Source organism: Ylistrum balloti, unplaced genomic scaffold, assembly GCF_031769215.1.
Source record: "Ylistrum balloti isolate Yb309-2 unplaced genomic scaffold, AGI_CSIRO_Ybal_v1 Utg371000, whole genome shotgun sequence".
Classification (NCBI taxonomy): Eukaryota; Metazoa; Mollusca; class Bivalvia; order Pectinida; family Pectinidae; genus Ylistrum; species Ylistrum balloti.
Window position 1 is genome coordinate 1,386,055 of NW_026782558.1, and position 121,520 is coordinate 1,507,574.

At 33.8% G+C, this 121,520-nt stretch overlaps 3 protein-coding genes across 3 annotated transcripts; 2 read left to right on the top strand and 1 right to left on the bottom strand.

Annotated features, from left to right (window-relative positions):
• The first annotated feature begins 4,890 nt into the window (after positions 1 to 4,890).
• On the top strand, positions 4,891 to 46,514 carry LOC132559945 (dentin sialophosphoprotein-like). The gene is made up of 15 exons (XM_060224581.1): positions 4,891 to 5,026; positions 36,183 to 36,218; positions 36,457 to 36,492; positions 36,720 to 36,749; positions 37,326 to 37,361; positions 37,578 to 37,607; positions 38,535 to 38,570; positions 38,787 to 38,816; positions 39,643 to 39,672; positions 40,253 to 40,288; positions 41,198 to 41,233; positions 41,438 to 41,467; positions 43,119 to 43,182; positions 43,952 to 44,042; positions 46,452 to 46,514. Exons 1-15 carry the CDS (start codon positions 4,891 to 4,893, stop codon positions 46,512 to 46,514), a joined length of 720 nt encoding a protein of 239 aa, XP_060080564.1.
• Positions 46,515 to 54,499: 7,985 nt separating this feature from the next.
• On the bottom strand, positions 54,500 to 85,748 carry LOC132559946 (uncharacterized). Its single transcript, XM_060224582.1, has 19 exons — positions 85,655 to 85,748; positions 73,278 to 73,687; positions 72,833 to 72,912; positions 69,337 to 69,460; positions 68,001 to 68,075; positions 67,460 to 67,548; positions 67,067 to 67,140; positions 66,698 to 66,774; positions 65,773 to 65,856; positions 65,595 to 65,656; positions 65,328 to 65,405; positions 64,784 to 64,844; positions 63,872 to 64,019; positions 63,442 to 63,662; positions 63,107 to 63,164; positions 62,815 to 62,915; positions 59,582 to 59,656; positions 59,088 to 59,234; positions 54,500 to 54,655 (listed from the first exon to the last, which is right to left on the bottom strand). Exons 1-19 carry the CDS (start codon positions 85,746 to 85,748, stop codon positions 54,500 to 54,502), a joined length of 2,214 nt encoding a protein of 737 aa, XP_060080565.1.
• Positions 85,749 to 104,530: 18,782 nt separating this feature from the next.
• Positions 104,531 to 117,259, top strand: LOC132559993 (neurotrypsin-like). Its single transcript, XM_060224642.1, has 8 exons — positions 104,531 to 104,579; positions 112,021 to 112,164; positions 114,139 to 114,489; positions 114,635 to 114,815; positions 114,984 to 115,086; positions 115,626 to 116,025; positions 116,303 to 116,436; positions 117,095 to 117,259. The coding sequence occupies exons 1-8, from the start codon at positions 104,531 to 104,533 to the stop codon at positions 117,257 to 117,259; spliced, it is 1,527 nt and encodes a 508-aa protein (XP_060080625.1).
• The last annotated feature ends 4,261 nt before the right edge of the window (positions 117,260 to 121,520 follow it).

Here is a 121,520-nt window from a genome sequence, read left to right on the forward strand (position 1 = left end):
ATATGTGGTACAGTAAGATACACCATATATGTGATACAGTAAGATACACCAGATATGTGATACAGTAAGATATGTGATACAGTAAGATATGTGATACAGTAAGATACACCAGATATGTGATACAGTAAGATACACCAGATATGTGATACAGTAAGATATGTGTAAGATATGTGATACAGTAAGATATGTGATACAGTAAGACACACCAGATATGTGATACAGTATGACACACCAGATATGTGATACAGTAAGACACACCAGATATGTGATACAGTAAGATACACCAGATATGTGATACAGTAAGATATGTGATACAGTAAGATATGTGATACAGTAAGATACACCAGATATGTGATACAGTAAGATATGTGATACAATAAGATATGTGATACAGTAAGATATGTGATACAGTAAGATACACCAGATATGTGATACAGTAAGATACACCAGATATGTGATACAGTAAGATACACCAGATATGTGATACAGTAAGATATGTGATACAGTAAGATATGTGATACAGTAAGATACACCAGATATGTGATACAGTAAGATATGTGATACAGTAAGATATATGGTACAGTAAGATATGTGATACAGTAAGATACACCAGATATGTGATACAGTAAGATATGTGATACAGTATGATATGTGATACAGTAAGATACACCAGATATGTGATACAGTAAGATACACCAGATATGTGATACAGTAAGATACACCAGATATGTGATACAGTTAGATACACCAGATATGTGATACAGTATGACACACCAGATATGTGATACAGTAAGATACACCAGATATGTGATACAGTAAGATACACCAGATATGTGATACAGTAAGATATGTGATACAGTAAGATACACCAGATATGTGATACAGTAAGATACACCAGATATGTGATACAGTAAGATACACCAGAGATGTGTTACAGTAAGATACACCAGATATGTGACACAATAAGATACACCAGATATGTGATACAGTAAGATACACCAGATATGTGATACAGTAAGATACACCAGATATGTGATACAGTATGACACACCAGATATGTGATACAGTATGACACACCAGATATGTGATACAGTAAGATACACCAGATATGTGATACAGTATGACACACCAGATATGTGATACAGTAAGATACACCAGATATGTGATACAGTAAGATACACCAGATATGTGATACAGTAAGATATGTGATACAGTAAGATACACCAGATATGTGATACAGTAAGATACACCAGATATGTGATATAGTAAGATAAACCAGATATGTGATACAGTAAGATATGTGATACAGTAAGATATGTGATACAGTAAGATACACCAGATATGTGATACAATAAGATACACCAGATATGTGATATAGTAAGATAAACCAGATATGTGATACAGTAAGATACACCAGATATGTGACACAATAAGATACACCAGATATGTGATACAGTAAGATACACCAGATATGTGACACAGTAAGATACACCAGATATGTGACACAATAAGATACACCAGATATGTGATACAGTAAGATACACCAGATATGTGATACAGTAAGATACACCAGATATGTGATACAGTATGATACACCAGATATGTGATACAGTAAGACACACCAGATATGTGATACAGTAAGATACACCAGATATGTGATACAGTAAGATACACCAGATATGTGATACAGTATGACACACCAGATATGTGATACAGTAAGATACACCAGATATGTGGTACAGTAAGATACACCAGATATTTGAGATAATATTTTACACCAAATATTAGTGGTAGTAAGATACGAGTGTTGATGTAAAGTGAACAGTTGAATATCATATCTTATGAAGACCTTTTAAGTGAAAATATAATTGATGTTCAAAAGGTTCTATTTATTTTTCAAAAAGTTAAAGTGTGATTTTTAATACCTATCAAACTTTAATTAGTTTTTCATAGATTTGAACAAATCCCAAGGAAAGTTTCAGCAGAAAAAGGTTTGAAATTAGACCTTTCTAAAGCGCCGTAATGAATATGGCATGAAAGTAAAAGAGATTTAGAGTCAGGAGTAGGATGGCTGTAGGGTGATGTAGCTGATTAAACAAAAGACTGAAAAGTGCAAGTTAGGCGAAATTATAGGGATAAGATAGGGAACCTGTTAGGTTTGAAGAGAAGCTACAGATTTCTTAATAAATAGCTTTACACTATGTGCCATTTCATTTGTACTATAGGAAAACAAAAATCTCATATCGAATTGACGTTTGAACTGCGTTTTCGTGACACAAATTTTCGATAAATCAAGTTACTACTGTTACCTGACACCGAAATCGCTTGATTTAAAATATTTTGCCATCTAAATACATCATCTTTCTTTTCATTCACTCATTTCCGCACTGCACTGTTTCAATACGCTACTGGAGTTTACCAGAACCCAGAGTACACAAATCAGAGCACCAAATTTTCTCTTCAGAATATCAATATCAGAACTCCAATTTGTTTAAACTGTAAACAATATTATGTTTAGGAGCAGTTCTGTTTTTTCTACTGTGACGTTAATTAGACTTCTTGGCAAAAGTGTGGTATTTATATGAAACCAAGGTATGTATTGCAGAGAAAATGGCTACTCGCTGTTTGCTTGGACATAAAATTCCACTTATCTTTGATGGTTATTTGAGCACATGAACCAAGGTAAGTGTTTATAAATGTCAGAAATCCTTTTTTCTGTTTTATCGTTTCAATCAAAGTAAACTTAGCCATTTCTATATATATATCAGTATGTTAGGCCATGTCTTTGTCAAGATGGGGCCAGTTTCGTTCATCAAGCATTCATCGAAAGGATAAAATATGTTTTTAAAAGGTAATGTATGTGTCACTCAGATTTACGACCCGTAAAATTACTTAAAAATAATAGGATAAAAATGCAATCAGTTTTCCCTTCTCGAGAATTACAACCCTTGTCACTATAATACTTATGTATAAATGATGAGTTGAAATTCGTGCCAAGTTCCTGTGGAAGTGGCCTAAGGCAAGAGGTCTGACATCCATTCATTAAAATACAAGTGAAAGATGTTTTTGAAATTGTGGGGGTTTTATCGCTGTACTGTTAATTTGAGGTGCCCTCCAGGGCCCGTCCCCTACCACATACAGCAATATCTAGCGCCTCACATTTATAACGATGAAAACAGGAAGAGAAACGAGGAGCAGGTGGAATGACAATGATAGCGAACAGCGTGGAATCCTTTCCTATTTCACTCTCATCACCCAGTACATTTAATAAAATAGGATTTCCATCTGTTGGCCTTTAGGCCTGAAGCATTCCTCATTTCTAATCTTCGCTATAGAAGCCAGTCGTGATGCTGTTAATTTCATCATATGATTTGATGGTATTCTGTTTTGCTTTCGAGAAAACATCTAAAAAGATTGATGTTTGAATCATACGCTGTCCCTCATTTTCAATAGTTAACTCTGTGTAACAGATACAAGTGAATCTGTCAATCCTTTCATATAAACGATATTAATGAGAATATTTTTATTATGAACCGACTGCTGGAAACATTACAAAATCTAAACTAAAATATTGAAAATGTTATGAATCTATAACCGTAAACCTCAAAATAAAGCTGGTTTTTAATAGAGATAGAAACATTGGTTCAATTTGACCGAATGTATCTCTTTATCATTTATATCAGTATATAAATGCGATTTTTATTTACACCTTTACTGTAAAATTATCCATTTTTGTGGAGGATTTATTTTCGTTGAATTCAAGGATACTCTAAATCCAGAAATTAATTTGCCCACGAAAAAATAATAGATTATAGTACTTGTCGATTTCATGGACAAGATTTATCAACAAAATCAAGTTCTAACGAAAAGGAATATTTTTGGAAAACCACGAAATTTGAGCCTCACGAAACAAATGGATTTTAACTTATCGTACGATCATCATATCATGAGATAGGTGTTTTTTTAATCTTATTGTTATTGTTATTTAAGTAATAGTGGTGTGTGTGTGTTGGTTAGTCAGGAGAATAACTAATGAAAATTATACAAAAGAGATAGATAAAATCTGAAAAAAAACACTGAGAATTTTAATATCTATCATATTAGTTTTACTTAATGAAAATATTACTAAGCGAACCGAAAAATTCAAAACAGAAACACCAATTAAAAATCAGAATGAAATTCTTAATGATGGTGTTATAGGGGAAAACAATATGAATTTACGTGTGTGTTTAACTGACACTGCACACAAGGAACATAGCTAATCCTGCAGTGTGTAAAACATCAGACACGATTTCTCTCGCCATGAACGGCGTTAAAGTTAGGATTTCAGACCGAAATATTGTAGTTTGCATCCATACATACCTTTATCCAGCCTCATAAAACTGTCGCTGCTGTCCAGAATCACTTTGACGTACTATTTATGACGTCACAGAGTAGATTAAGCAGACTTACACATGCCTCTGCCGTTCTTTATTTGTCAGACTCTTTCGGTATGTTAGGAACAGGTATTTCATGTCATTGCCCGCACCTGAAACTTAAAAAAAAAACGACGGAAACACGTAATCGCTGGAAATATATTAACCCAGGCCCCACCCCCTGAGTGCAGGGAGTACTCGCTATAGGACTCGACTAGAAAACTAGTTGATGGAGACATCAAAATAATATGACTGGGGAAAAAACACCCACAGGAAACTACACATCTTCTGTTGGGGACTTAAGATTTGTTATCAAAAATTTCTTCTGAGTAATTGACATATCATTCCGGATAAATCGGTTTTCTTTTCCGTTTTGACTATTGGATACAACAGCTTCCGTAACCTTTCTGATCTGCCAGAGTTACCGCCCTTCGTTTTACTCTCTCAGATTGTACAACGATTAGCTTGACACTCGATGGGAGCCGAGATTGCCGTAACTGGCAAGGGACCAAGACAATACGAGATCGTTGGAACGCAGACCACTGACACTTTTCTAAACTACGTGCCAGTAGATGGTCAGATGGAATATGAACGTCCTGTTAAATTTAAATGTTAGTGTAGTTTTCACAATATACTATACTAAAATATAAATTTTGACTTTGGCTGCTACACGATAGCTTAAAACAAAACCTCAAACAATCAGAACATTGAACTTGGAATTTACACGGGACATAAATAGTATCATATCGAGACATGCACATGGGAGTTTCGGGGCCAATGTATGTAGGCACGGGCTTAGACTGTCACTCATCCTAATAATAGGCTTTTCGGGTAAAAGGCTTTTAATCTTCATAATTTTACGATAAAGACAAGGGCATTACCAGTGAATGTCTCGTTACACACTAACTGGTTTATTCGCAGACTCTCTGCGGTCTAACAAACAGACGTTTTTATCGCGTACGGTCACGAACATTCAATCCCGATGAATGGACAGTTTGTTGGCCTTCGTATCAAGTGTCTTACTCCATTAATATAAATGTATCGTATTCATTATGACATACTTCCAGTCATGTTTAGTGTGTATGTGTCTGTTCTTTATTTATGTTTCATAAAACAGGAGAACAATGCCGTGTAAAAAATATAATTCTGACTCAGAACAGAAGAAATTAAAGGAAAGTCTGTTAATGTTTTCCGGTAAGGCAAGCGTCGTCAACCAGACATCATGGACATTTAAACAACATTAAAATGTTACGTTCTCTAAGCGAATGACGGGGTAGGTATAACGAAAATTCACAACGAGTCTTTTTGAGGGTCGAATTGGGGCACTTGTTGTTTTTATTAGTCCTCTGCCGTTGAAACCGTCCGTCTGTTTATCCGTCCGTATATCCGGAAGTTGGTTTCAAGATAATAATTTCAAGAAGGATTCGTACATTTGGTTGACACTTCATACAATGTTAGCCTAAGGGGTCAAAAGGTCAACTACGCAGGTCACTGCTGATAAAAATACCTATTTTTTCGTCAAATTTTGGTTTCAAGATGATAACTTCATTAAGGATTAATGGATTTGGTCGAAATTTTACACAATGTTAGCTTATGAGGTAATACAGGGTGAAATTATGTTTGGAGTCAAAAGGTCAGCTACGAAGGTCACTGCTGCTAAAATTAGATATATTTCATCAAATTTTGGTTTCCAGCTGATAACTTCAGAAAGGATTGATAGATTTGGTTGAAACTGCACAAAATATCTTAGGAAGTAATATAGAATAGGATTGAATATGGGGTCAAAAGGTCTACTACAAAGGTCAGTGGTACTAAAAATATACTTTCATCGTCATATTTTGGCTTCCAGATGATAACTTGTGATAGGGTGGACCGATCGTATTGAAACTTGAAGCAATCTAACATTATTAGAAAAGATATATGATGAGATTGAGTTAGGGTGAAAAGGTCAACTGTGAAGTCTATGAAGGTCACTTACTACAATAGACATTTTTCACCATTTTTAGGGCCCAGCATCAAAGTTACGGACAGCAGAGTTTGTCAGATAAACACCAGAAATCAATTGACCAATTTTCAATGTCACTGTATCAAAAGTTCAAGGTCAAATTTTACATCTTTTCATGTGTAACTAGAATGGTTAAATTCAGCGATAAAGGTCAGACACACACCGGGTCCTTTCTGACATGTCAGTATTTCAGTCTTTTTTCCAGATAATCAGTTAATTGGATTAGGAATGACGAACTTGATACTTCTTCCTACCGTATTAAGCACTGGGGAGTGCACGCAATGATTTATTTTCTGTGTTATTTTCTGGTTTTTACGCTACTCCCCCTCAAGACACTGGTTGTTAGAGAGAAGACTTTCAATTGTTAAAGAGACATCTGTGCATTGCTAGTAAGGTCTATGTTGTCTAGAAAATTTAATAAACGACGGGGGACGAGTGTTGAATGCAACACTAACGGTAAGCTTGGTTTTGTTAACATTTATATTAGTTTTTAGTTTTTTTTCTAACGCTTATGAAATACACATGTAGCTGCTCGCCTTTCAAAGGGTCAGATGTGGAAATAGGTATGATGCACGTAAGTGGTAATATTGCATGATTTACACAAACGACTAGGAAGGTTGATAGAGGAGAAAACTCCAAACTCGTATAAATTGGAACCAGATAAGATGTCGGAGAACTGATCCATTTGAAAACAAGATTACTTTTGGAATTTGTATCAGGTGTGGAAATCCTCCCTGGTTTTACATGAATTGCGTTGCATTATTTCTGAAATGAACTGATCAGTTAAACAAATCAACATAACTCGAGCGTTCGATTCTGTTTAGATTGCCTTAGCCTTGGCTGATGATCAGTAGCAATCGTTCCCGAAAAAAAGCGTTTTTGTCTAATCCTCCTTCCATTCATCCGTTGGAACAGATTGCGCATAGGGCTTTACAACAATTCCTGGTCAGGTTTTTACCAGTGTGTACGACTTACCGCTAGAGTTTGTCCATCAGTTGACACAGGAACTTAATCGCTATGATAATGGACAAATCTACGGCTACATAAAATGACCTTCAGTTACTTGACGACAGTTTGTATGCCAATCACTGGTCAGCCATGAGCAAGAGATTCCAGGTAATGGTCAAGATAAGCCTGTTTGCATTCTAGCGGAAGTACATCCAACATTTTATTGAGTTGCTTAATGGCTGGAAATGAGACAACGGTTATTTTACTGACTTCTTGAAAGATAAAAGTAATTTATCGAGACAAAACTATTAAGAAAGAGAATTGTCTTTCACATATTCCTTCAAGTGACCTACCGAAACTTTGAAGAATTCACAGGGAATGGTATTTTAGTAACACATTATTTATTGAAAGTAGGAGTTGATTGAAAATGTTTTGATTTCCTAGTTCCAAAGACTTTGATACATAGACAATGAAGAGACTTTTATGCTGAGACGTGTTATTGTCACTGATCGTTAACAGAGAGAACAATACGCTGTTTACATTGTCTACATCGGGTTATGGTATAAGAGTAAGAATTCCAGCCTTAATGATGTAAAATTGTTCAATCCTCTACAACACATTAGCGAAAGACAGATATTATCATCCTCCAGATCGACGGCAAAGAGCTGTCACACTTCTGAAAAAAAATATATTAAAAAATGAAATTATAGGGAACATTTTATAACAACTTAGTTTAAGATGACAAGGTGCGATGCATTGTAACAAGCTAAAAATAGATCTGTGCTTCCTTTGTTGTAAAAAATTGCAAATATTTTTATTTTCTGGGCAAATGAAACCTAATCTCTAAACAAGGGAACAACATAATTATAACCCGTTGTAAAGATTCGTTAAAGGGGATCTAAAGAGGTTGTGTAAGGGCTGCTTAAAGTTATGTGGTCATTAACTGTCACTTCATTAGTTTGGGTTCGTCATTTATCTTGTACAAAATACAACTGAAATTAAATGACGTCACAAAAAGTCAAGAAATAAAAACAAGAGTGATGAATAATGTTTTCAGATGAATTCATGAGTTATATTCATTAGCGAAATATCCAAGCTCCTAGCTCGGAAGCAGAGTGCAAAAATCCTGTCAATATCGACAGTGAGGTTTGTAAGACCAAGACAAGAAGGACATATATTAAAATTAAGCCGAACAAAAGCCTTATGATAAATTAGTTTTTACTCGCAATCATTAGATACAAGAACAAATGTGTACAAATTGCAAGATACACGTCCATAGGTTAACATCATAAGATACACGTCCATAGGTTAACATCACAAGATACACGTCCATGTGTTTACATCACAAGATACACGTCCATAGGTTAACATCATAAGATACACGTCCATGTGTTTACATCACAAGATACACGTCCATGTGTTTACATCATAAGATACACGTCCATGTGTTTACATCATAAGATACACGTCCATGTGTTTACATCATAAGATACACGTCCATGTGTTTACATCACAAGATACACGTCCATGTGTTTACATCATAAGATACACGTCCATGTGTTTACATCACAAGATACACGTCCATGTGTTTACATCACAAGATATACGTCCATGTGTTTACATCACAAGATACACGTCCATGTGTTTACATCACAAGATACACGTCCATGTGTTTACATCATAAGATACACGTCCATGTGTAAACATCACAAGATACACGTCCATGTGTCAACATCACAAGATACACGTCCATGTGTAAACATCACATGATGCACGTCCATGTGTCAACATTACATGATACACGTCCATGTGTCAATATCACAAGATACGCGTCCATGTGTAAACATCACAAGATACACGTCCATGTGTAAACATCACAAGATACACGTCCATGTGTCAACATCACGAGATACACGTCCATGTGTAAACATCACAAGATACACGTCCATGTGTCAACACATTCAAACCTTTCAATTTCACAGTAAGATTTACTAATTATAACTATGTTTTACTTACGGAAATGTTTTTAAGTCATTCAATCAGTGTTTATAAAGGTAATATTTTGATTGAACATGCATTATAAAAGACAAATGTATGGTAACCCATATAATATTTTTCCGTGTCCTATATAATTATATAAAACCATATTAGTTAGGAGTGTTAAACGAGGCCTCTAAAACGACCAACGACAACAGAATACCGCAGCCTTAACTTCATTACATGGCGAATGTGTAAGGGAGAGGTGTGGTGGGACAATCATCACACCTGGGGGCTGATAACGAGCTTGGTTGATAACCCATCCCTATATTTATCAAATCGGAATTCTCATTTGCTCTCGATGTGCTCCCTCTACACGTGTTCTAAATATAGCCTTCATTTTGTTGTGACCAGTAATTGACTTACATATACATATATCACAATGGTGTCCTGACGGTCAGTTACAGTTACTTACAGGATAAACCTGGAGACGCATTATAACTACAGAATCCAGGATTTATTTAAAACGCGAATTGACTTCCAGATTAAAACATGTGACTATTTTTGTATCGAATACATAGTTAAATATTGATCCCAAACATGAATGCCTCTATATCTTATTATGATTCTTTAGGTGAAAAAAACGATTTTTACATTTTTTGATGGTTTACTATTCTATATTCTTTGCATGTTCGGGAGGCGTAGTGGTAACACACTCGTTTTTATCCAGGCGTCTAGGGTTCGATTCCCGGCACGTGCGTGAAAAGGTAAAGGTCACCTGCCCGACTAAGTGGGTTTTCTGTTGGTTAGACGGTGTCCTTCTATAGTAAACTCCGTCGCTCGCTTCCATCCGGGTGTTATTTGAGTGGATATTGTTCTAGAAATTTAGATTGTATGTTGTTCCCTATAATCATACGAACGAAACATATTTTTCAAAAAAGAAAAATGTAGTTGTCATTGGATTTGACAATGTAAACATACATGTAAACAACTCTTGGGAGAAGAAAACAATAAAACGGCAGTGATAAAAATTTAGATTCAGGAAAACAAAACCATACAACAACAACAACAACAACAACAACAACAACAACAACAACAACAACAACAACAACAACAACAACAACAACAAAAACAACAACAGCAACAACAACAACAACAAAACAACAAAAGCAGCAACAACAACATCAACAACAACAACATCAGCAGCAACAACAACAGCAGCAGCAACAACAACAACATTAACAACAACATCAACAACAACAGCAGCAGCAGCAACAACAACAACAACAGTAACAACAACAGCATTAACAACAACAACAGCAACAACAACAGCATTAACAACAACAACAACGGCAACAAAAACAGCATTAACAACAACAACATCAACAACAACAGCAACAACAACAACAGCATTAACAACAACATCAACAACAGCAGCAGCAACAACAACAACAGCATTAACAACAACATCAACAACAACAGCAGCAGCAACAACAACAACATTAACAACAACAACAACAGCAACAACAAAAACAATACGTGCATCACATGCTGCTGCTATACATAAGAGACAGAAATATGAGATTTATGGACAAAGAGTAAACGATATCATTTGACTGAAGACAGGGACGGCACATACGATTGACTTAATAAAATCAATTCGTATTAGTCTGAACGCGAGTTTAAGTGAATTAGTAGCTTATTTTGATCCCTGGCTTAAGTTAGATAAATTCAGTGACCTATGAAAAAGAAAACATACCAAAATCTACAAATAGTGCTCTTTAGAATGCCAGTTGTTGACTGGAAAGTATTTTTATATCACGTGATCTTATAAAGAATGTATGTGGTGAATTTATGTGTTGAGTTAAAACAATTCAGTCTGACGTATAATATTTTGTGTGTTGTTGCGTTTGTCATAATTCTCAGAAACGAAAATACTCCCATCAAAAGAGCACGAAAATAATTATGGGGAGGTCGTCTTCAATCACGTGGTTGGCATAGCAACAAGATGGACGTCAGCAACCTTCTCGTTTGTTCGCTTTAGTAACACCCTTCCCCTAGGGGATCATTTGCAGTATTACTTAACAATTGGAATCCAATGATCTAATTAAGCTTTTTACGGTTGAATACGTCATTGAGGTAATTCAATTTGACCAATCGACCAATCAGATGATTTCGAGCAGACACGTATACAGTGAAATGAGAAGACAGGATTATGAATTTTTATTTCTGCCCTAACTGATAGTTTGTGACGTAATTAAATAATCTTCATCGTCTTTCTCTGTTACATGCAAAATTATTGGTTAACTAATACTGCTGAGCTACTTGTGACAGTTGTGAGCAGCAATGGAAACCCGATCTCTGGATTGCAGCTGCCGTTGATGAAATATTTCCATCGAAAATCCCTTATCGAATAATTGATATATTCATGTGTCTTATTGGTGTAACTGAAACGATTCAATTTTATTCGTTATAGCTTGTCGTGTAAGTAATTGTAATGTAGATATTAATCGATAACTTACAGCTGGGTAATATTGATGATGATTACCTAATTGTACATTAAATAGCTAGCTATCAGTTGGCTCCCATTACAAAATCATGGAAGAAATTGATGTCATTTGTAACATAATATGATTTGAGTCTCCTTTAACGTAAAGTCACTTAGTGTCACTTGAGTCACTTATAACTTAATGTCACTTAAGTCACTTGTAAATTAATGTCACTTGAGTCATGTTTAACTTAGTGTCACTTACGTCATTTATAACCTGGTATCACTTGAGTCACTTGTAACTTAATGTCACTTGTGTCACTTGTAACTTAATGTCACTTGAGTCACTTGTAACTTAATGTCACTCGAGTCACTTATAACTTACTGTCACTTGAGTCACTTGTAACTTAATGTCACTTGAGTCACTTATAACTAAATGTAACTTGAGTCACTTGTAAATTAATGTCACTTGAGTCATTTTTAACTTAGTGTCACTTAAGTCATTTGTAACCTGGTATCACTTGAGTCACTTATAACTTAATGTAACTTGAGTCATTTTAACTTAATGTCACTTGAGTCACTTGTAACTTAATGTCACTTGAGTCATTTTTAACATAGTGTCACTTAAGTCATTGGTAACCTTGTATCACTTGAGTCACTTATAACTTAATGTCACTTAAGTCATTTTTAACTTAATGTCACTTGAGTCACTTATAACTTAATGTTACTTAAGTCATTTGTAATCTGGTATCACTTGAGTCACTTATAACTTAATGTCACTTGAGTCACTTGTAACTTAATGTCACTTGAGTCATTTGCAACTTAATGTCACTTGTGTCATCTTTAACTTAATGTCTCTTGAGTCATTTTTAACTTAATGTTACTTAAGTCATTTGTAATCTGGTATCACTTGAGTCACTTATAACTTAATGTCACTTGAGTCACTTGTAACTTAATGTCACTTCAGTCATTTGTAACTTAATGTAACTTGAGTCACTTATAACTTAATGTCACTTAAGTCATTTTTAACATAGTGTCACTTAAGTCATTTGTAACCTTGTATCACTTGAGTCACTTATAACTTAATGTCACTTGTGTCATCTTTAACTTAATGTCACTTGAGTCATTTGTAACCTGGTATCACTTGAGTCTCCCTTAACAAAGTATCACTTGAGTCAGTTGTAACTTAATGTCACTCGAGTCACTTATAACTTACTGTCACTTAAGTCATTTTTAACTTAATGTCACTTGAGTCACTTATTACTTAATGTCACTTGTGTCATCTTTAACTTAATGTCACTTGTGTCATCTTTAACTTAATGTCACTTGTGTCATTTTTAACTTAATGTTACTTAAGTCATTTGTAATCTGGTTATCACTTGAGTCACTTATAACTTAATGCCATTTGAGTCACTTGTAATTTAAGTCACTTGTAACTTAATGTCACTTGAGTCACTTATAACTTAATGTCACTTGAGTCATTTGTAACTTAATGTCACTTGAGTCACTTGTAACTTAATGTCACTTGAGTCACTTATAACTTAATGTCACTTGAGTCACTTATAACTTAATGTCACTTGAGTCACTTGTAACTTAATGTCACTTGAGTCACTTATAACTTAATGTCACTTGAGTCACTTGTAACTTAATGTCACTTGAGTCACTTATAACTTAATGTCACTTGAGTCACTTGTAACTTAATGTCACTTGAGTCACTTATAACTTAATGTCACTTGAGTCACTTGTAACTTAATGTCACTTGAGTCACTTATAACTTAATGTCACTTGAGTCACTTGTAACTTAATGTCACTTGAGTCACTTATAACTTAATGTCACTTGAGTCACTTGTAACTTAATGTCACTTGAGTCATTTGTAACTTAATGTCACTTGAGTCACTTATAACTTAATGTCACTTGAGTCACTTATAACTTAATGTCACTTGAGTCACTTGTAACTTAATGTCACTTGAGTCACTTATAACTTAATGTCACTTGAGTCACTTGTAACTTAATGTCACTTGAGTCACTTGTAACTTAATGTCACTTGAGTCACTTATAACTTAATGTCACTTCACTTGTAACTTAATGTCACTTACTTGTAACTTAATGTCACTTGTCACTTGAGTCACTTGTAACTTAATGTCACTTGAGTCACTTGTAACTTAATGTCACTTGAGTCACTTATAACTTAATGTCACTTGAGTCACTTGTAACTTATGTCACTTGAGTCACTTGTAACTTAATGTCACTTGAGTCACTTGTAACTTAATGTCACTTGAGTCACTTATAACTTAATGTCACTTGAGTCACTTGTAACTTAATGTCACTTGAGTCACTTATAACTTAATGTCACTTGAGTCACTTGTAACTTATGTCACTTGAGTCACTTGTAACTTATGTCACTTGAGTCACTTGTAACTTAATGTCACTTGAGTCAGTTGTGACAGAAGATATACCAATAAGATCAATCCAACCTTGCTATATACCCTAAAGCTATCAGTGACCTGTGGACGTAAGAGTGACACCTGCTGCTCCAATATCGTGGCTCGTGACAAAATCGTGGCTCTAATCTTTAACTATTCCTCTTAAACCATATTTTTTCTTTAATGTCGCCCCTTGATACTGTCTTTATTTTGGCCCTGAGTTGAACCTTCGCCCTGGTAAGTAAAGTTGTGAATTCTGTTCACAGGATTAGACTTCTCCGAATTTACAAAATGGTAATGACGTCTTTATGCTTTAATACTCACCATTGCGGTTGTGTAACGACTGGTTTGCCCGTGGTCAGTGAAATTAAAATTGTTATTGTGGTTCAAAGTTGTACTAAAGTGGCGACTTCAGTAATCCCCCTACCCACCTCTATACTTAGTTTGTCCTCAAATTGGCCATATTCACTGATAGGACGCTCAACAATACAAAACTAATCCAACCCTATTCTATCTGCATTACTTAGTCTCACTTTGAGCACCTTAATCTACAATTTAGATGCTTTGGTCAGAATGTAGGGAAGAGTTGGTATTGAGAAATGAAAGGTTCACAACGGCAGGCTATATCCCGAAGACTACACATATCAGTGGTATTTTGATAAGATGTCCTCATTGTCATGTTGCAAAACCATCGAGGTAACAGTATGATACAGAATAGTCAGTCTTATAACTGGCTGCAAATTCGTTGAGTACAATTTTTCGAAGTTATCACCAAATTTCCTTGATGGATAAAGACATCACAATTTACCAATATATCTGAGAGTGAAAAAGGGAATTTGGGTCCACCTTAGCGACATGTTTTTTTTTTTCCAGGAAAATTTATCATCGATAGAATGGCAAATGATATTGGTGGAGAAAGAGGCATATTCTGATAAATAATTCTCTTTATCTTTTATTTCCTAATTCTTTATCTGTAACAATAATCTGTTCAATGCACTTAACTACATGCATATCATATCACGTGATTTTGCCGTCGGAAGTGACCCATAGCGCTAAGCGCTGTAACTACTACGAACATATTTAAAACGAACTGATTGGTTTTACTACCACGACTCCCCCCCCCCCTAAAAAAATTGGGGAGGGAGGGTGTTGTTAGGTTTTCCTGAAATAATTATGCCTCTCTCTGAAGATGTTAATTGCCAATAATTGCACGTGTTGTAACGGATATCATTCCCTAAACGAAAATCACAACATTGAATTTTTACAAGGATGGAGCCGTTATGTTTGTCTTTTAAACAACGAAGCGTGACAAATGAATGCTAATGTATTCTATGCCGTAATTATTAATTTGAGAAAGTGTCTTTTTCACCGAGAAAATCCATTATATCTGACACAAATACACATGACATGTGTCTTCCCATCCGGCCTCCCTTTCATCGGTGATAATTCACGAGTTGCTGTTCCAGTAATCAGCGTGCCCCCCGTTTATCACCCTTACCGTGGCGTGCCGTTCCACTAATCATTGTGACCCAATACAAGCTGTATACAAGCTGTATCTTTCAAAAGTATTTTCCACCATGACACCTACGATGGCCGACAGCAGCCAGACAAAATCAAATGAATTTTCATATCATTATGTACCATGGTGCATTTTTGCATGGCACAAAAAGACGTGAAAATTAATTTCTTTGTGTATCACCGTTGGTACAAAATTACTTGAAAGCAGGACAATTTTCTCATTGCTTTTTTATACGTTTCTGTACCAGAATAACGGTCGAAAACAGCCACGGTACAGAAACCTGTTTGTTTTATTGTTGTTATCAGGCATAGCGTCTTATTACTACTTTCCGATGCTCTTCCACACCATTACTCTTTTTTTCTGTATCTTTGTACCCTCCTTTTTGTACCGTATTTTTCGGTACAGAAAGAAATGGAAAAAAGCAACGCTGTACACTTTTCTGATTGTCTTCTTGTACCATGAATGATTCAAATAGAAAGTGTAACTATGTAAAAGAGAAATAAGTGTATCCCGTTACAAAAAACAAAACACCTTTGTGTACCGTCGAAAAGTGTATCAAAGTACAGAAATATAGGAAAATTCAAATTATCATGCATGCTGATATTGGCTGTGGTACAGGTGAAAGTAAAAACTGTTTTTGCATCCGATCTATAATCTTTATGTACCACGTATGGTACGAAATTATTTGAATTTTCATATCTTTTTGTACCCTGACACACTTTTATTTGGTACAAAAGATACGAAAATTCAAAAAAATTGTGTACCTTTGTAGAATATACACGGTACAAAAAAGTATTAAAATTCATATCTTTTTGTCAGGCTCCTGTCGACCTTCATCTCCATTGGGTCATCGTTTTAACATATGCTGCAATCCATCGGCAATGTCGAGCTCTATCCGCATTTCGAAGCACGCTCGGTCACTGGAGGTGATCGGCAACTCCCGTTATAACGACACTCTATCCTATATAATACCTATCACGCGATAGAATTACACATACTATAAATAGAACGCTGTTTCCATATTTGGCATTGGTCCTCCAAGAATAAAAGATGTGTTTCCCATTTATTTCACATAATAAGTAGTGTTCGTAATCGCCTTTCTCAATCACGATTCATACCTCCCTATTTATCTATTCATTTTTGAAATATTTGAAAAAATTTTATAGATTGAAATTTCATGTTTACATGTTTTGCAAAGACCTAAATCAACACTCGTACAACATATTGGACGGAGTCCCGGAAGTATACGCTGATACGGATACAATATCTATCAACATGGACAGCATCATCAGTCACCAAAGCCTGGAAAAATCCGAGGTCACACGGATAGTTAAACAGGAGTGATCTATCTAGTAACGTAACCCCAAATCCCTTATAAAATGTCCCTCTATTATAAATCTTCTGAAATATCTTCTTAATATATTGTAAAAGAACTGAACACTTGAAAAGTCATACCTTAAATCTCTCAATTTTTAAATGATACTTGAAGTCGATTGAGATATTTTGAAAAAAAAATCGATAAAACTTTTGTAACACTAAAACGAGAAAGTGTTCATCTCCTAGGTATTTTGCAAAGATTTTACGTTTTGGAAATGAATTTAAGAAAATCGACAAGGACACATGTTTTATATAATCATATCTTTTCAAAATTCTCGTTTTTCAACTACGCACTTTCATGTGAATATGTATAGATTCTTCACAAACCAATCTATTCTTTGTAGAGCAATCAGAATAAATCTTAATAATCTCCGACTGATTTATAAATCTCGTGTGACGTCGAGAGTTTAATTTCCGTCGAATTCCTGGGTAGAGGATATCCTTGTTTAGATGCCTTGCTGGCATATTTGTTATATTTAGCATTGCTTTTGTGACTTTCTGTGTCTAAAATTGAACCAATTTGACAACTAGAGAGTCAATTACTAGCTGACTAAATTAATCACATGTCTCTAACCGCTGGTCCAATGATAAGGCCACCTGAGTCCAGTCTCACCAATGGAATAGAGGTTAGTGATTAATTAGTCCGAAAAGGAGAATGCGGAAAATAAGCTACCAATCATAATCCAGGCCGACTGAGCTGGATCCGTATTATTTGCAAGCAACTGGTTGCAAAATTAATTAAGTTCCACACGAGTAGTAATAATGATGTTTCCAAACTTGTTCAGGTTTTTTAAAAATAATACAGCATAGAAGAAAATACAAAGTTGATCAGTCTGCTTTATAGCTTAAGTGGTTACTATGACAAAATCCCCTGTGGATTTTGCTAATTAGTTTTTATTAATTAAAGCAACGCATTACGTTAACGGGTTCGGTCTTCTCATAAAATTATTTTCTTGGCAGCATTTTAATTCTCTCTTGTCTTTGATTAATTTGTAATTAAATCAATTGTTTCTAATTAAGTATTTTGATTCCATTTGTTTTATTGATAAGACACAGTTACAGTGTAAACATTATTTTTCGGGATATAAATGAAAATAAGACAACACTAACATGTCAACACAATAAATAAAAAGTAGGGCAAAATATGAACAAAAGCAATTTTTACACGGAGACTCCTGAAAAAAGTACATGATAAATAAAACCAAGTATTCCGGAATAGTAACTGCAACCGCCATGTAAACTTTAATCAGTCTATATAAAAATGCCAGGTTCTTCAAATGAGAACAAGGTAAACAACAACAGAGTAAACGGGTGTACACTTGCATGGCACACGTCCAACTTCATATGGTAGGTTTAAGTCCTCTCTGGTCATGATCTATCCTTTTTTACTTCATCGGAAAGACATACTGTTGTCGCACAACATCACATGATCAGACAAATATTGGATTTATCTATTTTCTAAATATATAGGAATACAACTAAGCATATTTCCTTAGTAAGCCATTACTATATCTGTTGGACACTTCTAGATATATCAGATACACACTGAATAGTTGGATACACTCGTAATTTCATAGTAACAGTAGAAAGTGTTTTGTTTACAAAGAGTCACACGTGACCAGCCTTAGTGTACGGACATACATTATATATACATTATATATGTAAACATTAAATGGACGTCTCTTTATGTCACAGCAATAAAATCATTTAAAATGTCATACCGTCAGAAAAGATTTTTTTTTCATTATTTCTATATTACTCTCATTTTCATTCATTTTGTAAACAAAAAATACATGTTCAGGTGAATCTCAAGTATTGTCTTTAACACGGGCGACCCAGCCGGTACGGATCCGGACCTGTCATATATATACCCGTATACAGGTAAACTTTTGTTGCCCGAGACACCAATACTCGCCACTCTCTGAGGTGTGAGACTATATACGATAAGACTAATTAATGCAGATCTAGTGTTATTTCAAAAACTGTCGAATTAAAACGACTTTTATAAACACCGATCAATATTAATGTTTATGTGATCGCTATTTAGTAATAACTTCTCGAATTTTCCGTTTAATTTTCAGTCCGTAATATTATCCACCGTAAACCTGCAGTGTAATAAACACTGGCCAATAGCTTTATACACAATGTTAATGAATTAAATTAGCAAAATCTGTAATTTGTATGAAAACTGTCAGCGTTTTCCAGCAACAACGGTTAGAACTGTACTTTTAAATCACGAAGCTGATTGTGATATATCGTATCATATTTGCAAAAAAATAGAATTGGCTTGTAAATCAATCTCTTCAAGAATTAGAATGGAAATGCCTTTATATACAACCTTGGTGTACCATTATGTGTGTGATATGTCTATGAAGGAACTGTACAATAGACAGACGAGCAATGAAATCAATTCATCATACAGCTGTTTCCTTCCTCTAAGGCTACTCAGTGTTTGCTCAGGGGCAACAGCGTTGAAACGTAGGAATCCTGAGATTTCACAAATTGGCACTAAATTATCGTGGTTTTTTTTTTACCTCTATTTGATTTAGAAATCTGAGACAACTCTGATGTGTTTTGATATTTGAGTCGGTACATTGTAATTGATTATAATGCCGCCAGTTTCTTCGCTTCAAGTCCTCAGTTAAACCGCCATGGACATTACGCAATACCACCAAAAATTTCAAAACACAGAAGGGTTATCTCAAGACTAAATTACTACCTATTTTAACATATTTTTTTCTCTATAGCCAAATGTTTTGCGTTGATAATAACTTCAATTTTCTCGCCCTGTGTGGTCATGTTACGATAACGAAATCATATGGGCAAACATTCGAAAATGAATTTGTTTCCACTGTTGAATTCGCCCACTTTTAAATTCGTCCTAGACGATGTTAACGCACAATGCATTAAACAATGTGTATGATTAGTGATAAGCCCACCTTTTTATTTTTCATTCATCTTAACCACGGAAACTGTATCCATCCAGGCCACGTATCAAGAAACAGTTGGTGTTTCTAACGGTCGTCTTTATAATATCACCGAGGAACATTTTATGTTCATTGGTATACTTGATAGTTCGATTCCTGTCGACCTTGTTTTCAATCGGGAATATGACAATACCTCGACTGAACAAGATTTACCTCGCGATTGTCCTAGACGAAGCAGAAGATGCGTCTGGAACATCTGATTTTATTCTCGTTGTACGTCATATGGCGACCGATTTGCAAGGACAGACAGCTCAGGTTGTTTTTATGATAATTTTACGTTTCTATCATGTGAAAATACTTTTAAATGATGAAAATCGCTTTACAAACGCCAATGAGTACATTTTAAGTGAGAACTGGGAAAATATCTGGTATGTGTAAACAAGACGTTAGACATCTACCAAGAGTTGAGAGGTACAGGAAAGAGATATAAGGACAACATAAATAGGTTCCTGAACAAGTTCCTGGATACTACAGGTATTTTGACAGTGGTTTACTCCTTGAAGGAGAAACTAAACTCGATGACGATGATAATTTTCGAGGCTTACAGATCATTTCGTAAAGACAGAGATGTTCATAGTGGTATAGGATATGTACTAACTAATTTATCATTCCGACGCAGGTCTGATGCTGTTCTGTGATGAACAGAAACTAGACAATTAGATTCTAATACAAACCCCATTCATGAAAGATGGATATCATTAAACTAGACTAAATCTCAACCAAACCCACTGCTGATTTTAGAAAATTTAAATTGTGATGTATTTTCTACTTCTAGAGGTAGACTTTTTCATGGTCTTTGTGATATCTTTGACCTTAATAATCTTGTAAAATCTGGAAAACTTTGCTTGTTGATGTCTTTTTTACCAATAGTTCAAATTTATGTTTTAATACTGTGACTTGGTACTAAGCTGTGGTACAAGTGATTGGTATAACAATATTGGCACTGTAATAAAGGGCGTAGTACTTAAGGTTAAAAGAAGCAGCAAGTAGAATTAAGAAATAAAAGAAATGTTGATGTTCTTTTCACTTTATCTTTTTAACTTTACATGTTCCACATGTTTCTGATGATTTAGATATTTATTGGCCACACGAGTAGTTATTGCGAGAAAAAAGCTAATGAAAGCCAACTTATAACAACGAACTCCACAAAGTCACTTAAAAAGAAGATTTAATGGAGTATAAGACATGAAGGAATATCTTAAATTTTTATATGAGACCGCGGACGCGATACTCTGTATTTTGATTAAATAATATTTTGAAGGCAATATGACGCTGCAAACCATGGTCGCAGTATGTTTCAAAGAGTTACACAATGTTAGATAAAAAAAATCTATCTTGAAGGTATTTAAGTAATTTAGTTGGTGGCAAAACTGCCATTATCGTGTCAGTGAAATGTTCAGAAATTGGAATTGGGGGTGATCAAGCGCTGTAGATTTGGTAACAGCATCATATCTTTCCTTTCAGAAATGAATACTTGCATGGTTCAGAATATATGTATGTACATTCATTTGCAATCTTGTGATAGTCTTAACGTTCTTTAATGATAATTCCCTCTTCCGTATTTGGTAAATTTTAAAGGTGCCAAGATGATTTTACATGAAAATATATTTCTGTGAGCGATCTGAAATTACAAGTTGTTGATGTTCGTAAGAACAAATGTAAGATTTGCGCTTTCGATATGCGATCCGAAGTAACTTAAGCTTCGTGCATTTTTTGATAAGTTTGCAAATCAGGTTTTCCATTTATACCAGCATAAAGCTAAAACCTATTACTATCAAAACTTAAAGTTCATATCTAAGATACATTTCAAAAACAAAAATAACAAATAAATGTTAAGATTTGATGATTTAACAAAGGTTTCATTGCGCCTTGTGTGACATGACATGACACTATTGACTGCTAACTAGCGCCAATCAAGTCATTCTTAGCTTAGGACCCGTCACATTCCAAACGGAAATATATAGTGTCAGACAGTGGACGGAAGGGCTCCGACAACGTCTATGTGACAGGTGATTTGTTTACATCGTTAGTCGGAAAGAGTGCTGTTGAATTATAAGCAGGAGCGGTTTGTGACAGCGTTGAATGGGAGAAGAACGACTTGGCGGACACTCCAGATAAAACAGATAAGATGCTGGATTCTCGTCTAACTTACAATTCAGACATTCATTTTTGGCACCAAAGCCGAGAACTTGTTCAAAATGTGTTAACTTAAAGTAAAAGTTTTTTTCCTCCAGATGATGCTTTTATTTTTTCGTTTTTTAACATTGTAAGATATAAAGTAGATTTTAGGATGTTGCAGTCCGTTTTCTGTTTACATCGTTGAATGATAGTAATCCACACACCAGAGGTATGTGTAAAGTGATAGTTTATTCATATAAAAACAGAGCTCCGACAAACCCGCCGCGGTGGTGTGTTGCCATTGACTCCTCCAATCATTACCAAGTGGTCTGAGGTAGATCATTTTCATAGAGAAATTTCTAGAAAAAAATTGACGAATTTAAAAAGTTGCATTTTCCGTACGTTGAGAAATTAACAATATATTGATAATTGTTTGTATACATTGAAGCCCATTTGTTATCAAAACTTCATTTTTTCAGAATATTGACATAGAATGACTCATATTAACTACAAGTTTAGATTTTCTTCTTGTTTAGAAATCTACATGCTCTTATTGCTTGCGATATTGGTGTTCCACGAAGCCTCGCCTTTGGAACGGATCGCAACGGCATAACTGATGTGTACAACAAGGCTGCACTTCAATTTCAAAAGCAAAACGCTATTCATTCATATATATTAGAGTTTTGTCATTAAAGTAATATTGTGGACAAAACAGCATTTAGTTAAATGTCGTTTTATAAAACCTGCACGTGCTAAGTGTTAATCCATGTCCATATTGATATTGTGGAATTCTATGTAAATCTTGATCGATTTGTCAATAGTCCTGACAGCGTCACACCACGTTTGCAACTGCGCAATACGCTGCAACTAAGTACGTCTACTTCTTTCATGTTGCTGCAAGCGAGATTTTCTGCATTTCTCTGTAAAATAAATAAATAAGTAAATAAATACCATCATGTTAACATAGTTTATTAACTTTGTGTATACAATACATGTGTTCTAGAACAACAAAGAAAACAGACATGTTAAAAGAATTTTCATCCAAACTCAAATTTTATAAACACTGGGGCAAACATAAACAAAATGATCTTCTTGGAGACCCCTAAAAAAGTATAAGGAGAATAAGACCAGGTGTTCATAAAGAGTAAGCGTCATTTACTTCATCGACGACACCTGACATGTAAACCTTGGTCTATTCAAGCAAGTAATGTCACGTTCCGAAATGAGCACAAGATATACAACAACGAAAAAAGTGACGGACATCAATTACGTCCAGTTTCATATAGCACACAAAAATGAAAGATTTCTCAGTGAGATCACCATTACTACCGTAATGCTCCCAAACAATTTTCATAAACCTGAAGCGATCGAAACATAGTGTTGGCAAATTTTTTAGAAATTTGCATTTTTTTGCAATCAGTTTGTGTCGCTGCTACTAGGATAGGCCATCATGCTTTAAGCTTTGCTTTTAGAATCATCACATTATAAAAGCCCTATGCTTAGGCGGTCTATTTTGAATTGACCTAAGTTATTTTTACATCAAGCTTGATTTTCCAAACTAACCACAAGAAAGATATCTGTAATTTTACATTACCTAAAATATGCATAATCTCCGGAAACGTGTTCAGATTTACCTCTTAGAACACTAAAGATATCTAAATTTTTGCTGCTTTTTAGGTTATATCTATGGTTTCAAACTTTAGACTCTTCACATCACTGACGAGACTTAGGAAGACAAAACAGTTGTAAGGCGCAATTAATTTCATCATCTTGCTCTCCTGATGAAGCCGCTACATGTGGCCACTTAGTCGTCGAGGTTTGCCTAAACTACATCTACATGCAACGTTTTAATCCAGTCGAATGGTAGAACAGTGCTGAATATACAGATGTACTTGACGTTCTTCAAATATGCGAAAAAAATATTTTTAGAATTATGGGGTAGGTGCACTTCCTTTTTCATATTTCTTTCGAATACTTTGATTTTGCTCAGCTTCTTCAAAGGTTTCAAAAACTAGGCCCGTAGCATCACTGACGAGTCCTAGAAAGGCAAAGAACAAATGGATCACGTCAAAGGTTTCAAAAACTAGGCCCGTAGCATCACTGACGAGTCCTAGAAAGGCAAAGAACAAATGGATCACGTCAAAGGTTTCAAAATCTAGGCCCTTAGCATCACTGACGAGTTATGGAAAGGCAAAGAACAAATGGATCACGAAGTGAGATTTATGTCGTTTGAACGACGTTTATTAACCTGCCATGTTAATATCATTTACTGAGTATGATGATCGTAATGTACTTATTACAGAGGCGAAAATACTAAAGTAAAAAAACCTTCCTATGATAGTAATAATAACAGTTATCAAAGGGGCAACATGAATGTTTTCTTAACTGGCTGTCTGAACAGTCACATACAATTCCCAGTTATTGTAGCCCTGAATAACTGCTAGTACTATAATACCAGACTTTATCTATAACCTTAGATCCGCCGCCTTGTAGTAGACTAATCCATATGCATGATTTCTGTTTATCATGAAACATTCTGTGTCAATAGTTTTGACATGATGAAGGTTTCTGTTGTTTGAAAGGATGATGTAATTCGCCATATCTGCTTTGCTTGGAACATATGTATATACACTGGCTGTAAACATTTGTAATGTTTCGCTCACCAAGAAGTCTGAGTACCAGGACAATAGGTTCCCCAGACATATATGAATTCATTTTAAGATTTTAAGACACACGTATGATTACATGCGTACAATGCCCCTTACTTAGTCAGTTTTACTGTGGTAAATTAACGCTGTGTTAATAAGTACAAAACAAAACCTTTTGTTCAGTTTAAGATATGAAGGCATTTTAATTAAGGACTACATTGGGAGAGCTGTAATCATCATGCTAGTGACTTTTGAGTAATTAGTATATGAGATGAGCAGACAGAAGCTATAGGGTTTACAGCGTTATAACACGGTAAGGAGATAAGGATAGTAAGGTCTGCTGCATCGTAAACTATTCGTTCAATAACTTACATTTTCATTCGTATTCAGCAAGTGTTTATCTGTATTTTAGCAGCAGCAGGAAGGTTAGCATGTGCCACCTCTGTTGCTTTACTGCTGTCTTCATTGATCTTCTCCTCTTCCGTCTGATGTCCATTTTCTCCACTAGAGAAGATGTACGCTCACAGAAGTATTTAAATTTTAAAAAAGCAAAATAGGACAATTACGGTGACTACTAAAAATATTTAAAGAGCAAACGTAAATCCTCAATAGTGTAATAATACGGTCAGTAGAAATATTCCAACATTTTTAGTGAGTCACTTCTACAGTACAATCGACCGCGAGCGATGCTGATGTTAAAAAACACTAATCTTATTTAGTTTTCGAAATGATAAAAGTTAAGATAAAATAATTTTTGATAAATGCAAAAGTGGTTTTGATATTTGTTTATTATTATTTTTTAGAAATTTTGATATTTTGATGCCTTAAGTCATAAGCCAGTGGTATGAATTCTTCAAACGCATGAATTCATAGTTATAACGTTCACTTAACATTTATTGATTAAACCTTACACGTTAACACAACATTTATCTATTAAACCTTAATCATTTACACAGGTAAACGTTATGATCATTTGTATATTCTGAAACGCTTACTCCAGTTACCGTTAAGGGCCATACCACAACAGTGATCCATGCACAATAAAACAACAGCTAATAATAAAAAATCACGTTTTGCTACAGAAAGAGAAATTTTCAAGAAGATTAATAACACGCTTCACGATGTGATGAACGCGTTTTAATGAGATAGATAATACCGTTTAACGATAATTAACTCCCTTTTTAGGATTTATTTATAACGTTTCAACGTATTAACGATATAATTATTTTTATTCCTTTTTCCTAAGGGGCTACCGTATTTCTTAGAAAACGGAAATACACAAATACAAAGTTACACATCAGGAAAGCATGACATGAAACACCAAAAATACTGTTACGTTCTTAGTATAATATCATTGTGTCAATTTAGATATATATATACATCTCAAATGATTTTCCATTTTATTTCTGTTTTTGAACTTTTGACCTTTTAACCTTGGCAAGCCGTTGGCTAGGATGTATAGACCATAGTTACCTATACATAAAGGAAAGCCCACAAAATCATGCCTTATGTTTCTTTTCGGCAGCCTTATCAACAACGTAATTTGTAGACTCTGTGTATACGTCATTAATTGCAAAACTGGAATTCCATGAAATGCCAAGCGACAAATTGGACAGGAAGGCTGAAAAGGACTAATAATATTCTCAACAGTTAGCTACCATAAGCTTTAGTCATCAGCTTGGAAAGCTTCGCGATGTTTATTGCAAATTTTATATTTCTTGCTAAGTTAAAAATAACTTCAATCTTTTCATCAAAGATTAATTTATCTTGACAATGACGCGAATAAAATGTTTCAGTTAGATGACTAGATGTTCATTAAGCTAACAAATCTTTTATGGAAGAGACATTGACGGACGGTAACAAAGAAATGTCCTCCCCCTATACGGCTAAATCACCATGTTAGCTGACCAGTACTGTCTTGCTGTTTCTGTAATCCTAATTATTCATTAGTTTGGTTGTGTGCTTTGCTTGTTTTCTCGCCTTAAGCATATATACAATCTTGTACTGGTCTCATCGGAGTAAAACAATAACATTTTATCATTAAAATCGTCCATAATTTCTATTCACACAAAGAAAAACGTTTGTCTTTTGGAATGAAATATACATTGCAATATAAACCATGAGTTGGTGTGTTTTATTTGTGTTCTCATTCTTTTTGTTTGAAATATCATAGTTTGTTAATTTGTTTTAAATTCAAAAGATGAACTGGTTTCGATTTTGTTTGCTTTTGTTTTATTTTGTTTTATTTGTATTATTTATTTATTTGTTTTGGTTGAATTTCTACGTTAATAAGTGGACTGATAATAAGAGTTCCTTATGACAATATAACGTTTCCATTACCCCGCGTCCCTCAGAACTCTTTCATGCAATTAGTGGTCATCATATTCCAATGAAATTACGAGATCGAGCCGTTACTATGGAGACTACATTAGCATGTAGACATGGTAAGTTTATTTAAATGATATCTAGAAATGAAAAATTCATGGTTAAGAAACTGAAATCGTTAAGATTATAGAATGTACTAGAGAACGGTAATTACATTACGTTTGCATTGCATAAGGTACGTTTATCTACATGTTTTGATCAAGAATTATAATTGTAGCGTTACTTTGGTAATTCTACAATGTTATTTAGTTCAGTGATGCTGACGTAGGCTTATTAAGGCAAAATATATAATCTCTTGATTTGGATTAAACCAGTCATATTTTATGATGTATACCCATCAAAAAAGTGCTACTGATGAAACTAAATCCAATCGGGAAGGAACATTCTATTGAAATTAAACTGCAACGGGGTTACTTCAAAATACGAATCATGAAATGCTTGTCCCTCTTGCTAAGAAATATCTCAATCAGCAGGAAAGGATCTTTCGAAAATGCTTTCTTTTGTCAGTAGTAAAATAATTTAAGAGAAACGATTTGTATTTACTTACGATTCTTGCAAATCAAAAAAGACATTTGAAATTCTTTGGTCCTTCGTTGATGCATGATCAATACAAAGTGTACATATATATTCATAATGAATTTGCTGTTCCAGAATTGGATAGCGTTATTCATGGATCCGGTGGGACCATTACTTCTGCTTCTGATGAGACGTGTTAAAGGCATGTATCATAAATAAGTTTAAAGTTGATGATTTGTATTGGAGTTTTAGAGTTTTATCATGCTTGGCATCCAAAGATGCATACATATAGAAACTTAACAGTACGCAGGATTCACAATTGGAAGCAGATGAAGCAACATATGGAGACTTAAATCTACCAGGGGTTCAAAGTGGGGAGCAAACATAAAAAAGGGAGACATAAGCCTACTAGGGGCTCACAATGGGGAACAATTATAGAAAAAGGTGGAGACATTAAGATTCCATTCAGAGGCTCACAATGGGGAACAATTATAGCAATATATGAAGAATAAAAGCTACGAAGATTTCACAATAAGGTGAAAATATAGCAACAAATGGAAATTGAAAACTACGAGTGGTTCACAATGGGGAGCAATTATAGCAATATATAGGGGCTAAAACTACGAGGGACTCACAATGAAAAGCAATTATAGCATTATATAGGGGCTAAAAGCTACGAGGGGCTCACGATGGGGAGCAATTTTAGCAATGCATAGGGGCTAAAAACTACCAGTGGTTCACAATGGGGAACAATTATAACAATATATAGGGGCTAAGACCTACGAAGAGCTCAAAATGGAGAGCAATTATAGCAATATATAGGGGCTAAAAACTAGGAGGGGCTCACAATGGGGAACAATTATAGCAATATATAGGGGCTAAAAACTACGAGGGGCTCACGATGGGGAGCAATTATAGCAATATAAAGGGGCTAAAAACTACGAGGCGCTCAGAATGAGGAGCAATAATAGCAAAAAATTCATGCCACTTTGTGAATATAAAAGTTAGATGCTGCCTCAAAATGGAGAGCATTTTAATTATCGGCAAGGCAATATATAGTCACTGCTTACAATGTTTATTCGGATTACTTTTCCATTTGCTATCAATTCAACAAAACTACTTCACACATAAAAACGAATAAACGGTGAGAACCGATCGTACAAAAGATCTTCTAAGTGCTAGGCGTTACGAACAAAATTCCTACAATATCAAATGTTTGTGTTCAAGCACTCTACGATGCTTCTTTAAATAATATCAGAAAGATGCCCAAAGTTTTTTTTTCAGACTTGAAGTACTGATCATGGTATACATACTTTTTTTATGTTTGCAAGATGTCCACTGTGCGCCTAAATTGGTGGGTTATTTTTTGCAGTAATACACTACAAGCAATAAGGTTTAAAAGAAGTGCAATGGGAATGTTTTGGTATAAGTCAATGACAAAAAACTAATAAAACAAGTGTCAAGATTTCTTCAGCAGCACTTAAATTCATGGCTTTTGCAAAAAGGAAGCTACCTGGAAAAGGAGGTCTGTCACTACATATCCACGTGTCATTGTATGATTATAAGGAGTGATCTTTCCAACAGTATGTTACATAAATTGTGCAAATAAAAATTTATTCTAAAAAACCCGAAAAATAAAATTTCTTCAAAGATATTTATGTAGAAAGGAATTTGACTTCATAAAAAATTCTTTGTGCGACATGGAGCTGGACTTATTTGACGTTCGTTGTTTTTTCTGTTGGTATCGTTGTATACCTTGTTCTCATTTAATAATGCGACATTTACATGGCGGGTGTCGTCGATGAAACAGAAGACGCTTACTATTCCGGAACACCTGGTCTTATTCTCCTTTTGCTTTTCAGGAGTCTCCGTATAAAACTTTTTGTATTCATTTTTTCCTTAGTCTTATGGAATTTGAGATTACATTATGATAGTGTTGCCATGCTGATATTTTTTAAAGTGCCTGCTGTCCTCTCTCTAAAGACATATTAATATAAAGTTGTGATTGTGATGTACAAAATATCTATATTGAGTTCAGATAATACTATACAGTATTTCATACAACGCCCTGGGTATATACCCGATTTTCGATTTTTTAATCGTAACCTTTGCAATATCAAGTTTGTATATGATGTCAAATGCAGGTGAAAACTAATTTATATTTACAGTTTTGCGCCAGCGAGCATTCCGCTCGGAATCGGCGGGGAAATATCTGCATCCGCTGCATGCGCAAAAACAAAGTACTAAATATTTGGAGCATGATCATTGTAACACAGTTTGGTGATATGTTTTACAATATACAATTAAAGAACGTGACATTACTTACTTGGTTTGACAAGATTAAAATAGCGGGTGTCGCTGAAGACGTTTACTTTTCCGGAACTCCTGGTCTTATTCTTGTGCTTTTTTTTCCGGGAGGCTCCGTGTAAATGTTTTTTTGTTCATAGCTTGTCCTTGTTAAATTTGAGTTTGTATTATGATTATGTTTTCATGTTGGTGTTTTTTTCTGATGCAATTGGTCATTATACGGTATATTATAGTAATATATGAAGATTTAAGTCCACGAGTGGTTCATATTGGGTTGGGGGAGCATTCAATGGAGAGCAATAATTGTTATATATTGAGACGTAATCCAAGAAGGCTCACAATTGGCAGCAGAAATCGGTGAGGCAGAAGGCGCATACTCTTCCGGAACGCAGTGTCTTATTCTCCTTGTTCTTTTTAAGGAGTCTCCGTATTAGCCTTTCTTTTGTACTTGTTTTACCCTGGTTTTGTGGAATTTTAGTGTGCATTATGATTATGTTGCCATGTTGGTATTTTCTTGATGTTTTGAACAAAACATATAATTCCCTTTTAAAGTCATATCATGCTTTCATACTGTTCCTATCAGTAAATCTGAATAAACATGATTACGTGTAAACATATTATTTCACCATTTTCAAAGACATCAATTCGGCAAAAGACAATGAAATATATTTTCTCTAATGCATTACCCTACAGTCCCTCAACGATTTACATAGTTCTATCAATAAACAAGTTATGTAATATGAGCATCAGAAGGAAAACCCTTGAGATTGAAAAAATGATCAGATATCAATACAGAGCCCCATCTAATGCTAAATCATCTTATATCCGAGGACTGAGCACATGCAATATCTCCATATAGTTCCTTTTTAGATCGATGCACCGTTTTAAATAAGGAAAACAAGATCCATGTTTCTGTGTCTTTAGTGAAGATAAATGAAGAAAAATATATAATCCAAATCAAAGTCACTGTGTTAGGTTCACCCTAATGGTGTTTCTGCGAATGTCCGTGTTAATGTGATTTGCCCAATTTAACGATGACAACACAATGTAGTTTTGCTTGAATTCATCTACAGATCATATGTGGTCATACTCGAATGCGCAAGTGGCATTTGGAAAAACTGTTATAAAATCATCTATTCCGTGGATATTTCATTTTGTTAGATAGATAATTTTCGCGTTATGATTACAAAAAAAGTAAAAATAAGATACATAAAGGTGTGGTTAATGCTTTAACATAGTGTACAGTTTGATAGACATATTGCAATGGGCGCAAATTTTGTGCCTTTTGTAAGGACAGAGAAGGGAATTCGCTGGTTTGTTAGTAATAATCAAACTGCGTGAGAAAGAATGTTTGACCGATATCCTGGAGTGATATTACAAAGACATTCTTAAAAACAGTTAAAAACAACTATTAAATGTGTCTCTGATATACCTAACTGTCGCTTCAAGCCACAAAACCTGTTCATTAATATTTGACGTTGTAAATACTCCTTCTAAAAGTTTTCGATACGATAGGATACGATACGCTTAAAAGAAGATTGTTTTGTGTGCCGAGGGATATTTGTTTGCGAAGAGTGCCATTTGCATCAACTAAAGTACATACACTTTACCTACCGGCTAATTATTCTTTCTACATATTATCGATAACATTTTCTGGGAATGATCATAAAGTTGAAAAAAATGATAACGAAGTTACGATAAGCTTGAAAGAGGATTATTTTGTGCCGATGGATATTATTGTAAATGGTACTATTTGAATCATCTAAAGTACAGACACTTAACCTAATGGTTTTATATTATTCATGATATTGATGGCATATCACTTACGTTTTTTCTTTTATCTAATGTAATGACAGGTTGATAAACAAAACAGTATCGTGAATTAAGATAACATCGTGTTTTAAGTGACGCCAACAGCCATAGAGTAACTTAAACTGACTTGCGCATTTTTTAGCAATATCTCTATAAATAAGAAACTTTCATTCATTCCAATACACAATTTCAAAGCTTTCTAAGGACTGTTTTCACTTCAGAAGAAAGATGAAGTTAGCCTACTTTAATTTCGTTGTCCTTGCGGTGTTGTGCTGTTCCTTGTTGACGAATGTCCGGTCATCTATTATCCAGAGGGAAACTGCCGTAAGTTGATATCATTCTGAACTCTTTATCCCTTTGATATGAACTGTATGCCTTCAAAGAAAGAAAAACCTCAACACTAATTTGATTTCAATATTTGGTATCTTATTGACCGCATCAAGCGACTGTTACTTAAAATTTTGATAAATTTAAAAACCACCTTGTATTTTCAAATTATAGACAAAAAGTTTTGGAAACAATATGTAAAAATGAAAATTTGATAGTGGACGCCGAAATTTGGAATGCGATATAAATACTTACGTAACAATTCAAGCGTTAAGCCTGTATAGATTGAAGAGCCCGACGATGTTCCTTACAACTAACTTAAATCTTCATTTAAAAATCAAACTGACACCTGTGCCTTAGATTCTCGAAACCTACAATTCAGCAAATCTTGCTATTTATCAGTTTATGTCGTGACTGTCACATACACAGAGGAAAGGGTTGATCCTGGTTGAAGAATCTCGGCGTTAGGTGGAACAGCGTTGCAGTTGCAGTGTTAAGAACTTTTACCAGTTGTAATAAGTTTAAATCAAATTAAATCTACCCCCGATCGTCTCCGAAGCGTCCGACACCGCGAAACCGACGCGAGAGTTAGTCGTCGTAAACCATTAATAGAATTGTGTAATCGATTCGTATGCGCAGTAGAGACAAGTACAATACATAGTTAGAGCTTCGTTTGTCTCCTCAAATAGTCCGCAACAAGTTGAAAACATACTACAAATAGAAGCGCGGCATTCCAGCCTTGGACACATTTATTGCGCGGTCACCGTGATAATCAGAACTTGAGCTGAGTTCAACGAGGTCATTGGACCAGACAGTAATAATATAATACTTTTTTCAGACAAGTGCCGATTTTGTATGCATCATGGAGACAGAATGTGCAGAGCGTGAAAGCGTTGAGGGGAGTTAAACGTCTTGACGAATGTTGCGCCGCAGCTCGGAATCGTGTTAGTTGCGAAATTGTAATGGTTTCTAATGGTACTTGGGTAAGGAAGGGGGAACGGACCAGACGTGTGGTTTATAGTAATTTAACCGGCTTTCAAATTGGGGCCAACAGTCCTGTGATTCTAAAGACGTCATTTTGTTGCCACTATTTTCCAGTAGTACAACGCAGCGTTGCACACACGTAGCATCAGCAGAATTGCCCTGTTCAAATTCAATTAAAAGAAATGATATGAAGATTCCCGGACAAAAAAATGCAAGGATAATAAGACCAAATGCTTCGGAAGAGTAAGAGACTTCTGCTGCATTGACGACATCCGCCATCAAGTTATTGGTTAATCCAAGTATGTAATGTCACGTTCTCAAATGAGAACAAGGTATACAACAACGAGCAAACTAACAAGCAGCAAACACGTCCAACTTCATATCCCAAAATGAAATAGAATATTCCTGAATGAGATCCTTTTGACGACCATGAACTTCCCCATAATTTTCATCAACCTTAGATTCGTTAGTCAGTGACGATATCTTGAAAATCGATGGTAAAATCCGTAAGTAACTGTGTTACAGTTGAAATAGATTTCAACGCCCTTTAACGTCGCATGAAACTTCAGGTATTAATTGTAACAGATGTTTTATCTTAATTTATCATTAACTTATACAAAATTGATGATTTTTAAAGGGAATAATTAATCGAAACATAAAACAGTGTTACCTTTCTTTATAGTATGTTGTGGCAATTAATTTTCACGTCATATGTAACTGTATTATTTTTTGGCTATCATGAAGGTTATTCGTTGTTAATTGTTTTCATACAGATAGACAACGAGGCAGAAAAATCGGTCGATAATATGTCATTAGGTAAGTTTTTTTTTTTTTTTTTTTTTTGGGGGGGGGGTTGTTTGTTTTTTCTTTTTTTTGTTTTTTGTTGTTTATTAGTTTAGCTAACTGTAAGTATATTTTACATTAAACATCCTTTTAGACTAATAATGTTTTTAGGTATACACATATCGTAATGAACAAGAAGTAAAAGAAACATGCATTACTTTCATGCGAAGACATTAAACGATAGTAACCGAAGAACACGCTCACACTTGCGTCTTCCCTGTACGATTCTTGGTGGAAGAGATCCGAAATTCAAAAGAACGATAATTATAAAAATATATATATATATAAAAGATGGAAAGTATAAAACGACAGAAGAACTCGCCAATTAAACCATTTAGTAAATTAAATTAAAACAATTCATGTAAATTTAGACGGTTGCCATGCTGTAGGATTACGGCAAACCATGGAGACTGAAGTTCGCAAACTAAGTCGGACACACACCAATATAAAAAAAAATGTAGACAAATATACACAATAGCGCTATTCAAAACGACTTTTGTGATAATTAGTTTTCAGTTCAACCTGCAGGACCTTCACAACATTTTGGAAAATATGACGTATAAATTAGAGTATTGTAAAGATCACTAATCTGTATTTCGAATCCATTAAGTTATTTCTCATTTTAATTTTCCTTATTGATGCACATACTAAAAATTACACTGAGATGAATATAAGGTAATCTACTGTGTTTATTTCAGAGGCTGGACTAATCAGGACTCGCAGACGGGGTAAGAGTTATTATTTTATTTTTGATTCCGAAAAAAGCAGGACCAAACAAGAACAAAAATGTAAATACCGGCGACTCAACAGAATCATAACCCAAACACAAATTCAATCAAAACTTGGTCAAAAATATGAATAAAAGAAAGATTTACACACAGACTTTTGAAAAAGTACAAGAATAATAATACCAGGTGTCCCGGAAGAGTAAGCGTAATGTCACGTTTTTAAATGAAAGCAAGGTATCAAGTAACGGAACTAACAGGCAAATCAACGAGCATTAAACACGTCCAGCTTCATTTCTCAATGAGATCTCTTGGCTATCATAAAAAAAGTCCGTTGGAGGATGTTGTCAAATAGAAGCTTGAGAATTTTTAATGATTTCGCCCTCCTCATACTTCTTTGATTTGCACGTACGTATTTTTCATCGTCAAATATTTTCAGTGTAGTTCACAGCAATATATCTCCAACGCCGTACAAATATTAAAAGCTATCATACCTATAATACGAAGACGTACTTTTTTTTATTTTGGAATGGGGTATGGCGGTATACAGGATTGAAAAATCAGACGTAGCCATTGAAGAATTTTTTTTTAAGAAGAGAGTGTTGAAGGTAGATCGAAAGCGTTCTTTAAAGTCAGCGTACTACGAACTCTGCGTAAATGGTATCAAAGGAAGACTTAACCCAAATATAACTTACTAAGAATTGTATATTAGAAGAAGTTTGGACAAAAGTTTGGTTGAACAGTTAGACAAGCCAGCAATGAAATGGTTTTTATATGGATTCTTGCGATGTTTAGGAACCCAATATGAACGGGGGAGGTCCGTATTCGTAACATTCATTGACAAACCTCATTATTGTAATACTGAAGTATACTGACGTATGATTAACCAGTACATAATGTATCGAGAGAGGTTGATTGAACAATTCTAGTTCTTTTTGTATGCAGATAATGTAATAATGTCTGCAGTTTAAAGTCTGGAAAACATGTTTATTAAACGGAAACGGAAAAACATATCAATGACGTTTCATATGAAAAAGGACTTTAAATATACAGAATAACACGTTTTTATATCATAACATGTTATCAATCTATATTTAGCTTCAAGCGAGAGCAGCGAAGACAATTCATCTGAGGGTAATTATATCATCTACCTTACTTTGTGATCATTTAAAACTGGTATTTTATTAACGCTATTAATAATTAAAAAATATACCGAGATGCAGCTTATGCTCACATTTTTATTTATCTATTTATTAAATGATAGCATTTGACTCAGACTACCTGAAATTAGCTTACAATTTCTCTAAGTCTTTACCAAATATACAGAAAAGATACATTTTTATATCATAATTAAACATTCTTTAAATTTGGATATAGATTCCAGCGACAGCAGCGAGGACGATTCGTCTGCCGGTAACTATATCATCTACCTTACCTTGTGATCATTTAAAACTGGTATTTTATTAACACTATTAATAATAAAAAATACAAAGATGTAGTTTATACTAACTTTTTTTATTCATTTATTAAATGATAGAATTTGACTCACACAACCTGAAATTAGCTTAAAATTAAAAGTCACTGCACTTTATTTTCAAACAAAAGATACATTTTTATATCTTAATAAAACATGTTTTTCATTTATATTTAGCTCCAAGTGACAGTAGTGAAGAGGGATCAGCAGACGGTAATTATATCAGTTATAGATCTTTTACTTAACACTTGACAAGATTGTTTATTTATAACTACTTTTATTGATAAAACACACAGATGTCATATTCTATTTTAAGATTACTCTCCTTATTTATCTTTTAATGGTAAAATTCTATCCTGAAATTAGCTTATAATTACTCTGTTAGCCTTATCATTATAACATTTTAACAACTTTATATATTATGTCCTTTAATATTTCAGATTCAGCCGACAGCAGGAAACGCAGAGATGGTATATATAGTTCTATCAATTCATTCTCGATAATCGCAAAAATCGAACAAAAGTTTTATGTGTCGTGCTGTTGTGTTAACTTTTGTGAAGGTGTTGCATTTTGAACAATCATCTCCTTCAGTTTGGTCCATTTGTATGCTTGTGTTTATAATTGAAATAAAAGGTGACCGCAATATACTATGTTATATGTTAGTAAGATAGGATACTTATGGAGATCTTGAATATGCTATAAAAATGAAGACAAAAAGGAAGTTTATTAGTGTAAAAGTCAAGGAAACGTAATTGCTTTTATCCAACAAACGATAACATATTACAAATATGGGAAAAACATATGAATGATGCTTCTCCGGAAAAAAAGTATTTGGCATTTAAAACATATCCTCGGAGTATAAAATGATCAGCTTACGAATTGTTTTTGGTGGTTTTTTTAGGGAAAAGTCTGTTTTAAGAATATTTTTTATGTGACAATAAGTCATTGCATTTTTGTTCACAAACAAAACTCCTTAAACTTGACCAGATACACAGAAAAAATACATTTTTATATCATAATTAAACATGTTTCCAATTTATATTTAGCTTCAAGCGAAAGCAGCGAAGACGATTCTTCTGACGGTAATTATATCAGTTTTATATCTTAAACTTAAAACTTGACAAGATTGTTATTTATAACCACTTTTACTGATAAGAAACACAGATGTCGTTTACCATTTTATTATTACTTTCATTATATATTTATTAATTGGTAGAACGCGATTCACACTACCTGAAATTAGCTTATCATTTTGTCATTTGTAACAACTTTATAACTAATGTCCTTTAATATTTCAGATTCAGCCGACAGCAGGAAACGCAGAGAAGGTAAATATTGTTCTATAAATTCATTCTCAATCATCGCAAAATCGAACAAAAGTTTTATGATCGTGCTGTTGTGTTAGATTTGTGAAGGTTTTGTATTTTGAACAATCATCTCCACCACTTTGGTCCATTTGTATGATTGTGTTTATAATTGAAATGATTGGTGACCGCAATATACTTTGTGTTAGCACGGTAATCCAGCTTAGCGACTGTAGCTTGTTATTTGTTGTATATATCTCATAAACAAAAAACAACAGAGAAAAGAAATGTTGTCAAATGGTCATTTATTAAATGACAGGAACATTTCAAATACACCCATGATATCAATCGATCATGTTATATAATATAAGGATCTGAATGACATTAACTTCAGTCTATTTGTACAACAAAAAGGTGGGGTACAAATTATCGGCATTGAGGGGCGCAAATAATATGCATGGAGGGATACACGATATGTAGAAAAATGCACCTCATCACCCCATCCAGTATGCTTGTGTTTATAATTGAAATAATTGGTGACCGCAATATACTATGTTGTATGTTAGTAAGATAGGCTACTTATGTAGATCTTGGATATGCTATGAAAATGAAGACAAAAAGGAAGTTCATTAGTGTTAAAGTCAAGGAAACGTAATTGCTTTTATCCAACAAACGATAACATATTACAAATATGGGAAAAACATATGAATGATGCTTCTCCGGAAAAAAAGTATTTGGCATTTAAAACATATCCTCGGAGTATAAAATGATCAGCTTACAAATTGTTTTTGGTGGGTTTTTTTTAGGGAAAAGTATGTTTTAAGAATAGTTTTTATGTGACAATAAGTCATTGCATTTTTGTTCACAAACAAAACTCCTTAAACTTGACCAGATACACAGAAAAAATACATTTTTATATCATAATTAAACATGTTTCCAATTTATATTTAGCTTCAAGCGAAAGCAGCGAAGACGATTCTTCTGACGGTAATTATATCAGTTTTATATCTTAAACTTAAAACTTGACAAGATTGTTATTTATAACCACTTTTACTGATAAGAAACACAGATGTCGTTTTCCATTTTATTATTACTTTCATTATATATTTATAAATTGGTAGAACGCGATTCACACTACCTGAAATTAGCTTATCATTTTGTCATTTGTAACAACTTTATAACTAATGTCCTTTAATATTTCAGATTCAGCCGACAGCAGGAAACGCAGAGATGGTAAATATAGTTCTATCAATTCATTCTCGATAATCGCAAAAATCGAACAAAAGTTTTATGTGTCGTGCTGTTGTGTTAACTTTTGTGAAGGTGTTGCATTTTGAACAATCATCTCCTTCAGTTTGGTCCATTTGTATGCTTGTGTTTATAATTGAAATAAAAGGTGACCGCAATATACTATGTTGTATGTTAGTAAGATAGGATACTTATGGAGATCTTGAATATGCTATAAAAATGAAGACAAAAAGGAAGTTTATTAGTGTAAAAGTCAAGGAAACGTAATTGCTTTTATCCAACAAACGATAACATATTATATGGGAAAAACATATGAATGATGCTTCTCCGGAAAAAAGTATTTGGCATTTAAAACATATCCTCGGAGTATAAAATGATCAGCTTACGAATTGTTTTTGGTGGGGTTTTTTTTAGGGAAAAGTATGTTTTAAGAATAGTTTTTATGTAACAATAAGTCATTGCATTTTTGTTCACAAACAAAACTCCTTAAACTTGACCAGATACACAGAAAAAATACATTTTTATATCATAATGAAACATGTTTCCAATTTATATTTAGCTTCAAGCGAAAGCAGCGAAGACGATTCTTCTGACGGTAATTATATCAGTTTTATATTTCAAACTTAAAATTTGACAAGATTGTTATTTATAACCACTTTTACTGATAAGAAACACAGATGTCGTTTACCATTTTATTATTACTTTCATTATATATTTATTAATTGGTAGAACGCGATTCACACTACCTGAAATTAGCTTATCATTTTGTCATTTGTAACAACTTTATAACTAATGTCCTTTAATATTTCAGATTCAGCCGACAGCAGGAAACGCAGAGAAGGTAAATATGGTTCTATCAATTCATTCTCGATAATCGCAAAAATCGAACAAAAGTTTTATGTGTCGTGCTGTTGTGTTAACTTTTGTGAAGGTGTTGCATTTTGAACAATCATCTCCATCACTTTGGTCCATTTGTATGATTATGTTTATAATTGAAAAAAATGTTGACAGCAATATACTATGTTGTATATTAGTAAGATAGGATAGTTATGTAGATCTTGGATATGCTTTGAAAATGAAGACAAAAAGGAAGTTCATTAGTGTTAAAGTCAAGGAAACGTAATTGCTTTTATCCAACAAAAACTATAACATATTACAAATATGGGAAAAAACATATGAATGATGCTTCTCCGGAAAAAAAGTATTTGGCATTTAAAAAATATCCTCGGAGTATGAAATGATAAGCTTACGAATTGTTTTTGGTGGGTTTTTTTAAGGAAAAGTATGTTTTAAGAATATTTTTGATGTGACAATAAGTCATTGCATTTTTGTTCTCAAACAAAACTCCTTAACCTTCACCAGATAAACAGAAAAGATATATTTTTATATCATAATGAAACATGTTTTCAATTTATATTTAGCTTCAAGCGAAAGCAGCGAAGACGATTCATCTAACGGTAAGCATATCAGTTATGTATCTTTTACTTAACACTTGACAAGATTGTTTATTTATAACCACTTTTATTGATAAAACACATAGATGTCATATTCTATTTTAAGATTACTCTCCTTATTTATCTTTTAATGGTAAAATTCGATCCACACTACCTGAAATTAGCTTAAGATACTCTGTTCGTTTTATAATTATGACATTTATAACAACTTTATAACTTTTGTCCTTTTCTATTGATTCAGCCGACAGCAGGAAACGCAGGCAAGGTAGATACAGTTCTCTATATTCATTCTAGATAATCGCAAAATCGGACAAAGGTTTTATGTGTCGTGTTGTTGTGTTAACTTTGTAAAAGCGCTGTACGTAGACACATGACACGTATCTATGTGCAGTATTTTCCGTGCATTTCACGAGCCAACAACTGTCCATTTTTATCAATATTGATTTAATTCTGTATGTTTTTCTCGCTTACTTTGAACTATCATCTACTTCAGTTAAGTCCATTTGTTTGCCTGTGTTTATCATTGAAATAATTGCTGACAACAATATAACATCGTGTATATTTGTTAGATATGTTACTTATGTAGATCTTTGAGATTCCTTTAAAGATGAAGACTAAACAGGAATTTTATTGAGTTAAAAGTCAGGGAAACATTTTTCTTTTTAATAAAAAAAAACGATAAGATAGAAATAAGAACATCGGGTAACCGTATAAATGAAGCTTCTAAGAAAAAGTTATTTGCTAGAAAAGAATCTAGCTCGAATGAAAAGTATGTTTTGTGAATAAATTTGTAGATGAGAGAATGTCGCTCTAGGTGATTTTCAAACAAAAGTTCTTATATAAACTTGACGAAATATACATAAAAGATACATTTTTATGTTATAATAAAACATGTTTTCAATTTGTATTTAGCTTCAAGCGAAAGCAGCGAAGACGATTCTTCTGACGGTAATTATATCAGTTTTATATCTTAAACTTAAAACTTGACAAGATTGTTATTTATAACCACTTTTACTGATAAGAAACACAGATGTCGTTTTCCATTTTATTATATATTTATTAAGTGGTAGAACGCGATTCACACTACCTGAAATTAGCTTATAATTTTGTCATTTGTAACCACTTTATAACTAATGTCCTTTAATATTTCAGATTCAGCCGACAGCAGGAAACGCAGAGAAGGTAAATATAGTTCTATAAATTCATTCTCGATCATCGCAAAATCGAAAGAAATTTTTATGATCGTGCTGTTGTGTTAGATTTGTGAAGGTTTTGTATTTTGAACAATCATCTCCATCACTTTGGTCCATTTGTATGATTGTGTTTATAATTGAAATGATTGGTGACCGCAATATACTTTGTGTTAGCACGGTAATCCAGCTTAGCGACTGCAGCTTGTTATTTGTTGTATATATCTTATAAACAAAAAACAACAGAGAAAAGAAATGTTGTCAAATGGTCATTTATTAAATGACAGGAACATTTCAAATACACCCATGATATCAATCGATCTTGTTATATAATATAAGGATCTGAATGACATTAACTTCAGTCTGTCTGTACAACAAAAAGGTGGGGTACAAATTATCGGCACCGATGAGGGGCGCAAGATACATATGCATGGAGGGATACACGATATGTAGAAAAATGCACCTCATCACCCCATCCAGTATGCTTGTGTTTATAATTGAAATAATTGGTGACCGCAATATACTATGTTGTATGTTAGTAAGATAGGATAGTTATGGAGATCTTGAATATGCTATAAAAATGAAGACAAAAAGGAAGTTTATTAGTGTAAAAGTCAAGGAAACGTAATTGCTTTTATCCAACAAAAACAATAACATATTACAAATATGGGAAAAACATGAATGATGCTTCTCCGGAAAAAAATATATGGCATTTGATAAATATCCTCGGAGTATGAAATGATAAGCTTACGAATTGTTTTTGGTGGGTTTTTTTAAGGAAAAGTATGTTTTAAGAATATTTTTGATGTGACAATAAGTCATTGCATTTTTGTTCACAAACAAAACTCCTTAACCTTCACCAGATAAACAGAAAAGATATATTTTTATATCATAATGAAACATGTTTTCAGCATAGACGATTCATCTAACGGTAAGCATATCATCTACCTTACCTTGTGATCATTTAAAACTGGTATCTTATTAACAATGTTAATAATAAAAAAATGCAGAGACGTAGTATATACTCACTTTTTATTTATTTATTTATTAAATGATAGAATTTGACTCACACTATCTGAAATTAGCTTACAATTTCTCTACGTCACTGCAGTTTGTTTTCAAACAAAACTCCTTTAACTTAACCAAACATGAAATCATGATAAAACATGTTTTCAATTCATATTTAGCTTCAAGCGAAAGCGGCATAGACGATTCATCTAACAGTAATCATATTTCTTTTACTCAAATCTTGGCGAGTTTATATATCATTTTTATTATCAATGATATAATAACAGGGATGTGATATTCTACTTTGTGATATTAGTTTTTATTGATGTAACAAATTGTCGAATTCTATTCACTCTACACACGAATATGTCCTGACAAGTTATTGTTATGTTGTGTTCATTTTTTATTTTGCTATCATTAAATGCTGAATTATTTGGTGTTTTTAATTAATCATTTATCCACGTAAACTCATCAACACTAAACACGTATCATCATTTTTGTTTGATGAGCTTCATGGACAAATTAGTATTAAGCCAAAAGAAGAATATATCGTTCTCATAATGTTAATTAATTATGTTTTTGCTTCTCAAGTGTCATAACCAAAACAATAAAAAATGTTATTATTTTGTATTCAGTTTCTAGTGAAAGCAGCGAAGACGGTTCAGATGACGATAATGCTATCAACTATTTTGCTTTTAAGTCAGTTCACAATAAACCTATTTTCAAAACGATCCATTATCGTTTAAGCAAATCAACTCCTTCGCAGTCTTCATGAATTATCAAAATGAAAGAACAACGATGTAGGTCATTCAAAAATTTACCGTTTGAACGAAAGAGTTTTGTATTGTCGCACTAGAAGTGCTAAGTATTGCAAACAGATATTCAGTAAGCTTTCTTTGAAAAAACAAAAATGTATCTTCATGCTTTAAAAATGTAAAATTACCTTTTTATTTGTCTTTGCGTAAAGCTTAGAGTGAGGAGAGTGTGTGAGCAGCTTCGCGGAAGGTAAGTACACCAAACGATGTTTTTTATATTGAATAGAACTAGAGCATAATGTTTATGTATATTTCCAATTAAGTTTGTTTTGGTAAACAAGAGTATCAATTTGATAACAGTATTTGTGAAAGATCAAAATAAATAATATTGAATATAAATTGATGTGATGTGTCAATAAAACCATTGTATCTGATGGGTTTGTTTTATCTCTGATTCAGGCAAAAGAAGGCAACGCAGAGACGATAAAAATAATTTTATATGTTTATATTCAATTATCGCACAATCGAATGATACTCTCATGTATAATGCTGAAATGGTGACTCAGACGCGTGTTAAGTATAAATGCTTAGTGTTTTCCGTGCATTGTACGAACCTACAGCAGTCGTCTTTTGATCAATTTTCATACAATTTAATATATTTTTCTCGATAGTTAGGTACAATCATCTACTTTTGTTAGGTTTATTGTTGTTAGGTTTATTGTGTCGCCTGCAGAGCTGGTGGTCACTTTGTCCGTCGTCACGCGTCGGCGGCGTCCGTACGAAAGTTTTCCGGACTTTTTTTCGGTAATGCTTTGAGTTATCAAAATGAAATTTGGCTTATGGCTTTTTGTTGCAAGGGTACAGATTAAGTTCCATTCCTGGCTGTCTGTGACCCTTTTTGGCAGAGTTATGCCTCTTTCAACTTGGAAATTTTCTGGGAATATTGTTTTCCGGACTTTTTTGGCTTATGCTTCGAGTTTTTCCCTTTTCATTTTTTTGTTTTTGTTTTTTTTTCTCTTTTGTGCTTTTTGTTTTTGATTTTTTGTTTTTTGTGTTTTTAAATATCTTTAAGAGTTCAATATTCAAAATTAATTTTGAAGTGACTATTTTCTATTTCGAATTCTGTTTTTCATCTGTTATTAATTTAATATCATCAGTAATGTAGAAATGAAAATGAAACAGTATATTTATCATTACATATGTTTATCGTATATGTGACTATCTTTGCTTCTAGATTCAGGAGAAAGAAGGAAACTTAGAGAAGATTATTATAAGTTCCGAGACAATTGCTTTGATTTTAATTAAATTCTTAGACAGGCAGATTTGACAGTCTGCACAATAAGTTGCATTGTATGTTATTATAATTGAATTCGCCTTCAAATTTGCTGTGATAAAATGTTCAATATGTTCATGTTTTTCAGTTGATGGTTGCCTTTGGTTGCCATTTTTGATATACTCGACAAATTGTCTCTTTTAATTTGATTAGCTGTAATCGATTGGTATTCAAGCTTTTTTAAAATAAGATAAATATGACGGTTTTTATATTGGAGTTAGAAGTATTGTGTAAAAAACCTACTAGCGCTATCTGGGGCGTTTCGAAAGGTAAAATAAGCAGTAGCAAAGAAATACATATTGTTTGTTGTAAAAGTTGTTGTTTTCGACGGGATATGTTGTTTTTTTTTCCCCAGGGATGAAATAGTTAGCGATGTTTTATTCAAGCATTTAATAAAAGACTTAAATTCCAATCAGCATTTTTTGAAATATCTTCATATTATCCATATATAAATCTTACTAGTTCCGCGATGTTGATTAACTTTATCAATTACATGCAGAATTTATGGTACTCTATCTGTTAACTATGTGTAAAGTGACCATATCATTAATCCGGCCAATTTTCATACCTATCTCGGCTTCTCGGTTTTCACACCCCTAATGTGCCTAGGAGGTTGAAACAACTGTATGATGGAGTATCACTGACAGGTCCTAGAAGGACAAAATTGTAACTGTTAGATGAAGTATCAGTAACGAGTCATAGAATGACAAAAAATAACTACATGATGCAATTCACTGACGAATAAAAAACAGGTACAAAACCTGTATAATTCATTGATATATAGTACATATCAGAAAATAAATTTGTACATAAAGGTGCAATTCAATTTTCTGTCTTTTATACAATCATTTATTAACCATATTTCTATAGATGATCTAAACATATTTCGTATTGAATCTAAAACTAGACATATGTATGTATTTACTTTGTAGATTAATTTCTATATTCAATTATCGATCTCTTCCTACATTTTACACATCAATCGTATCATGTTTTATTTCTTATGTTTTCTATACAAGGAACTTATTGCTAATATATATTACTACATCAGACTAAAACTTAACAAATCTTTAATATTCATATTTTGTTATGTACCCTGAATTTTTGTTAAAGTGTATAGTTACTGCTTTGTCTGTCCGCCTTCCCGTCTGTCCTTTCTTGTCCGAAGCATAACATGAAACTTGTTGTATGTATTGTTCTTACTACGACAATGTGCAGTGTTCGAAATGCAGGCCCCACAACCCTTCCATTACAGAGAATATTGTTTTAAGACAGAATAGTATGAATTTTCACAGTATGTATTGGAATTTGTTATAAAAATGAAAACATTTATTCAAACTGCGTTCATAGGGTCATTGCTTCTAACGTAATATATTGATGCGGTATCACGGAATCGGATCAATTAAATCAAAAGTAATTTCTTAGACTATCATCATCATAATTTTAATAGATTATACTGGTATAATTATTATTTTAATGGACTTTTAGACTATTATAATCATAATTTTAATGGATTATACTGGTATAATTATTATTTTAATGGACTTTTAGACTATTATAATAATAATTTTAATAGATTATACTGGTATAATTATTATTTTAATGGACTTTTAGACTATTATAATCATAATTTTAATAATCATAATTTTAATCATAATTTTAATGGATTATACTGGTATAATTATTATTTTAATGGACTTTTAGACTATTATAATCATAATTTTAATGGATTATACTGGTATAATTATTATTTTAATGGACTTTTAGACTATTATAATCATAATTTTAATGGATTTTCTTAGATTATTTTGATTATAATTTTTGCTGGATTTTCTCTCTGGAGTCAAAAAATACCTGAAGCATGTTTTTGATGATTGTAGAAGAAGTACGATGAAGACGAAGAAGAGGATGAAGAAACAACTGAAGAAGAGAAGAGAAGTTGATGACAAAGCATGAAGGATGGAAGGAGTGTAGCAGGATAACTCAAACCATTCTGACATCGATTAACACTTTACTGATGGATGTCATTGACACTAAACTTATCTGTGTTAAAAGAGACGAAAAAATACAGTTTTTTTTTCGTTTTTGTTCTTCAAAACTAAATATAACCAACAAATAGATTATTTCTGTCATGACCTGTATTGCAAATTCAAAAAAAAAAAAATAAAATCATATTGTAAACATACATTTTTGAAGTGCATTATTTTTTAACGGGATATCCCTTCATATTTTCATATGAAGGGCTAGTTTGATTCCCCGAAATTTCTTTTGGTTCGAAAGCTGTGTCAGTATATGCAATATATTTCCATTGTGATATATGACAATGTGTTTTTTGTGTTTCTCAAATGTTAGTCTATCAGCATTTAACCAAACTTCTACTCAAGTAGGAACCAATGGAACTACCAAACGTATCAATGAATTTGACCAGAGTAACAATGATCTGGATGTACGTCATTTACAGAATCTGTTAGGGGGGACCCTTACACATATTTTGATGTTTAACTTTAGATAAAACTCATTCATTTTGCTCCTGATTTGCAGAACGTGAATAGATATAGATAAATGATATCATAATAATTATTTTCAAAAAAAAAATAAATAAATAAATAAAAATATGACATTAAGATCATTTTAGCAGAACAGATTTGTTTCCCATGTTTTGATATCTGCTTAAGACCTTGCAAATGTCGTCTGCTACAATTTTTTTAACCTTCCTCTGCCAGAAAATGAAAATTTCCAACGAGACCACGAGCTTCAAAAGTTAATTTTTTTACAAATTCAAATTATTAGTAAACAATCATTCAGTTGTGATCATAACTTTTATTTCGGAAAAAATATTCTGTATTCAAGTCATCTAAGTACATTTTATGTAGATATCCCATACAACAACGTCGTAGTCGGATTGTCATTTTCTATAAAGGGATTACTGATGAATGCCCTTGTCAAGTCTACCTGCAGAAATCGTAAAATCAAGCCGACATTTTTTCCATTCATTAGTAATACAATTTTGTATTCCAGTTCTTCAAACTTAATGTCGATGCCGAGTTTGCGCTATTTATCTTGTCCGTATAGGATAGTCTCTTCGCAGTTAGCTTCTCATTTGTACAGTTGTATCATTCATCACACATTCACATGTTTCTGTACTTTCCTTGTTCCTTATCGTCCTACCAGCCTATGTAACGCACCAGAGTTCTAGTCCCTAATCTCATTTTCAATATAAGAACTTGAAATCCATACAAAAACGCAGCATTTGATCAACGCTCTATTCTACCGGTAGTAAAGGCAACAAGTTCAGACATGCATCGTCTTTGAAGCTTGATGAAATTAAGCAAACCAGAAAGAAAATGCCAATGAGAGTTTCTCCCACAGTAAATTAAAAATTGGATTTTCTATTAAAACGCACAAAACAGTCCCCTCTTCTTGGAAATCAAATCTAACTATGTTTCAGTAATGCGATAACATGTTCCCCTTTCCGATATACGGTGTATTTATTAATAAATGTGGTGCAGTTTTAAATGGTTTATCAGATGGAATGATTGAAGATTTGATTAAAACCGTTTGTAATCTTAAAAAAAGCTATATAAGATGAGGTTCTCTACAGTAAACACGTTCTCTATATTTTACAAGGAATGACATCGACCAACTCAAGAATCCTTCCCTGTATGTTCGACGTGGATGACAAATCCTGATTACGGGCTCTTAGTCAATATGATCAGCCTTCAATCTCAGAAACATTGATAATATTGAGAATTCTATAATCTCTTAAGAGGTGAACGACGCCTGGAGGGGCGAACGACGTCTGAAGTGGTGAACGACATCTGGTTTGGTGGATGACGCCTGGAGGGTTGAACGACGTCTGGAGGTTTGAACGACGTCTGGAGTAGTGAGACATGTCTGTTGTGGTGACCCAGTCGAGTGCCAAGTCTCCTATAATCTTTGAAACGTTTGGTGTAGAGAAGCCCCTTAAATTTCTTAATCGTCTGGAGTGTTGAGTACCTTATAACCTTAAAAACGCTTGGAGTGGTGAAGACCATGCGATCTCTAAATATCTGGAGTGTTGAGTACCCTGTACTCTCTAAATTTCTGGAGTGTTGAGTTCCCAAAAACCTCCACAATGTCTAGAGTGCTGAGTACGCTATAACCTTTCAAACGCTTGAAGAGGTGAAGACACTGCAATCTCTAAATATCTGGAGTGTTGAGCACCCTATAACGTCTTAAACGTTTGGTGTGGTGAAGACACTCATATCTCTAAAACGTTTGGTGTGGTGAAGACACTCATATCTCTAAAACGTTTGGTGTGGTGAAGACACTGCAATCTCTAAAACGTTTGGTGTGGTGAAGACACTCATATCTCTAAAACGTTTGGTGTGGTGAAGACACTCATATCTCTAAAACGTTTGGTGTGGTGAAGACACTCATATCTCTAAAACGTTTGGTGTGGTGAAGACACTCATATCTCTAAAACGTTTGGTGTGGTGAAGACACTCATATCTCTAAAACGTTTGGTGTGGTGAAGACACTCATATCTCTAAAACGTTTGGTGTGGTGAAGACACTCATATCTCTAAAACGTTTGGTGTGGTGAAGACACTCATATCTCTAAAACGTTTGGTGTGGTGAAGACACTCATATCTCTAAAACGTTTGGTGTGGTGGAGACATTCATATCTCTAAAACGTTTGGTGTGGTGAAGACACTCATATCTCTAAAACGTTTGGTGTGGTGAAGACACTCATATCTCTAAAACGTTTGGTGTGGTGAAGACACTCATATCTCTAAAACGTTTGGTGTGGTGAAGACACTCATATCTCTAAAACGTTTGGTGTGGTGAAGACACTCATATCTCTAAAACGTTTGGTGTGGTGAAGACACTCATATCTCTAAAACGTTTGGTGTGGTGAAGACACTCATATCTCTAAAACGTTTGGTGTGGTGAAGACACTCATATCTCTAAAACGTTTGGTGTGGTGAAGACACTCATATCTCTAAAACGTTTGGTGTGGTGAAGACACTCATATCTCTAAAACGTTTGGTGTGGTGAAGACACTCATATCTCTAAAACGTTTGGTGTGGTGAAGACACTCATATCTCTAAAACGTTTGGTGTGGTGAAGACACTGATATCTCTAAAACGTTTGGTGTGGTGAAGACACTCATATCTCTAAAACGTTTGGTGTGGTGAAGACACTCATATCTCTAAAACGTTTGGTGTGGTGAAGACACTCATATCTCTAAAACGTTTGGTGTGGTGAAGACACTCATATCTCTAAAACGTTTGGTGTGGTGAAGACACTCATATCTCTAAAACGTTTGGTGTGGTGAAGACACTGCAATCTCTAAAACGTTTGGTGTGGTGAAGACACTGCAATCTCTAAAACGTTTGGTGTGGAGAAGACACTGCAATCTCTTAATCATTTGGTGTGGTGAAGACACTGCAATCTCTAAAACGTTTGGTGTGGTGAAGACACTCATATCTCTAAAACGTTTGGTGTGGTGAAGACACTGCAATCTCTAAAACGTTTGGTGTGGTGAAGACACTCATATCTCTAAAACGTTTGGTGTGGTGAAGACACTCATATCTCTAAAACGTTTGGTGTGGTGAAGACACTCATATCTCTAAAACGTTTGGTGTGGTGAAGACACTGCAATCTCTAAAACGTTTGGTGTGGTGAAGACACTGCAATCTCTAAAACGTTTGGTGTGGTGAAGACACTGCAATCGCTAAAACGTTTGGTGTGGTGAAGACACTGCAATCGCTAAATCATTTGGTGTAGTGAAGACACTGCAATTTCTAAAACGTTTGGTGTGGTGAAGACACTGCAATCGCTTAATCATTTGGTGTAGTGAAGACACTCATATCTCTAAAACGTTTGGTGTGGTGAAGACACTGCAATCTCTAAAACGTTTGGTGTGGTGAAGACACTGCAATCTCTAAAACGTTTGGTGTGGTGAAGACACTCATATCTCTAAAACGTTTGGTGTGGTGAAGACACTCATATCTCTAAAACGTTTGGTGTGGTGAAGACACTGCAATCTCTAAATCATTTGGTGCGGCGAACACTGCAATCTCTAAAACGTTTGGTGTGGCGAAGACACTGCAATCGCTAAATCATTTGGTGTAGTGAAGACACTCATATCTCTAAATCATTTGGTGTGGTGAAGACACTGCAATCTCTAAATCATTTGGTGCGGCGAACACTGCAATCTCTAAAACGTTTGGTGTGGTGAAGACACTCATATCTCTTAAACGTTTGGTGTGGTGAAGACACTCATATCTCTAAAACGTTTGGTGTGGTGAAGACACTGCAATCTCTAAATCATTTGGTGCGGCGAACACTGCAATCTCTAAAACGTTTGGTGTGGTGAAGACACTGCAATCGCTAAATCATTTGGTGTAGTGAAGACACTCATATCTCTAAATCATTTGGTGCGGCGAACACTGCAATCTCTAAAACGTTTGGTGTGGTGAAGACACTGCAATCTCTAAATCGTTTGGTGTGGTGAAGACACTCATATCTCTAAAACGTTTGGTGTGGTGAAGACACTCATATCTCTAAAACGTTTGGTGTGGTGAAGACACTCATATCTCTAAAACGTTTGGTGTGGTGAAGACACTCATATCTCTAAATCATTTGGTGCGGCGAACACTGCAATCTCTAAAACGTTTGGTGTGGCGAAGACACTGCAATCGCTAAATCATTTTGCGTGGTGAAGACACTGCAATCGCTAAATCATTTGGTGTAGTGAAGACACTGCAATTTCTAAAACGTTTGGTGTGGTGAAGACACTGCAATCTCTAAAACGTTTGGTGTGGCGAAGACACTGCAATCGCTAAATCATTTGGTGTGGCGAAAAAACTGCAATCGCTAAGTCATTTGGTGTGGTGAAGACACTCATATCTCTAAAACGTTCGGTGCGGTGAAGACACTGCAATCTCTAAATCATTTGCTGTGGCGAAGACACTGCAATCTCTAAAACGTTTGGTGTGGAGAAGACACTGCAATCTCCTAATCATTTGGTGTGGTGAAGACACTGCAATCTCTAAATCATTTGGTGTGGTGAAGACACTGCAATCTCTAAATGCAGTGGTGAGTGCCCTATAATGTGTGGAACGTCTGGGATGGTGAAGACAGTGCAATCTATAAAACTAAAGTGATGAATAGCGTCTAATCTCTAAAACGTTGGAGTGTTGAGAACTTCATAATTATGGAACGTATTGGGTGGTGAAGACCTTATGCTTCTAAAACCATCTGACGTTTTTAGTACCTAACAATCTCTGAAAAGTTCGAGGCGATGAGTATCCTATAATCTCTGAACGTCTGGAGTGGCGAGCACTCTGTAATCTCTTCAGCGTCTGGAATAGTGAACACTCTATCATCTCTGAACATATGGGGGAGTGGGTGCCCTGTATCTCTAAACGTCTGGAGTGGCGAGCACTCTTTAATTTCTTCAGCGTCTTGAATGATGAGCAGCCAGTGATCCCAAAACATTAAGCAACCTATAAGCAAGCCATTAAAGAACTTGAGAAATACATGTAGGTCAAGTAATTAGGCTTCTGAGCCAGTTCTAAATTCATTCTTCGAGCTGCTGAACCAATCTTTATTTTCCTTATTTAGATAAAGAGCTGCCAAGTACAATTATGGTAGTGTATTGTGTATTTTAGTCTCGATCAACCGGTCCAAAAACTATATACCAGATATATCATATCTGTGATTCACATTAGTCGCCTCTTTTCGTCTGATACAATTAGCATTGTCCCGCGTGCACATGTTGCTGAGAACCAAAAAAGTAAAACAAAAACAAATATTAGAAATATGAATCAAATGTGAAGAAAACCATTTATATGCTGCTGAATCGAAAAACAATACACAATGGTAGGAAAATAATTTATCTTCTCAACTAATCACGTGATACACGTCATCTAACCACGATCAATTTATTTTCATGATTACAAGTACACATACTCTTAAGTACACCTGATCTTAAATAAAATTGATCTGCGCTACGTTTTTTCTCCACTTTTTATGTTATCGACTCATTTTCGCAGAAAGAATTTGGGTGTGTATTTCATTGAGAACTGGCTTCAGAACGAAGCGTGTGTATTCATTTGAGTAAAATAAATTTCCTGGGGATTCAATTAATAAAAGTCCATATTCCCTGAACGCAGGGTTTGAAAAAGACATCCATTCCATTGTTTGTAATAACACTGCACTCTCAAAAGCTAGGCTACAAAACCGGAGCATCTTTGTCATACATCCTTTGTCCTGGATTCTATCTGGCTCTGTGTATAAATGGGACAAGATTGTCTTAATCAAGAGTGTCTCAATCTGTAAACTTTTTTTACAACAATCGCAAATTTAAAAGAAGTTGGTCAGCTTTAAATTAATATGTTTTGTTTTCCTGGTGGAAGCGCGCAGAAGATCATACTATGGGTGGAAAAGGGAGTTCCAATCCATGCACAATTGGAGAATCGAACCTAGGTCGGCTAGATGCCTGGCAAATTTTGATCCGTTAAAGAGAGTGTATGTAGGTCGTCATTTTTTGGTAACTGCAGTAGAATGTATGTAATCGAGACACATCTAGGTATTTCCTGATAATATCAAGTCATCGAGATGTTTTAAAACTATTTCTCATTTTTATCGTATTTATGTGTTTCATTTTCAAGAGTCCTTGCAGACAGGGCGTAAAAACTGAATAAATCTGATCTTCTTATCTCCTCAGTCTAAACGACTTGTGATACCTAACGTCTTAAATACTACTCGGGTCAGTTGACCTAAAAATGTAAATGAGCTTTCTCTGTTTTCATTGTATCAACTTCACTTCCCGATTATTTTTTTCTAAGTTGTAAATACTGTTTTGTAATTGAAATGCTGAGTTATACCAAACACAAATGTAAGGACCGACAAAAACAAAACTAATTATGATGGAAACGAAGTCAATTTATGGCAAAAACAAAGACTAACACAAATATATCAAAACGTACAAGAGAAACAATATCATGTGTTTCGGAAATATGAGTGACTATTGCTTCCATGACGACGCCCGCGATGTTAACGAAGTTCAAAGCTACGTCGTTTTTTTTCCATATCAGAACTCGCTTGTTCCAAACAACAAAAAAAGCATGTGCCAAATGCAACACGTGTCGTCATGACGTCTTCACTCAGATCAGTTTAAAAGCCAATCTCTACTAGAGTTATCGTTCCTTGCCGTACGGTACCGCCAAAAAGGATGCATATATCACAATGCGTTCGGCCGGAGTAGTCTATGTCTCTAATTATTCAGTTTTATTCGCCCCAATATATATATAGTCCTTAGGGGATATTTTTAACCTACCGAGAACAAGACTACAACGATTCCAGCCGGACACTCACAACAGATGTTTCCATTACCTCGTATTAGCAGGTGACGAATCACAAATGATGGAAATCTGCACACAGATCCAACAGGTGTCATTATTAATGTTCCCCTCAATTTTCGATAGTGTTGTGTACACCGTGTCATCATGAACGACCCTGAACTATGAGTCAAAATTAATGACGTCATTCTTTGAAGCAATGGTTACGCTATAGAAGGTGAAAGTGCGATCCCACTGTCAATTTTGGTACAAGGTCGTATGTATTTCCTTTCCCATGCAAAGCAAACATAGGGATGTACCTGTGAAATACGAGTCTTTCCAACTTTTTGGCAACACCGGGATTGTCAAAAAATAAACATTTGAAAATAAGTATCTTCTCTTCCACGCTTGTGATCAAAGCCATCATTATATACATGTGGCAAAGCCGGGTTTCTTCTCCCCTTTATTGGCCTCATTTCCACGTTTTTCCCCCTTTGGTTGGCCTCATTTGCGGTATTTCTCCTCACTTTTGTTGGTCTCATTTCCACGAGCACAACTGCAATCAGACATTTACTTATACAAGGGGTTTGAAATGTTTTAAAACTGAAACGGACGCTGTTTCTTGGTATGTCTTTTGCACCGTTCTCGGATTCGTGACATATTTTGGTTGATGCTTATTTCTTTGTAAGACTCCCAGTTCACTCGTGTGATCAGCTGATCCTGTAGCTGTTCGTCCGTAGGATACGGCGATACCTGAAAGGCAGCAGTCTATGTTAATGGGCATCAAAAATACATAAGGTTTATCATAAAGGCCCTTAGCATTATAGGCGAGTCCTAGAAGAAATCTGTATGGTGCAGTTTTCTTTATTATAAGACTTTAGTGTATTTAATTCTAAATTTGTATTGAAAGTTGCTATTTGCTTATGTGTCTTTTATACAGTCTTAATGTTGATCATGGTCTGTCGCGGGGGACGATATCGATTGTAAATTAATATTTCAAAGGCAAGATCATAGACATACGTTGATAAGGAAACAATAATGACGATTTGGCGAAGAAAAGTTCCTTTTAAAATGTCCTTGTCATGCTTTGAACAAATAAGACATTTACAGTGTATTCCTCATCAACCGGAACACAAAAGTTGTACAAAAATATTTTTAATTTGGATTACGACTTTCAAAACAGGTGGTAATTTGTTTACAGAGCTTTTTAGAAGACCGCGATACATTTATTACGTTTCTGTCACACAACGCATGCGAGTAAACCAGGCCGCCGATTAGTTCTGTATCGATCTAAAGAGAAATATATAGATAAATGTATTAGCATCCTCATCTTCACACCACGTGACATGTTATCGCTGTCCTCCAGACGCTTGTAAATGAAACGTCTAATAACTTCGTTATCAAGTTCGCAAAACTGTCTTAGTTAGTCGGAAGAACGTCTCCGGAAGTCTGTATTTAGCCAAATCTTCTTTGGTACAATTGCTGATAGAATTTTAGGTGTGACGCAGACGGAAGAACGCGAAGGTAATTGCATATATTTCGTATATCCATATTTATGTAAATATAATTCCTACAAATTTTCTGTGCTTTACCATAATTTACTTTAATTTTAGCAAATCCTACTAGTAACAAAATGGTAAGAATGTTTTACAACGTTTATGATATTCGCGAGGACCTTGCAGATTAAGATATTCGCGTGGGCGTGGGATTTGGAATTGATAATATTCGCGAGGATTTGCTCTTGAAAATATTCGCGAGGACTTTGCAGTTGAAAAAAAATTAGCGATAGATTTGCAGTTTATAATATTACCGAGAGATGTGGAGTTTGTAATATTCGCGAGGGATTTGCAGTAGATAATTTTCGCGAGTGATGTGGAGTTTTATGATACTTGCGAGGGATTTGCAGTTCATAATATTTCCGAGAGATGTGGAGTTTGTAATATTCGCGAGGGATTTGCAGTAGATAATATTCGCGAGTGATGTGGAGTTTTATGATACTTGCGAGGGATTTGCAGTTCATAATATTCGCGAGAGATGTGGAGTTTATAATATTCGCGAGGGATTTGCAGTTTTTGATAATATTCGCGATGGATTTGCAGTTGATAATATTTGCGAGGAATTTGCAGTTAATAATATTCGCGAGGGATTTGTAGTTCAAAATATTCGCGAGGAATTTGCAGTTCAAAATATTCGCGGGGGATCTGCAGTGTTCGCGATGATGTTAAACAACATTAATTTCGATAAAGTTATATAAATACTTATATATTCTTTCAAAAATTATATTACTTTGGTATATCTTTAAACTGTATCTAAAAATGATATTTAACAGTCTTTTTTTGCATGTGTACAAAAATATACATTGTGAGTAATTGATAACATCAGATTAAGGTTGTTCCGAACAGTCCTACAATTTGACGTTTCCTCAGATAAAAAGGTACCAGAACTCGCCTGGGAAATGATTGATTCTCCGTAATCGTGGTGATTTATAAGGTTTGTTCTAGATAAGAAGTTTTTATTTTTTTTAATTTTTGGACGATTACATGGAACGTGTTCTAATCTGGCAATATTTGTCATTTTGTTTTGCACTTTCTCCCTAGAAAACACGTGAACTTCCTTATATGGGTCCGTCGCATGTTCGGGCAGTATGCGTGTACCTGCAATCCACTTTGTCATTCCAATCTCGATCGGTTGTGATTGATTTTATTCGTTCTTATCAGGAAGCGTCGGCCCGACAATTGAATTCCATTACCAATCCCAAGAAATGATTAGAAATAATGCAGCGCCTAATAGACACAATCTGTTTGAACAGGCTCAATTTATGAAAAAGACATCTCATTCACTCCATCGGAATGCAAATTGCCATCAAACAGCTAAATATAACTGTGTCCTGTCATGCACGTGCAATCGTCTAGCACGTGTTGTCAATGCTACATCGAGTTGGCCTCTCTTGTCGAAACAGTGCTATCGTTAAATGCATACGTAACAAGGAAGGTCACGCTAAACTGCAATGTATGTTCTACTTATGTAAGAGAAAACGAGCTCTGTAGTAATGGCGTTTCATAGTCTAAGTCAAGATGTGTTTAGTAAAAAACACATCAAACATGCGCTTAACTTAAGCACATATAACACATTCTCCCCAGCGATGTTTCAACTTGATTTGATTTCTCCGTGGGGACTACGTGTTTTAGTCTCCACGTAATTGACTACAGAGAATATCCGTGGTGCTGTATGCTTAAAGGACTTCATGATGAAAACAAACACGAACAAACAATGTCATGCTAGATAGATATTGCGGTGTCTAAACTGCCGAATCAAGTCATTTACGTTAGTTTACTCAATAATCGATTTGTCGGTTAATTTATGAACGCAGTATTTTATACTTAAGAACAATAAATTCCTTTAACTTTTAAAGTTGGATCAGTATGTGTGCATCAGCAGTTTCGATACCCCGAGACAACTTAGCCCCGAAAAAAAACCCTAAACAGCGTATATACTAAATTAACCAGTTTGATATAGAGATCGACCAACACACGCGTTGCTATTTCGTCTAGACACGAAGTTAAATGTTCATGAAACGACTGTAATGGTTTAAGATTGGCCATTAAAAAGTAACGATAACACTTCGGTATCACAATTGTTATTCTACCTCTTGCGTAGGTACTTATTTGGATTTTGTGACTTCAATCGTTTGTTTGTAGAAACACTAACACTGTTTTATTAGTTCAAACATGCATGTCTTCGGTACTAAATTCAGCACTCCGTGTATATGATTATTTTATTTTGCAATATTAAGCTGCCCTTTTTTCAGTTGAAGTGAGACGCAGCTTCTATCAGCACACTTTTATAGATGATTGATAAATTAGACACACACGAGCACCTGAGAACTTTTCTTTTTTTTTGGGGGGGGGGGGTTTACACAAAGATATTGTACTAAGGATATTTCAAAACAAATTATATTTCAAAATTGGGCCCTTAGCATCACATACGAATCATAAAATGGCTGTATATAGGTCCTAATTTGTACTGAAATGTGCGGCTCACTTTTGTGTCTTTTGCACAACCTTCTAGATTGACGGTAATAGACACTGCAGGCTGGTTCTAAATAATGAATTAAACTGAATCATACAGATGCTTTGATTTTCTAGGATCCGTTAGAAATGTTTGGGGTCTGTGTGTTGAAAAATAGAAGGCGGTGTAGGCAAATTAACACTGACCAAATTAAATAGGATTAATGTTCGAAACGTCTGGAAATTTCTGAAATTGATGTAAAATAGATCTTGCATGGGTGAGAAGGAATACTTGTGCTATGCCTATATTTAACACATTTACAATCAGTCATATGTGATAAAGGAGCCTTCTAGCATCATTTTTCAAAATGTCTTAGTCACATAAACGCTTGAAATACATATCTGATGTATTTTAGAGACGAATGGTTGGCTGGGATATTGATTTGGTTCCTGAATATGTGTCTGCACCAAGAATTACACGCGTGACCCCTATACTAACAACGACTGTCTATATGTATATTATATTATAAATAATACAACTTTGTTTTAGACTTCATTAAAACATTAAAACATAGCCTAAATAGAAGTACATCAAATATATAGTCTCTTTGTTTTGGTTTTACACTAATGGGACGGTTGTATTAGAGCAGGTGGCATGGTCAGTGTTCTAGCTTATTATATAACCTTATACGATCTCTTTACAATGAAACCTTTAGCCCTTCAACGATCTCGCCGAAAATATCTAAGTCAAATATCACACAATGACATTACTCACTGGCAAGTTACTTCCCTTGTTCCTGATCATTCTTAACACAACCTCTTTAACGAGGAAAATTAAATACATTTCCATTTTATTGATACCTGGAGAATACATTATTTACCATTTTCAGCCATTTTAACCAGAGCAAGGACAACATTTACATGAATGTACTTACGTCATACTATCAATTGTCTTAGAAAAAATATTTTTTCTGATTGATTTTATACAAGGGAACTGTTATGACAAAACAAACATGAGCCAATTCGTTCAACCTCAGTGCAAAGGTTCTAGAATCAAAATAAATTGAAATTAATTATAGTTTATAACCCTTCAAGGGAGATAAATCATGAACACGTGACTAGAAAATATGGCATTTTTACACATATAAGATTAGACAGAAAAAATGCGATCCATTCACCTGATTGGTTAATCTGTCCACCATACGCGGGTCCTTCTGCAAATGTTGTTTAAAAAGTCGACGGCTTATTCGTACACAGTCGGCCCCATTGCTTACTACTATCAAACTAGGCTGGGGCTGATCATCAAAGACGATGTATTGTAAACCCTGGAAGGCAACATAAAGGTCAAGGTCATTAGTGGGTATCGAGGCCAAAGGTCAAGGGGAACAACACTGAGGAGTAAATCAAGAATTGAAGGTGTCGCGTAAACATCTAAAAGATGGAATAGTATCGAATTAACACCAATATCGTTTGCGTGTTATGTTCATCGCCAGTGAACAATTCATTTTGAGGTGGGGGTCTCCTTGTTGGTTGCTACCTCACTGAAAACATATGATTGGTCCGTACTTTTGTGTTCTTTGGTAATACAGTTTGCTCTAAATTCTTTGGATGACATATAATGGGCCATTACATACTTTATTTTGGTTTTTGAGTGTTTGAAAGAAATACTTACAAACACTTCGCCTTTCTTTAGAGTTTGGACAGTGACGAACAAAGGGTTCTTATCCGCCTCTGTTTCTTCATGTTCCTGTGTCGTAAAAACAAAACAAGAAGATACTGACACGTAAACGTCATCATAATCAAGACATGAATTCAATAAAATTATGACAAATTAGGAGGATAAGACCAGGAGTTCCGGAAGAGTCAACGTCTTCTGCTTCCTCGACGCCACTCGCCATGTAAACCTTAGTCAACCTAAATAAATAAAGCCACGTTCTCAAATGAGAGCAATATATACTGATCCAGAACCAACAGGCAAACAGCTGTTATTTCCTTTAATTTCACTTTGTATTCTTACCATGTCTCAACATTGAATTCTAGATTGATATTAATTGTATTTTGATAGTGTAAGCTGACTTATCCCTACAATGTTCCACATCCGGTCCATGACTTCACCAGGTCTTGACATATTTTTGGCATAACAGTGTGTTTTATTATAATTCCAAGTCTTTGTACAGTTGTCGAGAGTTTCTTTGTTTGTTGATACGTATTTAAGATGAATGAGTTGATAATGTTTAGTTTTGATTTCTTATAAAAACCTAACAAAGGTGATCTGGTTCTTTTTCTACAATTACTGAATTCTTGTCTACATCAGTATGTCTATGATACACTTAGAATATATGGCGATATATTTTTGACAGAATCACCTGATACTGCACAGGAAACTGTAAATAGGTGTTTGGACCCAACGTGGAAACAAAAAACTTTTAAAAAAAAACCCCCAAAAAACCAACAAAAAACCAGAAGCATACCTTATTGAAATCGTGTGTCTTGTGAGGGACATTCAGCGCCCCAGTTTCAGTAGCGTTTTCATTGCATTGAAAAAAACATCATTTGTAACATTGTGCTTGCTTAAACACGTTAGTCGGAACTTTCTGTACAAATTTACATACTGTATGTTTGGTATTACGCAGAAGCTGACAAGACAGAAATTTAATCAGCAATTTGTTCCTCGTGTTTAAAAATCGATGAAAGCCCATTCCAATTGGGAAAATGAAGTGAAATAATCGCCGGTGTTTGAACACAGAAAGGCAACGTCTCTCCTTGTATTAGTACATATACCGAATATCTATACGCTTTTATAGTCCGGCATATTTTTAGAATTCATTGAGCACACGTTCAGCAATTTACCGGTTCCAACGCCCCAAAATCCTACATAATTGCAGTTTAAATTGCAACATGTCTTTCGAATGGGTTTTAAGTGTTGCACAAAGTCAGACTGTCGCATTACTGTACTCTCTAATAGATCATTTAGATTGTAAAACTTCCGCAATGTCTTTTCCAAGCTTTGAAATACAATTGCTGTAACGCACAATGCGCCAAAATCATCGTGCGAACACCTTGTATACATCGCGCACACATTTTGACGCGGTTCGCTAAAAATGGTTGACTAATATCGTGGAAGGACAATTAAACGGAAAACACGTGTAGTTGTGACTAGACAGTGATCATAGTCAGTAATTATAAAAATATTTCTTATCCAACGGTTTTCAAAATATATCTGGACCCTGCGTTATATAGTCTTTCTTGTACATAGTTTCACACCTCAGGGAGTGGCGAGTGGTTTGCCTCGAACGACAAAAATGCCTGTATACGGGTACACGTGACAGGTCGGTTTATACAATACATGAGGTGGATACTTACCATCTGTCTGTAGTATGTGTCTACAATAGATTATGTAGATACCTACCGTCTGTCTGTAGTGTGTGTCTACAATAGATGACGTACTTACCGTCTGTCTGTAGTGTGTGTCTACAATAGATGACGTAGATACTTACCGTCTGTCTGTAGTGTGTGTCTACAATAGATGACGTACTTACCATCTGTCTGCAGTGTGTGTCTATAATAGATGACGTAGATACTTACCGTCTGTCTGTAGTGTGTCTACAATAGATGACGTACTTACCGTCTGTTTGTAGTGTGTGTCTACAATAGATGACGTACTTACTGACTGTCTGTAGTGTGTGTCTACAATAGATGACGTACTTACCGTCTGTCTGTAGTGTGTGTTTGATACTTACCGTCTGTCTGTAGTGTGTGTCTGTGTGTCTGTAGTGTGTGTCTACAATAGCTGACGTACTTACTGACTGTCTGTAGTGTGTGTCTACAATAGATGACGTACTTACCGTCTGTCTGTAGTGTGTGTCTACAATAGATGACATAGATAGTTATCGTCTGTCTGTAGTGTGTGTCTACAGTAGATGACGTAGATACTTACCATCTGTCTGTAGTGTGTGTCTATAATAGATGACGTACTTACCATCTGTCTGTAGTGTGTGTCTATAATAGATGACGTAGATACTTACCGTCTGTCTGTAGTGTGTGTCTACAATAGATGACGTAGTTACCGTCTGTTTGTAGTGTGTGTCTACAATAGATGACGTACTTACTGACTGTCTGTAGTGTGTGTCTATAATAGATGACGTACTTACCATCTGTCTGTAGTGTGTGTCTATAATAGATGACGTAGATACTTACCGTCTGTCTGTAGTGTGTGTCTACAATAGATGACGTACTTACCGTCTGTCTGTAGTGTGTGTCTACAATAGATGACGTACTTACCGTCTGTCTGTAGTGTGTGTCTACAATAGATGACGTACTTACCGTCTGTCTGCAGTGTGTGTCTATAATAGATGACGTACTTACCATCTGTCTGTAGTGTGTGTCTATAATAGATGACGTAGATACTTACCGTCTGTCTGTAGTGTGTGTCTACAATAGATGACGTACTTACCGTCTGTCTGTAGTGTGTGTCTACAATAGATGACGTACTTACTGACTGTCTGTAGTGTGTGTCTACAATAGATGACGTACTTACCGTCTGTCTGTAGTGTGTGTCTACAATAGATGACATAGATAGTTATCGTCTGTCTGTAGTGTGTGTCTACAGTAGATGACGTAGATATTTACCGTCTGTCTGTAGTGTGTGTCTACAATAGATGACGTAGATATCTACCGTCTGTCTGTAGTGTGTGTCTACAATAGGTGACGTAGATACTTACCGTCTGTCTGTAGTGTGTGTCTACAATAGATGACGTAGATATTTATCGTCTGTCTGTGGTGTGTGTCTATAATAGGTGACGTAGATATCTACCGTCTGTCTGTAGTGTGTGTCTACAATAGGTGACGTAGATACTTACCGTCTGTCTGTAGTGTGTGTCTACAATAGATGACGTAGATACCTACCGTCTGTCTGTACTGTGCGTCCCAGTCGTCGAAAATCGTCCTTCGTCCCTCTCGTTTTTCTGGCGCAGGATTTCCGTTTACGTCCTGGTTTTCCACGTTTTCTATGAAAATATAAAAAAAAATCAATAACAATTACAGCAGAAAATCTAAATATTTCAAACATTGTCAATGATGGCCGCTGTAACATCAATACAAACCTTTCAATTCTGAATTCAGAAAACAACGAATTTTAGACAAATTAAACTGAAAAAATGTAATTTAAAATCTTCCTCAAGATAATTAATTTGTTTACCTTTATCTTTTTCATTTATCTGTGAATCTGTCGTCGATGTCAGTGTCCGCGCATTTGTCTGCAAGTAAACAACCGGAAATCAGACTGTGATGTAAGGGAGATAACCCCGATATCTGCTATATCTCGATTATTGGTGGAGGTATCCAAAACAAGTGTAACTAAGGTAAACACATGTAAGAAATTACCCATGATTTGTATTGGTAGCAAACACCATGAAGCCTGGTATGCATAGGAGAACACTACTGAAAATTTCCTTTTATCAAAATCAAAGCTTGGACGCGATTTCGTATTGAAAACGGACATTGTAACTATTTTTTATGTGATAACGGCAATACCTTTTGACGTCGATATACGGCCGATTTTGAATATCTGTGCAGACGCTTGGAATTGGGCGTGGTCATGTGGAAGGCTGTGGAAGGTCGGAGCACTTTTTCCAACCTTTCCAGGAGAGGTGCGGATTTGATGTCGTCACTTAGATTACTCCTGGCCGACAGAGGGTCATCCTGACTCTCATCATCATCACTCTCCATGGTCAAAGCTCGAGGAATATACAACCCTAAGGACAATGTCTCTTTGCATTAGAAAAAAAATCACGATGCAAATGTCTCGCCAGTTATATATGAAAGATATGAAATGTTCACTTTTCCTAAAATATTCCTAATAATATGATCGTAATGAAGCTAAATTTCCTGACAGTTCAATGTTAAAGGAAAACGTGTCTTTTAAGATGTTACATTGCAAACAAGACTAATTAAGAAGATATACCGTTATAGCGCGCGTGTCTGCTGTAGTCGGTGTCCCGCACGAGGAAGGCCTGGTATCCGTTTGTATGAGCCTTTTCTACGTGTCGTCCTGTTCTCTGGCTGACCGATGGTATTGTCTTCACTAGCTTCTTAAGCACCTTGATTGAACCCTACAAAACAGAAATTGACCCTAGAATGCCTTGTCGGTGTTTTCTTATGATTATTATCAGAATTTCAGAACTGTTACGTAATTAATCACGTGATGTGCCTATTGTCCAGTTAAATGTCCATGTAAATGTTTGCTTATATAAATGTATCCTGGATTTGTTTTTTATTTCCAGTCAGAAATCGATTAAAATATCATAATATGCAAAATTTCGATTCGTCATGGTTTGAAAAAGGCGCAACAAAATGGCTCTCTCCGTTTGACTTCGTCCTCCAAATAATTACTTCCTTTAAAACCTCTCAAATTAACTTTTATGGTTTATGTGATTCAAATCTTCATATTTGTTTTCTATGAAATTATATAAAGCTCGTCTGAGAGTATTTTTTTTCGCCAAAGCATATATATTTAATATGCATAAATGAAATCTGAGACTCGTTTTTATAAAATTTCATATGAAATAAACACTATTTTAACTAATACCCTATTCTACTGTTAATACACGATTATATTTAGTAACTGTTGTTACGAAAATGATGGTTAACTTTTTATAAGATTCGCCCAAAGTGCCTGTGATACGTCAAACATTGTAAAATTAGTAATAAATGTGAAACTTTCCAATTCCGCTTATGATTTCTGTAACTAATTAATGCTTCTGCCTTCTAGTACTTTCGGTGAATCGTAAATTGTAAAATGCATTGTCTTCTGTAAAATAAATTGTATCGGGCAAAACCATTATTTATCTTCCCTTATACGTAACTCTCCACTCACCGATTTGACTATGTAGAGCCAGTCGGATCGTCTGCTGTCGAATTCCATGACCGTGTTACGTCTGAGGTAGATATATATCAAATATGTGAATTTATTGTTGCTGTATCAATATTCAACTCAAGAAGTTTTAAATTGCCAATTATTTTTTTATATCAACCTTCTTAAAACTGAACTAGATCTAGTCAGAGTTCGAAGAAAAGATGGTAAATGCTAAAGGGGAAAAAATCCAACCATTTTGTAAGGTTGCGATAGAGATAACAGCTATCATATCCATTGAAGTTTGGAACTATATATTCACTTTGAGCCATTATTTGAGCGCATGTGATTTGGTCTAATTCAATATAAATTGCAGCATAGATAGATTACATGATATATTGTCTTATAAGAATTGATGAATATAAGACCATTATTTTACAAGCATTTATCTAGATCAGAACGAAACACAAAAGTGGTTTTACAAAGGCTCGTCACTTTTTCTTTCTTAATCCTCCTTAATTATTTATATTTGAAGACGTTGACCATATACTATCTATAAGTGACTCACTGGACGTAGCTGGTCATGAACTGTTTCGGATGTTCTTTTAGTACAGGTAGTGGCCAGCCTTGTAGAAAACTCTGGTTGCTGAAATAAAGGAACGTGTCGCTTGGAGTTGTCTCCCTTCACCCATATTTTAACAATTCCGTTCAGATATACGAATTCTGTTTCTTGGATAAATGCAGAACCAAATCCTGTCCATTTTTTTTAACAATATGATTAAAAGCAAATCGGATGCTTCTGTTTTAATAAACTGATTTGAATGCTGAAACTTACAGTAAAAAAGGGTCAACTTCGGGATCGAGCCTATTTCCTCCCATCACTATTGTTTTGAAGTCCTTTGAAATATAATAAAAAAAAAGAAATAAAGTAATAAGCAACAACAAAATAAGAAAGAAAACTTAAAACATTCAATTCATCGTATTACCTATTAATAGTACAAGGCTGTAGTTACCTCGGCGGAGACCCGGAGTAGTTCGGTATAGGTTTCTGTAATGATAGAACCCTGTCTCGGCTTACCGTGGTATATCCCTAATTCCTGTAAGTCAAACAGTAAGTCTTCAAACAATGATCAAATTTTACTTCAGAAATGAAAACAAATAAGCTAAATAATTTTATTAGTGACATTAATTTAACTAGTCGTTTGGAGTTATGTCCCCGTTAGATTTAAAGTATTCTTCTTTTATCAATTATAAATGTGTCAGTTTGATAAAAGTGGATTTACAAAGAATAGAAAACCATCAAACCTAGTTCACAACACACCGGAACTAGTATCCCCCATCATACCACATCGGAACTAGTACCCACTGTAATAAAAACACCGAAACTAGTATCCCTCATCATACCTGACCGGAACTAGTATCCCCCATCATACCACACCGGAACTAGTATCCCCCATCATACCACACCGGAACTAGTATCCCCTATGATACCACACCAGAACTAGTACCCATTGTCATACGACATCGTAACTAGTATAAGTAGAACAAGTGTGTACCAAAGAATGAAGAGTGCGGGATTTATTAACGGATAACGAGGAAAACATACAGAAGGAAAAAGGAAGGACTGAATGGGAAAGGAGGGAAATTGAGAGAAAAAGAAAGTTAGGAGAACTAGATGGTAAATCATAACATCAAACCAAGTAATAACTTTAAACTTTCAAAATTATACCAATTCCTACTATCCTGAATACGTAACCGTCATTTCTTCAAGTCCCCAAAAAGGAAAAAATATATATGGTATATATATATATATATATTCAATAAAAAAAAAAAAAAACACGTGATATTTAAAAGACAAGCATCTCAAGCTCTGTTTTTCTTCATTTAATAAATATTTAATTTATATAAAAAAAAAGGAAATAATGAACTATCTCTTACCCCAAAATCTTCTCCTCTTTTTAACTTGACTAGCGTTTTGGCCGTCGACCTGTGTTCGTCAAGTTTCACGATAATGACTAAATAAGAACAAAAAAAATTAAATTACTAAAAAATAAAGAATTATAAGAAACATAATATACTCCATCGAAAAATAAAATCAAAATTTACATGAACAGTGTAATAGATAAATAAGCTTATCCTTCCAAAACATCTGGTCTTAGTCGACTAGAACTTTTTACCAACATCTACATTTACAGCTACATAACGCATAGTGATTAGTGAGTAAGACATGGCCGAGGTGATGGGTGATTCTAAATTTTCCTTGAATCTCTGTTTTATAGATGATTTAAAAGAACAGTGTTGACTTACTTTGGCCGTATATGATGACGTAGTAATTCTCCGGTGTACCACCTTCCTTCACAATGAATCGTTTGGCTTCATAACTGTAAAAGATAAAAAAAGATATTCAAATTGATTTAGTAATCTTATGAAATATAATTCATTGTTCATTTGTTACAAAGACCAGATATTGTGGTGGCGTGAAAATTAGCCAGAACTCAAATACTGAAACTGTTTCACATTCATTTTAGGTTTACTTTTAAAAGATATGAAAACGATCATTGGAGTTTATAAGTCTACCGTAATATACTTGATGGCAAACCAGTATATATGTTAATACTTTCCACTAGAATGCTGTATTGGTGATTTAAGATTTAGTGGGAAAGTTATTTTTTGTTTGTGTTTTTATATTAGATCACTTACCTTTCAAAAAATCCTACTTTAGCGAATGCTTGTTGTATCTTTAATGAATAATCCCCAATTATCTTTACATTCCGAAGGGCTAGAGTAGACTGAAATATCAGAATATGACAATGTTTTAATAATAAAATCCCCATTTATCTTTACATTCAGGGGGGCAAATAACAAAGCAAAGAGAACGTTTCATCAATTAAAAAATAATTCATTTTTTAATTCTCCTAATCTCTTGATGTTCCAGAGGACTAGGATTGACTGAAATTGCTAGGTAAATAAATAACTCAATAAGACTTTTTCGGAACATCTCTGATCAAGTTCTGATCATGGCGAAATATGAAAGGAAACAAGTCTATAGTCTTACTGTCATTGTTTTAAAGGGCGATTTTTATATCTGAAACAAAATAGTGACTTTCTTGTTTTCATTAATTTAATATTTTTTCGCTTTAATTTATTTGCAGTTTTAAACAAATATATAATTGTACGAAATTAGAAAAAATAGAACAATAAAAAATAGAGTTATGTATATGTAAAGAGACTGTCTACTCACATGGTGTATCTCGGCTTGAGTCCGTTCATCTGAAGGTTTCGTCAAAGTCCGGCGTCCTTCCTGCGACATTCGCATCTACAATACAGAGCAACAAAGAAACACAAATTCAATAAAACTAGGGTAAATCATGAATAAAAGAAAAATTTACACGGAGACTCTTGAAAAAGTACAAGGAGAAAAGACCAGGTGTTCTTGAAGAGTAAGCGTCCTGTGCTTCATCGATAACGCCCACTATGTAAACATTTGACAATCCAAGTAAGTAATGTCACGTTCTCAGATGAGAAAAGATATTTTCTAAAGTATAGTACGTCAAAAATATTTCCTATTTAATGTGTTGAATTTATACAAAACTGTAACAGGGATGTTTTCAACTGCATACCTTTAGAGGGCAACTGACAATCCATTTACACAAATTTTATTAGGAAATGGTTTGAAGAAATACAAATATATGTAATTGTGTATCAGGTTTAGATGCCTGGGCATCAATTAATTTTAAAACAAAATAAATAAGCATTGAAAAAGCAGAACATTTGTTTCGTATCTAAGAGAAATGTAAGTAAAACTTAAATCAGCAATCATCATATATACTAAAACATCGTTATTTCGAACTCGGTGGGACCATGAGGAAACTTCGAGATAACCATGTTCTAAGTTATATGAGTTCGAGACAATGAGGTTCGACTGTTTACATGGAAATCACAATCTAGATTTTGACATTTCCGCAGGATTAAGTATTTAGGCCCTTGGCATCACTGACGAATCCTAAAGGGACGAGTCAGCTGTATGATGCAGGACAAATAGCTGTATGATGCATCTTAATTTATCATTTGGCTGTGTTGTATCTAATTCTAAATTTACATCTTGATGACAAAGAACAGTATGATTTTTTTGTTTGAAGATCGATCAAATGTGCGAGTACAGAGTTGATTGATACATTAGATGGATAAATAACTGTTTCTTAATTTCAGTATTTTTTTTTTTTGTTTATGAACGATATCTGTATGTAAAATGAAACGTATACACACAAACACACATATACACGATTTGACTTTAATCTCTTTAATGAAAAGAAAAAATGAATGCCTGTCTCTCTGTGTTGACATGAGCTATCCACTTGGATGTTTTTGTACAATCATCATTTAAGAGATAAATTACCTTTTGAAATTAACATTTAAAGCAATTTTTTAAAATGATTAAAGTATATAGTATTCTTATACGTTTTTAACCAGGATTACTTGACAGAAAATAAAGGACCTGTTTATCCGACGGTACCAGACGGACCCTCGTTCCAGTCTAGGACTTTCTATATTGGAGTAGGATCTATTGACAATGATACCTGTTTGTCTGCTTTGAAGTAGTCGGTGTTAAGCCGTTTGTTACTAATAACACCCGTCTGTTCCGCGGCCTCCAGACTCTGATCAATCTCCTCCATCTGTTTATGGTAGGCGGTGTCTTCGTTCCTGTAACGTATATAAAATATATACATGTCTATGTTTTCTGATGATAATGCTGAATTCAGTTTTAAAAAAGGAAAATCCAGCTATTGAAATACTATAGCGTTTTGATACAGAAGAACCCTGATATATAGCGACACCATACTAGTACAGATCATGTTATATAATATATACAGAAGAACCCTGTTATAGCGACACCATACTAGTACGGTCCATGTTATATAATATATACAGAAGAACCTTCATATATAGCGACACCATACTAGTACGGTCCATGTTATATAATATATACAGAAGAACCTTCATACATAGCGACACCATACTAGTACGGTCCATGTTATATAATATATACAGAACAACCCTGATATATAGCGACACCATACTAGTACGGTCCATGTCATATAATATATACAGAAGAACCTTCATATATAGCGACACCATACTAGTACGGTCCATGTTATATAATATATACAGAAGAACCCTGTTATAGCGATACCATACTATACGGACCATGTTATATAATATATACAGAAGAACCTTCATATATAGCGACACCATACTAGTACGGTCCATGTTATATAATATATACAGAAGAACCTTCATATATAGCGACACCATACTAGTACGGTCCATGTTATATAATATATACAGTAGAACCTTCATATATAGCGACACCATACTAGTACGGTCCATGTTATATGATATATACAGAAGAACCCTGTTATAGCGACACCATACTAGTACGGTCCATGTTATATAATATATACAGAAGAACGTTCATATATAGCGACACCATACTAGTACGGTCCATGTTATATAATATATACAGAACAACCCTGATATATAGTCCATGTTATATAATATATACAGAAGAACCCTGTTATAGCGACACCATACTAGTACGGTCCATGTTATATAATATATACAGAAGAACCCTGATATAGCGACACCATACTAGTACGGTCCATGTTATATAATATATACAGAAGAACCTTCATATATAGCGACACCATACTAGTACGGTCCATGTTATATAATATATACAGAAGAACCCTGATATAGCGACACCATACTAGTACGGTCCATGTTATATAATATATACAGAAGAACCTTCATATATAGCGACACCATACTAGTACGGTCCATGCTATATAATATATACAGAAGAACCCTGATATAGCGACACCATACTAGTACGGTCCATGTTATATAATATATACAGAAGAACCCTGATATAGCGACACCATACTAGTACGGTCCATGTTATATAATATATACAGAAGAACCTTCATATATAGCGACACCATACTAGTACGGTCCATGTTATATAATATATACAGAAGAACCTTCATATATAGCAACACCATACTAGTACGGTCCATGTTATATAATATATACAGAAGAACCTTCATATATAGCGACACCATACTAGTACGGACCATGTTATATAATATATACAGAAGAACCTTCATATATAGCGACACCATACTAGTACGGTCCATGTTATATAATATATACAGAAGAACCTTCATATATAGCGACACCATACTAGTACGGTCCATGTTATATAATATATACAGAAGAACCCTGTTATAGCGACACCATACTAGTACGGACCATGTTATATAATATATACAGAAGAACCCTGATATAGCGACACCATACTAGTACGGTCCATGTTATATAATATATACAGAAGAACCTTCATATATAGCGACACCATACTAGTACGGTCCATGCTATATAATATATACAGAAGAACCCTGATATAGCGACACCATACTGGTGCGGGCGAGATATAATTGAGACATTCAACATACGAATGACCCGGGTTGCCCAGTATCTTGTGTAGGATCATGTTAAAATGATATTCCAAAGCAGTCTTTACCAAGCTGGGATGAAACTGCATTTCCACACTTAAAATATATCCATATTTGATGTATTTTACATAAAGAATCAGTGAGATATGACAGCGGATTTTACAAGAAGGTGAATGTTATGTGACTAGAATTGATTTGATTGTTCAGAATAGAAGTTCACTTTTTCATTTTAAACAAGTGATTATCTGCTAAAATATATGATTTAGAAAAACCATGGATGTATATTTACACAGATCGATAAATAAATAACACCATTAATTTGAGCACGTGTATTTAACCCGCTAATACTGCTCTAAACGGTGTCTTGTTTTCAATATATTCCAGACAAAATCGATACGCTATACGGATTATGTAACGTTGTTTGTTGACGTGAGGAAGATTTAGGCTCAGCGTGTTTGTTTAGTAGAAGTCAACAACTGACCGATTAGATATTTATCTACTGTAATAAAGTTGTTTACTATAGACAATTATTGGATTATCCTGTAGAAAACAGCATTAGCATCAGAGTATAGCATTTCGTATACATGAAAAGTTTTCAATTTAATAAACGGATTTTCATCTAGTGGGGAATATTGTCATTGTGAAAGGTAATCAGTTCACCTAATCAGGGTTTTTTTATTACTATTGCATGATGCACATCTTAATTCAATTATCCATCAAATATACAATATTTAGATTGAAAATAAATATCTAAAAGTAGATTCTGATGTTTAGTTTCCATTATTAAGAAATTAAGAATTTTCATCTTGATTCTCATTACATACATATTGAAAAACATTAATTAAACTTAATTTAATTTTTTAGAAAATATAAACTTTTATTGATTTGTTTTACAACAATTACCAAACAATTTATTTCAATATATTATATGTAAATCACTTTGGTTAGCTCGCATAGAAGCGTGATAATGGTCTTACTGTTTGGAGGGGGGAGGGAGGACAGGGGTACGTAGTAAGTGAATTCATGTGTCCCCACTGGGCCATTCTATCACCATGACGTTCATCGAATAATAAAGTCTGCCATGTATCGACATAAAGAAATATTCATAAAGTGTACTAGTATTTCCTATAAAAACTTATGATATTCAAATTGACTATAAATGCATTTTGAAATCAGTTTGTTGTCTATCTCATCACAAATGACATTTTTTCAGTAAATATCTACATAATTAGGAGTAAAGTCGTGTGGTAACTTTTACAAAACACACAAATAAATAAAAGATTTCACACATTATACCCAAACTTTCTTCAATTACAGACATGAAATATAGAGGGAAAGCAATGAAACTGCAAGCATGTCTTCCATCTTTTATGATGGTAGGAACACAACGATGGGGTCGTTATGTACATGTTTAGAAGTGCATTCAAGTTTTGAATTTTTGAAGAAAAACTTCATTGCTTCTACCTTGATGTGACATCCAGACCGCTCAAATTGATATTCGAAAAAGGCGACAAGCAAATATTCTTTGAGGAGGTATAGTTAAGAAAGATAAGCTTACCATACTTGGATCAGCCGTTTGTGTTTTCTGTGCAGGACGATACAAATGGAGGCCCACATACGGAACTTGTGGACTGTTTTCTGTTAAAAAAAGTAGAAAATGATATTTAGTTTCATAGTATAGATCATGCCTTTATCATCCAAAGACGACTTCATCATTATCAGATATTTCCAGCGTGTAAGTATGATATATCCATATTACCAAGGTCACTAAGTATAGAATTTTGAGTATAAGGTCAAGGTCAAAGTATAGAATTTTGAGTATAAGGTCAAGGTCAAAGTATAGAATTTTGAGTATTAGGTCAAGGTCAAAGTATAGAATTTTGAGTATAAGTTCAAGGTCAAAGTATAGAATTTTGAGTATAAGGTCAAGGTCAAAGTATAGAATTTTGAGTATGAAACAATTCAATCATTATCAAATATTACGATATTTCTTTGTCACTCACCGACTTCTTAGCTGACGCTTTTTTTCTTTCCAATGCAGACAAATGCATGAGAAGAAAAAGTTTGTTGTCCTGTGAGCCGGAAGTAGCATTTGCACTAGGATCACTTCTGCGCTTGCTTGGCAATCTACTTCCGTTTGTGAGGGCCATGGACGTGCCATGAACCGTCCCACGCCGAAGTCGTTCCGTCGGAATCATGACGTCATTACCTGTGTCATCACCCGTGGACCTGATAAGTCTGTGTTTTGTTCCTAGCTGAGCGAATCTTGCTATTGTGCTGAATGTTTTAGAATTTCTTCTCTGTAAATTAGCACCTGGAGTACTTCCGGTTATTGACGATCGTCTATTAATGTCCAAAACATTGCCCAAAGATCTGCCATGACGCGGGAACTGAAAGCCGCTGTTCGCTTCAACTGAAAGAAGATTCATATTTGGTTAAAATTGTCAAGCACTTGTATGTGGTTATACGTCCATTCTGTTGCTGTCTCGTACAATATACGAGGATGTTTTTTCAAATGAATTAAACTATATCCTTGTATTTTTGTTATTAATAAGGATACATGATCGGTCTGTCAAAAAAAACCTCTTTGAAATTAAGCTCCTCCGCGGTAGAAATATGGTGTCTTATATTCCAGTCCTAGCACGGTGTATCCCCGCCTAATGTCAATCAATAAATTACGTATTTCTCGGCTCAGAACTGGAAAAAAATCAAACGATGTCTGAAGCTTCAAAAAAATACGTTTTAAAAGTAATGTCTCCTCGGTAGTTGTGACATGGCGTTATCCTCTCCACTTACAACCGAACATGGGATCAATTAGCCTTCATACTGGAAGGAGAGAATTGATTGCACAGTAAAACCCACACTTGAAACCAGTGTGTACAAGGTCAAGAGATTTGACGTGGAAATACTCAAGACAGATTTACCACGCTATACTTAATGTGTTGTCACTCACTCATCAAACAGTTTTCAGCATGACACAGTAAATACACATAACATTAAACAATATCTTATCACCGAATCACAAAGTAATTATCCGTTGTGTGAATTTGCATAAAATCCGATACGTTGACAAAAATGATGGACTCCCTGAAATATCTTTCTGTTCAAATAATGATAAAATCCAAAACTAGGATACACCACTGTTGAAATATTCTGTTCAAAGTTACCAGCCTTCGTTTGAGAAATTAAGTGTTCATTATCCTTATCTGTATATATAACTGACGAAGCTTTGGATGGGACTTCTACATAAACTATCAACATATAGTTCAAAATGAGGAAACGGCGACAAGACTCGTTATTTAATGAAAATATATTTTAAATCCATAGCTGACAGTGCAGCATTTGATCGAGATTCCAGATATTATCCATTTACCAAGAAACTTCGAATACACATTGGTAACACTTCAACAATTAAGTTATAACATAAACGGCACCATTGAATATACATCAGAATTACTTCAAATCCAAATAATGCACTCAACAAAGCACATCTTGAAGCACACGCGGATAAGTCTTTGGTCCAGAATTAATTCGCACGTGATATCATAAACGTCATCATAACACTTGAATATGTCTGAAATCTTTTGACGCGGTCTTAATTAAGCACCGTATGTTCAAGTGACAACAATTTGGCGATCTTCAATCAAGAGAAATCTGTGGTCAAAGGTCATCTTATGTCAATAATGATGGAACTTTTATTGACACATTTAAAACAGTGTGAGTGGTTTGTCTTTATCTTAGATTGGAGACACGAATATGTATACAGGTAATATATAGGTACACACGACAAGATTACATCTGAAGAATGAAATAGCTCGTCTTTCGGAACAAGAATGTTTAACGCTGTATGTTTCAACAAGAAAACACGTGAGCACTTATCAACTTCGACACGGTAACCTATAGAAATATTCTAAATCTTTGTATATACAAAGATTTCAGTCTTTAATGACTGAATGTATATATCGTGTACATCTTATAGCTGGAAGCTCTTTACCGAAGCTTGAAACATTTGCTTGAGTGAATTTGTTATCGTTTCATTAAAACCCCGATGATTGAATTGATTTACAAGTATACTGGTGTAGTGGCCAGAATGTCATATCTCCTTACCATTATATACGTAGGAGATTTAAATTAAAGAAAACTAATGTGATTCCATTTTTAGTCAAATTCATAATATAAAGTTACCAGTTTGATATAAATTATTTCTGGGGACTACGTGAATCTAATTTGCCCTATATATGTATGTGTGTATATATATTGAGTTGTGAAAGAGATTGGAATTTAAATGGCGAAACATCGGTGTTTTTTTCATTAAGGTGTTCTATTCATTTTACGTAATTAACAAAATTTCATCTAGCAGTTGTCATTTGAGACATTCTAATGTCACACTCATAAAGAGTTAACGCAGTTTTAGAACAATAAAAAATCAACGACTTCCCGCTTAATGATGATAAACAAACCTCGATAATACTTGCCTCATCTCTTAAATGTATTACAAGCAAAGAGATAAGTTAATTGTTATTAGTATAAGAATATTTTGGGATTATTTTCTATTTCATTGTGAGATTTTTAAGCAGTGATGATATTCTTAGTTTTTAGATATAATAAAACGTAGGTCCCGAATCGAATACATAGAGAAAATTGTATTAAGTTTTCGTCTTCAAATACATGTCACGTTTTTGATAGCGATTTTTTGTAAAAAAAAATTCTCTAATTAGCCAGAGAAATTGTTAGCTAGCAGTAGAGATATGCCTATATATCTAAATGTCACGCACTTTCATTTTCTGTCGCTAAAGATGTGTCTATAATGGATGTCTTTATATAAATGTGGTCAAGTGATGTGTCATAAGAAGGTAGTGGAACGAATACCAATTTATTTAAACCTTTTAATGCAGTTTGTGTCTATAATAAAAATTTCCACCCTACCAAACACTAGCCTCGGGGTCCTCAATCAAACTATTTGTAAACTAGCATGCATAAGGATATATCCATTCTGACGTGTCGGATCGAGATTATAATTCTTGTTCAAACAGTTGATAAACTTTCAGTGTAAATGATCAAAACGGTATTAATACTTCATATAAATGATCTATCTTAATTAGATACCTGGTCTGGGAACGAAACGTACTTAAAGATGCAGGAGACTGCTCTTTTTTTTATTTTATTTTATTTTTTTTTTTTTGGGGGGGGGGGGGGGGGGGGTTTCAATCTTGTTGCTGCAGATGGCATAATGACAAGTATGGGTGATTATTTAAAATGAATAACAGATTTTGTTTCTTCGTATTATTATCATTATTGAAATATTTTTTACAACTTCCCTTTGAATAACACTACATAGTAATAATGTACACAGATATCATGTTTATGCTAATTGGTCAAACTGCTCTAACGATAGGTTTGATTAATTATTAACCAGAAAGTTAAAGATAGAAACGAAAAAAAAGACCTTTTAAGTGTCATAAAAGCGGCAGAATTTATTTTTAAAAAAAAAACATCAAATTACTCGTACATAGGATAATGTTATAATTATGCAAAAAATCCTATATCAAATATCTTCTCATATGACGAAATGAGAAACGACAGTTTAGTTATAAACTACCAAGTTCCATGATCGTTTAAAAAACGTTCATTTCAATCATGCGTGTCGGATTTATTTCAACAGGCCGAACAAATTTCAATAATTATACTTACAAAGACATTAGAAAAATATTTTTGTTCAACAGAAAACCACATATGAATAGCTTATGTCAATATTGTAAGGTACCATGTACCTTCCTAATAAAATATCCACTATATCTGTCATATTAATCGTTAGATTACCACCTCAAACATTCTTTGTAGACGTTTCAATAATACAACCAGTTAAATGACTTCAGTACGAGAAGATTTTGACAGGTGTCGTTTGAATAGGTCAATTAAGCTCAAATTCTTGTTAAGAGTTAATATTGAATAAAAAATGATTCATTTTTCTTTATTCAAACATATATTATTATCATAACAACTAAAAATTGTAATTTTTCTGACAAATGACTTGGAGGTCGAAAGTTCGTTTGTTTAGAAGAGTATTGTAAATTAAACCTAAAATACCTTAGTGTCACCTCTAATTAATAAAATTGAAAAGCGATCTATAAGTAACTAGAAATTATTTCAATTATTCTTCATTAGTTCTCCATAGGTTTCGTTCTTAAACGGGAAGGAGTTTGGAAGATGAAAAACATTGTAAGTTTAGTCAGGCAAATAATCAATAAGGAGTTTTAGTACAGAATATTATTTAGGTTACAATGTTTTCTAAAAGTGTACGTAGCATGTGAACGTGTGAATGTGATTTTGTCCGAGAGATATGCATATAGTAAAAAACATGCTCACTTATATGACTAATTAATTAATTAATTAATTAATTTAGGTGACATGTGTTGGACTTTATTTCCCTAATGTTTTACTATAATTTCATCAGTGTTAATATACATATGCAATATAATACCTAAGAGTAAGGTTATAGATACAATCTTTAATTACTTAAACCGTGCCTCAACATAACTATTTTTTATAAAAATAATCGTGTAGAAAATAATCAGGACAAAATATAGTAAAAAAAGTGACCGTAATTGTAATTAACTCATCTCATTAAGTTATCATAACTGCTTGGCACAACATCCATCAAACGCTCGGAATAGTCACAAGATGTCCGGTAGATAACTAATGTTGATCATCATTACTTGATTAGAACGTGTCCGGAGAATAACCCTGGTCACTGACCGGACTGTTTTGTTGTTGACCGGCATGTCATATCCGTTATGCATATAGACATATATGTAAATTTGTAGTTCATACTAAGTATGTCATGGGATTTTGTTTACTATTCATTGTACTGAGGCAAAAGATGAAAATGGGAAGTTCAAATTATTTAACGAGAATTTCATAAAGAAATATATGCACTCATGCTTGGGTTTCAGCAAAGATGAGGTGTAATGTAGGTTACACACAAGTACAATTGAATGGCACCTTTCAATACTAATTTAGAAATGAAAAAAATATAACATTGATATACTTCACATATAAAAAACAAGTAAAAATATTAACATGAAGCAGGTTGATGAATTGACACGTGGTCTTTATGAGAAAATGAAATGTTCATAACGTTGACATTGACAAACTCTGGGTCAGTTCCAGAAATGTTGTTGTTTTTACATCATTCCGTTCTCCACTATTGTGACGTCTTTGAGCAAAATTGAATGATTGGTTGATTAAAAGGATACTGCATTGTATAGGATTGATAATTAGGATGACTAGAGGTATGACGTCAGCGGGGGAGGTCTAGTTTCGTTGATGGATTGCAATTATCGATAACCATGAAATTGATACTAAAATATCAACATAATCATAATCTAAACTCAATACTTCAATAAAACAGGGGCAAAACATGAACGAAAGATATGTTTACATAGATACTGCTGAAGATGTTGAAGAAAAACAATGGTGTCTAATTTCTGACACAAACGCTCAGATTATCCGGCACTTTTCGTAATTAGACATGTTAAATTACTCGATTCTCTCATTACACCATAAATGAAAATGTGTTTAAAAATAATTAAAAACGAAAGAGAACTATTATCGAGGTTTGATTTAAAATACAAATGTGGTAGCTCACCATTCGACGAACGTTGTGAAACATGATATAGTTTCCCTGAAACACATTCATGCTCCATACTTGTACATCACGAGTGTTGTCATATCCTCAATAACTTTGATATTCTTTGGATTATGATCCTTTTTTCTGTGCTATTGTCATGATATTTGACGGCGATACACACAATTTTGACGTCATAACCGCTGTAGGATCGTTTTATCTCCCTCAAAATGAAAAAGCAGTTTTCAAATTTTCTCCCTAAATTCACATGATTATGATGTGGGAATTGTTACCGGCTCTTTGCTATGGTATGATCCCTCACGATTCTATTCCATTTAACAAAACAAACTTTTCTATTGTAGCGGTGCAGTTTGATAGATGAAGACTTTGGTTGTGTACGGCTGGGAACATATAACTTCTTCGGATTAGGACACGTCTATAAGGTTTTATGTACCGTCGTTTGTGCTGAAATTTCATACACCTTTATCAACATGTCTACATCATCTCTCCAACAACTGATGCAGTGACCATAATCCTGTTTGGAGATCACAGTGACTTACCGATCCTGTATTAACGAAAAATCAATGTCTTTATTCTAACATGCTTCATTAGGAATGAGTTACCTTTGATATCTGGTTGTGTCTCTAATCTGTTTATTTGTCCCATTCTGATTTGTGTAACTTTTCTGTGAAGTCGTTTAATTTATCGATTTATTAACCAAACCAAAGGAATTGACTCGTTCATTAGCGTTTGAGCTTCATTTCCGGTACATGACGAGGCCATTAACAGACCGGAAGTGACATAGACAAAATCTATTATGATCGTTTCTGAGAACTAATATTGATCAATATGGACTTTGTGAAGCATTTCTTTTTAACAATAGAATACAAAAACTCGAGAAACATTATGCTAAAACCTATACAGGTCTCGCGCCATGTTCTCGGATTACTTTCGGTCGACACGAGAATGACTTCTGGAGAGGTGGAGAGGACTTTCTCTTTCCCTCAATTCCTCAATCATTTTTGTGTATAATGTTGAAACCCTCAATGAAATAAGTTAAATGAATATTGGTATGGCTTCTATTTCTAATTTTCATATGTCGAAAACTTTGATCATACATATTCTGATTTGCTGATTCATTTCTAAACTTTATCTTCCTTTTTCTTAAACATGAATTTATTTTCATATTTTTCTATACTTTCTTTGGGTAGCATTTATCTACAGGCACGTCCATATTTGTCTTCAGATTTTACAAATATCTTAACACCGTTAAACAATCTGATTAAAACATCAGTGTCTGTTGTGTTCTATAAACATAAAAAGGTGGCCCTAACAGATAAAATAACGCTTGATTTGATTTAAACTGTACATTTAAGATGATATATTGTCAGTTGTACAGCTTTATCTATAGCACTCATAGTAGTTGTAATGTATCAGTATAAGCATATGTGTGCTCTATACACTCTCAGCAATCAAACATCAATATATATTTATTCAGAATAAGATGACGAGATTCCAACGACGTAAAATGTTTCTATTTATCAAAAAGGGACAAATGGAACTTTAAAAATCTTATTTACATCGAATTTGATGGCCATATTCGAATATTCTACATATTTCGAAAATGAAAATGACATCAAATAAATATATTTCACTATAATCTTACATAATATCAAAATGAATATACAAAAATTGTTAGCGGGTCATGTTTTCCTTTATGTAAAAAAGATTGGAATCTTACGTCTCAATATTGAAAGTCAATGAGAACTTCACAAGGCATTTAAAGTATAAAACTTATCCTTTATAGGAAAGTTGATAACAGGCGGTACGGGTAAATCTGCGTATTACGAATTTTGACTAAGGAATGGAATGACATGATGTTCTAGTATCATTTACTAGCTTACTTGTTTCAAATGTATACGTACAATGACTTATGAATATTGATATTCATGATGGTATCTAGTAAATTGAATATAACCTACAGCATAATATGAGGCTTTCTGATATGGCGAAGCTAAGATAGAGTAACTTACATTATGTGGCACTGATCCCTCATGCTGTATAAACTTGTAAAATATTTTGTCAAAACTAGGACATATTCCAAATGTTTTCTTATCTTATCGCATTTTAAAGAAATGAAAACCCCATCAAATAAACATTTAGAGATTTCGAATTTGTTCGAGTGATTTTAAATGACTGAATGAAATGTGTCGCTACGTTACGATGTCACAATGATGATCACTGAATATTACCAATATCTAGACATTAATAGACATTATTTAATACTGACTACGGTTCGATTTGGTTTAAAATGACATCTCCTTTCAGAGTACACTAAAACTTCCGTAATAAACCTTAAAACCTTAAGATTACAATGTTCTCCTGATTCATCTCTCTTTGCAGTGATCTTGAAGATGAACACATATGTCGACCAAGACGTGCTTCAACAATTTATCAAATCTCATCTAGGATACATTCTTATCTTTGTATGAAAGTTAGATATTAAAGGACAATGACAACAGGGATCTCTATTGGATAACACTAATTGAGAGACTAGGTTATTTTTTTAATATTGTTTTGTTTTAGAAATTAGATATTGGAGTGCTATGAAAGGAAACGATGTTTGATGGGTTTTCTACAGGAAGATACAGTACAGCAAAATTAGACTCAAGCATCATAAATGAATCTGCAGAAAGTTTGTGTTACTACAGGTTTCAGTGTATTTAATGTTTGTAAATATAACGACTATTTCTAGTGTTACTGTTTGTGCAATTAAAACTTATTTTATATTTGTAATTACACAATTGGTGCATATACACTGAAATGATATAGTTATATACAATGGTTTGGACTAGTGTTAGATATACACTGTTGGTTCATATACATTGAAATGATATAGTTATATACAATGGTTTGGACTGGTGTTAGATATACACTGTTGGTTCATATACACTGAAATTATATAGTTATATACAATGGTTTGGACTGGTGTTAGATATACACTGTTGGTTCATATACACTAAAATTATATAGTTATATACAATGGTTTTGACACTGACGTGTCAACAGAATCGTCATTCAAACACAAATTCAATAAAATAAGGCAAAACATAACATAATTAAAGCTTTAAATGGAAACCCATGAAAAGACCAGGTGTTTCGGAAGAGTAAGTGTCACGTTCTAAAATGAAAACTAGGTAACCAATAAATGACCAACCAGACATACAAAGAACATCACACGTTGTTGAAATGAAAGATTGAAAGCACTATAACGACCGTGAAATAATTTTCATTAACATCCAATTTTTGAAACCCTATGTTGTGAGTTTAGCTATCAGTTGCCGGCATTTTGTACCGAAAACGTGATATTTCAACTCCCTGAGTCGGACTTTTAGGCTTTTTCTATTCAGAAATGGGTAATTTACAATAGGAAAATCGAAATCGTTACGTTTACCACACAGTTTGGTGGAAAGCAAGCCCTGTTGGTTTCATTGTAGAAAAGTTAAGCGGCTGAACCGGTAGAAGAGGTTATTGTGCCCTTGATTTCCTATTCTAGCGGGTATTTACGATGGACTTGGTCGATAAACCGTTTGTTATTTACAGACAAGACGTCATCAATATATATGAGAGTGAAATCGTAAGTGGAGCATTCTATGATGGGTGTTGTTTGGAATACACTTTATTGTATTACATGTCTGTTTTGTAGAAGCTTTCTGTTTTCCCATTCCTTTAGACAAACATTAGATGTAAGCACGAGGTATATATAGCTATGCTTATCTTATGTTAAATCACAAACAGTTTGATACATTTGTTACGACAAATGTTATTGAAAGTATTATGTAAATGTTTTTATAAGATCGTTGTTATTAGTAATGGATATAGTCTAACATCATAAAGGCTTGTGTTCAGGCAATGTTTACAGTGGTTTTAAAAGGAATTAAATCTGTTTTAGCTAGATTGTATAATCTGACATAGTAGTCAGAGGATACACACACTCACACACACTCACACACACGCACACACACACACGCGCTCGCGTATATATCTATATATACTAACATCATAAAATGATGTTAAGAAAAATATTTTCTGCCATCAGAACAGAAAAAAAATATGAATATAACGAGTCGTTTCAAAACCAACATCAAACCACAACGGATGGTTTTTGTATTTATATTCAATTAATCAGTGGCATAAGAAAGTGGAATAATACAGCGTCTTGTGGTAGAAAATAACTTCTACTCGTTTCACGAGTCTCGTATTATATACAATTAAATGAACAAAAGAAAGATTTATTGAAAAAATAAAAGGAAAATAAGACCAAGTGTTCCGGAAGAGTCAGCGTCTTTTGCTTCATCAGCAACACCTACTAAACATATTCTAGGTATGTTCCTGATCCAGTTTCATTGAAAAAAGGTAAAGCAATATAAGTAATGAGTCAAACATGTTTACAAAGATAGGGGTGATATTAGCAAAACTTTTATCCATCAGTTTTACTCAGTGAAATGTAAATGACATAAGAAATAGTAATCAATCAATGAGTTAAGAGTGTAATTTGAGAAACTGATCGCGTGAACGCGTGTTTGTGTCGACGAATCATATTTCAAGACTTAATTTCATTAATGAATTTTAAATTTACTAAAAATGTTTCTCCCGCTAAAGTAAATTCCACACGTGTAGCATGTTAATAATCAAAACCTTTATGGTTTTTAATGTTACATATTGTTAAAAATTAGTAACAGGCGAACCGTAAATTTTCGCCCTGGACATTAGACCAGCGTACCACACACCAGATTGTAGATGTTTAAATAGACTGTTCGCCTTACATGTTCACAATGACGCCTTTGTTGGCAACTAGCACTTCAGGCGTGTGTCAGTATAAACCTGACCAGGGTCGTTTTAGCCTTATTTACCTGTTACACATTGTATGTATATATCTACGTTGTCGTTCATTTCGACCTGCTTTTATACTAATAACAGTTGATAAACTGGAGGAAATAAAATAGCTTCTGGTATTTCACTAACATAACAGTAAAATGTAGTTAGTGTTGGTTTTTTTTTCTTTTTTACATATATTTATTTTTTTATTTAAAAAAATAAGATATTGAACCCGTTACATTGAAAAGAATGAATGTGGAAAAACGATTTAAAAAAACGCTGCTTACATGCAAATCAAAAAGTTTGACAAATGATTCTGGTATATACTGACAAATCAAGCATAAGTTACTTTTCACACAGCTGGAAACAATGTGAAACATGAATTTAGGCTATAGTAGGCTATACAATATATTTGTTAATATGTCTTATACGAGATAGTGTGGAGTATGAAGTGGAGAATAATATTTATGTATTTTAACTTATGTATGGAATATTTGTAGGTAATATTTCTTTGTTTTAGAAGTGTACGAATGAGTTGTTCGAGCCCTTTTACTGTAGGACATATTTTTGGGATAAACTGAACCCATGGTCTCAACCCTGGCAGTAGTCCATCTATATAAATGGCTTGAAATAATAGATACAAAACTTGGGAGAGAAATACTATTTTTCTTCAGTATACTCTTCTGACTTTACGTAGTGATTGACTATACTTATAACTGTAAAGATGACAACAAAAGGATAGGATCCAATTAAAAAATCAATCTGAATTGGCAAAACTTGATAATAACGAAACAGTACTGTAACATTATATATTACAACAAAAACGATCCGTCAAAACACATGATAAAATCGGGACTGACATTCCTCCGAAATCCCGATTCTGTTTCATTTTTCAAACTTCAAAATTGTCTTACCTTTCTTAGTGCTGTTACTACTTCGTGTTTTTTGAAAAGCTAAACCTAACCTCAACTGAATCCTCATTATTTTAAGATGATACATCCCCGGTAAAGTTAACAAATGTGAATAATAAATTCTCTGTCTTCATCATTCAGTGTGTCAGATTATTTCTTAACGTTTAGCAGAAAACGTATTATCAGTCCTATTTTAAATAAACAGCTCTAATGAATTAATCATGTCAATTCATTGTTCTTCTGTAATAAAGCCGCAAAAATACTCAACGTTTAAAGAGAAATGTTCAGTAACGAAGCTAAATAATATTCTCGTAAGGATGAATTTTGTCTTCTATGTTTATCTTTATCTATGACTGACCTTTCCTTTACAGATCGGTGTTGTAGATATACGTCAGACAGTGCAGTGTCGATAACCTTACAAGGGAATTCTGTTTTGTAGGACACTGATTATGAAAAGAACTACGGATGACAAGGCCGAATTAGCTCAATACAAGTCTAAATTACACAGAGAGTGCCATCACAGACATTTTTAAAAGTTCATTCTAACTTCGAAAGTTTGTTAAATATTTTGATTGATGACATCGTAAGGTATTATTATATCAAGCGTATGTAATTAGCTATAATTTGTCTGTTTGTGTACAATACAATGATACATTTGATGTTAAAAAGGTATTATTTGAAAGCCTTGTTACCTTAACATTCATACTTTCTGCGGTTTGTCATTAAAGAAACGTTTTGCGCATAGCTGCTAACGATGTTATAAAATCCTTTTATGATGTTAAAAAAATTACGCTGGCAATGATGTTTTTTGTTTTCCTCGTTGTAGAATATTTACAAAGGCAATATTTAAGACTGTTGTTGAGTTTAACCTGACAAATATAGCATACAGCAATGTTAGCATTAATGAACTACGGGCTGCCAAAAACCGCCGGCAGTTATCCTTGGTATAATATTTATAACTTACCATCGAAAAAGACATCGCCAACGTCATCGAATCCATTACGAATTGACGCCTGTCTCAAGTTTTCTTTCACAGTCGAATATTCTGCAGCATCCATTTCGAATTTTTGACGATTCATAAAATTTATGTTTCTTATAAACACATTACGCAATATAATTCAGTTGAATTATCACAGATCCGCTATTGATAATCACACATTTCCTGATACCGGCAACTGTATATTACTAAATGGCCTGACCTTTCTTCCTAAACTGCTTTCAAAGACCGTAAGGCACGCACTAATTTACATGTGCAGTGCTTATAACATTATATTGTAATATATGTATAATTATAAGAAAATGAAGTTCACTTTCAACAAGGACCTTTCGGTTTTTGACACGAATGTGAAACCTCAGTAATTTCCGGACAATGGACCGTCAGTTAGTTTGACCTGGTTGATTGTCCAGGTGGGTGTTTTTTGTTTAAATATCATTATTGTTTCACCTGAGTCGTTAGCGATAGTAAGGTGTCACGTTACGATTTGGCAATCGAAATGTTTTGTTCTTTGTGTTTCCGTCTTTTAAGTACGCGATGTAATATTTACTTTCTCACCAAGTACGCTACTTATAATCTTCGTCTGCATTGATATGTGATTTATATGGAAGATTCTCAATAAAACTGAAGTTTTAAAATCCTGGCATGTTTGTTTGGTTTCTTTTGTTTTGTTTTGCTTTCAAACAATTACTGTATCAATAATGAACACGTTTATGTCAAATGTTTCAATGTAAGGACTTGTCCTTTCAATTTTAATCTGCATTGCATAAGTCTTTTTGTATCTGTACTGTTCGGAAATGCTTAAATAGACAAAACAATAAACACTCCCATCCTCTCACATCCCCCCTCCCTCCAAAAAACAGAATAAAGCATAATATACAGTGTTGCGTCATTTACAAATTTCGTATAAAATACAACGTTACGTCATAGAAAACGCTGCTGTACAAACTCAGATAATTCATTATTCCTTGCATCGTTTTAGGCTACGAAAATTCCGAGGTCATGTGAACTTGGGGGATTTGAAAAGAATGTAAAAAGAGAAAGAATATGGAACAATTTACCTGTCGTGCCGTCAGAAATGGGTATTAGTTTATGTTCATAAATACAACGCCTGTCTCTGCAGGGTATCTGATATTGGTAAGTAACGGGATACAACATACGTTTATACACTACAAGGCTCTCAGATTTACCGATTGCAAGGTAGTTTGTGTCACATATGATGTATCATGTGAATATCTAAAGAATTCATTTTATCATTATACGTAGATAAAAAAAAAACAATTACAACCAGCTAATGATAAGCTAGAGGTATTTAATCCATGGAAAATTGTTGGTATATTGATTTACTAAATTTTGACAGAACTTGGCGTCTGATTTTCATTTTTTTAAAATAAAACTTCCCTTGTAAGATATATCAAGCATTCCTAATTCCTTACTCGACATACAAGTCAAAATATAATTCTTTAGTTATCTGGTCTTTACGTCAAAGTTGTTTTAAATGTTAAAAACTTATACAGGAGGTCACAATCAGAAAGTTAAGATTAATTTCTTATCACATAACCTGGTGGAGGAAGGAAGGTGGTCGGAGAGCTAGTGAGCATTTTGCCTAGTATATATTTTGCTTTCCATCAGATCTTGTCTGGAATTCAACAACTGCAGTTTTCATTTTAAACCTCTTTCATTTTCACTCTAAAATATTTAAGGGAAAATGTAATGTTTTAAATATAATACTAAATACAGCTGTATAATATGAAGTTGGGTGTGTTTGATGTTTGTTAGTTTGCCTGGGTGTTCCGTTGCAATTTAGGCATTCATGCCTTGGCATCACCGACGAGTCCTAGAAGGACAAAACAGCTGATGATGCAGTTTAATTCATTATTTGGCTCTATTGTAACAAACTCTAAATTAATAAAAAGTATAATTCACTTGTGTGTCTTTTATACAATACTGTATACATTGTTTTCATTTAAAAACGTGACATTACTTTCTTGGATTGACCAAGGTTTACTTGGCGTGTGTCATCAATGAAGAAGAAGACGCTTCCTCTTCCGAAACACCTGGTTTTATTCTGGTTTTATTATCCTTAAAACTTTTCATGAACCTCCTTGTAAATCTTTCTTTTGTTCATATTTAACCCTAGTGTTATGGAATATCAGTTTGGATTATGACCATGTTGACATGTAGGAATTTTCTTGATTATTTTAAAGGTATCTTCTTGCAGAAATAAGTTTTTCATCACTGAATGACCCCATTATGTTTCAAATTGACACCTTTCCTTTCTCCATATATTTTAAAGATTATAAACAAAAATAATCAATATAAATGTTTCTTTAAAAACTATATTATACTACGTTTGGGTAATAGTACATACAAAAGAATCCTATCGACTTTCAGAATCTAGAGGTCAATTATGAATAACATAATATTTAATTTTTATTTATTTGACATATATAAAGTTAAGATACACATTACCTGATTTCTGTAGAACTTTCAAATGTATAGGTTCCGCATACAAGGTTAATCTTTACACTCCATTTTACATCTCATATTAGTCGTCAAGGTCACATTGCAATAAATTCACATTTCAAATTTACTTCAATATATTTCTTTTACATCCAGTATCGGTATTTGTTGATCTCGTTGTCTGTTTTGCTAACTCGGAGAGTGTAACATCCAAAATCAAATCACAGTGGGGTTTTTTTTATAAGAATGGAAGAATATTCACGCGTGTGGCAATCATCCACACACAGACTGGGGGAATAGAACATAAAAACGTGATGTTATAAATTAAAGGTACAGAAGTGGTCATTTAAGTTTGACTACTGAATATATGTATTTAACCTGTTGTTTGAGGTAAGATAGATTTAGTGTTGACCATTACGGGGTCGTTTTCGGTCAATTCACAGACAAACCTCCACAAATAATTGTGTTTACAATCCCATTATGTTTACAAACTACTAAAATGGTGGTGTTGATTTCACATGAAACATGCTTAAGAGGGGAAAACTTCGACCAAACTTGTACATCTCGGTAAATATCGAAAATGAATTACCCGTCCAATAGCCAACAATACTGCCATGTTTCTCTACTAATTGAGCCGATCCAGCGCTGAGTTTACTTTGTCAATAAGCTCCCTTTATGTTATTGCTATCCTGAATCTTAACTTATTGACAGAATAAAGTCTGGATTTCAATATTATATTTGTATTATACAGAACAGGTTCGACACTCTCAATTGAACGTTTTAATGAGCTTAAATGATATTCAGAGCCACGTCCTCAAGTGGCTCGTTTCAGACATTATATATACGTGTTATCAAACTGGGTATACACACAAGTTTTCATTTGTAAGTGACATGCTCAGTAAGATTGCTATATTATTCGAATTCATAACTGAATTAGAAATGAACAATTTATTTTATTTTAGAATATGAATGATAGATAATAAAGAGGAACAACATTTGTATAAATGTATTTTAAAATATTTTTACATATTGAATGCGAGTGACTTTTATCAATGAATGTCAAGATTTTACTTGACGAAACCAAACTTTTACATACAAATATGAAAAATATATGAAATATCATTCATATTTTTTTCATATTCTTTACTCATAAAATTTCACAATTGGAAATAATACACACAAAATTATTGAAAGTAATATTGTGTCAATCTGCCTATCGAACTCAAGCCGAACAGACGGATCAGCTTGGTGAATAGACTTCCAGGGACAAGAAAATATGGGGTCACACTGTAAATATTTTGATCGATAAACATAATGATATTTCTTATCTAAATTTCTAAATCCTGTGGTGTTCCGTGCTGTGTATTTAAACTGATGGCTTCACTAATTCTGAAGTAAACAAGAACGACAGCTACGCTTTATAGAATATGATCAACGTTATCCTTTAAAACTTGATAACAAATAGTTGTATCGGAATGTTTTATTTACACTTATTGACACCTAAGTCTAGATTTACAGTCAAATCCACGCATGTCCACATGATTATCCGCGATAGGGTCGACATATAGTGTCGTCAGCTAAAACATCACTAATATTCAGGATACAAATGTAATATCTTCCACAGTCTAGATAAACCTGGTATAGTGATAAGCATCTCTTGACGTCATTCGCCTCTATAAATTGCATTTATTTGCTTTGTCATATTTTGCCATTAGTTTTTGTATTGATTCGAGTTTTGAAAAAATATCCTAGTTGTTTGGTATGCAATATCTATGGCGTCTCGGACGCATTTATGGTGATCTTATATTACAATAAGCGGAGGGGGTAGGGAAGGTGGGATTCTCAACAACTAGATTTCAGAGTGGTTTTTTACACACATTATATATACACTTTTCATGTGCAATTTATTTTCTTTTTCGGGTTTTAATATTCAAATAAGAATGTTCATTACGATTCACGATAGATATATCCGGAAACTCTGATGTTTTTTGTGACTACATGTTTCAACAAATTTTGTTTTTTTGTTTTTTCTTTATGATTTAAATATTATCCATCTATATAATCACTTCAACACTACGAATATTATGAATGTTCATTTTCCAGCATGTTTTCATTGGAATGATTAGAATTTTTTGTTTTTTTTTGTTTTGTATTTTCATAACAATATCATTGAGAAATACTCCTTTTTCATTATGCGATATGAAGCTGGACGTGTTTGACGCTCGTTAGATTGGCTTTTGGTTCCGTTGTTGTATACCTTGTTCTCATTTGAGAACATGACATTACTTACTAGGACTGACCAAGGTTTATATGGCGGGTGTTGTCGATGAAGCAGAAGACGCTTACTCTTCCGGAACACCTGGTCTTATTCTCCTTGCACGTTTTTCAGGAGTCTCGGTGTAAATCTTTCTGTTGTTCATATTTTGCCCTAGTATTATTGAAGTAGAGTTTGGATTATGATTACGTTGACCTATTGGTATATGTTTACGATATTTCAAGCTGTCTTTAGAATCGACTCCCCTTTGTTTAATACAAAAGACAAAGACACATATCAATAGGACGACAACTTAGCAATAACGTTTAAAATTATTAACATCTTACGATTCGACATCCTTTGATGATTGACTAAAATGTATCTTACAATTTGACAAGCGTTGACAATCAATCAGAATTGAACTCAGGATTCGAACTGTGTTCGTTATCCTGGGCGATAGTGACCAATATTTTAGAAGTTATATGATGTCTTGCTGAGTGATTACAAAAAAAGTTATCAATAAAAGATTTCTCCTGTTCTTGTATTGATGTGTATTTACATTCAGTTTACTACATATGACTTGGCACGTGTAAGGTATGTATTTATCAATATTTACGTGCTATGATAAGGCGCGTACAAGGATATATGCTAGCTACTGTGTCCGCACAGTGTTTGCTTTTATCCCTAAGATTATATTGTAGAGATGGTCTCTGTGCTACAGTATCTTGTAGAGACAACCTCTGTGCTACAGTATCTTGTAGATACTGTCTCTGTGCTACAGTATCTTGTAGAGACAACCTCTGTGCTACAGTATCTTGTAGAGACAGTCTCTACACTCTCTGTGTTGCAGTATCTTGTACAGTCACTGTGCTACAGTATCTTGTACAGTCACTGTGCTACAGTATCTTGTACAGTCTCTGTGCTACAGTATCTTGTACAGTCACTGTGCTACAGTATCTTGTACAGTCACTGTGCTACAGTATCTTGTACAGTCACTGTGCTACAGTATCTTGTACAGTCACTGTGCTACAGTATCTTGTACAGTCACTGTGCTACAGTACTGAAAATTCTCAACTCTTTATTTGTACCTTCAATGGTATGGACATGATTTACGTAAAAAGGCTGAAAACAGGGAAATAACACTATTGTACAATAAAGGTCAGTACAAGCATCCGTAAGTAGTATTATGTCATTGCTAGTTCCAGTACATATGTTTAAAAAAACCATTTCAATAAAATTGAAAGGCACAAATTAACGTTAGGAACAAGTTCATATGATATTGAGTTTACACGGAGATGTAGGAGTTTTCTCCCTTGGTTCTTCCACACTTACTGTATCTGATACACAAAAACATGTAGAGAAAAAGTCGAGCTAGTGACAGAAAACTTATTTTCACTAACACAGCACAGGCAGTCTATATATAGATAAATGAAGTTTATAAAATAATACAAATAATTACAGAATTTAATTATTTACAAATTATATAGCAACATAATAACTACAGTAAAATATCAGACATAGTAACACGGGAGTAACAAATAATCAGAAGGTAATTAGATTTAGTAACAATTTGGTAACATATGATTATAAGGGGGGAGGGGTGGGCCGTTGTTTTAACAAGCTCGTGACAAATAAAACTACCAGGACGGTAACAATGTAGACTGAGCAACGATTTTACAAAAGACCCACAAATGAATGGCATCTTTCGGTATAAATAAAAGTACCAGTTTACAATAGAGTCAAATCATAAACGACACTGTGTAATACAGTGTTTCGTCCTTCCAAGACTCGTCAGTGATGCTAGGAACCTAAATTTTGATACCTTGGAGGCGAATAAAGATATTCAAAACTGAAACGAGGAGGAGCGCTAGCCGTGTAATTCATATTTTCGATTATTTAAAAAAAAAACGTTATGTACCAGTGTATATTCTGAGCCATGCTAAAATTCGAATTTATTTAGACGTGACATGCAGGAAACAACATTGTATCCTGAAACTTTGTTCAATAGTATCAAGACTGATTGACTATTGTAGTTGTATAGTAACATAATAGATTAAGTAACAAAGTTTACTTAGTAACATGATAGATTTAGTAACGAAGTTTACTTAGTAACATGATAGATTTAGTAACGAAGTATACTTAGTAACGAAGTATACTTAGTAACATGACATACAAACAAACAAAACCAAAAACCAAGGCGTGCAGCAGCAAATGATCTACCATGGTCATACATAAACATTTTTTTAGATAATTTGCATTCCCTTTGTCCACTTTCTTTGTTCTCCAATGATATTGTCCGAGGTCTGATTTGCAATGACTAAGACCACAGCGAGAGAGGGGTAATACATTTAGACATACAGCGCGTTGATCGTAAGTGGCGAAGTCTGTTAATGAACACTAATTTAGCACTATATATTCTTACAATAAATTAGCAAAATATTGTATATAAAAAATCGTATTTGTTCTGCAATGACGGATCAGAATAGAAATTGCCTAAATATAGAACTTTCCAATATATAGCACTGTTTTACATACTACGTAATTCACGTGATGTTTAAATGTTTACAATCACACATGTCAGGATACATGCGTATCATCAATCCAAAAAATCTGTAATGAGTTATCTGCTCTTTGCTCGAATACCTAACGCCCGCCATGCAGGTTGGTGTTAGAACTTGTAAAGAATTACAGTTATTTTGATTACAATTAGCCTTAAGTCATCTGACACTTCCAAGGACGACCAAACGGACATACCAAGTGTTTTCAGACTAGATAACAGACATCTGGTAAGATTCTGTCGGCTATTTTTGGCAAACGTATCTCAAATAGTTTCCACTTTCTCCCTCATGCGGAGCGCGAAGCATCGGGTGATATGTTATAGCATTCAACAGCTCTGCTTCTTATGGAGTAGGATGTTTTGTTTTGGCTCAATAAAAGTGCATCAGATTCGTTCTTAAATTTAGCCCAGACGGGTTCTTAAGATCTAAAGAAAATTTTAAGAAATGTCTTCAACTTTCAAAACGTGTTAAAAATTTATCTCCGATATTCAAATAGGTCAACATCATCGTATTTAAAGGCACATTTTATCAATCTTGCAAAAATAAGTCTGGCATAACATGATAAATTATATATAAAATGTTTATTGTATTTTACGATACAGGTTTTCAGGAATTGTCTCAGCCTTTTTCTTAAGATTTCACAAGCGAACACTCCTAGTAACGAGAGGTTGTGCAAGTAGCAGTGCTATTCCATGTCCAAGGTGAGGCTGTGAGTGGGAAACCACAAACACTATTTAACACCTCTCTCCACCACCCATGTTCCTAAATAAAGGGAGAGAAATTTTCTAAGTGGTATAGAGACCCGTGAATGAAAGCAGTAGCTAAAAATCTAATCAAACTGTAATTATTGTAAACAATATTTCCTAAATCGATTTTTGTGTTTTTTTTTTTTTTTTTTCAATTATCATTAAAACTGTCAAAATTAGGATTTAACTTTTCAAAATTTCGTGATCTAGATATGATTTGACATCCAATTTTCACAAGCATTGCTTGGAGGAAATCAAGATCGTGGCAATAGGAGGAGGATTAATAGGTGATCGAGCGTGTTTTTTCCTGACAGAAGGAATCAATTCATAGTATACAAATTTATTTCGCTTTCCACATTGTGAAAAAAATGCATTTTATAGAACCACGTAAGAGGTTTGAGAGAGTAAATTTTGAGAACGATAAATGTTGATACTGATACAACTGTTAGTTTGTATTGCTCACATCATCAGAAATGGTTTCAGAGATAAAAGGGAAAAGGGTCTCTTGTATATATTAACTAAGGATTGTCTTACAATCCCATAGAATGGCTACATGGTGTGTCATAGCACCAGGGATCTCTTGCACATGTAGATAGAACATGATAGCGTCCCAAAATAACCTGATAAGGTAGTTATTATCAACAGTTATCATAATTATCTTTATTTTGTAACAGTATGCTGATAGCGTGGGCCGGGCTGCTATATTGGGTTATGAGTGTGAAAATGATGGATTGGTATACCCATTCATAGTAATTCTATCTGAATAACATAGAAGTAACCAAGGTAGAGAATAATATGGTTACCAGTTGACGAATATGACAGGCTAAATATGAGTAAACACAGAGAGAGAGACATGTGTGATGGATTATTTGGTCCCACTGTAGTATGATGCTGAGTCTCAGTCTGGAAGGAGAGTTTTATATCCATTATTACAAGTTGATATATCGATTCTCATTCAGCAATCAGTATATGTTTAAATTTATGTTCAACAGATAAAAAAATTAACACGTAAGTATCAACATATTACCAAACTCTTATTCAAACTCATCATTCCCTAAATATTTTACATACGTTTAAATTGTCTTCAGCAGACAAATATCGACATATTACCAAAATTCGTAAAGTCAATAAAACGACAGAAACATACGTCGAAAAAATGATTTATATAAAGAGCCTTGAAATTTACATATAAAATTAGTGTTAGAGAGATACCATTATAGTCGAATTATGATCATGGGTCGTTTGGGAGTTAAGGGTGTATGCTACTATTCTCATCTTAACATATTTGAGGTCAATAATATTTTTATCATGTTAGAGTTAAAACTGTTTTTTGCTATTTCCATAGTAACATAGTGGTCAGTAATATTTTGATAATTTTAGAGTTAAGGATGTTTGTTACTATATATAGTAGCATTGAGTTAATAATATTTTGATCATTTATGTATGTTACCACTAATTGTAAGACATTAATCCTTTATACCAATTTCTTTGTATTTCTTCTGGTCCATGTTTGTGTTCTTCCATTTTCAGACTTTCAACGGAAAGTGACTTTTACACCTTAATATATCTCACATTACGTCACAAGTATCAAAATTCGGTAGTTTGTTATCTTACTTCTTCACAACAGAAATCATTTATGTATAAATCATGTAAAGTTGTCGTTCCTTACTGTTAACATTTATCAATAACATTATCTGTGGGTAGATTTTAAGGTGTTAAGAACACTACCACGATGAAGGAGTTTTAACCCCGCTATCGAAATTGATTAACCTCAAATCTAAAAGTCAATGCAATCATTTTTATTGTGATGATGCTATAAAAACGTAGATTAAAACAAATTTGCAAACATGGAAATTATTAAAACTTTCAAATATTTTTCAGTTTCCAGGAAATTTATTAGAAATAGTGCGTCTTACATAAATTTCGCCAGAACGATTATGTAATGAAAACAGGAAACAGACTTGGCTGTCTCGAAACATTTCAAAGGTATTTCTGATATTGAATGTACAATTATATATCTTATAATAAAATATTTGTACATTTAATACCAATCCATTTTAACACATTGTACAACAGTTCACTAACACATTTAATACCAATCCATTTTAACACATTGTACAACAGTTCACTAACACATTTAATACCAATTCATTTTAACACATTGTACAACAGTTCACTAACACATTTAATACCAATTCATTTTAACACATTGTACAACAGTTCACTAACACATTTAATACCAATCCATTTTAACACATTGTACAACAGTTCACTAACACATTTAATACCAATCCATTTTAACACATTGTACAACAGTTCACTAACACATTTAATACCAATCCATTTTAACACATTGTACAACAGTTCACTAACACATTTAATACCAATTCATTTTAACACATTGTACAACAGTTCACTAACACATTTAATACCAATCCATTTTAACACACTGTACAACAGTTCACTAACACATTTAATACCAATCCAATTTCAATACATTGTACAACAGTTCACTTAAATATTTGATACCAATCAATTTTAATACATCGTACAACAATTTAAATAACAAATTTGATACCAATTCATTTTAATACTTTGTACAACAACTCACTAACAAATTTGATACCAATCCATTTTTATCACTTTTACAAGACGTCTTCAAATTTTGAAATCACTTTGCTTTAGCATATTATAATGTCTTTTAACTGGTACAACAATGAATGGGATTACTAACTGTCACGGTAACTTTACGTTTGGAGATGTCATATCAAAAAGGCGTGAGAATGAAACAGAAAGTAAACAACATACACCTTCTATTTCGTCAGCAATTACTTATTATTATTATATATATATATATTTCTTTATTTTTGTATTGCCTTAATTATTTAGTTCACTCGAAGGGTCATTAGTCATTGAAACTATTATAAGTTATGAAAAGTAATACTGATTGAAAATTCTGTATTTTTTTATATAGAGACAGTTATCAACTTCACACTAAAACGGCAGTCACATACTCAAGATAACCCAATGTTCATAAATTACACAATATCTTAGATTCTGTACTTGGCCCGTAATACGATGAATACCGCCACATAAAGACATTGTGAATGCTTGATGTGTGTAATTGTTGTAGATTTCATTTTCTTATTTCTATACCATCAGGCATACGTAATAGTATGGTCCACATTTAGGTATAAACAGAAAGTATATTTTTGCCATTTAAAGTAAGGAATGCCCATTTGAACGAAACATTGATTTATTTGTAATTTTAATTAGAAACTGTTGTTATATTTTAATATCAGTAACCATGACGAGTTCAAATGTAATGATAACTGACCGATGTAGCTTTGACGGTTACACTTGAATTGCATCAGACTTGCTATGGACCGGAAATGGCAGTACTTTATCACACAATCACATGCAAGTTTCCAGCCTTGAAATTCCATTGGCCTGACTACATGCATGTGCTTGTTTTTAAAAGATCTGGATGTCATCCATGTCGGTCGGAAATATCTGACTAATTTTCCAAATTATCGGTCATTTGTCAACATCTTCTTAACTCCGCCTCTCCCATGCAACTATTGGTAGATCTGTGTGAATGTACCTACCTCCTTACGACTTACATACAAATGTGATCTGTTTTTTTCTTCAAAGTATTCTACCCAATTTAAACAAAACAACTCTATATCTTCGCATCCTATAAAAATATTACATACTTCTTTTAGATTTATTCCGATCCATAAGCTGTCTGTAATATAATTTTCTTTCGATATTTTTTTCTTTAAGAAAACTTTATTGAACAAAATTGAATTCATGCCTCCCCTTCATAAGAAAATCATCCATCATTGAAATCCTTACGTTTGTGTTTCTATTATGTTTTTTACACCAACCAGCTTTTTTGTCCAATTTAATGTGTCGTTTTGTCAACAAAAGGATTGCGTTTTGAAATTCTAGTCAAAGTGATAACAAGGATCACGTGGTCACTGTCTAAACCAAAAAGTGATGTGAAGAATAATGTCTTATATGAGTAAAATGTAAAGACTATGTGACCGTCTTCACAAATGTATATAATAGATTATATTGCATATGGTGTTTTTATTTCTAAAACAAAATAAGCAAACGCTTAATACAGCTGGTTAGATAGGGAAGACAACCGTGTGCATGCTTTTGTTTAATATATTTCGTGGAGCTTGCGAAGCATGTAAGTTATGTATGTGTAATTTATATATTTTTTGATGCCCCTGGAACGAAAGGTCGGAGTCATATTGTTTTTTTCAGTCTGTTTGTCTGTTGTTAACGTTACCTTTAACCTTCCTCTTAACTATTGCACCGTAATGGGTCGGATTTTCATATTTGGCATGTGTGTTCCTTGTGACAAGACCTTTTCGGTGGCGTCAATTTGTTTTACTTTGATCGTGAACTTTGACCTACATTTGAAAGTAAAAAAGGCATGACCACAATGAAGACATAAGTGTTTCACAAAATGTTCATGCAATTAGCACATACCTTATACAGTACGGTTTTAATGTCCCACTTTAGAATTCTGTTGCAACTGGGGTGTATTGTTTCATAAACACATCTTGTTTATTCATTTATCGTTGAATTGATGTTGGTATAAATTATTTCAACACAGGAAACTACCACTCATCTCGAGGAACTGTCTTATTGATTTATGTCGGTGTAGACAAGTTATATAAAGTTTTCCTGTCTGTGTTTATATCGTGTTATGTTTGTATATACAGCATATATTGTTGATGTCATGTGTGTTAATTGTTGTAAATAGATATATATAAACATTGTATATTTGTAAACTGATAGATATTAAATATTATAGCTATTACAAATAGGAATATAAATACATGTATTAAATAGTTATTCTACGCCCTGACAATAACATCATAGGACATTTATGTGGGAAGTTGAAAACACTTCCGTCCTAATGTACATTTTCCTCGTTTTTATTTACATAACATTTTTTTTATACCCTGATACTTCAAAATCAAAATATTCATAAGATATGAGCATATTTATTTATTTTTTGATATTTTAATAACGTGTAAAGTGTGACATATGTTAACGTAGCAGTGATATTATAGGATATTTATGGGGAGAATTGAAAACGAGTTGTACGATGAACAACTTCCGTCCTCTGGATGTCAGGTGTCTAAATATAGAATGTTATAAACACTGATTGAAATATTCTTTAAAGATTTCATATCGAATGTCCGAGAATGAGAAATGTAAGGAACAATGCAACGAGAAGTAACGATAATGATACATTCAAAATGAGACAGGTAGGCATCTTATGCGAAGTATGGTGTAAGGGAATTGGTTCCAACGCTACCAACCCTGATATTGTTTTCAAAAAGATAATGGTAAAATAAAATATATTTGAGGCTTAAAAGAAATACTGGTCTTCAAAAATATATATGCTTTTATGTATATACATATTGACCGACAATAACATCCCCGCTTCTCAAACCTATGGGTTTTACATGTCAAATCTGATTCCGTATTCATGAGCTTGTTACCAGTACCAAAGTTAGCAAGATGAAGGCCTGTGAAAACGTTTGGTAGTCAGGTTAAGGGTTTTGTTTTGTTTTTTGTTTTGTTTTGTTTTGTTTTTTTTTTTTTTTTCTTTTCTTTTTTCTTAACATTGTCTATAGGTTGGTAATGTCAAAAGAATAAAACTTCTTATAACACGACCAGTAGAAAATTTGAGTGTGACGTTTCAATGACTACACTTTCATCTTCATCAGACAAATGAAAAGTGTGAAGCGTACGTTGAAATTATTTTATTACTGTCTGCGACACGAGATATGATGTGATCCACATTTAGATGGTTTCGTTGTTTAAAAACATTATTCTCACTTGAGAATGTGACATAACTTAATGGGATTGACAAAAATCTACATGGCGGATGATATCGATAAGATCTAGGATGAATACCACGTCTTAATCTGAGGTTTGCTATATATATATTATTCATGTCTTGTCCTTTTTTAATTATTATTTTTTTCAGAATGTGAGTTAATGAAGTTAACAAGTCGGTATTTTATGGATTTTTCTGTCTATCTTAACAACTGAGAATGAAAAACAATTATATACAATGTATAACAATACTGTACCGATCATCCTTTCATTGAAAATTCTACTCTAGGTTCCAGTTCTTGTGAAGTCGATTGTGCTTTTATATGTTGGTAAACTTTTTCCATCGGATACTTATTAATGATTTTTTTATTATGAATGTACCTTGCGAATTGTTACTTTCTGTTATACTGTGATGCGAATTGAGTCGAAGCGAAGTGAGTCGAAGCGATTTGTGCAATTTTATTTTTTTTTATCTTAGTTTTTCATCCTATGTCTCAATGATTATGCAAAAGACACACAAATACTATCCTCAAAATTCAGTAAATTTCGTAATTTTCAGATATCAGGAAGTTTTAGAGTTACGTCACATGTGTATTGTCTTAACTATGCTGATACCATTCCATTTAAGCTTATACTCCTCTGTAGGCGAAATGAGGTTATGTTAAGATATATTATAGTATAGATGGCACACTCGGTAAACTGCTACCGATTTTTTTCATTTATATTACACTGGATGACATAATAAAAGCTGTTGCCGTAGATCTCTGTTGTAAACAATAAATATCTTACTGTTTAGTCCCAATATCAATCAGTTTTGAAAATACATCTGAAAGATAAAATGACAGCACTTAGCTTTGTCAGATGCAGGTATGACATCTTTCCTTCAGTTCTATGAAGTTAGATAAATTCCATGCTGCTTTTTATGATGTGCGTTAAAGTTATATTGTTATAAACATGGTGAATTTTGCGAAATACCTATTCTTTTTAATCATCTGTGTATTTGTTACGGTTGTCATTGAGAAATATTTGGTTGCTTTGTGCGATATGAAGCTGGATGTATTTTATTTTCGTGAGTTTGCCTGATGGTTCAGTTGGTGTTTAATTTGGGAACGTGACATAACATACTTGGATTGACCAAAGTTTACATGGCGGTTGTCGTCGATGAAGAAAAAGACGCTTACTTTTGCAAAACACCTGGTCATATTTTCCTCGTGCATATCAGGAATCTCTGCGTAAATCTTGATATTGTTCATATTTTACCCTGGTTTTAGTTAATGTGTGCATTGGTTATGATTATGTTTACATGTTGGTATTTTCTTGTTTTTGTGTTCTTTTTGTTTGTTTGTTTGTTTATTTTTTTGTTGTTTTGCCGGCCTTTGACCGATAACGGTTTTGAATAAAGATTTGCTTTATTTGTCGGTGTCTCTATGTTGAACGTCGTCCGAAACAAGGATCATGACCATGACAGACAATAACAAGGTCAAATTTCTGCACAATATCCCAGATTATGAACATTGAAAATCCCTGTTACATCTACCAACACATTGCATACAAATATAAAGATAAAATTATTGATAGCTCGGTCCTGGTTTCATGTTAATAGTTTTAATTACGTCTGTCTATTTTTAGCCTAGGTTTAGTACGCTTGACCACACACTTCATAAACTGCATATTACGACCCAACCTTATGATATTCAAAGTACATCAATAATCCATTCCATGTATTCACGCTCACTAATATCATTATAATTTTAGCAATTCTTCTCTACGTATTTTTTAAAATTAAATTATTTTGCGTCAGTGCTAAATTCTATTATACCTGTTGATGGTGAAATGTATCAATACTTGTAAGGAAAACAGAGAATGCTAGTCCTGTAAGCTTTCTGTGTAATGAACGTCAGCCGTGTGTTCAATACTGCTCGCGGCGGCGGTAATATTGGCGCTAAGCGCTTTCAACACCATCAGCACTCGCTATCTGGTAAACTTGAACGACTGCTAGTTATCACCCAATACCAACGACTATAAGTAGTGGTCACCGACACCAGACGGACTTAAACTGACCAGTGACTGTGTGTGGTCAGAACTGGCAACATCTCTGACTCGGTAGGTACAAATTTTCTAATTCTGCTAAGTATAGACTATTTTATTTTTAGTCATTGTATTTCAGATATCAGATTTATTTATAAATATTTTGCTTCGCTTGTTTGTTCATAAAAATAACAACAAAAATAATTCGATTTTTATTTAATTCTGAATGTTGTTTTTTTTTATCTGTGTTTCTCGACACAAAAATGTAGAAGGTTCGTAATCTATTGATTTTCGCCACAGGAAGGAAAATAATTACAACTCAATACATTTGCATTAGTTATATAAAGTTAAAGAAACAGTTTCGATACATGAAGTGTCAATAAAGATAAAGATATTCCGATAAAATATATGTTATTAGAAATAAACTATTGCGATAAATGTATTTGCTACTAGAGATAAACTGTTCCGATAAATTTATTTGCCATTAGAGATGAATTATTCCGATAGATGTATTTGCTATCAAAAATTAACTATTCCGATAAATGTATTTGCCATTAAAGATAAACTATTCCAATAAATGTATTTGTCATAAGAGATAAACTATTCCGATAAATGTATTTGTCATTAGAGATATACTATTCCGATAAATGTATTTGTCATTAGAGATAAACTATTCCGATAAATGTATTTGTCATTAAAGATAAACTATTCTGATAAATGTATTTGTCAAAAATTAACTATTCCGATAAATGTATTTGTCATTAAAGATAAACTATTCCGATAAAAGTATTTGTCATAAGAGATAAACTATTCCAATAAATGTATTTGTCATAAGAGATAAACTATTCCGATAAATGTATTTGTCATTAGAGATATACTATTCCGATAAATGTATTTGTCATTAGAGATAAACTATTCCGATAAATGTTTTTGTCATTAGAGATAAACTATTCCGATAAATGTATTTGTCATAAGAGATAAACTATTCCGATAAATGTATTTGACATTAGAGATAAACGATTCCGATAAACGTATTTGACATTAGAGATAAACGATTCCGATAAATGTATTTGTCATTAGAGACAAACGATTCCGATAAATGTATTTGTCATAAGAGATGAACTATTCCGATAAATGTATTTGTCATTAGAGATATACTATTCCAATAAATGTATTTGTCATAAGAGATGAACTATTCCGATAAATATATTTGTCATTAGAGATTGTCATAAATGTATTTGCCATTAAAGATAAACTATTCCGATAAATGTAATGATAAACTATTCCGATAAATGTATTTGACAGAGATAAATGATTCCGATAAATGTATTGCTATTACACATAGACTATTACGATGGGTTTTATACAATCAACAAAAAATATTCTGGTAAACGAATTTTAATAGTGGCAAACTATGCAATAAATTTGTTCTTAGTATTGATCAATTATGTCATATTTATCTTAATATATTGTCAATAAAGACAGATAAAGTGATAAAATATTATTTGGATTACAACATTCCGATAAAAGCATTGTCAGTGAAGATGATGGTTTAGATAAACGTTATTGTAAAAAATCATACGAACGTATTTTCTGTAAAAGTATAGTTCGCTTAAAACTATTTCTCGACTTGTTTCGAAAAGCTCGAAACCTGTAGGATGTAAAAAGATATATAAGATATTTATGGTAATGTATTTGAAACAAGTTATTTATATTATGAAGATATTTCCAGTATAATTTATATCGGTTTGTTAAACTGACAACCATTACAATGTCCGCTATAGTATAAACAGAAATACATTCTGTGTCGATCACATGTTTGATTTCATAGCATCGTTAACTTAAAAAAAACATTTTGATGATTGAGAATAAAGGTCGATAACACGATACATTTCTAATCATCTGATAAGTGTAATGTTATTACATATCAGATAGACTCTGAATTAAAGCAATAAAAAACACAATCATCCGACTCTCGAGAGCTCTTATCTTATCGTGGAGTGAGGTTAACCAACATCATCGCATGAACCAGCAGTATCATATTTTATCTGAAAACTTAATTTGGCTATACAATTGGTTGGTCAAGGCGCTGCGATTTTCGTTAATTTTAATTCTCGATGTTAATCGTTTTAAGTGTGAATAATTATTTGTAGCTTATCCATTAAGAATAAATCTATGCTTTATTTTTTAATTTTTTTTTCCTGCTACTGATAATTAGTTCAGATATTTCGGCTGTTTCCATTTTTGTAAAAACACTAGGTGTTATTGATATGCAAATATTAAGGATTTCAAGGTTACGTCATTTTTATGATAAATGCATACATCTTTCTTAATATTTCGGAGCATATTCACTTTTTCTTTTCGTCGGAAACAAGAAATAAATGTCATTTTAGACTTTTTTTCCGTGCTGCTAAAATGAGAAGCGATATACCTTCAGTAGCGCGCGGAGCACTCGTTCAATCCATTTCCCTTATTTTTGAGCTTGGTAGGATTTCAGAAGGTGTTAACACTCTGTGGATATCAATTTTCCTCAAACGAGCTTGATAAGAATACTTTTACTACAATTCAATTCATTCATGTTTATGTTTAGCAAAGCCTGTTAATAAATCTGACAGGAAGCAGTACATGTTGTTGCTATTTTACAGATTCCGATATCAGGAATTTCGGATTCCACAAATTTAATGACCATATTTGGATCAACTTCCGCTGACGCTATCCACTAGTCACGCATACCCAAGCGAGGATAGTTTAATCAGTACGTCACAAATATTAAAAAAACACATCGACTATAAAACAGATTAGAGTGTGAAAAATTCTCCACTTTTCTCACGTCTTCGCCACTCTCGACATCGCTACAGAAGATACACTGCCTTTTTATATCTACAAACTATAACCATCACAGCAATTATTGTACAAGGTTCTCAGCATGTCTTCGATATCTTTGTTGGTCCTGCTCTGGTTGCCCTGTATAGCAGGTAAGTCAAATTTCATTCGTTAAGATACATAATTCATAACCAAAAATAAATATTTAAAGATTTAATGGAAGTAGTTACTAAATCATGCCTCGTATTACCATTGTTTTTAAGTACTAATTTTTCTTCTATAATTCTTGTTGAATAAGAATTTTCTGAGATAATCTTTGAACCAACTTGTTTATTGATTTCAAAATATTTTTTAGCCAAATTCGGTATCTTAGCATCAGTAATGCATTTTTTTAGAAAAAAAAACATACATCTCAACTAACGTAATTGATTTGTCAACACAATAATGAGAAATGCCCTATGGGTTTTTTGGACATCAATTCGTCCATTCATTATATTTTTTAATTTGTCAAATCCATTTCGCTCCTGAACTGATGCCTTGCTTTGGTCTGTGTTGAAGTAATTGATGTTTTGTACGAAACGGTAACCGGATGAAGAAATAATCAGATTAATTTCTTGACTGTGATCGATATCGATTATGTGATATCAGTGACGTCAGTTCCGCTATGATTAGTTTAATAAAAGTCCAAATCGATTTTTCCTTTGGTTACGGAGACCAAGACAGACTTTAATGGCAATTTTTCATATTCTGAAAAGCCTCATCTTTTTTTTTTCTTGAAATAAAACACTCTGGATCTGTTACATGTTTTATCTTCAACGAATTAAATTGCTTTCAGGTTAAAGTTACGCATAGAAAGTGTTCTATCTCTAACTTCAGCTATCATTCGGTGCGAGATTCTGCAATACAAAATTTTGGTTTTAATTCTGTGACGAGCGAGAAAAACAGAATTTGAAATTTTAAGAATTTATGAGTGTAAATATAAATAATAACTGACTTCGAAAATTGTAATAAAATCGGCAACTACACACATGAGATTTGAAACAAGATTAAAGCATTGACAGAGATTGTAATAAAAAAGTAATGAGAATAGTGATATGTGTGAATCCTGGAGCCCAATTCCAGATATTTGCTGAAATTATGTAACATAAACACCAATATTAAAACATGAATGTTTCTTATAGTCTCTTTGATTAAAAATACCAATTTCCTAAGAATCAGTACGAGAATTGAAAAAAATAAGTTTAATTTCGTAAGAAATAGGCTTGAACATAAAGTGCATACGACTTTAATTTAGACAAGAAAGAAAACCTGAAGGGAGATATAAGGATCAACGATATTCTACAGTTCTGTATTAGGACTTGCCAATATGACATGTAAATCTTATAATTGTTTATATATTTTGTCTTCATTTCATCGATATAACGGTTTCGTTAGTAATACTATTGGATAATTTTTAAATGTATATTGCAACAGAGTTAATGTCTGAAGATCGCTGTGCTGAAGGACTGAAAGGTCATAATTGTGGGCGTAAAACCCCTTAAATCAATACACATAGAATAAAGAATATTTTTAATGTAGAATGTCACTCCATCAAAGTTATCATAAGTCTAACAATTTAAAAGACTCAGTGCAATAACATTTTAAATAAAAAAAGTCACTAAATTGATACTAAAGTCACGATAAATATGATGTTTAAAGGATACACGACGCTCACCCTTCCGGGACTTCTTATTTTATTTCCATTGAACCTTTTTGTGAGTCTACATGTGAATCTTATCATTGTTCATATTTTATCTTCGTTTCATCGATATTAATTTTGAATTACGGTTTCTTTAATAAATCTATTAACATGCTGTTTTTGTTGCTTTGTTTTATTACTATTGTTTGCAATTTTTTTTATTTGGATGCTTTTCAATGTCAGTTCCTGCTTTTTGTAGTCATACAAACAGGGTATTTGCCTCTTTATTTCAAAATTTTTAAATTTTTGATTAATTCTTAGAAAGAATTATTTTTAAATATTTAACAAACCCTCATAATCAGGGTTAGTCTTACTCCACAATGAATTTCTTTCATTTCATATACAAACATTTAATGTGCTATTGAATATCAAGAAAATCGATAGGTTGCTTGTAAACATTATATTTCGTAACAAATCGTGGCCATGGCACACGAATGTACAATTATGGAAAAAGAATCAACGTATATAACAGTAAATATAGATATATCGTCACTCCTCCATCCACGTAACTGAATTAAACATTCATATATACAAGTATTAACAGACCAGAATAATCATTGCCCACATTCACACGAGGAATATATATATATTTGTTTTCCTATGCCACTGGCTAGAAATTGTGTGACGTCTTTCTCAGCACATTCAAACCTCTGGTCACTTATCTGATATTATGATATAGAAGATTAATAAAGATAAGTGTCAGGTTTATGATGACATCAATGTAACGATTGGTATTAGTATTATCAATGTCCACTTACACTTGCCAACATCTTCTGTCTTCAGTTAATCTATCATACGAATGGAAAATTCATTTAAATCATACTGTGGTCGATTGTTTTACTCGTTGTTAAAACCGTGGTAATTTTTCAAGAATATGGTTGACCGATAATACATTGCGCTATACAGATGTTACACCATACAGAGTGACTGATTGTTGAACTGATACAAAAAATCAATTATGGTTTAATCTATACAAGACCTATTCCGTGGTGAATACAGAATTCTAAGACTGACCATACTTTCAAATGATCACATAAGCAGCTGTGAGATTCCATAGGGAATGATCGTCAGCCTTTAATGGGTTCACGTAATTGCTCTGATGGCGTGCAATATGTGACGTACACCAGGTCACCAAGGACCGATGTGTCCTTGACCAACGGTGGACATGTAATACAACGTTTAATAACAGTACCACATTCGTCATCGAGAAATGATTGTCTGTGCTCTTTCGAGTCGTCTGTCGAGACAGGTTTAATAATGAATATGATATTACCCTTTCAACGCCAGCCATTTATTGGCTTCTTTTTATCCTTCGTTTGGTTTCCTGTAACACGGGTGACAAAAATCTTATTTCAGTCTGATGCAGGGAAATGGCATATACTGTTTCAGGGCCTTTCTAAAGCTGCTTTCTGATCAATTTTAGGTTGTAAATGGTGTACTGTTTCAAGGCCTTTCTAAAACTGCTTTATGATAAATTTTATATTGTATATAGTGTATTTTTAAATGACTTCTGACTTGATATATATATTACATTCCTATGTACCGTATATTTCGTGTCTTTTATATTCTAGTATGTTTGAATACTAATTTTTACAGTCCAAATGATGGAACTTATTTGAAATGTCTTGATATGAAACTTTGGCAATGTCGTTATCTAATTAAATTTTCCCTGAATCAATCTTCACATAGAGTAATTTGAGGCAGGTCAACAATGTGTCATATACAACGTATGCATGATAGCTCCACATAAAATTGATTAGCTTTCTTCTTTCTCTGTACACACACAAATCGTAATGTTGTTCTACAGAAATTGAAGGCAACAGAACGGTTACGCCTACACAGTAACAATTATCACTGACAAAATAACTTATTGTAAAATTTTATGAAAACGCGAATTAGATTATTTAGAAAGGTAAAAAAGGTGTAGAATTCACTATGACTATTTCCAGTCAACAAGTCAAGGTATCGGAGACAAACATCAGTATTCAAAAAATAATTTTCTGTCTCGTATTGCATAAAGATATCTTGTGACAAATATCAAAAGATTTTCAGAAACAATATTAAAATGAGGGATCTAAAATATTCTTTATCTAAGAATGATTCAAATATAAATGGAAGAGTGAATTGAATGGAAAATTGCGTATAATACAGAAGTTCATTACATATTCATAAAATTTTCGTACCAACTGCCAACTTGTCCTTCCGCCTTTACGAATATATGTTGCTTGCACCGACTCTGTACTTGGGATCGCCGTAATCAGAGTTTGAAACAACGTCACCATCAGTTGTCAGTTGCTGGTAAAAGAAAATCGTGATAAAGAGTTAGCGAAATATGTACAGATATTCATTCATATTTGTGATTATACCATCGTGTTGTTGAATCTAGTTTCTTAAAATAGTGGTGAGGCTAACTTCCTGTTATGACACCGGCCATGATGGATGGGTATTTTCCAATTACTGAGGTAAACCAATACGTCCATCCTCAGTCGTGCCTAAAAATAACAATGATATGAACAGTTCAATCTATTTCTGGTAGTTAAATAGAAAAGCGTGCATTCATAAGTATGTAAATTACGTTGGAAAAGATTTTCCATCTTAAAATCCAGGTATCCCAGATCGGACGAAAACGTAGCCGTGATAGTGGAATTTTTTCAGAGAAAAATATTAAAACACACATGCATGCATCAAAATTAGGTACATAGGCAATCTTAACGGTTTAAGATTACAGTATAAAATAAAAACTAATTTGTTTTAATGACTTTGTTTGGTGTCTTATTTATTTCAGTCCTTTGTCTTATTTAATTAGATATATCAATCTCTTGAACATTTGTAACCTTAATCGAATCAACCTGTTACGACATGTACAATATTAATACATTAATACCGTTTACGACATGTAAAATACATTAATACCGTTTACGACATGTAAAATACATTAATACCGTTTACGACATGTAAAATACATTAATACCGTTTACGACATGTAAAATACATTAATACCGTTAACGACATGTAAAATACATTAATATCGTTTACGACATGTAAAATACATTAATATCGTTAACGAAATGATAAATCTAAAAATAAGTGATATGCTTTCGTCATTGTCTAAGTGAACAAATTCAGTTTGATTCAACAAAAATGCTGACTATAACACTTTGATAAATTGACCTTGAAACATCTGAAAAGTTCACGGTGGATAGAAAATTCCGATACCTGTTGGAAAAGTCATTGATCTAAGGGTTGGCTAACTCGGCCTCTCACGGATTTTTATGAATGGAATTCCTCAACCATAGTTCATTAAGTAGTAATTTGTAGGCGGTATGTTGTTGATAAGTTTAGAAAACAGATAGGTACCATTCCGCGATACCATAACTTGCATGCTTATCTTTACAATTTAATAAAATCAGATTCCGGAAGTTATGTTACCATTCAAATAACACCAAACGAACCATCAGAACTGCTGTTAATGAACATTTTTTACGAAGTTTACTGAAAATAATAAAAGTCTTTTTTTGTCTTTATTCTTCGATATCAAATAGACATTAGATTAATAAGGTGACCATGCTCGGTGGATTTAGTTCTGGCAGGATTTCGTTTCCCAGCATGTGGTGAACACTACGGAAGCATACTAGAAAAACAAGTGGTAGACCTGATACAGGCAGATAACAGTCAGGAGGGGGCCACCGTAAATAGCTAAAACATTTATTTTTAGTAGACCGCATCGAATCATTGATCGTTAAATGAGTATTTCCATCCGACCTGAATCAAATTTATCAGAAATATTACGAATATTTACAAATGCGAAACATTACTTGATATGTCATACGATTTAATGGGATTTCTGTATCCACGTATTATGTTGCTATGTTTCTTAGTTTTATCGTGTCTGGATAACAAATTTGGTTGGAATGTCGAAAGGTCACTGCAATTATGTACTGTTATCACCTCAAATTATTTATGTATGTATAATAGATGTTTGATCATCTCTGAAGACGGAAAGGAACAAATCATTTAACAAAACGGTGCGTCTTCATGTGAGTTAAGCAAGGTTATTCTGTAACCTCCGTTTGTAATTCAGGAATATATCTCACAGCTAACATAATTTTCATTCAGATACGAATCAAGACGGCAGGAATCTTACTTATGTAGACGGTATCACCAGCGCTGGTGATTTAACAGGCGAAGCATTCATTCTGAAACAAATTTATCAGGCGACAATCAAAACCATGTAAATTCTTTCTTAATTCCTCAGAGTGGATCCAATCAATTTGATTAAGTCTGCGAGAAATGCAGGCTCTTAACTGGTTCACGCGCATACACATTCCCCGTCGACATGAACTGTTAATTACTAATTAACGGTAATTGGGCAACGCTAAATTCCAACAGATTTTAGAATTGGATATTTTTTTATAAAGTTTACGTATACAGCATGGCGCCAGAATTTCTATTTTAAACATAAATGGTAGGTTTAACATAAGACGCTTTGCCTTCGAAGTAAAACTATTCTTTGGTTACACTTCTGAACTTTTCGCACTTTTAAGATAAAGAAAGGTTATATTACCTCTCAGAACTTTAGATACAATATTTTCGTAGTAAGGTTAACAGGTGCGAATTATATTTGAAAGGTTATTATCAAAATACTACACGAATGCAAAATCTTAAGTCTAGTTTTATTTTTGGCACGGTAATTGTCTTAAGATAATTGTACAGGCTTTTGATAAGTATCTATACAGAAAAAAAAATCAGAAAAAAATCGGGGTAACTTGAGGGAATGCTGATGCAGAAGGATTAGAATATCAATAAAAATATCTAGCTTTTTATATCACTCTTATCTTCACAATTTGAAAAAAAATCAAGAATGCATTTTCTTCAGTAATTGCTGGTTGTGAATTTGTCTTCAGTGTTTACATCAACAAACATTCATTGATAGTTCAGAGCGTACATTTTCTCTCCTATCCATTGTCCGTTTCGGATTGATGTTTTATGACTATCGAATTCTGAATTTGTATCAAAATGTGCCATTCTTTCTGGGGGGGGGTTTCTCTTACAATGTTTGAGATTTTAAGTGTTAAACACTGCTGGTTGAATTTATGCTCACGAGGTTTGTAATAATCTACGTTTTTATTACTTTGGATAGTGACGCCCGTCACACTTGGCAGCCTGTCTTTGAAGTTTGAAGTGTTTGAAATCATCAGATATACGAAAAGTACAAAAATTGAATTATGGGGATATCGAACGTCCCCCATTTGGATTTTCGAAGTTTTATTTTTTTCTGGCCTCACCTAAGTGTAAAAAAATGGTCCTTACCATCACGAATTTAGGAGGATCAATTTAATTCATTATATAGTGTTACTGTAATTAATTCTAAATTTGTATTAAAATGTGCCATTCACTTGTTGGTGTTTTAGTAAAATCTTAATTCTCTTTATTCGTGTGAGTTTGTTGAATGTTTACATATCAACATTATTAACATAAAACATAACAATTTTTGACGCATATCGATCATAAAGATTCATGAAGAGCGAAGAAATATAACAGTCGTAAAATATTTTCTTGTGTTGTATGATATGACGATTGACATTTCAACCTTGTTTTCTCACTGTTGGAATTATATTTGCTAATAGATAATTTGTTATGTGTTCGTACAGTTATACTCCAAGAATGAAAATTTTATCCAGACTTAAAGTGTAAAACACTTGTTTAGAATAACTCTTTATATATAAACAATGGCTGCATTCCTAATAGCTTTGTTTACTGGACAAGCATATTGGAAAATATTTGTTATTGTTGTTGGTCGTCGTCGTCGTTGTGGATGTTGTTAATTCTAAAAAAACATATTTTTATCTACTTAGCTAATGCCGTAGACTTCCCGTTGGAGCTTTGCCCCTACCTGCCTGGTGAATGTCGGGAGGAATGTGCCTTTAAGTTTGTCCACAAATGGGGTATTCCTCTCTGTGCCGCTGAAGGCTACCATTGCTGTGCCCCGGACTATTTAGGTAAGTTCCTTAAGATCAGCTCAACGTTAAAAGAAAAAATCTCACTGAATGAAATAAAAAAAATCACTAACAATACCTAACCTTGTTCTCTTTTGAGAACGTGACATTACTTGCTTGGATTGACCAAAGTTTACATAGCGGGTGTCTTCGATGAAGAAGAAAACGCTTACTCTTTCAGAAAGCCTGGTCTTATTTACCTTGTACTTGTTCATGGGTCTCAATGTTAACCTTTCTTTTGTTCATATTTTGCTCTTGTTTTATGGAATTTGAGCTTGGATTATGATTATGTTGACATGTTGGTATTTTCTTGATGTTTACTAATACCGAACAAAAAGGTAGCACGTTGGTCGCTTGGCTACATCTTACGGAAACAATGCAAACCACTAAAATATTCAGAGGCCAGGGGTTAATGATTTGTTCCTCGAGAAGCGATAGCCAAGGTTCAAAAGTGTCTGTATTATTGGGAAATGAGTACAATTCCGGATTATTTCATTGCATTTAAAAGGATTTATGCTTTCTTTGAACTGAGAATTAATTCAACAAATATGCAAAAAGACGTTGATTTTTCCATTAGATTTAAATAAACCCGATTCCAATAGGCATTCGTCATAAACATTTTTTTTTTTGTTACAATGTTCTACCGAAAGATGGACAGATGAGAAGGGAACACTGTTGTCACTAACATATCACCATGAAATGTGTTGCTTTTTATGGTTTCATATAGAAACCTCGTGACAAATTCCGTTAAAACGAAGACCCCCTCTGACACGAGGCTGTCTAATTTCCTTACCGGAAATCTATATCAGTATTTGAGGATATACATTAATACGTCTAGTGATTCATAACAAAACAAATTATCGTCCAGAAACTAGGACACCTTCCATCTTAATTAAAACTCTCAAATAAGAAAAAACCAATGTATGATCGATCGATTTTATTGATTTTTATTTGGGGAAACATCTTATTCTCCGTGTAAATGAGATATAATTATCGTTGATTTAAACGTGAATGTTTCTGTATGTTTTCTTCCACTTTGATGATCAGTATTAACGATATTCTTATATGACAAATGACTGATTTTAAAAACGCCTATCACAGCATTTTGACAAAGTGATATTTGCGATAATGAAAATGTGTTTATCTTTCCTATCCTAGATGTTTCAGATCAATTAATGTTTATTGACTTATTACACGCGTTCTTACAACCTAGAAGCCTTGATGTGGTAAATCAGTCATGATGATCTAACGCCTTGCTGATACAAACCAGGGTTCTTCCTAACAAGACACTTAATTTTGGATGTTGTAAATGGTGAAACTTTACACCTAGAAAATCATGACATTTGTCAGATTCCATCGTTCAACATCAGTTTACTGTGTTCTGTTCTCGTCAGGATAACCGCTACAGTTTCTCTGTAATAGATTGTCGATGTTAGCGTCAATTCTTTCTAGATTTTTACTACTCAAAACATGTTTCCCTATATACCACGTTATAACTCGTTCGACGTGGTACGAAAATTATCAAATATATGAAAATTATGAAATTTGTTGAATTACGGGGCTAATACACATTTGAACATTCATTCGATCATCTAGGCTTTAAACTTTAGGACCTTGGCATCACTGATGAGTCGTAGAAGGACCAAAGAGGGCATTCATAGTGATCGTTCGGACTTTCCAAATTTGTAATGATGGGACGGTGAATGGCCGGCTTGCTGCATATTATAGTCCAATCTCATGACGCAAATTGAATTGTAAGATCTTAAGATCTTTCTATTAGTACTTCACTGGCTAATAACTTCCTTAAGGTGACTTTCCCAAGGTTCTATTTTTGTCTGTGTAATGTTACCCAGGTCTCGTTATATGGGTCGGGATTTCAACGAGATACATCTTGTGTGTGACGTCAGAGTGACAGATTAACAATATAGGTGTGTCGGTAACAAAACCAATCATGTGATTTTTTTTATATATTTACAGTAAAACAAATGGAAGAATTGAAGAAAACCACTACGGAAGCATTACCGTCTACAACACCTTCTACCACAACTACTACCACAACTACCACAACACCAGCTCCAACCACCACACCCACAACCACCTTAAGACCAAGCACGACCACCATCACAATGGCGGACGTTGTGATCACTTCAACAGCAACTCCAGAACAGGCATTACCGGACCTTCCACAAGGCAATCAACCATTCATCCCGCAGCTTCCCCTAGAGGAAGAACGTCCGGACCAAGAGATGCCCTTTCAGAATCAAGAACTTCCCTTGGGTGATCAGCCACAAGAGCCGGCTTATGACCTCCCAAATACTATCAACACAGGTTAGCATGTTTTATATATCGCTTTGCATGCATATACTCTGTGTATATCTGAGTACTAAAGTATCATTTTTTTCTTGTGTTGATATTTTATATGAATACAGTTTTTAAAAAATTAAATAGACTAAACCAATGTTTTGTTTGACAGGGTCAGATTGTGGACAACCATTTTTCAATCAACGAGTGAAGAGGATTATAGGTGGTAGTGTAACAAAGCGAGGAGCTTGGCCTTGGCAAGTTGCCTTCCGGTATATGAGTGGTGCTTATCTCTGTGGTGGAGCCCTTATCAACGACCGCTGGGTAGTAACTGCGGCTCATTGTTTTAAACGGTAAGGCTACAAATCTAAACATTTCTCGGATTTACATATATCACAAATGTTTATTTTATATGTCATATGAACAGAATAACTTTCGTTCACATAAATTGTTTACAGTCGTTTTTATTTTATTTTGAACTTATTTTCAATAAGATAACACGATGAATTATCTATAAACAGGCAGTTTAACACAGCAGCCCATTGGAGAGTCAGTGTTGGGATCCATGATATTGCCGGAAAAGATCTTCACAGAAAGGATATAGCAATCAAACGAATTATCAAGGTAAATAGTCATTCTTTGTGTGTGTTTCTCTTACTTGCTTTACACATTCGGATTGTCTCCTTGTTGAACATAATCCGATAGTACCCTACCGGTAAAGACCTGCTCTCCGCCCGCCATGATAACTAGTCAGAGAACTCCACAGACCAAGACTATACAACAGCCCCTTTATATTGAATAAGAACTATTCCTGGACTCTCTCTCTCTCTCTCTCTCTCTCTCAGTATATCTACAGACTTCATTTATCATAAATTACCCCATTATTCTATAAAAAAAAGTTTCATACTTCCGACATTCACACTGTATTTATGGTATGAGCATGATAACAATACCGATGCAAAAAGTCAGTAATTGCAAGTAGCAAGATCATACTTACCACCTCATTTGCGACGTGCTTCAGTCGCTTTTGCTCCGTTTTATACTTTACATTCTATCGCCTCAGGGGAAAAAATCTTCCCTTTTCGGAACATAGGGTTCTATTTCTAGAATTTTAAAATTCCTTTTCGCTGCATTTGTTCACAGTGTTATTTATGTACTTCCAGCATCCATTCTACCGAAAGGATTCTGAAGGTATGGCGTTAAACAAAACACTTCCTTCCCATCACCACTATCGACATGATATCGCCTTGGTTGAGCTGGCAGAAGCAGTTGATATGAACTCGCCTTATACTCGGCCGATATGTCTTCCGACTCACGGGAATCCTCGTTTTCCTCCTACTAATGAAATCAACAAACGGCTGGAGGAGGAGTTAGTAAGGGAAACAGAAGACGAGTTGTTGAGGGAAGAAGCTGTAAGGGAGGCTTTACCGGAGTTCACCCAATATATGTGGAGGAACCGAAGGGACGCTGATTTGGAAAATGTTGATGCAGATAATCATATAAGTCTTTATGACGTAGAGCGCTTTGGAGAGTGCTACATCACAGGATGGGGAGACACGAAGGGTACGTAATGACATTATGTTTTTAAAAGTTTAAAAATGGAAAATGTTAATTTTTCACTTCTGCACTTTACTGTATTATTACAAACATAGGAAAAGGCAATACATTTATTTAATTGTAAACGGTTTAGCAATTGCAAACTATTTAGTAATATTCCTTACCGTATCCCGAATATTAAGTGATTGATAAAAGTTAGAAAAATGAATAAAATGATTGACTCTTTTTATGATCTATACAATAGGTTGAAGAAGTTTCTTGTATATAAACACCTACATTACAGGTACTGGGGAGGTGACAAAGTTGCAACAGGTCCGCGGTCACGTCAGCAGTGCTGATGAGTGCAGTAAATATTGGAAACGAGAGATTGATGATGATATGATCTGCTTCGGAGATGGAACAAAAGGACCATGTTTGGTAAGAATTTCACAGAAAGTGACTTCAGATAGCATCCTATCAGTTGACTTTTTTAAGGAGTTCATGACACGTTAATTATTCTTTCTGTCTACGGTCTTCTGGTTCCATTGTTAAAGTTGTAAGGTCACTACATTAATTTTGTTGATGTTACATCTTTGTATAAGGATAGCATACCATATTTTGATCAGACTCAGGCCTTCGTGTGTTAAACTTCAGTTTTGTTGTCGTCATTAAAGAAGCTTTACTTAGGTTCTGATAATCGGGTTGTTTTGTGCTGTAATGTTGTCCCAGTTTAATTGACGCAAAGAGTTTTCATCTGTTATGAACAACGTCATTTTCCTTTGTTACTGAAATTTTCTGTAAAAAAAAAAAAAAAAAAAAAGTTTAGCTTACTCTCCCTGTACTTTTTCAGGAGTTTCTGTGTAAATATTGCTTTTGTTCATATTTTGTCCTAGTTTTATTGCATTTGAGTTTGGATTTTGCTTATGTTGACATATCGGTATTTTAGCCATGTGACATGCACTGTTTGGAAACCTTAGAATTACCATTGAGGGTTCGTTAATATGAGAAGTTGTAGATAAGAATTTGTTCATACATGTAGATTACTCCATACTTCCGAGATTCCATTGTAATTAGTCTCTTTTGTCTTTATTTTCAGGGCGATTCTGGTAGTCCAATGTCGTGCAAATACAAGGGTCGCTTCTACGTGGTTGGCGTGGTGTCCTGGGGGTCAGATGACTGTAACCGGAAGGGATATCCTAGTGTTCTCACTCGAATGACATCTTACCACGATTGGATAAGGGAGATTATCTCGGAAGGTTGAGACGAAATGAAAACTTTATCAGACCACAAACATCTGGGGCCAGCTGTTCTCCAGGAAATTTTGACCTTTCACTTAAGACAAAAGTAAACAATATTACTTGCAACACATTATTGAATTTATTATCAGTATAGTAGAAAAATTGAGACAGTTCGTGTCAATACATTCCATTGTATACCAAGTTCACAGCTCACAGTTATATCAATTTTGCTTTAAACAGGGTAAAGTTGAATATCGATATGATACATTTCTTTCTTCTAATTGCAAAATCTGTACTTTTCAAGTGGAATTTGAAAAAAAAATCTATTTCGATTAAATTCAGTATTTAATTTGGAGCCATACATGCAGGAAAACCTACGTAAACATTCTATTTGATTGTTTTGTTGTTGAAATTGAATTAAAAAATGAAGTTTTACTTTTGTTTGTGTGTTATATAAATCTGAAAAAGTATGTTTGATAACATGAATCTCGTCTATGACAAATAAATCCATGGTTTTTTTTTTCACATTGCGATAAACTGTTATGTTGATCATCGCAAATAACATGTCATGCAAAGTTAGATGTCAGAACGGTCAAAGGATGTAAAGCTGATTGTTTAATATCTAAAAAGAGGGGATGATGACAAAATTAAATAGCAGAAGAAGGCTTACAAAAACAATAAATATCGGCATGCTTTAAACTTCATTCGACCACAAAATGGAGAATTTATGAACAACGAAGTAAACAAATCTGAGACAAGAACTGCCAAAGTTACAAAGTTAAATATATGAAACAAACACAAAAACATGTAAAATTGATACAACAGAAACGACATATAGAAAGTTGAATAACAGACACATCAGTGAATGTAAAGTTAAATTGCAGAAACAATAGAGTAAGCAAAGAATGATTATCCGACTCAAGAAGGAGCATTTGAATACCAAAGCCACAAAGAAAACAAGAGGTCAAATATTTGCACAATCAAAGTATATAAAAATCTATATCCAAACCTTTAAAGGATATGGCGTTGAATATCAGGACACAAGAGACCAAGAAAAACACAGCCACCACAAATAAAAACTGAAAATGATAAAAAGTTGAATGTCAGATACAGAGTCTATATACAGCGTCATCGATATCAATACCAATGATAAACGGTTGGCCATGACGTAAAAAGTAAGAAATGTGATTTAAAAGAAATCAAGTAGAAAGTAAAAGAACAACTTCCCAAGCTACAATATTGAACAAATCAAACAACATAAAAGTATTCAATAGTAAAACTGAATACCAGCAGGAAATACCTTTGCCGTATATTTTAGAAAATAGTCTATCAAACCGTAAAATAACTAATCAAATACCATGTCTAATATCAAAATATATATGCAAAGAAACACCCCCATCCCTATGCACCCAAGGGACACATCCATCGTTCATACATAATTAGGTAGTGCTTCCCTAAGGATGCTTCAGACCAAATTTGCACTTAATAACTGAATATCAGTAAATGCTTAGAATTATCGAATCAGATATAAGAAAATACCTACAATGTTCTAATTCAATATCATTAAAAGCACGATAAAGTCTAAATTAATAATGATAAATGCCTCCAAATGAAAAAAAAATCCCATTTTTATGAAAAACTGATATATCATAGTTCATCCAACATGGAATTATGTGTTGGTGTCGTGATATTTTCATTTGACACTACAACGTTCATCTTTAAAGCTTTCGTCAGTCAACAGAATTTGACACCAGGAGAATAATCCGATTTTTCGTCGATAAGACTTATGCAGTGTGTTTTTCCTACAGCATATATAATCTTAATCCATTGGGAGGTATTTGTCTACATGTGAATTTGTTTAGATACATATATGATACAACATAGAGTTCAGCACACATCAACAGACCTTTTACTTACCTTAAGACATATCTTTAAAGAAAAATGTTATCTTCAATGGACATAAATACCCTCCTAAACCTAAAATCATTAATTAGTTTGCAAATATGAATCGAATACCAGTTATTGTCCACCAACGTTGAATCCATTATAAACAAATCATATGACAGTGGAAGACAACCAGATATGAACAAGTAAATAAATAAATAAAAATCACCAAACTCGACAAAGATGTTGTCAATCAGAAACTCGACTATTTCTTATGATTTCTTCCTCCGTATATTTCTTCTTTGATGTGAACGTTTTTTGTCACGAAAAACTCTTCAGTATGGTTTACTGACAGATACATTTTTACTGTACCGCCGTTCACCTTTCTTTGAAAAGAAAGTTCTCATAACAAGAGAACGAAGGCGTTCTTTCAGTCTAGAATGGGGTTTGGTGGTTTACTGAGTGAAAATAAAAAATTGGCATAAAAGAAATTTTTCAGAGAGGGCGTTGAAGAGTGGTCAAAACAGCTCTTTGGAAGTCCGCACAATATTCACTGCACTTCTTCAGTAAACAGTCTCACAATAAGACTGTAGCCCAGATTAAATTAAATACGAATCCTAGATAGTAATTTTGACATAAATTTTGATGAACAGCTAGACAAGCCAACAATAAAACATTGTGTATATGGTTCCTTGTGAAGTTTATGAATCCAATATAAACGGGGTGAGGTTTGCATCCTTATCATTAACAGGCAATCTAAATGATTCTAGTGCTGAAACATGATTAGGTAGAAAAAAAACTTACCTGCCACTTTGCTAACAACGGACGGGGTTTCAAGATATTAAGGACCCTTCATGAAGATTTCTTGCAAGGTAACATTTTGAATAATGCTTAAATCACCAGTTACTATGTGCCCAGTTGGACAATAGTTATATGTAGATGTAGAACAAGGACAAGCTCACAGGGGACTACTCCGAAGGTCGTCTACATTCAGTTGTTGCAGCGTTTTGTGTGTGTGTGTGTGTGTGTTTCTTGAAGCAAAGATTAAATACAATATGCTTGGAGTCACTGTAGAAATTACAGAAATATATCTGCTTTGAAAGTGTAGTGGAATGGTAAAGAAATATGAAAATAGATTTCAATATAGAAAAAACAGTTCTGTCGGGTACCAGTAACTGCCTATAAGATATGAGCTGATAACAAGTAACATGATTAATTTGAAGGATGGAACATCTTCAGCGTATAAACTAAGTGTTCATCCATGTAGTGTTTTGTAAAGCAAGCAGCTGATTGTGTTCTGATGCCAATGTATGTTTACGTAAACTTCAGATGACCTTGAGACATTACATAATTCACACCTTATAACATTAGTACATGGAATCAGGGAATTACGAGTTGTGCCGTAATAATGTCATTTGATACTAATAATAAAATTACATATTATGATATTATGAAATTTGTATTCAAAGCAAGGGGTCGTTGAATGGAAGATTGCATCAGGTGAATAGTTCAATTCGTCTCTGATTATGGTTTAGCTTTGTCCAATACCAAACTCCCCATAGCCTGCATTTACATAATTTTTAAATTAAGTAAATGCTTAAAACAGCAGGCACAAAGGAACAGAGACTTGTTGCACTCCATTTTCATTTTAGACATATTCTGTGATGTAGAAGAATCTGTTCTGTCCTTGTTTCTCACATTTTGGTGGGTATATTACAATGGACGACATGCCTGTTACTCACACGGAGTTAACACACTGCCATGCTATTCTCAAAAAGTGACAGAACAAGGATCTAGGCGCCAGGCGTTAATTGATACTTATTAGCATCTTTACATGTTAAATGTTCTCCCGTCTTTCCTCTCCTTCACTGTTTTTGCTCTTAATCATAAGAAAGTTTAAAATTCCAATTAAGAAATAGAGATAGTGATCTTTCTAGATCCAAGATGGTCGCCTGTCACCAATTTTGCTTTTCTCATCCATCCAACAATAAAACAGGGCACAACAAATTAACAATCCCCTCCCCCCCACCCCCACCCCCCACCCCCAAAAAAAAAAGAAAGAAAAAAGGATTTTAAATAAATATTAGTACATTAGCAAGACGTTCTAATAAACTAAAAAATGTTTTATTTCAATTTTAAAATATTCTTTGTATTTGCTTATTTCAGGTTATAAAACTATATTTCAATACTTAAGCATAGGATAATTGAAATCGTGAATTGTTGGAGTTCTAGATTCTATAGTCAATCCGCTTATAATATATAGATTTCATTTAATGGCATGTTAGAAGTATTTCACTCTTGCCAATGATCAATATTAAAACAATCCTATAAATATTGCTATAATTTGAATTGTATTCTTTATTAAAAACGAATAAATACAAAGTAATAGAATTATTACAA

Excerpts from the sequence above, each read along its gene's own strand:
- LOC132559993 (XM_060224642.1), top strand. The coding sequence starts at position 104,531 with ATGTCTTCGATATCTTTGTTGGTCCTGCTCTGGTTGCCCTGTATAGCA. Across the intron at positions 114,490-114,634 it reads CCCAAATACTATCAACACAG|GGTCAGATTGTGGACAACCA; the intron begins GTTAGCATGTTT and ends TTTGTTTGACAG. Across the intron at positions 115,087-115,625 it reads CAATCAAACGAATTATCAAG|CATCCATTCTACCGAAAGGA; the intron begins GTAAATAGTCAT and ends ATGTACTTCCAG.
- LOC132559946 (XM_060224582.1), bottom strand. The coding sequence starts at position 85,748 with ATGGATGCTGCAGAATATTCGACTGTGAAAGAAAACTTGAGACAGGCG. Across the intron at positions 63,165-63,441 it reads CCGTATATCGACGTCAAAAG|ACAAATGCGCGGACACTGAC; the intron begins GTATTGCCGTTA and ends GTTTACTTGCAG. Across the intron at positions 59,235-59,581 it reads TAAAGAAAGGCGAAGTGTTT|GGTTTACAATACATCGTCTT; the intron begins GTAAGTATTTCT and ends GTTGCCTTCCAG.
- LOC132559945 (XM_060224581.1), top strand. The coding sequence starts at position 4,891 with ATGGGAGCCGAGATTGCCGTAACTGGCAAGGGACCAAGACAATACGAG. Across the intron at positions 36,219-36,456 it reads CGAGGACGATTCGTCTGCCG|CTCCAAGTGACAGTAGTGAA; the intron begins GTAACTATATCA and ends ATTTATATTTAG. Across the intron at positions 36,750-37,325 it reads CAGCAGGAAACGCAGAGATG|CTTCAAGCGAAAGCAGCGAA; the intron begins GTATATATAGTT and ends ATTTATATTTAG.